This window comes from Cervus elaphus, chromosome 7 (genome assembly GCF_910594005.1).
Source record: "Cervus elaphus chromosome 7, mCerEla1.1, whole genome shotgun sequence".
Classification (NCBI taxonomy): domain Eukaryota; kingdom Metazoa; phylum Chordata; class Mammalia; order Artiodactyla; family Cervidae; genus Cervus; species Cervus elaphus.
In genome coordinates, this window is record NC_057821.1 from 23,690,694 (window position 1) to 23,834,872 (window position 144,179).

At 39.5% G+C, this 144,179-nt stretch overlaps 1 protein-coding gene and 1 long non-coding RNA gene across 2 annotated transcripts in view; one reads left to right on the forward strand and one right to left on the reverse strand.

Annotated features, from left to right (window-relative positions):
• The first annotated feature begins 58,817 nt into the window (after window positions 1-58,817).
• On the forward strand, window positions 58,818-118,381 carry TFAP2D (transcription factor AP-2 delta). The gene is made up of 8 exons (XM_043908744.1): window positions 58,818-59,386; window positions 60,405-60,902; window positions 64,347-64,407; window positions 75,409-75,574; window positions 75,895-76,013; window positions 91,894-92,035; window positions 96,386-96,499; window positions 117,992-118,381. Exons 1-8 carry the CDS (start codon window positions 59,348-59,350, stop codon window positions 118,209-118,211), a joined length of 1,359 nt encoding a protein of 452 aa, XP_043764679.1. The 5' UTR covers window positions 58,818-59,347; the 3' UTR covers window positions 118,212-118,381.
• Window positions 118,382-127,696: 9,315 nt separating this feature from the next.
• LOC122696773 overlaps window positions 127,697-144,179 on the reverse strand; it is a 17,099-nt gene continuing 616 nt past the window's right edge. Inside the window, exons 2-3 of the long non-coding RNA XR_006341855.1 lie at window positions 140,528-140,532; window positions 127,697-127,737 (exon numbers count right to left, since the gene is read on the reverse strand). This is a non-coding gene — a long non-coding RNA (uncharacterized LOC122696773). The remainder of the gene's footprint in view (window positions 127,738-140,527; window positions 140,533-144,179) is intronic.

The window sequence follows — 144,179 nt, forward strand, 5'->3', positions numbered from 1 at the left end:
TTGAATGGATGGATGGTGGATGGATGAATGAATGGTTAAGTGGATAAAAAAAAAGGTACCATTTGCATGGAATGAGTGATAGTAAATCTATATTATTTTAATTGGCTGATTTGTTCTGATTTTTGCTAATGTTAATATTTCACTCAATGTATAAGCTTAGTTCAAAGAGAAAAAAAGAAATTTATACATAATAAATGAGAACAAAATGCATTAATTTGGATATGTTTTTAATTAAGAAAAAATGGATATTATGTTCATACCTAATGTCCTTTAATTTCCAAGATATACTTTTTCTTTGATAGAATTTGGTGGTTCAGCTGGTAAAGAATCCACCTGCAATGTGGGATACCTGGGTTCAATCCCTGAGTTGGGAAGATCCCCTGGAGAAGGGAACATCTACCCACTCTGGTACTCTGGCCTGGAGAATTCCATGGACTGTATAGTCCATGGGGTCATGAAGAGTTGGACATGATTCAGTAAATTTCACTATCATAATAAGTTAAAATGTTTATTTGGTACTAAATCTTTTTATACTTTATTTCTGCCACTGAAGTTTGTCCAAGTTGAGCTAAATATTTATAATTAACTTTTTATTTTTAAATAATAGTGTATACATAGGAAGTTACCAAAAAATATCACACAGAAAATACTGTGGATCCTTTGCCTCGTTTCTCCCAATATCTTAACCACACCACAACATCAAAACCAGGAATCTACACTGGTACAATCCACAGATCCTATTCAGATATTTGAGATAGATTTCCCCAGTTTTACCTATATGTTTGTGTGTGTGTGTGTGTGTGTAGATCTATGCAGTTTTATCACAAGAGTAACCACCACCAAATCAAGATACAGCTAAAGAATATAGACAATTAAGATTAAAATACCTTCAAAATAAAATTGTTAAATCTTTTTTCCTAATTTTGTCATTAGACGTGCATACTTGCCAAGTTTCTTTAGTTGTGTCCGATTCTCTGCTACCCTATGGACTGTAGCCTGCCAGGCTCCTCTGTCCATGGGATTCTCCAGGCAACAATACTGAATTAGGTTGCCATGCCGTCCTCCAGGGTATCTTCCCAATCCAAGTATAGAACCTGCCTCTCTTACATCTCCTGCACTGGCAGAGTAGGAGATTCTTTACCACTAGTGGCACTCTGGGACATTTGGTAGAATTATAATTGTCAATTAATTGTCAAAATAATTTGGACAAATAGGAGTTACTCTCACCATTTTTTCCTATTAAAAAATATTTTGAGATTTTTCAGGAAAAATAATTTTAGGTGCTGCCAGGAATTTCTTTCTTTAGAAAGGAATCTGGTTGAGAAGACTTCTATACAATGAATAATCATCTCATTTTTTTGGTCATTCTTTATCATTTTATAAATAAAGATTTACCATTTTCAATGTTGAGAGTGTTTATTCATCCCTTAATAACAGATGGCAACCCCACTCCAGTATTCTTGCCTGGAGAATTCCATGGACAGAGGACCCTGGCGAGCTAGAGTCCATGGAGTCAAAAAGAGTTGGACAGGACTGAGCATGCATACATGCATGATGCAGTGCAAGTACTCTGCCACCAGATGGTGGTCCCTCCAATATGTGCTTCTGAGATTCAAATTAAAACTAGAAATGATTTTCCCCTTAGCTTGCTGGAATACAGCTTCTTCTGTTCTTTATATTTAGCTATTCCAATAATCAGATTTAGTCTGGCATTCAAGAATCCCTATCATCAGTCTTAAATTTCCTTCTCAGATTTCTCTCCCACTTTCCCTGTGTGAGAAACACTTGCTATGTCAAATCTGTTCGCATACTGTTTTTTCTCATTACTCTTCTGTATCATATTCATTTTTCAACAATTCCAGAGTATAGAGCCTGGTACATAGTAAGGGAAAAATAAATGCTTATTGTAAGCCTTTGTTCATGCAATCCTCTTTTCTAAATGGCTTTAACACCTCCTCTATCTATATAACTACAAAAATCCTTCAATGAGAGCTCAGTTTTGATGTCATCTCTTCCATCATTGTCCCAGCAGGAAGTGATCCTCCCTGCCATACCCAGGTAGTGCTGTTTATAGCACAATTGTAGCTCTTATACATTGCCTTAAATTGAATACTAATCTCTTGTTTTTATCTCCCATAGCCCTTAGCACAGTTTGGGGATATTCAGTGACTATTAGTGGAATTAATGCATTTCAACATCATATTTAAGAGAAAAAAATAAAAGGAAATCTTATAACTACTACCTTTTTTTATCGATTCTTTTCTTTATGATTTATCCTGATTTCTAACTTCAAGTCAAATTTCCTACATTATAGTTTAAAAGTCATTTAAGTGCCACGTTGTTAAGCTTTGGGTGGCTGGAATCATTATTTCTTGAGGTATTGACACTTCCTTGAGATGCTCAGTCCTACTGTTCAGGTAAATAGACAGCCTCTTTCAATAGAAAGTTGAATTCTCTTCTGTTTCCCCTACTACTGGAATCAATTAAAGAGACTCTTCCAATCCTAGACCCCTCTTTGCCCATGAGTTTCCCTGCTTACTATATAAGCTTTCTCTTAACATCCAACACCAGAGCCTTTACAAAAAGCGCTACTCTTTTTTCTTTATTAAAAGGAAACATTACAAATCCTAGCTATGTTTTCTTTTATTAGAATTAGTAACTAGATGACCTTGAATTGTATGTTCAATAGAAATTCTTTCAGAAACACTCTGGTAATAATTTGAGTTCCCAACCTGTCCTAGTACAGAGTTCCCAGAGCTGTTTCCTGAAAGAGTTTATGTTCTTCCTAAAGAAGAGAACATTTTAAAATAAACCTATTTTAAAATGAGGTTTGGGGATGGAAATTTAAGGCAGTTTCATGACAGTAACAGTGATCTCTTTTGGCAGTTCTGATAGTTATGTATTGGGTTTTCTCAAAGCTAGGTCACCTTTCTCTGCAACCATTTGCTCTGTTTTAAAAAGTGATTTCCTAAAGACCAAAGACTACCTTTTTCTATTTAGAGTCCAACTTCACTGTCAGAACTTAAAATTCTCCAGACTCCCAAGGCAGAGCTGCTTCAGGTCAAAGTACAGCTGGATATAAATGTCCAGATTTACCCTCAAAAGGGTCTCAGTCTCCAGAAGGGTTAATGGTACCGCTTACGACACTTTATAGCTGTTCCATTCAACCGTTGTGACTACAGACCACCATTTTTAGAGCTCAGACTTGGTTTTCATTTGTTCTGCAAAAATTTGATTCAACATTTATTCAACAGCTGTTATGTGCCACATATAGCACTAGGCTGAGGATGTAAGATGTGATTTCTACCCTTGAAAAGTTTATTGTATTTTGGTAATTTTTTTACTCTGTCAGATATTTTACTTTCACATCTGTGTTTTTCCACGTCACTGATCCTGAGCTTAATATCATCCAAATAATTGACTTCCCAGACATCTTGAATCTTAGATGTTTCAGACCTCACCATTGCTATGAACTGCGATCACACGGTTTTTCTCTTAGTCTTAATCCATTGAGCTCTGGCACCCACCCAATAGAAGAAGAAAAAATGCTCAGCAAACATTAGATAATAATACTGGCAATCACCCTAAGGCTACAGATTTTTAAAAATAAAAATGGTCAAGAGAAATCATCTAAGTCAGTTCTCCTCTGGTACTTTAATGTGTCTAAGGATCACCTTGGGGTCTGGTTAAAATGCAGATTCTGATTAATTAGCTCTGGGGTGGGGCCTGAGACTCTGCACTTCTAGAACACTCTCAGTTAATATTCATGCTTCTGGTCCATAAACCACACTTTAAGCAGCAAAGTTCAAGCTTTTTTCCCAGTTCTAAATGGAGGAAAAACATGAGGTGAGGGATGTAAAGGAACCAGTCAATATGGTTCTATACTCAGTAAATACTATCAAGAGAGTTCAATCAGTCAGTACAAGAATTAATTTTTTTAAAAAGTTAGCAGATGGAGTTCCCTGGTGGTCCAGTGGTTAGGACTCGGCATTTTCACTATCATGGCTTGGGTTCAATCTCTGGTCATAGAACTAAAATCCTACAAGCTACATGGCAAGCTCCAAAAAAGGGGAAAAAAAGTTTAAAAAGTTAGCAGAAATTTTGGTGGGGTGCAAGAGATGAGCAGCTTTCTCTCTCCCTAAGCAGGACATAAAATTAAAGGAGGTTAAAACAGGGAAGCCACTTGTTAAACAATTAAAAATTGAATTATTATATGGTTCAATGCAACTTCTGGATATATACCCCCCAAATATTGAAAGTAGAGACTCAAAGAGATATTTATACATTCATGTTCATAACAGCATTATTCAGAAGAGCTGAAGGATGAAAGCAACCCAAGTATCTACTGACAGATAAATGGGTAAGCAAAATGACACCTGCTCCAACATGAACAAACCTTGAAGATATTATGCTAAGTGAAATAAGGTAGTCATAAAAGAACAAATATTGTATGATTCCACTTGGATGAGATATATAGGTAGTCCAACCTGTGGAGACAGAAAATAGAATGATAATTGCCAGCGACTGGAGAAAGGGGAGAATGGGGAATTATTATTTAATAGGTATGGAGTTTCAGTTTTGCAAGATGAATTATTCTGGAGATGAATGGTAGTGATGGTAGCACAACAGTGTGAATGTAATTAATACCACTGATCTGTGCACTTAAAAATGGCAAAATGGTAAATTTTATGTTATGTGTATTTTGCCAAATTTTTTAAACCAAAACATATTTTTTTTAATGTGTACAAGGATGTGAACTATCCATGGAAGAACAGTTGGGTATCTTTGGAGCCAGGTTTATCTTCTAAGGGTTCAAACTCAAACCAGCAGTGGAAGAAATTATGAAAGTGAAAGTCACTAAGCCATGTCCAACTCTTTGCCACCCAACGGACTATACGGTCCATGGAATTCTCCAGACCAGAATACTGGAGTGGGGAGCCTTTTCCTTTTCCAGGGGATCTTCCCAACCCAGGGATCGAACCCAGGTCTCCCACATTGCAGGCAGATTCTTCACTAGCTGAGCTACCAGGGAAGCCCAGAAGAAATAATAATAGACTTCTTTTATTAAATTCAGACAGAGAAACTAATTAATAAGATGACTTTTGCCCAGGACTACAGACTATAGGACTAACTTTTTTTCAGCACATGCAGCTGCTATTGTCATACTACAAGCAAGGACCCAACACATCTGTCAGTATTCTAATAAGAATTACTCTGTAGCTCTGTAGTCCTAAGTTTTGTGTCCTGGCCAAAATTCTCTGGTTCTGTTTCTTGGGTTGATAGCCACAACTTTCTTGAAAAAATAAAATTGTTCACTAGTGGATAAGTATATTAACTCTAAAGTCTTGTTTTAATTAAGTATATTTATTAAGTAAATCAAAACTTTGTTAATAATTTTGTGTGAAACTTTATCTGCAGATTTGGTATTTAAACTATTTGTAAAGCTAGATAAATATCTTTAAGATTCAGCATTATGATTGAATATATAATTGTAGACATATAATTAAATATGCAAAATATGTAATTAAATAATTGATTTCAGCTTTCCGATTTCAAGTTGAAAGGCATAAGATCATCTAATTATGTTTGTAAACCTTGAAATGATTAAGAGAATGTGATTCAATATGTTTAAAAGTTTTAATTGTTAGATAGATCAGATTTCAGTACTTGGAAAGTTTTACTTGTTAGATTAAATATTTGAATATATTGAATTTATAAACACAATTTTATTCTCTATTTTTAAAATTGAAGTATAGTTGATTTACAATGTTGTGCAACATGACTCAGTTACACACATGTATACACTTTTTGATATTCTTTTCCATTATGGTTTATCCCAGGAGATTGAATATTCTTTGTACTACACAGTAGGACCTTGCTGTTTAACCATTGTAAATGTAATAGTTTGCATGTACTAACCCCAAACTCGCAGTCCATCCCTCTCCCACCACCCCACCTTGGCAACCTCAAGTCTGTTCTCTATGTCTATGCATCCGTTTCTGTTTGTAGATAGGTTCATTTGTGCCATATTTTAGATTTCACATGTAAGTGATATCATATATTTGTCTTTCTGTCTTACTTCATTTACTATGATAATCTCTGGTTGCATAAATATAGCTTTAAAGGTTTAAAGAAATCCAACTAATGATTGATTAGTTCAACAAATTTAGTTAAACTAATTAGTTCCATTTTCAACAAGTTCATAATGAACTTGTTGAAAATGGACTGATATTAAAGGTGTTTATTCTTTTCTAGGTTGATTGAAAATTGATCAAAAATTCCCTAAAATGATTGCTAAAATTCATATGAAAGTGCATATAAAATATATATGTCAAAAACAAGAAAAATAAGATTTTGAGTTTAAAATTTTAATAAATGTAGTAGCAATTTAAAAGACTAAGGAAACATAGAATCCTGTGCACAAAAACTGCTTTAAAACCACTAAAAAATCTCATATTAGTACTCTTAGATCATCTTAGAAAGATATTCTGCCTATTTGACAAGATCAAGGAAATAGATGCCAAAACCTTGTTTGATGAAGTTATACAGCCTTCACCCACTTCATCATTTCCCTTGTGACTGAGTAGCCAGAACAAATGCAAAGACTTGAGACAAAAGTGGGATCCCAGCAGGCCTGCTTGAGAAGATGCTGTGTCTACAGGGCTGAGAAATTAGCTGTCCACGCCACGTTGGGTAAGCAAGTGTGTACCATTAATGGGCTGAAAGCCAAAAATCAATTGTGTAAATGCTACTCATGCTCATGTTCAGTCACTCAGTCATGTCCAGCTCCTTGTGACCCTTTGGACTATAGCCCACCAGGCTCTTGTGTCCATGGGAATTTTCAGGCAAGAATACTGGAGTTGGTTGACATTTCCACCCCCAGGGGGCCTTCCAGACCCAGGGACTGAACCCACTGTGTCCTCTTCATTGCAGGTGGATTCTTTACCCTCTGGGCCATTAAAGTTAGTTGCACAGTCATGTCCAACTCTTCGAGATCCCATGGACTATGTAGCCCACTGGGCTCCTCTGTCCATGGAATTCTCCAAGTAAGAGTACTGGAGTGGGTCACCATGCCCGTCTCCAGGGAATCTTCCCAACACAGGGATCAAACCTGGGTCTCCTGCATTGCAGGCAGATTCTTTACCAACTGAGCCATTGGGGAAGCCAAAAATGATAGAGGAATGAATAAATATCAGTGTTAGAACTTACAGTGGGATAAAAGCCAGACAGATGAACCAAAATGCTAAAAGCAAACAAAAAGCTTCTTGAGAGCAATAGGGTTTCAAGCATAAAGCAGGTACTCAAACATCTTTAAAGAAGTAAAAGACAAGATAACAACATTTAAAAAGAATTTGGTAGGCAAAAACTAATGGGAAAGGTAAACAGTCACTTGTATGAAGACTTTAATAACCAAAGGAATTAACGTTCTGTCCGTTGATGTGGCTTTCAACGTGGTCAGTGTCGATTTTCGAAATGGACGGGGATGACCATTACCAGAGACCAGTATTTCTTGGAGTGCTCTACTTCTTAAATCCTGTGGGATGGCAATTGGCATAACTTGAAAAAAAGAAATCCATACAGGATTGCCTGTTAAGTAATTCCCTAGCTTAAATGATCCCACTTTTGTTAATTAACTTTTCAAAACTCCTTGGATGAGCTTACATTTAAGGGAAAAAAAATAAAAAACAGGCAGACAAACAAAAACAGATATGATAGATACTACCCTTTGCTCAGAAAAAAAAAAAAAAAAAAAGAAAGGTGGAAAGTTCTCTCATCAAATAAATTTAAGAAGTGTTAAACAAATTAACACAATGATTTTTCTCTTTTCAGGACTTAGAATCAATAATACTTTTATGATCATTGTGAATTTTGAAGAGAAGTATAGGCCATTTGGGGTCTCCCCAGGTGGCATTAGTGGTAAAGAACCTGCCTGCCAGAGCAGGAGACATAAGAGACATGGGTTCTATCACTGGATTGGGAAGATCCCCTAGAGGAGGGCATGGCAACCCATTCCTGTACTTTTGCCTGGAGAATCCCATGGGCAGAGGAGACTAGCAGACTACAGTCCAAGGGTTGCAGAGTCAGACACAGCTGAAGCGACCGAGCACGAGAATATGCCATTTTGACCATTTAACCCAGAGTAAGTTGGGGAAATAATGTTTTGTGGAACCTGTTTAGACTTTTGAAACCAAGCCCACTTCAAGTCTGAAAATCAGCAAACAATTCCACATGGCATCTCACTGAAATTTGGCTTTGCAGACTTCAGTTGTTTTTTAAAGTTTTAGCTCATTTGATTCCATTGTTGGCGATATTCTCCCTTAAAACACAGCCATGATAGGTTACTATGCAACTTCATGCCAACTTTTAAGAGCTTTACAAATATAGGCAAAGTTCGCGTGCTACTTTTACAGCCTTCAAAGAGCTCTCCTTCATTTATTTAAGCCCCTCCAGTATCCCTGTGAAACAGGGCACATGTGTCCATTAGCAGCAGAAGGACTAGCGATGTGACATCTTATACTCAAGTCACATCTCGGTTTTATTTCTTGATTTAGAGTCTAGGTTGTATGATTTATTTTTGAGCTGGGGCTGTGTGTTATCAACTGTGCAACTATTTATTCACTTGCCTTATCAAATATAGGATAAAAGTAACCACAATGATAGAACTGAAATGCAAATTTGAAGAATTAAATGTATACCTAAAAAATGTTCCCATAGAGAAAACCAGTTAGGATAGTAATCAACCCAGCAGTCTTCACTGGATTTTCTTCAAATGAGGTGATACCTCATTCAGAATATGCAAAGTAATATTTTTTATATGTACTTTGTTTTCTAAACCAATTTTCTCAACTATCATCAATAACATTTAATCAATTTAAATAATGTCTCTTTCTTGAGCATTGTAGTAGCCAGTTGGTTCAGCAAAAATGCATCTTTAAATTTATGATTTAAATGTTTTGGATGTAATTTTTTTTCCTAAAGTTTGGGTGAAGTATCAGAAAGGCTGATCCTTGCTGACACAGGTTGTGAGAGTCAGAGCCAAAAAGTATCCTCAATTCTTAATCTCCAGGTGACCAAATCTAAACCACTCATCAAACATCTCTTTGCATAATGGATATTATAATAATTATTTCATCCCTAAAGATCTCCCAAACTAAGTTGATAGTTCCATGTATAAAGCATCTAAAAGATTTGAAAGTAGTAAGAGATGCTGATATAGATTCCCCAGGATCTCAGTTTCCTTTCTATAAACTATAAATATGAAACTGCCAGTGCTTAGAGAGTAAGAACCTTATTTTATTCATCTCATGCTTTCTAAGTGCTTGGTACAGTGACTGCACAAACTATGGGTTCTGAAAAGGTTTATTATTCTTATTGACTTTTCAGCCTGGCAGAAATAAAAAAGTTTCTATTCATGTTTGGCCCAATCCCAGCATTAAGCTTAAGTACTGGGAAGATCTGGTTCCATGATACATAAAATTCCTTTCTCCAAAATATTCAGAGCATCACATTAGCTGATGACATAAGGACCAGAGATAAGAGAGCATCCATCAGGGTTTTGGTATTTTGGTTTTATAAAAACCTTGAGAAATTTTGTTTTGAAGCTGATATTTTCAAAAAAGTTCTTTGAATTTTTTTAGAACATTTCAATCACTGCTTTTCAAGGGAAAATTTAGTAATTTTTCTAACTGAATGGAAAGCTGTGCTATGCAAACAACAAAGATTTTTTTCTTTTGAAAGTTATTCATGCCCTGCTTCTAGGATTGCCAGGGGAATTGAATTAAAAAAAAATTTTAACCAAGCAAGCGATCAGAGTTATATTGTGCTAGAGACAACCTAAACTTCGAAGTTCAGTTTTATGTTTCCTTCTAAACTTGGAGCCTACTGTTTTCAAATGGCTTCTTAAGTTACCCAAAGAAGTTTGCATGACCTAGTGAAAAGTGAAATTCGCTCAGTCGTGTCCAACTCTTTGCGACCCCATGGACTGCAATGGAATTCTCCAGGCCAGAATACTGGAGTGGGTAGCCTTTTCCTTCTCCAGGGGATCTTCCCAATCCAGGGATTGAACCCAGGTCTCCTGCATGGCAGGAGTCCAAGCTTATTTTCTTTTGCAAAGTTTCTTTACTGATTTTTTTTCCATTTATTTTCATTAGTTGGAGGCTAATTACTTTACAATATTGTAGTGGTTTCTGTCATACATTGACATGAATCAGCCATGGATTTACATGCATTCCCCATCCCGATCCCCCCTCCCACCTCCCTCTCCACCCGATACCTCTGGGTCTTCCCAGTGCCCCAGGCCCGAGCACTTGCCTCATGCATCCAACCTGGGCTGGAGATCTGTTTCACCCTAGATAATATACATGTTTTGATGCTGTTCTCTCGAAACATCCCACCCTCGCCTTCTCCCACAGAGTTCAAAAGTCTGTTCTGTACATCTGTGTCTTTTTCTGTTTTGCATATAGGGTTATCGTTACCATCTTTCTAAATTCCATATATATGCGTTAGTATATTGTAATGGTCTTTATCTTTCTGGCTTACTTCACTCTGTATAATGGGCTCCAGTTTCATCCATCTCATTAGAACTGATTCAAATGAATTCTTTTTAATGGCTGAGTAATATTCCATGGTGTATATGTACCACAGCTTCCTCAACCATTTGTCTGCTGATGGGCATCTAGGTTGCTTCCATGTCCTGGCTATTATAAACAGTGCTGCGATGAACATTGGGGTGCACGTGTCTCTTTCAGATCTGGTTTCCTCGGTGTGTATGCCCAGCAGTGGGATTGCTGGGTCATATGGCAGTTCTATTTACACTTTTTTTAAGAAATCTCCACACTGTTCTCCATAGCGGCTGTACTAGTTTGCATTCCCACCAACAATGTAAAAGGGTTCGCTTTTCTCCACACCCTCTCCAGCATTTATTGCTTGTAGACTTTTGGATAGCAGCCATCCTGACTGGCGTGTAATGGTACCTCATTGTGGTTTTGATTTGCATTTCTCTGATAATGAGTGATGTTGAGCATCTTTTCATGTGTTTGTTAGCCATCTGTATGTCTTCTTTGGAGAAATGTCTGTTTAGTCCTTTGGCCCATTTTTTGATTGGGTCATTTATTTTTCTGGCATTGAGCTGCAGGAGTTGCTTGTATATTTTTGAGATTAATCCTTTGTCTGTTGTTTCATTTGCTATTATTTCCTCCCAATCTGAGGGCTGTCTTTTCACCTTGCTTATAGTTTCCTTTGTGGTGCAAAAGCTTTTAAGTTTCATTAGGTCCCATTTGTTTATTTTTGCTTTTATTTACAATATTCTGGGAGGTGGGTCATAGAGGATCCTGCTGTGATTTATGTCGGAGAGTGTTTTGCCTATGTTCTCCTCTAGGAGTTTTATAGTTTCTGGTCTTACATTTAGATCTTTAATCCATTTTGAGTTTATTTTTGTGAATGGTGTTAGAAAGTGTTCTAGTTTCATTCTTTTACAAGTGGTTGACCAGTTTTCCCAGCACCACTTGTTAAAGAGGTTGTCTTTTTTCCATTGTATATTCTTGCCTCCCTTGTCGCAGATAAGGTGTCCGTAGGTACATGGATTTATCTCTGGGCTTTCTATTCTGTTCCATTGATCTATATTTCTGTCTTTGTGCCAGTACCATACTGTCTTGATGACTGTGGCTTTGTAGTAGAGCCTGGAGTCAGGCAGGTTGATTCCTCCAGTTCCATTCTTCTTTCTCAAGATTACTTTGGCTATTCGAGGTTTTTTGTGTTTCCATACAAATTGTGAAATTATTTGTTCTAGTTCTGTGAAAAATACTATTGGTAGCTTGATAGGGATTGCATTGAAACTATAGATTGCTTCGGGTAGTATAGTCATTTTGACAATATTGATTCTTCCAATCCATGAACACGGTATGTTTCTCCATCTGTTTGTGTCCTCTTTGATTTCTTTCATCAGTGTTTTATAGTTTTCTATGTATAGGTATTTTGTTTTTATTGATTTTTTTAAACTAATTTTTGTTTTCATTTTTAGTCATATGTGGGTAACAACAAAAAAAAAAGGTTTGAATTTGTGTCCATCAGCAATAGGACAAACTCATGTTTGGCATAAAGCTATACTCATCATTTTTTCAGAAGTCATTTTTCCACTGCAATTCCTCTTGTACATTAAGCAAAGTTTTCTGTGGTTTTATCACTTCTATTTGAAATACAAGAAAACTGAGGCTCTGTGTCAAAAAACTCAGTAGAAGAGCTGTGATCCATATCTAGAACTACTAAATTCCAAGGCTGACTTGCACTCCTCTTTCCAGTGGTTCTCAAACTTAGGCATGCATAAAATCAGCCCTCATGTTTACCACACACACAGGTGCTCAGATACTACTTCTGAGGATTGTGCCTCAGTAGATCTTTGAGCTAAGAAATCTGAATTTTCAACAAACATTCCAGATGACTCTGAAGCCAGTCTTCCACATTCTAATTAAGACAGGACTATACCTGCTTTCTCTTGTCCGCCTTTAAAAATGAAGCAAGAACATCCATCCCCACAGTCTCAGCTCTACCACCAATTATGTGACTTAAACCAAAGTAAATCACTTTTCCTGTTTGGGTCCTCATTTCTTTACCTTTTAAATGGGAACAATTATATTTTCTTTACCTCAAAGGATGGATGCAAAGATCAAATGACACAGTAGATGTCACAGTGTTTATAACAGTAGAAACCGTTATTTAAAAACAATATTAAAGCATATATGGACTTCCCTGGTGGCTCAGATGGTAAAGAATCTGCCTGCAATACTGGAGACCCAGGTTCGATCCCTGTGTCTCGAAGATCTCCTGGAGAAAGTCATGGCAACCCACTCCAGTATTCTTTCCTGGGAAATCCCATGAACAGAGGAGCCTGGGGGCTACAGTCCATGGTGTTGCAAAGAGTCAGACATGACTGAGTGGCTAACAAAGCATACATTTAATGACAAAAATAATAATAATAAGACACAAAGTTTATCTGGATGCTTTGATGTAGGATTATCTGATCACAATATTGAAAAGAATGGTTATATGTTCAACCCACATCCATAAGCACTTCAACCTACTTAGCCTCTATCCAAAATGACTATGGAGTGTAGAATATGCTTTATTAAAGTGCACACACATTCATGTGGACATGTGCACACACACATACATACATACACACACATTGTTGCCACTGCTAAGTTGGTGGGCAGATTTTCCACTCTCTACTCTAGACATCACCAAATGATAAAAGATAACAAACCTAAATCTTTTTTATTGGGGTATAGTTGTCTTACAGTGTTGTGTTACTTGATGCTATACAAGGAAGCGAATCAGCCGTATGTATACATGTATCACCTCCCTCTTGGACCTCCCTCCCACCTCCACCCCATCCCACCTATCTAAGTCACCACAGAGGACCAAGCTGAGCTCCCTGTGCTAAGCTATCTGTTTCACAGGTGGTAGTGTACAGATAGGTTAGCACTCAAGTACCCATAGCTGTTACTGACATTCCTACCAACACACCTGGGCATCCCTAGACCCCACAGTGGCTCCTTTCTCAAAGATAGGGACTTCCACCATCTTCTTCCGCAGGAGAAAGTTTCTGAGACAACTGGGATGACAAAAGAGACTGACACCAAACAGGCACAGCTTGACTTCATGGCACACCACATGGAGTTTTTCCAAGACTGAAGAAACTTTAGTATTTCCTTGTTATTTGAGGGTATAAAGCCATAAGCCTCCTATCTATCCTGTGTCGGCTTTGAAATGAGCAGACCGGCTGGAAAACAAGAGGCAATTTGCATGTGAAGAATAAATAAACAGAACTCTGTGGCAAACCATATTTTAAAAAAAAAAGTCTTTGTTTAGAAAAGAGGAGCAGCAAAGTTTAAGACGGGAAGATAGGAGGTTAGTAACAGCACCCTTCTCTTTCTGACTCCTAATACACAGTTTCAGTAACCTGACTTGACCTCAATACATTATCAATAACCTTCTTTCCCCACACCTCCCTGATTCAAAGTTTTTCCCCACTCCAGTGCATCAGACACACAACTTCAATTATCTTCAATAATGTTCTCATCATCAATTAAATCAATTTATTTTTAATAGCATTGAGTTTATATTCCTCTACATGCTATTCACTGCCCTCCATATAAACCTTTCCTCTGTCAAATTTCCAATTATTCTTCCATTGGTATTTCATCTCCCCTTACTCCATCCCTCAACCTACACCCATTCATATACATCCACCCATTTCAATAAGGCCAATATCTTCACTGTCTCCCAATTCAGGAATTCTCATCTCTGCTTCCTTGTTTCCTCTGATTTTCAGATCAGTCTAAAAATATTTACTGAAACTCAGCTTAATTTACAAAGCCCAGCAGGGAAACTGTCAAAAATGTTAAGATTTAGGGAGCTGGTCTCTAACATGGCTAACAAGACATGCATTCACACACACTTACACACACAAATACATACAGGAAAGACAGCCTATGTGATGGTTAATATCCATTTTCCAGGGAATTCCCTGGTGGTTCAGCGGTTAGGACTGAGTGCTGTCACTGCTGTGGCCCAGGTTCAATCCTGGACAGGGAAATAAGATCCCACCAAAAAAAAAAAAATCCATTTTCTATCTCTCTTGAGCAATAGTGTCTCTTGAGCTGGGACACTTATCTTCATGTCCGAGCCCTCCTTCAGAGAAGTAAGGCCACATGCCTCAGTTCTGGCCATGGGATTGGGATGAAAGTGACATATGTCTCTTGCAGGCCTGGCTCATAAAAGCTTATTATACTCATCAGCACTCTTTTTCTTCCTCTCTCTTTTACCAACTACAGAAGAACCAAGAGAACTCTGGAACAGTGTAATCTAATAGAAATTCAAAATGGTCACATGTGAAATTTTAACACACACACACACACAGAAGTAAAATTAATTTTAATATTGTATTTCATTTAATCTAAAACATACCAAATATTGTCATTTTCACATGTAATTGATAAAAAATTACTAATTCGATTTTTTATCACACTGTTTTCAAAATCCATGTGTATCTCACACTTGCAATACATCTCAGTTTATTAGTACATCACATTTCAAATGCTTGATAGCCACATGCAGGCCCCTGATGACAATTTTGGACAGCATGGCTGTAGGAGACAGTAGAGACCTAACATGGAAGGAGTGGGATCTCTGAGTCACTACATCAAAGGTCACCTCCAAAGTACTCTCTGTGAATTATTACATGAGCAAGACTAAACTACTTTGTAAAACTACTAGGATTTTGAGGTTGCTTATTACAACAATTAGTCTGTCATACTTAATCCATTCCTATTATATAAAAGCACATGCATTATGATACTTTCAGATACTTTTACCGTTATATACAATGGTACAGATAGAGGGCACTCTACAAGTCTAGAGGAGACAAAATCTCTGTAGGCTGGGATAGCCCTGGGTGACTCCACAAAGGAAAATGGTATGGGAAAGAAGAAAAACTAAAATAAATAAGAAAAAACAAGGAAAACATTCTAGAGATGAGTCGGGGGGTGAGGGGGGAGTCTATGCATATAGAATTTAATTTCACAGCAAACTAATCTATCATAGTAAAGCGTTCTTTGAGGAGAATGATGAAATTATGGTAGAAGACATACTTTGAGACCTTATTGGTGCCATCTTCACAGAAAGACTGAGTAGATTTGAACTTTCATTTCCTAAAGTACATCTTATAATGTTACTCGCTAACTCAAAAAAATTTTTTAAATCCTATGCAGAATAGTCTGGTAGAACTGTTTAAATGAATTAAACGAGAATGACTTTAAGCAGAGAAGTCCATTTGGAGAAAATTTCACTAGTTTTGGCAGAAGAAAATAAGGTCTGAAGTAGGGAGTTTGAGAAACAAAAGTAAACAGGAAAACATTTAGGGAGTACCTATTATTCACCAAGTTCATTCACATGTAATCCCCCTTTAAATGTTTTGGGAGTAATATCACCATTTTTACTAAAGTAAAAGTAGGCTTAGTGAAGTGAATTAACATATCCAAGTTTTCACACTAGTAGAGGCTAGACCTGGGATTTAAACCTAATTTCACTTCTCTTCATCTTGGAGTCATTGTGGACTAATAAATTGTCTGTAAAGTGTACTCAATTAGCACTCAGAAGGGTAGTATAAAGTATGACAGGAGAAGGAACAGTTAGAAGTTTAAAAAAATAGAAGAGCAAAGTGTTACTAGAGTGAGGAGGAGAACGGAAGCAAAAAAATAACTTTAGGAACTTTCTTGGTGGTCTAGTGGCTAAGACTCAGTGATCCCAATGCAGGGGGCTTGGGTTTGGTCCCTGGTCCCGGAACTAGAACTCACATGCTGCAACTAAGACCCAGCACAGTCAAATAAATAGAATAAGTAACTAATTTTTAAAAAATAATAAGACTAGTTAGTGGAGGGAAGAGAATAGAGCACAGTTTTCTTTGAATAGAAAACAAGTAGTGCTTATTTGCAGACAAGGAAATCAAGCAGAGGTCTCGACTGGTGATCTGCTAGGGAGAAGAATAATCAAGGGAAACCTCTCTTGCCTTGTTTAGTTTTTCTTGCTCTTGTTCTTCTCTAAATCCACAAAGAACTCCATAGTTTATTCCAGATTCAGTACAATATTCATCTATCTTATAGTGGAAAGAGCAGAGAGGGAACATAGAACAAATTTATATAAAACCAAGATGGCTGCGTGAGCTTGGTCAAGTTTCTTAACAGTGATAGTTTTTAGGGCTTATCATAGATATTCCAACTCTTTCTAGGCATAGGGTAGGATTTAACTTTCTTGCTCCCTTTGACGTGAGGCATGCCCATGTGACATAGGTTGGCCAATGCGATATAAACAAAGATAAAAAAAAAAAAAAGATGCTTTAAGATCCTGCATGTGATTTACCACATTTTCTTCCTCTGTCAAATAAATCCTAAAAGCATGTGTTAAGATAAAGCTTCAATCAACTTTGGTTCTTAAAAAGCACTTTTTTAAAGATCCTTCTTGCTACTCTAGAAGAGCATTAGGGATAAGCAAAAAATAAATCTTCACTGTGTTAGGCCACTGAGATTGGGTTTTGTTTATTGTTACAGCATAATCAAACCTATACTGATTGATATAATAAACATTCTCACATTCAGTCTATATCTCATGTGTAAGTGAGATACCTGGATAAGTTTAGTTTTTGTTTTCCATTTCTAAAGCCAAGTGAGACTGTTAAGATGAAATATTACTCATTATGTGTAATATATAATAGTAGAGGCACATTGTTTAAAGCAGATAAGGGTGCCCAGTCTTGTTTTTTCCCAATTTTTCTCTCTTTCTGCCTTCTTCTGGTTTGTGTGATTTAAAAAAAAAAGAATTCTATTATATCCTCTTTCTTAGTTTATTGGCCACAACTTTTTAATCATTTTATAGTTTTCTTTAACTACTTATATCTTTAACTTACTGCATCTTTACAGATCTTTAACTACCATAATCTACTTTCAGGTGAAAGTATACCATATGCAATGTAAGAACTTTAGATTATTGGATTTCTGTTTGCTCACTCCCAACCCTTATGTTATTGCTGTCATACATTTCAACTTAATTCTGTTATAATCCCACACAGCACTGCGATTATTTGTGTTGAAATAGCCAGTTATCTTGTAAAATGATTTGAGTAACCAGAAAAAAATTGTGTTTATCTATGTTGCTACCATTTTTTCATCCTTTTATGTAGATCCATATTTCCATCTGATATCATTTTCCTTCTGCCTAGAGAACTTGCTACAATATGGTGAAGGTCTATTGCTGATGAATTGTTCAACTTCTGTGTGTCTGACATATTCAGATACTCTGAATTCTCAAATGGATACTTTGTAAAATTCCTTCCTGCTTTTGTTTTGTCTATAATTTTGATTGATGGTTTTTCTACTACAAATATTGCTCTTACATATCAAACCATGATCCCCACCATCATCACAACCATTTACTGAGTACTTGCTGTTCTCGATGAATCACATGAGTGCTGTAACATACAGTGTCATTGAATATTTGTAACTAGAATGAGGTATTGCTATCCTCACATCAAACGACGATATTGTTTAGAAAAATACTGACATCAACAACCCTAAGTGTAAGTCATCCCAAGTAGACTAGACTTAGAGTGTAAAAAAACTTTAGAAACATCTTGAACAATTAATCTTTAATATATTTTTATATGTTGTACCCAAATATGATAAAATATAAAATATAAAATTTGCATCTAAATAGATATCTATGATATTTAGATATCATCTAAATTGATACATAGCAAATAAACATTTTAGTAATAAGAAACCATTGTATCATAAATGGTTAGCATTATATTTTTCTTTCTTTATGGTACATGAAATAAAGGAGCATCTTATATGGCAACCCACTCCAGTACTCTTGCCTGGAAAATTCCATGGATGGAGGAGCCTGGTGGGCTACAGTCCGTGGGGTCGCAAAAAGTCGGACATGACTGAGCGACTTCACTTATAATCAAAAGACATTTTGGATATACTAAAATATGGTATGTCACTGTCTTTTGATGTTTTTTCTTTAACAAGATATTTATAGAATCAGTGGTATCTGTGCACATTACAGCCCCTGAACACTTATAAAAAGGGCATAATTTTTCAGGATAAAGAATCAAGATTAGAATTAGACTGTGTTCTATAGCTATAAAACATAGCAATGAAAATCAGTTATTTAAGATCCATAAACTTGCCCTCATTAGTTTTACATTCAGTTCAGTTCAGTCGCTCAGTTGTGTCCAACTCTTTGCGACCCCCTTGGACTGCATGCAGCATGCCAGGCTTCCCTGTCCATCACTAACTCCTGAAGCCAGTGCTTACATTAATCACTGGTAAAAGTCATTTTTTCCCACATAAAAAAAAAAAAATGCTCTAACAAAATTTTTGTTTTTATTTTATTCCTTCTTGTTGAACTTTAAAACAGAAATAAAAGTGTAGATCAGACTACCTAAATTATTAGTAAATGGACTCCTTTTCTTTACCAACACACCCCCTAAGCATGAAACTTTGGAAGAAAACAAACAAACAAACAAAACAGAATGAGCAAAGGGGGAAAAAATAAATAAATAAACAGTTAAATGCAATTCCCTAAATATTATACCTAACATGGAGTGCTATTAAAAGAGGACTTTTCAAAAAAAAAAAAAAAAGAGGACTTTTCTTATCAAAACAGTCATCTTCTCATTACTGAATTGAACTTCCAATGATATATTTCAATATCTCTTGAGAAATTAACTGTGTCAGGCTATCAATAATGTTCAAGGAAGAGTAGGGAGTGTGAATGATCTGCCCTAGGTGCCAGCAAGAATAGACTGTGTTGTCTACAGAAAATCTTAAAACAGTGATAAAAAAAAAAACAGCTAAAAGTTGATCTGCTTTTCTTTATTACCGTGTACTAGATTCTGAACAATGTCAGTAATACTCTTCCTCCCAGCCAAGATGGGCTGCTCCCACCTATGTTTTCCCTTTGGTTTCCAACTGGATCATCAGATGCAAAAAAGAAAATGAGGTTAATGTGGAGAAGTATGGGACAATAAAGGCTACATGGAGAAGCTTGTCAATCTTTCCAGGTACCCTACAGGGGAGTTGACTGATTACCAGTACATAGAAAATTCAAATATTCACAGAGCTAAGGGCTTCATACAGAAGCTTTCTCTAAAGGTTTTCCTACTCACACCCAATACACAAATAAGAAAACGATAACATTCAGCATTTGTGTAATTAATGAATCAAATTAAAACTGGCAATAACACACTTCCTTCTTGTTCTTTTCTGCCATGCACCACACCCTAAGGCAGGAGCAGATCGCACAGAGCAGCTTTCTTTGCAGCCTGGAGGACGGCTTGGCACCTGGATAATGAGGCAAAAGCACTAAATGCAAGGCTTCTGAAGCTATACAAATTGAAGAATATAGCAGAATCATTGGTCAAGAACCAAAAAAAGGGGAAAAAATTGTGATTTTTGTACAGAACATGTATGTTCCTCTGGCCCCTGGGGTTACATACACAGTAGACAATCCATGCTGACGAACTATCTTTTATAGACTCTGTGGGCTAGTTGCACAGGGCTTTATTGTTGTGGGTGTTTTTTTTTTTTTAATTTACCCCTCTGAAACCATGTGGGTAGACAGGTGTTAGGGTTAAAAATTCATATGGTATGTGATAGGATTTTGGTGAGGAAATGGAGCAGAAGGGATGGACATTTGAACAGCTTGTGAGGTTTTAGAAGTGAAAAGTGAAGGGGGAGAAGGATTTTTGCCTATTGAAAAAAAATAACTGAAATATATAATTGTGCGTATTGAGGAATCCAAAGGTCTAGCTCTAAAGTTAGAGAAGAAATAATAAGTCAAAGATATTTTATAATATATATCAGGACTAGGAGTCTATGTACTGATAAAATGGGAATATTTTTTCCTCCAGAGATTTTCCTAATTAGCCCAAGGACACATTAATTCCATTATTAATCAATAAATCAATGTGAGACACAGAGAAAAAGAAGGAAGCAGGCTCCTGTTACAATTTTAGTTCTTAAGAGCCTGTCTGCATCTATCCATTTATTTGGCAAACATTTGCTGTACTCTTAATAAGTGCAAAAATTCTGCTAGCAACTTTGGAGGGTATACAGAGATTTTTTTTTAAATCAGTGATATTCCTTTTAATTTATAAATAGGAAAAATATATAATAAAAATAGTTATAGTATTTGTAATCCTCCATACGCATCTTTGGGAAGGTGTTTTACATGAATTATTTATAAACTGACAATAATGACACAGTGAGGCAGAGATTTTTTTATTTCCATTTTATAGGAAATTCAGGATCAAAGATGACAGAAATGGTGCATAGGGAGTCAATATTTGAACTCAAATCTTTTTGTACTTTGCTATACGAAGGACAACAAGAGCACATGTAGGAAGCAGCAGCAACACTGTACAAAATAATAAATAAAACAAAGTCCTTGCCCTTATGGAGCTTACCTTCTAATGTGGGAGTTGGGCAGACAATAAGCAAGTAAGCAAGTATATATAAGCAGGTAGTGAGAATTCCCTGGACCCAGCACATTGCCTCCCAAGGGCCTGGGTTCCATCCCTGGCTGGGCAACAAAGATACTGTAAGCTGAGAGACACAACTGAAATATAAAAAATTAAATAAAAACAAATTCAAAATAGTAAGAATGTCAGGTATCAAAACGTGCCATGAAGAAAACTTAAGCAGCGTAAGAATAGAGAAATGGCTCTATTATAGACCATCTACAAGAATCTTTCAGGAGAAATCTCTCTGGGGAAATGACATTGGAGGAACTGCGGTAGAGTGAGCCATGCAAATCCTGGAGATGGACGCTCTCAGTAGAGAGAAACACTATTGAACTAGAACATATTTGAAGAGTTCAAGGGACAGCAAGGGTCCAGTGTGTGTGTGGCTAGAGCAGAATGATGCAAAGATTCTGGTGGAGCATGAGGTCAAAAGTGATAAAGTATAAACCAGATACTATAGATTCTCGGGGGTCATGAGATTCTCTAATTTTATTTAAAGTGTGATAAGAAGCTATTGGAGAATTTTGAGTATGGAACTCATATCATATGATGCACAATTTTTAAAAATCACCTTGATTGCTACCTGGAGAACTGACTCTATGGGGGGAAAATTGGAGGGAAAAAAAAAGAGAGATTGTTTCAATTCTGTAAGGAAAGGATGATCTTTTCAATACATGGCACTGGGACATGGATATCCATATTGATAAAAAAGTGAATCTTGACCTCCTTTTTTTTTTTTTTTTTTTTGTAAGTTTTTGGCCATGCTGCATAGCTTGTGGGATTTTAGTTCCCTGAGTAGGATCAGGGCCATATCCCCCGCAGTGAAAGCATGGAGTCTTAACCACTCGACCACCACAGAAGTCCAAATATTGATCTCTGATTAACATCTTACACAAAACTTAGTCTAAGAAGCCTTATAAATCTAAATGTAACAGATTGTGTACCTTTAATACTAATAACTGTTGAATTTTGTCAAGGGTCTTTTTTCTTGTCAAATGATCATATATTTATTCTCCTTAGCTCTATCAATATTTTGAATTATATAACTGGTTTTCTTCTTGTTGAACTACCCTTGCACTCCTGAAGTAAGCTCCAGTAGGTCATGATGAATTTTTAAGGGTCCTCAGAATCTGTTTGCTAACATCTGATTTACAAGTTTGAAATTGATAAGCTATAGTTTTCTTTTTGGTTCAATTTTTTCGGGTTGTTATATCAGTTTATATTTGTTTCATTATAAGAATTAGGAAGTTTTCCTTCTTTTACTATGCCCAGAAGAAAAGTATAATTAGCTTTGTGATAACCTTATCTTTATATATATTTTGTAGAATTTTGTATTAATATCTTGCAACCCATACTTATACCTAGAATAGAAACTTGAGAGATGTGGTAGAAAAATATCATGAAATTAGAAGTTGCTGGCTACTTGAGTGAGGAATTACAAAAAGGGAGGCTCTTCAAGCTGATACATCCCTCGAAAAGAAAGAAAATAGCAGTAAGAATCTTTTGTTGCAAGAGAACTTTTTTGCCAGGAGCGAGAAACCTAAAACTGCTAAGGGTTATATTAATCATACATTTTCAGCCCATTAGGTGGCTTTGAGTCAAATAAAGTATAAGCAAAAATTAGATGCAGGAGGGTAGAAACTGGGGAAAATTAAGTTGTGATATGGGAAAAGCCAGAGAAAGGGGGATTATGATCTGACAGGCCCCTCCAAACTCTGGCCATGTGTGCCAGCCTGACAAAAGTAATAACTATCGACATTATAAACACTGTCTACATAGACAAAAAAAAAAAAAAATGATTGCATGATATCACTTACATGTGGAATTCTAAAAAGCCAAATTCATAAAATCAGAGAGTAATACGGTAGTTACCAGGGGTGAGGGTGGGGGCCAGAGATTAGGAGTAGGAGAGATGCTTAAAGGTACAAACATGCAACGAATGAAACCGAAGAGGACCCTGAGGGGCTCCTGGGCAAAGAAGCCTTTCTGCGTCCCCCAGTGCTTGTTTGATAATGGGCTTCAGCCTCCAGGAGCTTCCCTGGGATCCAAAGGCGAGGTTCAAACAGTCATTCATCAGGGGAGAGAGGGGGTGCGGTGAGAAGAGAGGTGCAGTTAAAAACGAGTTGCTGTTGTTCAGTCGCTCAGCCATGTCCGACTCTTTCCAACTCCATGGACTGCAGCACACCAGGCTTCCCTGTCCTTCACCATCTGCTGAAGCTTGCTCAAACTCATGTCCATGGAGTCGGTGATGCCATCCAACCATCTTGTCCTCTGTCGTCCTCTTCTCCTCCTGCCTTCTATCTTTCCCAGCATCAGGGTCTTCAATAAGTTGGCTCTTCACATGAGGTGACCAAAGTATTGGAGCTTCAGCATCAGTCCTTCCGATGAATATACAGGGTTGATTTGCTTTAGGATTAGCTGGTTCGATCTCCTTGCAAGTCCAAGGAACTCTCAACAGTCTTCTCCAACACCACAGTTCAAAAGCATCAGTTCTTCGGGTCTCAGCCTTCTGTATAGTCCAACTCTCACATCTGAACATGACTGGAGGAAAAACCATAGCTTTGACTACATGGACCTTTTTCTGCAAAGACCTTTGTCTCTGCTTACATTTTTCCAACCAGTTATTATTTCCTCAAAAAAGAAATGATCATCCTGTGACATGATAGAGGTGCTACTGCTATAATGGCAATCATATTACAATATATAGCTGTATCAAAGTAACATGCTATATACCTTAAATTTATTTAAGCCTTTGACTCTGTGGATCACAACAAACTATGAAAAATTCTTAAAGAGATGGGAATACGAGACAACTTTACTTGCCTCCTGAGAAACTTGAATGCAGGTCAAGAAGCAACAGTTTGAACCAGACATGGAACAACAGACTGGCTCAAAATTGGGAAAGGAGTACGTCAAAATTGTGTATGGTCACCCTACTTATTTAACTTATGTGCAGACTGTGTGTGTGTGTGTGTGTGTATGTTATTACTTTATCACTCAGTCATGTCCGATTCTTTGTGACCCCATGGACTGTGGCTCGCCAGGCTTCTCTGTCCATGGAATTCTCCAGGCAAGAATAATAGAGTGGACTGCCATTCCCTTTTGCAAGGGCTCTTCCTGACTCAAGGATTGAACCAAGATGTCCTGCATTGCAGGCAGATTCTTTACCATCTGAGCCACCAGGGAAGCCCCTATATGCAGAGTACATCATGCGAAATGCCAGGCTGGATGAAGCACAAGCTGGAATCAAGATTGCCAGGAAAAATATCAATAACCTCAGATATGCAGATGACACTACCCTTATGGCAGAATGTGAAGAGGAACTAAAGAGTGTCTTGATGAAGGTGAAAGAGAAGAGTGAAAAAACCTGGCTTAAAACTCAACATTCAAAAAATGAAGATCATGGCATCCGGTCACATCACTTCATGGCAAATAGATGGGGAAACAATGTAATTAGTGACAGCTTTATTTTCCTGGGCTCCAGTCACTGTGGACAGTGACTTCAGCCATGAAATTAAAAGATACTTGCTCCTTGGAGGAAAAGCTATGACCAACCTAGACAGCATATTAAAAAGTAGAGACATCACTTTTCTGACAAAGGTCTGTATAGTCAAAGCTATGGTTTTTACAGTAGTCATGTATGGATGTGAGAGTTGGCACATAAAGAAGGCTGAGAGCTGAAGAATTGATGCTTTCAAACTGTAGCATTGGAGAAGACTCTTGAGAGTCCTCTGGACTGCAAGGAGATCCAACCAGTCAATCCTAAAGGAAATCAACCCTGTATATTCATTGAAAGGACTGAGGCTTAAGCTGAAGCTCCAATACTTTGGCCACCTGATGTGAAGAACTGACTCATTGGAGAAGACCCTGATGCTGGGAAATAAAAGAAGGAAGGAGGAGAAGGGGATGACAGAGGGTGAGATGGTTGGATGGCATCACCAACTCAATGGATATGAGTTTGAGCAAGCTCCAGAAGATGGTGAAGGACAGGGAAGACTGGTGTGCTACAGTTCATGGGGTCACAAAGAGTTGGACACAACTGAGCAACTGAACAACAATAATACCTTAAATTTATACAATGTTATATGCTAAATATATTTCATTTTGATAGGTAGATAGTTTGATTGATTAAACAACAATTTCTATATTCCTTCCATATAGAAAAAACCTGGGGAAGCCTGTCCTTTCCTGCTGATTGAAGGAACAAGTCAAGACTAAAGCCAGTGTTAGGAAGATGAGAGAAATGGGCAGAATTCTGAAGCTGATTGCTAAGAAGCAGGAACTACAAAAGGAGATAAGCATGAGGATTTTGACGGCAGTCTATATTCATGGACCACAACTAGATAAGAACACCCTGAACAACTGACAGAAAAGAATTTCAATAAAGTAGCAGTTGATCAGACTGGCAATACAGCATTTGCATTGCCAAAAAAATAAAAAATAAAAAGTCCAAGTCTGACAAACAGAAGCTTGTCATCCATTTCCCATGTCTGGGCTTAAGGTAATTCATTCTCTACCTGTTGCCACACTGCCAACAAACTACACATTATAGAGATGAGAGGCTAAAGAGGTTCAGCTCCTACAAGAGAAATTCCTGTCTGTCTAGTTCTGCTGCGGTCCTGGAAAACAAGGAGCCAGGTAGAATCTTCTGTGGGACTCACCAAGAAGTCATCTCCCTTGCCAAGGCAGAGATGCCTTGTTCTTCCTGCCCAGGAGAGTGTTAGAAAGAAAGAAAGACAGCGCTAAGTCATGTCCGACTCTTGGGATCCCATGAACTGTAGCCCACCAGGTTCCTCGGTCCATGGGATTCTCCAGGCAAGAAAACTGGAGTGGGTTGCCATTTCCTTCTCCAGGGTATCTTCCCAACCCAGGAATTGAACCACGGTCTCCCACATTGCAGGCGGATGCTTTGTTGACTGAGCTACACAGGAAGCCCAGGAGAGTGTTAAGGACAGTTAAATTTATAATTTATTCTTTGTCAAAACTTGAGGAGCCATATCTGGATCCACATCAAAGAAAACATATCCCCTGGAATGAGGACTAGACATAGTAGCCAGAAGTGACAATATGTCTCCCATTGGGGAGGATTGAGTGCTTTTCTGTTTGCAACTGATATGATTCTTAAAATCATAGCTGGTAAAAAAAAAAAAAAGCACACACACATGTGCTACTGTATGTATGTCCCAATATGACGCCATATTTGGAATGGAATATAGGAATTCACAATAGGAAACCACAGGTCCAATGCTGTGGGTGCATGTCCGACTCTTTGCAGCCCCATGGACTGTAGCCCACCAGGCTCTTCTGTCCACGCATTCTCAAGGCAAGAATATTGGAAAGGGTTGCCATGCCCTCCTCCTGAGGATCTTCCCTACCCAGAGATCAAACCCGTGTCTCTTACATCTCTTGCATTGTCAAGTAGGTTCTTTACCACTAGCACCACCTGGGAAGCCCCTCAAATACAGTAGACTGCTATTTTATCTGTCTAGCAACTCAACTCCTGGAAAAATTCCTCTTGTCCAATGGAGAATCTATTATGTGTTGTTCAGATAGGGCCAACCTCACTCCCCCCTAGTTTCTGTTCTGTGTACCATTCAGATATAGTGGTCAACAAAATTACTAGACCATACCCCTCTGCCTCTCGGAGTTCTCATTCTAGTCATTAGAGAAAGTCAGTCAACAGAAAATGTAATATATATAAAATATGTCCAAAAATCACAAATGTTAAAAAAAATTAAGAAGTATAAGGGGGATGGAAGCATATTATCTAATGAGTCCATACATGATTTCAAAATCACATTTATTGGATTTTTATGCATAATATGTTCCATAATTTTAGAATAAAGAGAAATTCAAGTCGAAAATGATAATCACCTATGAGTAACGTTTGAAAATTTGTTTCCTTCTTCTTTTTCAAAAAAGTTCTTAAAGTTTTCTCCTACATCTGAAGCTTATCTAGTCAATATTGAAAATATTTTCAGGCTGATGTAATATAAGCACCAAAATATGCCTTTTATTTCATTTATGAGATGGTGAAGAAATCTGCAAATATTCCTAAATTCACTTTTCTTTGTGTGGAACTGTCAAAGCAGAATCAGTGACTTTAAAGTATTTTAAATCCACCTCTGAGACTATTTCTATTTTTTGAAAATATTTCATTCATATGTAATCATTTGACTTTTTAAATCATGTGCAAAGGAAACAATAGAAGGAAAGGTTTGTCGTGTAATCATTTTTAAAGAATATATTTTAAACCATATTCCCTGAAATTCATGAAGCTTTAAGAAGAAAAGAAAGATTGTATGTCATCAGCTTAGCCATACCAAATAAGAAAACTCATGCATTAAACATCGCAAAAGGAAGTAATACAGCTTTAGTTCAATCTGTAATTTGTGAGCTATCACAGAGATTCTGTCTTGGCACCACTCAGAATTGTTCACTGAATGTCATTGTAAAGGTTTGAGAGGACTCTCCAAGGACCAATTAAAGGATGGAGAACTAGGAAGATTGTTCACCAGGAGGAAGAGCAAGAATAATGGTGCAAGATGGATGTGGTTTTCCAATTTTCTTGTTCTGTTTATAACTAGAGAAACACAAACTAAAAATTAATAATAATAATAAACATCTCATTCAGTATTTGTTTATGATCATTAAGATGGGATTTTGGGAGACTTCCCTTAGCAGGCCAGGGAAGACTCTGTTTCCACTGCAGGGGGAACGGGTTCTATCCACAGTCAGAGAACTACGATCTCACATGCTGTGTGGTGTAGTGAAAAAAAAAAAAAAACACTCTTCAAGAAGGGGTTTTCATGCACTTCATGCTGAAGCTGTCTCTTTAATTCCCAGCAGCCTCCACTGTGTGTGTGTATATATGCATGTATGTGTGTGTAGAAACACACATGGGCTTCCCCAGAGGCTCAGCAGTAAAAGAATCCACCTGCAATGTAGGACACTGGGTTTCAATCCCCGGGTCGGGAAGATTCCTTGGAGAAGGAAATGGCAACCCATTCCAGGATTCTTGCCTGGGACATCCATGGACAGAGGAGCCTGGTGGACTACAATCCACAGTGTTGCAAAAAGTCAGACACGACTTAGTAACTAAACAACAGCATACATACACAAACATACATATATATTTCCAACTCTGTTCATTTTGTGTTCATTTTGACTCAAAAATAGAAATCAAAGATTCTCACCTAAGTGTAGAAACCAAAAATTTTAAGAAATATTTTTATCAACTTAGACTCATTATCAATCTTCAGTGTTCACGTTTTATGTATTCTATATTATGCATGGATAATTGATACATACACTCTAGCTTTTAAAACAGTTGAGCACCTATAATGGACACTCAAATGTTGATTTACTTGTTAAATAAATGTTGATTTAATTCTTTAATAATTAACTAATTGAGTAATTGGGCTGATTGGACTGTCTTGTGTATTTATTTTGACCTTTAGGCTGGAAAAAAAAAAGTCTTCTTTTCTCTGGTGTATTTTTTTACCTAAACCTAACTGATGTTTTCAGAGAGTTAAGAGAAAGTTACTGAGTTCATAACAGATAATGCTTCCTTTCACTTAGGAATGTCTGTAAGGGTGGAGTATGGATGGAGAAATCTACAAAAGGAAGGAGGATAGAATGGAGGGATATGCAGGTTTGCTTGCTAAGCCCATGGATTTTAATTTTCTCAAAGGTGTCAATCTTATGTATTTTTATTATGCTCACAATACCTGATGAGATATTCTGAAATAATATGTGTTCTGTTAAGGAAAAGCAGAAATTTAGAAAAAATTTAAATCCCCTGTAATGACTCTGTCCTGGAGAGCTTCATGCATTTTCTTTTGTCTCTTTTTCACTTCTGAATTGCTTTTGTACTTTTCAAGTTTAATCTCTGAAGTAAACCACAGCAATTTCTGTTCTGAAACTACGAAAGAGTGGAAAGTCTTGCAAAGGAGAAAAGTTCAGTACCAAGTCCAGCTAGAATAAAACTGGATAGGATGAAAACTATTATAGTGCCTTGGGTTGAGTGAAGTCCTGGTCTGGAGGTAGTAGGCGGTAAAACAGAAAGAGTCCTGGTTGAGAGTCGCCAGGCTTGTCCTTTTAGGCACTTTGCTTTCCCTCTCTGAGATCCAGCTTCTTCATTTGTAAGAGACTGAATCATATGTTTCAGTCCAGCTCTGATTTCCTGTAACCCTAACAATTTACCTAAAGCATGTGTTTTGCAACCATTTACAAATACCACAGATATATTTTACACAGACATGCCAAATATCAAAGTGAATAAGCACTCTGAAGATCTTTTTTTTTTTTTCATTTTGCTATGACCAATTGGTATGTAAACAACTGAGTTCCATTCAGTGTAAAGTAAGTCATGAGCACACTTTATATTAATATAATTACTATAGGAATTGTCCCAATATTTTTACTTTTTGTCACTTTAGTCACTGAGCAACGTCAGACTCTTTATGACCCTTTGGACTATAGTCTGCCAGGCTCCTCTATCCATGGAATTCTCCAGGGAAGAATACTGGAGTGGGTGGCCATTCCCTTCTCCAGAGGAACTTCCCAACCCAGGGACTGAACCAACATCTCCTGCATTACCGGCAGATTTTTGTTGTCTGAGCCACCTGGGAAATATTAGTTTAAAGGTCCTTCAAACTCAGCAGACTATGAGCTCCTCAGGGGGTAGGTATGCCTGCCTAGTCATTTTTATATCCCCAGTACATGACGTTTAGCATGGAAAAATAACATTTTAAATAACTGACCTGAACAGTGTATTCAGGCTGAAAAAAAAAGCCTGCTGACTTGATCTCACTTCCCGTGTACGACCACAAACCTCAAGTCGATCCTCAGTACTGCTTGGAGATCATACTGTCTTTTCCTGGTTCATTCAAGCAACACTTGTAGATGTCTATTTCAGACTTCATGTTCTATCCTCAATCCTCCAACACCCCCTGCTTCATACTTGCTTCAAAAGAAAACATCCACAAGTTCCCATACGCTTCCTATCAGCACCTGTCCCCTTATGATATGTCTTCCTGCTACTATTAAGGATGAGCCATCTATGCTCCTGGGCAAGTCAACCCATCCACGTGCACAATATAACCCACCCTCTCACACCAACGCAAAAATAACTGCTCCTCTGGTAACTTTCTTTGCTTTCTGTTGAATCATCATGTCCTCCCTCTCTACTGGATCTTTTCCTTCAGTATATGAACATGTTATTACATCTCTCATCCTAAAAAGAAAGTTCATACTTAACCCTACTTCTGCCTGTTCCTGCTGCTCTATTTCATTTTGTAATCCAATCAGATCTCTCTCTTTCTCTTTAAAGAAAATCTGCAGTTATCAAAGTCACCAATGACCTCCATCTGCTGTTACAGTTGGCACTTCTTAATACTCCTCCTGGATCTGTCAGCAGCAACGGGTGTTTCCTTAAAACACTTTTCATATTTATCTTCTGAGACACACACTCCACTGGCTCTCCTCTGGGCTCATGCATTCCTTCTCAACCCTTTTTGCTGATCTCCCCTTCTTTTCCAAACTCCAGACAATGGCGGACACCAAGACTCAGGCTTTGACTTTCTTTTTTCTGATCTTTATACTTACCTGAGCCAGGTCCATGGGTTTTAAAATGACCAAAATGTTGATCATTCCAAAATTTATACCAAATATACACTTTGAGGGCCAACCTGCCTCCTAATATTCAAGTTATTCCTGAAATCAAAGTCATAAACTTCTCCCTCAATCTGTTCCTCTCTTAAGCTTTCTATCATAATTCTCATTCAGTAATTCCAGTTATCATGCCCAAAACTTTGGTGTCATGCTTGATTTCTCTCTCCACCCAGTCTGTCATCAAGTCCTACCAGCTTTAAAATATATCCTGAACTGGACCTTTTTTTTTTTTTACCACTTTCACCATTCTTGGCCCAAGACACCATCATCACTCACCTGAATCATTGTAATAACTAACTTTTTTCGCCTGAGCTTTCCTAGAGAAAATACTCAGCACAGCAGCCAGAGTGAATCTATTAATACTATGTCACACGAGGTCAAAATGCTTCAATCTTTTCATATCTCATTCACAGTAAAACACAAGGGGTGGGGGGCAGGGGCAGCCTCATCAAAATGATCAAGCCCCGTATAACTTCTCTCATCTCCTCCAACCCTCCTTGCTATCTTCCCAGCTGACACAGTGGCCTCCTTGTTGTCCCTTGGAGATCCCAGGTACACTTTACTCAAATTTTTTCTTGTTGTTTCCTCTGCCCACAACATTCCTCTCCTAGGTGACTTGCTTCCTCACTTCCTTCAGGTCTCACTCAAATGCCAGCTCAATAAAAATCTCAGTCCTCCCTACCTAACATCTCAGCCCCTCCCCATCAACCTCCAACAGTCTCTGACCCCCTTTTCTGCCCTATTCGCGCTCAGACGTGTCTGACTCTTTGTGACCCCATGGACTGCAGCCTACCAGGCTCCTCAGTCCAAGGAATTTTCCAGGCAAGAGTACTGCAGTGGGTTGCCACTTCCTTCTCCAGGGGATCTTCCCAACCCAAGGATTGAACCTGGGTCTTCCGCTTTGCAGGCAGACGCTTTACCGTCTGAGCCACCAGGGAAGCCAGCACTATTCTAGAACACAGTAAGATCCTGTTAAATATAGATTTAATGAGTGAACCAAAAGAAAGGGAGCAACATTAACACAGAGTGTGTACTGGACACTTTTCCATTTTATCAAATGTCTCAGAGTCTTCCCTAGTGGTCCAGTGGTTAAAACACAAAACTTCTACTGCAGGGGGCCCAGGTTTGATCCCTGGGGGATGGAACCAAGATCCCGTATGTCTCATGGTGTGGCAAATACACACACACACACACACACATCTCAGATTCATAAAGCATTGCCTAAATTCTCTAAAGTCTTGCTATAATTAATAGATAAGAGCTATTTGTAATTAGCACATAAACCTTTTGAAAACCACTGGATGCTATTAACACCTTACTTAAGACAGTTTGAAAAATCGTTTGGAAAAAATGCTTCTTGAGAACAGATCCTGCCCATAGAGCTGAGACAGAATGCCCAAGGAAGGGTTCCCTTTCTCCCCAACCTGTGGGGCTGAGTCACACTTGCTGGAGAGGTATGTTTGAGGGCCCTCAAAATCACACCGAAGTTCAGTGATCTGTGAGGACTCAAAGAACTCAGAAGAGCTGTTGTACTCAGGGTTACAGTTTATGAAAGTGAAAGAATATAGATTAAAAAGAGCAAGGAAAAAGGCACTAGGGCAGAGTTCAGGGAAGATAATTTAAAAAAAAAAAAAATGCTTACTGAGAATGAGAAATATTAACCAGTGAAAATTACCCAGAAAAAATAATTGTTCATCTTTGCTACACAATTAAGCTGGAATTCATTTTCTTTTTCTCTAAGACCTAGTAATAGAAAGAAGAGGACAAAAATTAATTGTAATATGAATTGGATCTTTATCCACTAAAGAAAAAAAAATAGATAACACACCAAAACATACAGTACCTACCTAGTACTCTCATAGTAGGGAAAAAGCACATCAAAATTCCTTCCTCTAGTACATTATATGCATTATTATTTTGTAAAGTATTTTTATAATTTACCATTCAAATCATTTTTCATATCATAACCACAGTATTTTCCAAAACAATTTTAAATATCTATCCCAATTATATAATTTTCTGCAAGAAACAGATTTGATCACTAAATAGAATAAAATTTAAGGCTTTCTTTATTACTTATTTTACTGTTTTTTTTTTAGGAAGGATGTTATTACTTCAGCACTGCCTTCATGAATTACCTTATTTAATTACTACTGCAGATATTTTAAATATTTAGGGTTCTGAAAACTAAAAGTCATGAATACAAGTTGAATTTAAATTTTAAACCACACTCTGGATATTAAGGGGTGAAAGTGTGGCAACTTAGTAACTTCTCATTGTATAATGTAAGTGGATGTTAAATGAAAAGAAATGCAATTATTATTTTTTTGAGGGAAGATGATGTTTGGCCACCTTCAGATGATTTCTTAGCCTGGAGGGAAGCTTCTGAATGTAAGCTGCTAGAATGCAGTGGAGAACTGAAGTTCAGCAAAATCTGGAGAGATTTAGGAAAACAAAGAAAAAGGGTTTAAAATAGAAACAGAAGTATGAAATTAGTTCTTAATCCAGAGGGCCAGACTCTCCTGGTTTCAAATGAGCTCTTGAACTGCCGTCAAACTGCTCAAAATGGGGGTTGCTGATTGAAATTTGGGGGGAAGCGACTTGCTACTTCTGTTTGTTAGTGATTTACCCTTCCTCCGGACATTCTGTTATTTTCTTTCAAAGCTGCTGGTGCATCTATTGTTTAGTAGATGGTTTTTCATTTACCCATCAAAGCACCCTCTGTCCTTCTTTTCAGAGTATTGTCCAGGGGTGCGTACATGAAGATGAAAGGAAGGATATAAGGTCGATGGTCACAGGCAGAAATTAGCTACAGTTACAAAACTAAGTAGTGGATATCTAGCGGTTTAGACTTTCTTCTCTTTGAATGTCTCCCAGGAGAGATGGGGCAGGGAGAAGAACGCCCCTTCAGTTCCTACAGTTTTCCTCTCTAGTTAGTCATAAACCTGAGTGACAGACAAAAGGTACTGCAAGGCCCCTGCTGCTCCCAGGAAAAGAAATTCATCCAAGAACGCTTTTACATAACCTCACACAGAAACCATCATTATGTGTGCGATGGAGCTCCACCCAAAACCGGTCCCAATTAAAGTGACAACAGTACCAAAAATCATGCTGAGAATCATTTCTCCAACCTCTGCAGCCCTCCTTTTTTAGGATAGAAGGAATATAAGGTCTCCTTTCTTTCTTTTGGTTCTATCCCTGTGTATTTCCACTGGTGGATGAGGTGAAAACCTTGAACTTCTGTACTTTTTATAGCCTCCATTCCAGGGCAAATTGCCGTATAATGATGGTCACATCCCCTATATTTTCATGAGACCATACGCTTTTGTTAATTATAAGGAATATAAAATGTAAACATTATATTAGCCATTAAGATGGGTGAAGAGACTTCCCTGGTGGTCCAGTGGCTAAGACTCTGCGCCTCCAGTGCAGGGGACTCTGGTTCGATGCCTGGTCGGGAACTAGATCCTGCATGCCAATAACTAAGAGCTTGCATGCTGCAACTGAACAATCCCATATGCTGCAACTAAGACCTGGTGCAGCCAAATAAATAAATATATATTTTTTAAAGATGGGTGAAAATTTATTTTTCAAACTTATTAGTCTGTTCGACTTGTGCTGTGATATGCCAAGAAAGGAGGTGAAAAAAAAAAAAAAACCTATCCAGAGTGGTAATATTGTAACATGACTAGCTTTGCACTCTCAGACCCCAAATCACAAGCTTGTGACAAGCTGACCAAAGGGAATAATCATCTATGCGTGCTCATTTGCTTCAGTCAGATCCTACTGTTTGTGACCCCATGGACTGTAGCCGACCAGGCTCCTCTGTCCATGGGATTTTCCCAGCAAGAATACTGCAGTGGGTTGCCACGTCCACCTCCAGGGTATCTTCCTGACCCAGGGAGTAAACTCGCGTCTCCTGTCTCCTTTGCAAGGAGATTCTTTAACAGTCACTGGAGAAGCCCATAATCATCTATATTAGTAGTCTAATTGACAGGGAACACAGGCCAGGTATGGATGTGTGCATGCGTGAGTATGTCTGTGTGTATCTTGCTACTTTCTGCTGATATACTTTGGAACGTCTCGGTTCTGTTCAGTCACTCAGTCATGTCTGACTCTTTGAGACCCCATGGACTACAGCACACCAGGCTTCCCTGTCCTTCACCAACTCCCAGAGCTTGCTCAGACTCATGTCCATTGAGTCAGTGATGCCATCCAACCATCTCATCCTCTGTCGTCCCCTTCTCCTCCTGCCTTCAATCTCTTCCAGTATCAGGGTCTTTTCCAATGAGTCAGTTCATCGCATTAGGTGATCAAGGTATTGGAGCTTCAGCTTCAGCATCAGTCCTTCCAATGAATATTTGGAAGGACCAATTTCCTTTAGGATTGACTGGTTTGATCTTGCTGTCCAAGGGACTCTCAAGAGTCTTCTCTAGCACCACAGTTCAAAAGCATCAATTCTTCAGCGTCTACTTCATCCCTGTGTAGCTTACACAACACATTCCCAAGTGAAGCAATGGGAAACTAAATAAGTCATAATTAACACATTCCATCTTGAACCAGATCCCATCCCCAACCCAATCTATATACTGGATTTTGCTCTGCTGTCAAATGGACATAACTGCTTTCATGGGCCAGAGTAAACAGGAATCCCACCTGACTACTGACATGGTATTTGTGTGCCCTCCGATGTTTCTGTCATGGCCAAGCAGAAACACAACACACGTCTCATTTTCACTCTACAACTTGCCATCCCCACCAAACATGGTACCATGGCAGGTTTAGTTGCTAAGTCCTGTCTGTCCAACTCTTATGACCCCATGGACTGTAGCCTGCCAGACTCCTCTTTCCATGGGATTTCCCAGGCAAGAATACTGGAGTGAGTTGTCATTTCCTTCTCCAGGGGATCTTCCCAACACAGTGATTGAACAAGAATCTCCCACACTGTGGTTGTATTCTCTACAACTGAGGCACCAGAGAAGCCCCCTAACAAACATACACTTTGGCAAAGACATGCTTACAGTCCTCTTACTACAAGGCATTTGTCAAGAGTGTTTCAAAAGTACCTATAATATATATGAATACTGCCTCAATATTTGCATTATCAAGGCAACAAAACCATGCAATCCGGGCATCCTTACTACTAGAGAAAGTGACTAAAAATTGACTCACTATAATGATAGAAAACTTATTTTAGGAAAAGTATAGTATCATTGGTGAAATGTGGCCTAAGTACTGCTGAGTATTTTGGAGGACCTAAAATGTATATACATTCCTAAAGATGACAAGGCCAAAAGCTGAAGGTTCAGAATAATTCTGGAGATCTTCCAGAGAACAGTAGGAAACAAAAGTGAAAGTAGTAATTAACTCTAGTGCAAAATAAGGACTGAAGAAAGGGTTTGGAGGAAATATAACCCAAGTAATTGAAGTAAGTAGGACATGGGAGAATCTCAGGAAAACAAAATTTGAGAAGATGTGAAGGTTTGTAATTTATAGAAAGTTATGAATAAGATTAATCAGACTTTGTCACCAAATTCAAAAATTTCAAAACCAGGACCTAAGTCATGAAATTTGAAGGAGTTGTTTTTAGCATAAACAACTCACCACTGTGAGCAGTGTATCTATGATACAGATTTCATCAAGTACTGGCATAAACTAGAAGATTTATATGTTGGAAAGAGATAAAAATGATAAACCTACAGCTAGAGAAAAGAAATCTGGTTATATATCATTGAGGTTTCTTTTTTTTTCTACTGAAAATAAATGAAGACCATGATGCTTTCACACAAAACACTATTTTATGTTCCTATCAGCGTGGTAGCACTGGACATGCATAAAGAGATGTTTTACTAATCTAAAGAGATGTTCCTTTATTAGATCAATGTCAAGAGTATAGTCTTAATCCCACTTGCCTGTTTGAATCCTAGATCCACCATTTAGGGCTTCCGTTGTGGCTCAGCTGGTAAAGAATCCACCTGCAAGGCGGGAGACCTAGGGTTTGATCCCTGGGTTGGAAAGATCCCCTGGAGAAGGGAAATGCTACCCGCTCTAGTATTCCAGCCTGGATAATTCCATGGACTGCATAGTCCATGGGGTTGCAAAGAGTTGGACACGACTGAGCAACTTTCACTTCACTTCACTCCCACCATTTAACCAGCTAATGATTGTGGTAAAGTTACTAAACTTTTCTGTGCCTTCATTTTTTTAGCTCTAAAACAGTAATGACTTGGCCTACCTCTCAGGGTTATTGTGAAAATTAAATAAGATACTCCAGGAGACTTCCCTGACAGTCTAGTGGCTAAAACTCCACATTCCTAACACATGGGGCTCAGGTCTGATCCCTGGTCAGAGAGCTAGAGCCCACATATTGCAACTAAGAGTTCTAATGTTGCAACTAAAAGATAGAAGGGTTTCCCAGATGGCCCTAGTGGTAAAGAACCTGTCTGCCAATGAAGGAGACTTAAGAGATATGAGTTCGATCCCTGGGTCGTGAAGATTCCCTACAGGAGGGCATGGTAACCCACTCCAGTATTGAAGATCCCGTGTACCCAACTAAGACCTGGCATGGCCAAATAAATAAACTCAATGTTTTAAACAACAATTTTTTGATAAATAAGATACTCCACATAAAGTATCTAGTACAGTGCAGGATATATATTATAGCAAGTGCTCAATTAGTTTTGAGCATCATCCATAATAATCAAAATAAGCAATTTACTCTCAAAGTAATAAAGTGATAGTCCTGGTGTCACAATTCATGTATGCTCTGAGAATCCTTTTTCCTTGCCTTGATGTATCTGTCACAAAATGTTAGACAATGACTTTACCCATCAGTATAATCAGCTATTGCCCACAATAATGCTGGATAACAACTAATTGCATCCTCTTAGTGTCTTATATCAATAAATACTTACCTTTCTCATTCCCAGGAGCTGAAATTTTGCTGATCTCAGCCAGACTCAGCTGGGCTTGGCTCTAGGGCAAGGGCTAGGACAGACCTGTTCCATGGGTCAGATTTTTGAGTCAGGCTGAGGGTCAGCAGCCACCAGGACATCATGGTCATGGCAGAAGTACAGGAACAAAGCAAAATTGTGAAAGCATATATTACACTTCCAGAACACTACGCCAGCCAAAGCAAGTCACATGGTCAAAGTCAGTATTAAACAGGGCAGTAAAGCATCCTCTACCCTCAGTGAGAGGAGGCAGTGAATGCATGTTGAACAATAATCCTGACTATCATGACAACTGATAGCAAAGGTGAGAATTTTAAAACAAAGAACAGTGTGGGGAGGAAAGCCTGCCATTTTGACAACATGCATGGACCTTGAGGGCATTATGCAAAGGAAGGCAGTATGCCATGTCAGACAAAGACAAATACTTAAATATGGAATCTAAAAAGGCAAAGCTGTGAAACAGAGGTGGGTGGGGGTGGTCACTAGAAGCTGGGGGTTGGAGAAGTAGGGTCCAAACTGACAACTAGCTGATACCTAAGTTCTGAAGATCGAATGCACGGCACTGTCACTATAATCGACAATACTGCATTATAAACTTCAGAGTTGCTGAGAGACTAGACTTTGTGTCCTCATGCAAAAAGAGGATAATTATGTGATGTGACAGCCATGTTAGCTAATGCTAGGATGGCAACTGTATTACAATGTATCAAAGTATCACACCAACAGATTGTGAAGCCAAATCCAGCCTCTGCATCCTGACATCAATTTAAATCTCAGAGAGAGTGTTTTGAGTGAAGTAGAAAAGAATCGTTTTATTGCTTTGCAGGTAATGGCCACAGTGAGCTAATGGCCTCAAACCTATGTGTACCAACCTGGAGGGGGTAGTAAGTGAGTTTTATTGTTATGGTTCAAAGAAGGCATGATCAGCGCATGGACATTCTTCTGATTAGTTGGTGGGGAGATGAACGGGAGTCAGCATTATCAACCTTCTGGTTCTAACAAGGTCTGAGGTCTACTTGTTTAAGAATCGGACACGACTGAGTGACTGAACTGAACTGAACCATTAATTTCTCCCACTTAGTGGAGGTTTCGGTATCTGCCAAACAGCTTAAAGATAATGTTATGTATATTCCTTGAGGGGGAACCAGGACCTTCCTCTAAGGCTGTTCTATTGTTTCTTCTGACTGCTTCCTGTCTCAGCTTCCCCTCCCTTCTCTAATAAGCAACTGTTTGAACCTGCCACGTTGGAACTTAGGGAAGACCATGGAAGCTCAATGAAGCCCATCCTGTAATCAAGAAATGGGAGACACAGAAAGGCTTTTGTGCCCAGGAGCCCCACAGGGTTCTGCTTGGTATCAATCATACGGCTTAAACCTAAACAATGTTATAATTCAATTATATCTCAATCAAAACTAGGGGGAAAAAAATAAAAGGAATCTGGAGAAAGATTCTCATTGTAAAGCAAATAGCCAGAAATCACACTCAAGATGCATTTTTCACTTTAAAATGAACAGAGTCAAATTTGACAAATATAGACAAAAAATATAATGGGAGCATTACGCTATTCCCAAGGAAATCCAATAGACCCCAGCATCCAGAGCTTTCCAGAGGGAAAGTGGCATGATCTCAAAAGTACACAGTCCATTGACAAGTTGAAAATGGTAACATCATTATTCACTCAAGGAATATGCTCCATTCAATAGTGTGCTTATGTCTGTCAGCTAATATTTATTAATGGAAGGATCTATGCTGTTCAAGAAATAACATGGAGCCTGTGGAACCATAGCATGGCTTCATTAATCTTGACTACAAAATACCTAGCTAGAGTTTGCACATCAATAACAGCCACAACACAAAACAACAATACATCTTTATTTAGCCCCACTGTGAAAAAATGGGCTTCCCAGGTGGCTCAGTGGCAAAGAATCTGCCTACCAAGCAGAAGACGCAGGAGATGCAAGTTCGATCCCTGTGTCGGAAAGATGCCCTGGAAAAGGAAATAGCAACCCACTCCAGTATTCTTGCCTGGGAAATCCCATGGACAGAGGAGCCCGGTGGACTAGAGTCCCTGAGGTCGAAAGAGTCAGACATGACTTAGCAACTAAACCACCATCATCAAAATATATTGGAAAGAAGCAAAGTCCTGAAGGAGATAAAAAGATGCAGGGATCATTTGTCCAGAAGCAAATGTACTGCGAGGGTTCTGGTCAAGGACATCAGTTACTTTGTAAATGAATTGGAAGTCCTAATTCTGCCATAGCTTAGAAATCTGATTATCCCAGAGCTTGTAAGAAATCAGCTTTAATCCTCTTTTAAATGTCATTCAACAGGTTCTCTGCTGTACATGGGATGCAAATGAATTTTCCTTATCAGATCCTTTCTAATTCATTTTCCTTCCACAGGACATTCTCAGAAATAATTTAAGACTGGACTCTGAAAATTGTTCCAATCTTGAATAACATATGTTTGAAGCATATTGTCTCTCCAACCAGCAAATCACTCCTGAATCGTTATTCAAAAGCAGAGATTCTTGTTACTCCACATAAAAATTAAACATGAAATTTTTCTGACACATCGTGACCACATCTAAGCTGCTCTCTCTACATTTCAGTGTTGGCTCAAAATTAAATTTAAAAATCTCATCATTATCTATGCTATTCAAAAGAAACCAGGTATATTTTCTTATTATTGTGCGATGATAGCCAAGTTTGCAAGGAGGTGGGGGACATAAACCAAGTTTCACTTTCTTTAGACATACACACACAAAAAATAGTGCTAGCAATTTCCATTCAAAAACCAAAATGAAAATGAGCATTGAAATGGAGTCCAAATTCTGGTTTTGATCTCCATTGGCCTCAGCCTGCAGTAGCTTAAAGTAGGGCTTTGGTTCCCTGCCACAGATTGAGGTCGAGTCATGGTGGTAAGAGCACCAATACTAGCCACTAAACCAATGGTCAGTGACAAGGCCCTGGCTCTTCAACTTTGTAGACAAAGAATTCTCACAAAGACAGAAAGTAGAGAAACAAGTAAAGTGTTTATTGGGAGGGAAGAGTACAGTATAGTTTGTGGGCAAACTCAGAGAGAGACAGTCACTAAGTCTCACCCTTGTGGCAGGTTAAATCACTTACATGGGGCTTTTCTTCTGGGTTTTTTTTTTTTTGTCTGGTCTTTTGATTTGCCTGATTCAGAGTCCCTATTTGGTATATCTCAGGATTCTCCCATATGTGTACAAGCATCTCTTAGAAAAGATGGATTCCACCAAAGAGGCCTATGAATAATTAGCATCACTTAGCATCACTCCCCTTTTGACCTGTAAGGAGCTTTTCTGCACATGTGTAATTGGAGAAGTTTCCTTCTTCAAGAATGAGGGATACCTGTTCTCATATCTTCTATCTGGGCAGGGCTCAGCCTTCTCCCTCAACTGTCCTGCTATTTTCATCTTATGGTATCTACCCTGAAGAGGGGCCCATCTACCTCCTGCCTCAAGACTATAGCTCAAACATGATTTAAATGAAACTATTATATAGCAAGTAGTGTGTGTGTGTGTATATATATATATATATATTTTTTTTAATTAAGGCATCTTTTACCCTAAATTCTCTATTTCAGAGTTTGTAAATATGTACCAAATGTAATAGACAGAATATATTAGCAAAAAAGCATTTGTCATAGTAAGAACTTTCTCAAAATAATTGTTAAAAATACAAATTAGATGTAAATGCTATGTATTTTTGTAGACAACAGATGATATTAAATAGTCTTGTAGATTGCAAGTTTCCCCAAACTTCTCTCCCTAGAATTACCAGTGCATTGGGAATGATGGACTTGTTAAAAAGCAATATGCTTAGTTTAAAATCTCATCTAAGCAATTCTATGGTTCACATATTTTAGTTGCCATTATTTTAATTAGGGATTGTTCATTTCAATTTGTTTCAGATCAAGTCTAATTTCTGACTCTGTGGTACTCTGTGTGCTAGTTTATTACTTTAAAAGAAACTCAACTGAATGTTCAGTGACAGGAATATTATCCTTATTTAGGAAGACTTAAATTGCAGAACTGACCTGAAAGTGATCAGATACAAACAAAATTCACTAAACTTGACTCTCGCCTTATGCTTTTGGTTTGATATGATGTGACCTGCACTTCTGCCCTAATGTAATTCTCTTATCCAGTTATCATCCAAGCTGTCCCATGGGAAGTTCAGGTTTATGCTTTGAATGTGAGTATCATTTCCTTCCTTAGAGCAAAGAGAACATGAGAGTTTCTTGGGAGAAAAAAAGGCTTTATATAAAGGACAAAATAATAGCCATGTTCTAATATAAAAGTGGAGAAAAATTTATCTGTCAAAGAAGAATTAGAGGTTGAAAATGTGAATAAATTATTATGATTTTGTAACTTGATTTTAATGCCATTAATCAATGCCTAGGCTATGACCATGTTGTTTTAGAATGTCCCTCTTCATCAAATCCCAGAAAACTAACCTATGTCATTCTCTGACTCACTTCATGAGTCATACTTTATTATCACAGTTTGCTTTTCATTAAAATTGGTTTTGTATTCTTAATTTACATTTTTATGTGAATACTGTTTCCCCAACTAGATTGTAAATTCCCCACTGAAAATTATTTTTATATACTTCCTAGTGCCTTCCTCACTACTTAATAACATATTAGATATAAATATAATAGGTTGCTACTAATTATGTAATTGTTTTTATTGGAATTTAATTAAATTATTGAGAAGCAACATGTTAAACGTACATTTAAATAGGGTCAAAAATAGCATTGAGCATCAGAATCAGTTTAATTTTGTATAACTAATTTTTTCAAAGTAAAACAAAACTTTGATGATAAAAACATCAAGTCATAACCTTGATTGACTATTAAGAAATCAATAATAATCATTTTATGTTTTGACAAACAATTAATTATTCAGCGACAATACCACCTAAAGGAGATAAGAGTAAAAAAAGTAAGAAAGCAAATGTGCAGAAACAATAAGTAAAAACTGAAATAATTCCGGTGATTTCAGCTTTGTTAACTAAAATCTCCATTTAATTACCTCTTTATTAAAGACAAACTAAAAAGAGCAGTTCAAGAAAACTTTTAACTTAGATAAGAATATCATGATGGGCTATGGAATGAAAATTTCAGGAGCTGAATTCACAGAAGATCAGAGCATGAAGAAATCTGAAAAATGCCCAATATACTGGCCTGACATCAGAGGTGAATCATCAGAGACCAAGAGATTTGTTATAGATGGAAAAATTAGAGACTAAACCAAGAGTGTAAAAAAACTCTCTATATGCTTATAGGCTATTTTAGCACAATATACAGATATTCACTCATCTGTCATGAATAGTAATGCACACGGGCTCAATTGTAATGCTGCTGTTTTGAATCAACTAAAAACATCTACTTTTCCAAGGAATGTCTGATTGTCCATTTATCATCTTTTTCCTCCACCTGCACAATATGTCAATAAAGTATTTACTGCTAACCTTCCAAGTTATTAGAGGAAACATGTGCTATGTCATCTAGCACATCATGCACAAAGGAAAAAATGGGATTGAAATGGACTCCTTACCAGTCTAAGGCGATATGCATGCATACTAAGTTGCTTCAGTCATGTTCATTTCTTTGCAACCCTGTGAACTGTAGTCTACTATGCCTTCTCTGTCCATGGAATTCTCCAGGCAAGAATACTGGAATGGGAATGGGGTGCCATGAGCTCCTCTACAAGATCTTCCTTACTCAGGGATCGACCCTGGATCTCTTAAGTCTCCTGCATTGGCAGGGGGGTTCTTTACCACTGGTGCCACCTGGGAAGCCCCAGTCTGATGCTATTTATTACCAATAGATAAAGTTTGGGCAATCAAGTGCTGACTTCACATTCAAATCTCTCATACCCTTAAAAACTAGTTTTATTAAAATTAATACAAACTTTTAATTTTAAATATATATTTTAAAAATATATTAGCTTGTATTCTGTGTGCATTCTGACAAAATAAAGCAAGAATTAACCCAACTTAAGAGCTTCTTTCATTATTTTAGGATGTGTCCAAAATATGTAATCAAAAAATAAGTTCAGAAAATACATCATGTGTAAAAATCAGCAGTGAGTGCTCACACAGAGCATGTGATCAATAAATATGTATTTAATAAATGAGATTTTTTAAAAGATAGTGTTAGAGCTTTGATCTCTTTTTGCCTGGGGATTTACTGTCTGGTAAAGGGTCTTCCCTCGTAGCTCAGTCAGTAAAGCATCTGCCCACAATGCAGGAGACCTGGGTTCAATTCCCGGGTCAGAAAGAGCTGCTGGAGAAGGAAATGGCAACCCACTCCAGTATTCTTGCCTGGAGAATCCCACGGACAGAGGAGCCTGGTGGGCCACAGTCCATGGGGTCCCAAGAGTTGGAATTGACTTAGCAACTAAATGATGATGACGAAAAGGGCTTCCCAGTTGGCACTAGTGGTGAAGAGCCTACCTGCCCAGTGCAGGAGATGTAAGAGACACAGGTTCGATCCCTGGGCCAGGAAGATCTCCTTGAGTAGCAAATGGCAACCCACTCCAGTATTCTTGCCTAGAAATGGAAAACTCCATGAACAGAGGAGCCTGGCAGACTATAGCCCATGGGGTCACAAAGAGTCAGACACAACTGAGCAAACGCACACAAAATTATAAAAAACTTGCACAAAATTAAGTAGGAGTGCCAAAAAGTACATTATCAGGGCCAGATGTAGACGCATGATGCAGACAGTATGTGCTCCAGTGGTTTAGTGGAAGGAGAAGTGCTTGGCAGGGGGTGGGAGGAACTCACATATGCAGGACTAACATAACTGGACTGGATGTTGTTGCTACAGGAACTCTTCAGAAAAAAAATGAGAACGACTCGACAATTAAATACTTTGAAGAGTTGTCTCACTGTTTCCATATAGAAAGCTTTTGAATGCTCTGTATCGGATAGCATACCCAACTGAAGTGCAAAACCCCTTTTCAAAAAAAAAATGCCTTTTCCTTATTACCTTAAGATCAAATAATAAATAATAATAATAAATGCAGCTTGAGGAGGAAAAGCCACACTCCCATTTATTCTTTTTTGTGTTTTACCTTAAAAGAAGCTTTGATATTTTTATACATCAGTCAGCATCCAGCTCATTTCCGTGCTGGTGTGTTAACCTTCTCCCTCTGGACACGTGTGATATTAATATTATCCCCTGCAACAGTGAGCAGAAGAAATAAAGCACTTACGCAAATACTGCAAATTAGATTAAACTGCAGTTCTGATGTAACCCTGTGACATACAGTTTCTTGCGAATTAAGCCAAATGTACAAGCATTTAATGACTAATCCTTTTAGGTATTTTAATGCCCAGATGAAGATTTATTGAAGAGAAAGGGAAAGCATATGCGGTTTTCCGTTAGAGCCTGCCTGCGGGCGGAGGATTGAGCAGATTGGCTTTTTTTAATTAATATTTCAGTTCTTTGTGTTTTGGCGGGCAGGTTGCACGTGGCCCTGGTACTGAACGGACAGCTCCTTTCTCTTAGGCTGCGTGCTGGGGGCTAGCAGTGTAGGAGGGCAGTGGCAGACCCAGGAGAGAGAAGGGAAAGAGGGGGTGGGAGAACAAGAACAAGAGCTAACTCTCCACTCACCCCCTTCCTATGCCCCACACAGCCATAGGCTTGCCTCCTCCAGAAATTAACCTACTGATCTATATTGGTAAAATTAGTCATACTAGAAGCCTGCTCAGTTCAGCCACAAAAGGGGAGGAGAAAGCTTGTCAGACCCTCCTCTCTCCCCTGGGCTTACTACAAACAACTTTTCTGATGCTAGGAGGAGACCTTTGAAGATAAGAAAAGGCAAGTTCGCCTGCATTTTAGGAATCCCTCCTGCAGATGGGAGGATTCTTACTAATGAAATCTCCAGGATCACATTTGTTTTTAATGTTATGAATCCTTGTTGAATAAAGTAATACATGCAGGTGAAATGTGTCTCTCTGTGTCTGTATATATATATCTGTATGTATATGTATAATGAGACATGGAAATAGAGTTGATATGAATATAGATACAGACATAGAGCCTCATCCCCAATTGAAGAATATTAATGATCTTGAAAAGTTTCTTCTTCTCTATTTAATTCAATTATATGCTGCTTTCAAGCAAAGTTTCAACTTTGTTTTAAGGTTCACCTAGATATAAGAAAAAAGATGTAAGGAATTGTGAGCTATTGGTAATCACATGTTGTGTTCATTTAAAGGGACCTTGAAACTTTAAAATGTTATCAAAGAAATGTGAGTTGGAAAATTTAAGCATTTTTTGGACCATGTATTCAACATTGCAGATGTTCTCTGAGTCTAGGTCTCCCAAATAAAATACCTTAGGCATGTATTGAACATGTCACAAGTTTGTGTTAAACTGAGACCTAGAACTTGTATCTCTATTTACATTTCTCCCATTATGGAGGGTATTAATTACAATTGTTCCTCATTTTCAATTCTCCTCTCTTTCTGGGCATATGGGAAGATTACACTCTCTCTCAGCCTTATGCTTAACCAATGCCACATGACTAGACCTGGCCAATGTATTTCTGGAAAAAAGGATCAATTTCAGTTCAGTTCAGTCGCTCAGTGGTGTCAAACTCTTGCAACCCCATGGACTGCAGCATTCCAGGCTTCCCTGTCCATCACCAACTCCCAGAACTTGCTCAAACTCATGTCCATCAAGTCAGGGATGCCATCTGACCATCTCATCCTCTGTCGCCCCCTTCTCCTCCTGCCTTCAACCTTTCCCAGCATCAGGGTCTTTTCCAACAAAGGAACAAAGGATAATTTACTTAATTTACTAGTGCTAGAGCCTGCAGAGCACTCCCAAACCTCCACCTTGAGATACTGTAGAGATAAGGATCTCAGTAGGTCCCTGAGGCTATGGAGATAGAGGCTAGCAGCATGAGGACTCCAAACCCAGGATCAATTGTGTGTTTGAGAGAAATAAACTTTTGTTGTGTTCAACCACAGAGATTTTGGAGTTGTTACTACATTGAAGCATTTTGTAATTTAACTAATAAACTCTTTTAGAAGAAAAAAAAAGAAACCTGCAGTAAGCTGCCCATGGTTGGAATTGTTAATAATTGACCTTTTGGGGAACATCATAAACCAACACTGTTCAAAAGAAATAAAATGTAAGCCACATAAGTAATTTTAAATATTTAGTAGCCACATTTTAAAGCAAAAAAAAAGAAAACAAATAAATTAACATTTGATAAGGTATTTATAAGTGTAACCAAAATAAAATTATTACAAAAATTGAGATATTTCACATTATCTTTTTTATACTAAGTATTTGAAAATCAGGTGCATGTTTTATACTTCACAACATATTTCAGTTTGGACTAGCTTCATTTCAAATTGCCAATGCCTTCTAGTCAAAAACCACAGAACACACCTCTGCAGCTGAAGAAGCTGGGTTTATAACTTGTAGCATGAGAGGACACACATCACAAGGATCTGGAACATCCAATAAAAGGTATTAGGAAGAACTTATAGGATTTGTGTCTTGGTTGGGTGACTTCAGGGGTGGGCCAAGGAAGCAGAGGTTCACACTAGATTAAGTGCTCTCAGAAAGAGAGAGACTTTTATGATTGGGTTTATCAATAAACCTCTTTTTTTTTTGGCCATGTTGCAGTTTGTGGGATCTTCATTTCCCGAACAGAGATTGAACTTTGGGCCACAGCAGTGAAAGCGCCAAGTCCTAACCATTAGACCACCAGGAAGTCCCCCAATAAACTTTTTATAGAGAGGAAAAACTAAAGCTAAAGTTGTATTGGTGAGGAAGCAACAGTAATCCACATTAACCAAGAGATGTATATGCTGGGTGCTTCTGTGTTATGTGTTCAGAGAGGCTTCCAGAATAGTTTTATTTCCATCTTAATCCCTCATGGTCACAGTGTGGTACTGTCTGATGTTGACATTCTGTGAAGGCTCGTGTTCAACGGGACACCAAGGTCTGACTCTGAGTGTCAGTCAGGCCAGCCCATAGCAACACCAGGGCCTAACGGATAATACCAGTCCAACGCTTGAACAGTAGAGGACCATTTTGCTTTTTGGATTTTTTGTCTTCTTCAAAGTGCCTGTGTTAGTCTGGTAAGTTCACCACAATAAAATATCAGTGACTGAGTAGATTAAAGGACAGAAACTTATTTTTTTACAGTTCTGGAGGCTGGAAGTCCAAGGTTAAGGTGTTGGTAGGTTTAGTTTCTCCAGGAGGCTCTCCTTAGCATGCAGATGGCTGAGTTCTTATTCTGTCCTTACATGACCTTTTATTTGCAGGTACGCATTTCTGGTGCCTCTCCCTCTTCTTATAAGAACATGAGTTATTCTTATGGCCCATTTAACCTTAATTATCTTTTTAAAGGCCCCATCTTCAATTATAGTTACATGGGGGTTAGGGCATCAATATATGAATTTGGGGGGTGGGGACACAATTCAGTCCATAACAGTGTTCAATAACCACATGTGGCTAGTTATTACTGCATAAGACAGCAGTTATTTCAGACAATCTGAAATCGATTGTGTCTATTTGTTAGAGAGTCAAATTGACTGGAGATATTTTCCAGTAGAATCAAAAAGATTTTTCAGATTTCACTGCTAGTAAAGCAGCTCTGGATTTTCTTTTGTCTCTCTTTCTCATCAGCTTTTTTCCCCTATCATGTAATGTACTGACTACATGATGAAGAGTTCTGTAATTAGGTGTGTGAAGATGGCCCAATTTTCTGTGTTGGTGTGGAGTTGCATAAGCAGTTCAATAAATGGGTGAAACATATTTCTACTTTTTAGCATTTCTGAGTGTCCAGTCAATGAATCACTTCTTAAAAATAGCTTCTATGATGTCATAAAACCCTAACTCTGTCATTTCAAGTCACCCTACTGACATTCTTCTCAACCAAGTAAGAGTCCTAATGTAACCTCTGTCTCATGTTAGACATACCATCTTGGGAAGAGGTAGGATGACCTTCCTACAGTTATTTTCTACAATGATGGTAAAGACATTGTCAAGGTATACAATTTCTACATCTCAAGGATTTTGAATTTTTCTGCCAACTGTATCTGAAATGCACTTGATCTCATTAATGAAAAGAACATTAAAATGATGTCACTCTAACATTCTGCATTACTACAGCTCCTCCGCCACCAGAGTCCAGATAATTAATGGAAGAATTTCTCCTCTAAGTCAAAACCGAATGTGCCAAAGCAGAGCAGCTACATGTGCTTAGTTTTGTCACCATCTAAATCTTAGCATTCAGATTGGAACACACTCCTTTCAACGTATTTAACTAGGGAAAGAAACCTGTTCTCTTTAACTGCTGCCAGATAAATATATGAGAAGTAGATAGTGTTCAGTCATACAAAGAACCTTACACTGTATTATTTATCAGAATGTCTGCATTCATTACAGATATTTCTAATATATGGCACATATTTAATACATCACAGTCTATACGTGTTTCCAGTGTCTTGTACCAGAGAGAAATCTCAATGCTAGATTTAATCTCTAATTCCTCCAAAAGGGAAGGCTTGAGAGGTGTCATTTTCACATCTGAAGATCACAAAACATTAACCCATACTGTCCCACTTTACTAAACTTCTTAAAATGGACATTCCATGACATGATCTATTCCCGGGTGGACTACCGGGGTACCCCTCAGGGGGCAAAGCCCCAAGTGGGTTGCTTCTTTCCTGGGATAATTTCTTCCTTCTGTTAAGACTCTCTATCTGAAGACAGGGAGAGAGAAAGGGAGTGAGTAGTTGAGAGAGGAAAAGGAAATTGATAGGGAGGGGATTACCAGAGGGCAGGAGTGCTGATGAGTTGTTTCTGGGACTGCAAGCTCCATCTTTCAAAAAGAACACTAATATCTGGGGATTGGGACTTCCCTGGTGGTCCAGGGGTTAAGAATCTGCCTTGCAATGCAGGGGACACAGGTTCCATCCCTGGTTGGGGAACTAAGATCCCACATGCTGTGGAGCATGTGTTGCAACTAAGCCCATGAGTGACAATGACTGAGCCCTCGAATTATGGAGCCCATATGCCACAACTAGAGGCATGTGCTACAACGAAAGATCCCACATGACTCAACAAAGATCCTGTGAACTGCAACTAAGACCCATTGCAGCCAAATAAATAATAATAATATAAAGAGACAGGGGATTTAGAGGGTGCATGTAGGTTCCCTTGAGGCTTTCTGTGATTTCAGAATGGAGAATAGGCTTGAGCAAAAAGTGTCTCCTTCTGATTCTAGACTTCTGGAACACAGGATTCTGACATGGAAATTAGTAGAAATGTAAACATTTCTACGAAGACAGACAAAGCAGAATTTACTGTTGGAAAGGATGAGTCATGGAAGAAAAACAACACTCTTCATCACAATTAGTGAACTGAAAGTCGCTCAGTCATGTCCAACTCTTTGCAACCCCATGAACTATACAGTCCATGGAATTCTCCAAGCCAGAATACTGGAGTGGGTAGCCTTTCCCTTCTCCAGGGGATCTTCCCAACCCAGGGATCGAACCCAGGTCTCCCGCATTGCAGGTGGATTCTTTACCAGCTGAGCCACAAAGGAAGCCCTCACCACAATTAGGGTTGATACAGACCTAATGAAGCAACTTGGCTTATCAGCAAGAAGGTGATTTGCAGAAATAAATCATACCCAATCATTATCAGTTACAATGCTGATTCATACATATTTACCCCCCATTTAATATAACCTGGTTGTGAGAGAGAGCAGAATGGTGAAATAATTTGTCTAAAGTCACAGAGCTAATCAGTGGCAGGATCTATGCATTCTTTATCATCCTCCACTTGCTCAAAGGGAAATCAAAAGAGAGAAACTTAGCAATTGTCTAAGGACCACATGAACCCTATAACCAGAAATAACTTGGAAAGAAGGGACATTTTCACAGGCTGCCAAAAATGGCAGGACTAAAGTAGGAAAAAAAAATTGTAACAGAGCATCTTGTTAGGTAAGATGTGCAATAAAGCAGAATTGGTGCAAATTTCTGGATAATATCTGTAGGCATTCCAGGCAGCAGACAGATAGTAGGAAACAAAGGAATAAGGTAAATATGGATGGACCAGGAGTTTCAAAACAAAACTATTCAAGGGTAAGTAAAAGACAGACGTGAGGTCTAAACAGCATGCACAGAGCGTGGAGATTCGGCAAGATTACATAATGAAGTCAAGAAAGTGTAAAGGCAAACACTAGCACAGCCAAGTTGAAGAATAAAAGGGCGATTGCACCAGAGATTAAGATAAATAAAATAATAAGGCATTGTTCCAGTACATAAGGAAGAAAAGGTCAATGGAAAAATAAACGGGACCTCTGAGAGGCTGCTGGGGTAATTGACAGAAGAAGCAGACAAAGCTCTTTTAGTTAAAAAAAAAAAGAAGAAGAAGAAGGCCTTGGTTGCCTGGATGCCTCAAAGCTCCCCAAGGCTGCTAGGAGGGAGAAGAAGCAGAGGCAGGGGCTTGGGGTCAGCAACTAGGCAGACCCACAGGGGGTGGTTAGAAGGTAGGAGGTGAGATAGGTGCTAGGGTGACCGGAACTTGAAGTACTGAAGATGGAGAAGCACACAGCCCTCCCCTCCCCAACCACATCGCTGAGAAGATGCCCAGGATATTGAGCCCAAGGTGAGACAGAAGCCTTTGGAAATTACAAGTTATTTGTTGTTGTTCTTTAGTTGCTCAGTCATGTCCGACTCTTTTGCAACCCCTGTAGCCTGCCAGGTTCCTCTGTCCATGAGGTTTTCCCAGGCAAGAACATATTCAGGAATACTGGATCCTTCTCCAGGGGATCTTCCCCGACCAGGGATTGAACTCGTGTCTCCCGCACTGGCAGGCAGATTCTTTACCACTGTGCCACCAGGGAAGCCAGAGATTAGAATGGAGGGGGATAAATGAGCAGGATCCCAGGAAGCATATGGGGACCCTGGGGCAAAAGTAGGGGGAGAGGGGGAAGAAGGGGAGGAAATAAAGAGGGGAGAGAGAGTGAATGAGAAGAAATGAAATTCAAAAATTTTTTGCAGACCAACATGCTAATTAAATCAGGAGAAAATATTTATTAGCCATAAAAGAAAGTGGGTTGGAGGAAGTGAGCTGTCCATTCCTTGGATCCTGAATGAGAGGCCCTGGACTATGTGGATGCAAGCACAGGTGTCTGAGTTCCAGCTCTGGCCCTGGCCCTGTGGCTTATTTAGTTGTGTGACTTTACTCTTTAGCAAACGATAGGATCTTGTGGCCTCTGGAGTCCCTCTCAGCTGCATTTTCTTTGGTGCCATCTGTCCAAGGGCTGCAAAAATGGACCCTGGGGAAGGGAGGATGTCCTACTAATAAAACCTCTCTTTGGGGGCCTTCTTAACAATTGCCGTCCTTCCAAATAATAATACCCAACATTTATTAAAAGCTCCCCTCGGTCCAGGCTGATCAAAAGGGACAGATAGATAATAGATTGTTTTTCCACTTCAGCCTTACAACAGACAGAGAAGTTAAGTGTTAGTAACTTATCTTCCGTTGTACAAGTGAGAAAATGAAGTAACCTGCTCAAGTAGAATCGGGGATTGAAGCTCAGATTTTGTGGTTCCAAATCCAGCGGTTCTACAGCTGCACTATTAGCCATCTGTTCCAAGGGGGCCTGGGAGGCCCGCGGTGGAGTCACAAAACCACAGCCGCCGCAGAACTGGGAAGGATGTAGAAGAGGAGCTTGGCGGGTACCCCTGGCCGCCCCTGTGGCCTGGCTCCGGGTTCGCGCCGCAGCCTCAGAGCGTCTGTGCTGGGGCCGGCCGGCCAGAACCACTGTCTCCCGGGGATAGCGCCAGAGACACATCGGCCTGGGGGCGCGGAGATGGAGGGCAGGCTCAGGAAGCCCCCCACACCAGTAAAGGGAGGGGCCAGATCTGGGAACCTGGATTTGCAACCAAGAGTGTCAAGATGACCCTCCCTTACTACTACAGAAAAAAACCTGGATCGGGGGCCTCGATGTGGGTACTTCGTGTGGGTGCGTTCTGTTAGGCATCTAGAAAGGAATGCAGACTTGGCATAAAAGGAGGAAATTAAAACCTGGTAAAAGTTGAGATGCAGTAGAAGCCAGAAGATGTAGTGGGGAGGAGGACGAGGGAGGGAGATCTGGATTTGAACCCGAAAGTCACTGAGTTCAAAGCTCCTGTGACCCGGCGATCACTCAAATCTCTTTGAACCTCACTTTCAGCGCTTGCCCAGCTGCTGGGCGAGGGAGAGTCTTGAGCCGCCGAGCGCTCAGGGTCCTCGCTGGCGCTCACACCTGTTTCACACAGAGAGTAACACACCGTACCTACCTCATGATGCTTGACTCATACGGATGCTGGAAGGATGTGTACGGTGACAAGGCTCCTGAGGAGCTCGGAACCGAGCTCACACGTAGAAGTGCTCGGTGGTAGTGTTGCTGTGACTTAATTGCTATTCTTGGCTCTATCAAAAGAAAGTAACGGGGAGAGAGTGTGCTCTCGGGAATCAGAGCAGTCAACACTTGTAAAAGTGCTTTAGTAAACGAGGGCTCAGGATACGGGAACGCCGGCCGGCGGACTTTCCCAAACCCCTAACGCGCTCCAAGGTTAGACCAACGGAGGGAGGAGCGAGCGACGCAGCGCGGTCGTTGGCAAACTCACGCGTTTCTTAGCTAAAAGAGGCACGTTTCCCTTGGGAGAGTAAGGCCTCAGCTTCCTGCCCAAGGAGAGCGCAGCCAGCCGGGAGACCTCCGGGCGCCGCGCCCTCCGGGGCTCGCCCGGCTGCCTGGGGTGAGCGCCCCCAGACCGCGCGGGGCTGGCGAGGCGGGCGCTGCGGCTGCGCCGCGGGGAGAGGGTGGGCGCCCCGCCCCGGCCCAACTCAGCAGCTGCTGCCGCGGGGCGACGAGTCCGCCCTCTCGGATGAGGGCCTCCGCTCCAAGTTGCACGGTTATCAAAGGGAAGACTTCAGACGAGAGCGTGCTGCCGCTTAATTTTCGACTAATACGTTCGCGGGGCTTTTTAATTGCTTGCAAATACATTTTCTCTGCGCGATTACGGAATCCACGTTGCCTGTGGGCTGCAAGGCTAAGGCGGAATACAGATCCGCGTTAGGCTTTTGACAAACAGCCCAGAGGGCGGGGCGGTAGGGTCCTGCCTGAAGGTTTTATCGGGAGAAAAAAAAAAAAATGTTTACAAAAAGGAAAGAAAGAAAAAGAAAACGGAGTTTGTTTGTTTGTTTGTTTGTTTTTTAAATCAATGACATCCCTTAAACTGGAATGACTGGCGAGTCTATCAGAAATGTTACTTTCTTCTAAATACCCCACAGTTTTTTTTTAAAATAATCTGCCATTTCTCAAAAAATAAAAATAATCTGCCATTTCTCATTTGCAATTAAGGTAACGTTTTTTCTAAAAGTGGCCCTTCTCTTGAGAATGGATGAATGGGGGTGGGGGTAGGGAATACCAAGAGGAAAAGAGTTCGCCAATCTTCACTGGAAAGGCAAAGGGAGGGACCCTTAGAAAGACGCCCAGACTCGGCACCAGCTTAGGCAAACAGAAGTAAGAAAGGCAAGTTATTCATTTTTCTCCAGGGGTGGGCGGAGGGGAATCTGACCCCGAGCGCCTTACCTACTCACGTTGCCATGACTTTTCTCCTCTAATATCCCAGTCCTTGTAACTGGGTCAAGTTTTAGATTCCTGGCTCCCGCCCGGAATTTTCCTGATATTTGGAGCACTCTTCTCTCCCTAGCTTGTCTAATCAGGAAAACTGAATGAACCAAGGATTATGATACTGTCTGGTGGACCCAGCTTGTCTCCCTTTCCACAACCTTACTCCCCCACCCACCCACTACGGAGATGCCAGGAGAATCCCACCAGAGTAGGTCCTTGGATAAGAAGATGCTTCCAGGTCATTACAATCCTGAGGGACTGTGAAACCGGGACCCCTGTGTGGTTGGCTCTCGGAGACCCTAGGCTGATGTCTTAGAGGACTATCCAGCTCAGAGTGCTCAGAAGATGAGAGATTCACAGAGTGAGGGCAGATAGAACCAAAACACCACCCACATAAGACACCACTAAGATAGGACACTGTTTTTTGTTGGTTTTAAAAATCTCTAAAGGCACCTCTTCTCCTTCTGTGCATCTGAAATAAGAAGTGAAAGGAAAGGGGCTTGAAGGCTTGAAAGGGTCAGGAGAGGTACTGATGAACACATTTACACCTCCTGGCCATTCTGTGGAGAGAACATATTGGATTGTCAGTGTTCTGCTGTCTTCCTGTACAAGTATCATTCTGAAGCCAGGGTCTTTGTGATTGTAAAAATTGTCTCCTATTCTGCCAACTCATGTCTGGGTTATGGAACCACATTCCCCCACTGGGAACAGATCACACTAAATTTCATTATTAGAGAATGTACACAATGCTGTCTTAAAGCTTGATGAATTCAATCTCTACCTTCCTCTAAGGAGGAAGGAAGAAAGAAAAGAAATGAGGAAAAACGGAGAGAGGAAAGAAGAAATCTTGGCTGGTGTATGTGAATATCCAAGGAAGGGTTTTTTTGGTTGAAAAATGCCCATGTAATTACAGTCCTTAACTACTCTACTTCACTTAGCATTATGCAAACAATTTTGTAGGGTAAGTCCATTCAAGCAACAGGGGGAAAAAGTCCATTTGGAGGAGCAAAAGGAATCCCCCTAGGAAGAAGCAGGAGGAGGATGAGGAGAAATATATTTTAATAAAACTGGGGATAGGCCCTTGCTTGTTGCTAATTGTCTACAAAACTCAAATGCACAGTAAGTGGCAGAACTTTTCCATGGAGATGCTTGGGATTGGATGAAAACTGAGGTGACCCATATGCTACCAGTCTAGAAGATACCCCGGAGAAGAGCATGGCAACCATTCCAGTACTCTTGCCTGGAGAATTCCATGGACAGAGGAGCCTGGTGGGCTACAGTCCATGGGGTCGCAAAGAATCAAACTCGACTGAAGCGACTTAGCATGCATGCTCTCAGAAGCCCACGACAGGTCCTGAGCTTCCTGCATCAGACTCTGAACTATGGGAAACCGTACAGAAACTCTCTTCTCCAGCTCTGGAGCCCAACCAAAACAGTTAGGATAGATAGAAAGATTTCCCTGCAGATCTGTAAAGCGACTGCGGTGGAACAATCCCTCCTGGAGTGTGGAGCATGGAATCAGAAGGCAGAACAGAAGCGCTGGGTGCTAAGAGAAACCCTCTCCAGCTTCTAGGGTTCCAGGCTGGTGCTCTGTGCTTTTATGAGCCATCTCGAGTGGGCGGGAGCCAGCCGAGCCTCGGGGCTCAGGCTGGGATGCTCACTATCGGTTTCCTGAGGGAGGGAGCCCCAGGCGATTGTCACTGTGTCTCCAACTCGCTGTGGCCAGTTAATTCAATTACGCCGCCCGCTGGAGAATGTGTGGCCAATCGCTCTCCCGGAAAGGACCCAAGCAGAGAAAAAGGAATGAGCTTTGCTGAAAAGCCCAGCCTTTGGGTCAAGCAGGATGGCATTTATTAATTGCTTAAGACTATTAATTGGATGGGAAGGGATGATGGGGGAGGGCCTGTCTGACAGAAACAAATCCTGTGTGCACATATCACACACAGACACACACACACACACACACAGACACACACACACACACACACAGACACCCAGCGCAGCACACACCTGCCTCGATGAGTTTCTTTAGAAAAGGGGCGCGTCGAGCAACCCCGGAGCAGATGGAAGGGAGTTGCTGACCAGTATGTGCATATGGCACACACGATTCCCCCAACTTCTCTTTCAGGGACAAACAGCTTTTTTTTTTTTTTAAGTTGGGATGAAGCGAGAGGAAGCAGTTGGCCAAATGGGGTTTCCCTACAGTTTTCAGACGCTGGTGTGGGAAGCTGGGGCAGTAGGGTGAGAGGAGCACTTTCCAAAGAACACGTGGGCCCTGGCAAAGTAGACTCCTAAGCAAAAAGGAAGCACTTTACCCTCCACACTTCATCTCCTTTAAATACCAGTTATTATTATTATTTTTTTTATCCTCACCCTTCATGATCTTTAGTTTCCTCTAATATCATGGTGAGGGCGGCGTTGGGGTTTGTCGTGGGGAGGTCAAGAAGCACAGTAAATGAAGCCCTGGGCATCTTTTGTCTGGGTACCTAGAAGTCACTCAGGAGAACAGAGAGGGGTTAGGGAGTGGAAGGGAGAGGTACATTCACCAGGGCTTCGGTGATGTCCAGAAGGATTCAGATGGCCGAGACAATTAGAGGTCATTCTGTGGATGTACTCATCTCGAGGCCAAAGCTCATCACCAGGAGGATTAGAAGTGCAAGGGCTGCCTGTGAATCTTTGCCTCGACCGGGACAAACGCAGGGCCAAACAGGCTGGGCCAGCAGGCGGCCAAGATGTCTTGAGCCTCCTGGTCATTCCTGAGGGACAGGGTTTTGCATCTGCTGCCTGGACCTAAGCCGGGGGAAAGAAGGTCCCTTCACCTTCAATGAAGATGTATCTGACAGTAGGGGACCTGGGGGAGGGATTTGCAGCTTGTCTGAGAAGGGGCCGTCCTTCTCAGCTGGGACTTACTGGGAAACCAACAACAGCCACCCAGGGAAAGAAGGGGTGTCTGGCCATTCCCCTGATAAGCTGCAGGCCCTACACATTCTTCTTCTGCTGGGGATGTATTATAGGGGTGGAGGTCCCTGCGGTAAGGTTGTGGGAGCAGGCTCCCACGGACACTTGTTTTGTCTGTGGGCTGAATATAGAGGCCTTTCTAGGTGCTGCCAAACAAAAGGTTTCACTGCAAGCATTTTTGGAAGTCATCTTCTCAGTGGCAATGGCCCTTATCTTACCCCTCCTACTTAAAGATCAAGTTGATCATTCTTGCTTTTCATCTTCATTGGGCTGGTTTCATTAAACCAAAATATGGAACTTCAAGAAGTTGGGAGGGGGGCATGTGCACACCTTGAAAAGGGGAGCAAGTGTTGGCAGCTGACCCTTGCTCAGGACTGAAGCATCACGGATCTCCATTTCAGACAGTGCATTTCAATTCTTGTCATGTGCCTTTGTCCATTTATATAAAGTGAAGAGCGCTGAGTGACAGCCCCAGTTAGCCTGCATGAGCAGATCCTAATAAACCCTCCCAAACCCCGATCTAAAAAAAAAAAAAAAAAAAAAAAGCCACATGCCTGTTTGCCTGCGGCTTATTATTAAGACACCTTCTTAGCTTAAACACTTAAAAGCTAACCAAATGAAATGGCAATTAAGACCAAATTACCCCTTCTATCTCTGCGATGAGTCTGTGGGGCCAGCCAGTTCTTAGGAGATAGGCAGAGTTGGCTAGCGGATCAGCAGAGCCTCAGTATCGCGGGCCTGTAGCCACGGCTACCCGCTCCAGGCACTAGAGCACTTAGTGTTGGAAGCTGAATTTTGAATGAAGTAAACCTCAAATACTGTTTGGAAGTTGAGAAAGACACCAAACAGGCAAAGCTAGGTGTGCACTGCCTCCTTCCTGTCCTCTCTTTGTAAAATATTGCTTTCAAACATATAAGGGTTATTTAGGGGGTAATGATGTTCAAATAGCTTGTGTCAGTGCTAAATGATCCACACCCCACCCCCTATTCAACAGTCTTTCTGAAAAAGAAGGAAAATACAAGGAGGGGGAAACGGGTTGGGTTGAGGAGTGGAAGACCACGTTTCACCTAAATGTAGAATCTTGTCACCAGTCTTTATTCTCTTATATTTTTCTTAAATATATTGCCAGTTACACTGTTTCCTTATGATGGAAACTGGGGACTGCCCATCATGGTTATTTGTTTTAAAGCTGCTGAAAGTGTAAGCCACTGCCAGGTGTTGCCTTTCAAAAAAGGGAAAAGAACCCAAATTCATGTAAATATGGACAGAGGAGTATTGTTCCCACTTGGGCAAAGGCAGATCCCCCAATCTGGGTGAAATTGATTTGGGTGCTCGTTGGAAAAAGGCAGCTTTCAGCATCCAGGGAGTGGAACCAATAGGAGTGAACACTTACTTGGAAAAGGAAGCTTTAATTAATATATATTTCTATCTCTAATATACACACAGCGGGGCTAGATCTTTATCTTCACAATAAAATGTGTGCAAATGCTCTCTGCAGAGATGAGTCCCCACCTCAGTTGGTATAGAAAAGCATGATAAAGGTTGGAAAAAATGGATAAAAATGTTGAAAGAACCTCCAGTTCCTTATTAGGCGAAGATACAATATTTATTCCTTGTCTCCTGGGATAAATCTCTTCTGCCTATTGTCCTCCCAGTTCTCAGTGCTGATGCTTAATTTTCAAAACTTCTATATTACCAAGGGACCTACGACATCAGCCAAAGAAATACTCAGCAAGTACAAAATCTGTTCCAGGGAGCTGCTTTTGTGCAGAGGGAAAATTTTGTTCCTACAGGTTTTTAAGTGGGTACGAGGCAAGGAGCTATCTGATCCGGGCAAAGCCATTACAATTTAGATCTCTATCTATAGAACATTTTTTTTTTCCTTAAAAAAAATTTGGAAAATACAAGAAGTTTGGATTTTTTTCCCGATTCTTTTTTTGGAGGGGGAAATTGCATCGTAAGCTTTCGGAGAAACCCAACATGTCAACTACCTTTCCGGGACTAGTCCACGATGCCGAGGTATTATTACTTTTTTTTTTTTTTTTTGAGCGCGCGTGTGTGTGGCGGCGGGTGGCGGCGGCGGCGGCGGTGGCAGCTTTCCCTGTCTCTAATCTATATTGGACCGTTACGTTTAATTATAATCTGGCTTTCGGGGGGAAGTTAAGGAAGGAAAGGGAGGAAAGTTCGTTATGACATCTGTCGCCAGGAAGGGCAACTCTCTGCCACGTTAAGAAACATTTGCCATAATGAGGGGGAAAAACATAATCCTAATAATAAAGAAAGGGAGGAGGGCTGAGGAGAAAGAGATAGAGATGGAGAAAAGATACTCAGAAAGGCAAAGTAAAGAGATTGATGTGGGGGGGGGGGTAGGTGGACAAGGGGGGGGGGGAACACGCACCCCGTTTGGAATGGGCTTATTCTAGGAAAGTAAAGCAGAACAGGGGGTGGGGGGCGTCGGATTCCCTGCCCCAAATGGTTAAGAAATGAGCAAGTTGGACGATTTGCACAGACTGGATTTCAAAAAAAAAAAATACATAGATAATGATTTTGAGAAGCTCTGGCAGACCATCCCGGCGGGGACCGCCCAGGCATCTCGCTGTTGGGAGCGGGTTGGAGTGGCTCCCGGGCGCCTGTGGACTCTTGGTTCTGCTCCGGGCAGCCCCGGAGTCAATGGCAAACCCTGGCTCCCGGAGCCCAGCTCCCCGCGCAAGTTGGGCAGGGGCTGCGTGTGTGTGCGCGCGTGTGTGTGCGCGCGTGTGTATGTGTGTGTGTCACCCGCACCTATATAGGGTGGGGGATTTTTTTTTTTTTCCGCGCTCTCGACTGTGAGGACGAGGCCGCCCACCCCCAGTCCGCCTGCTCGCAGCCGCTCCCTGGCAAAGGCGCCGAGCCCGGCTGCGGCTCGGCCCGAGCCCTGCGCGCTCGCGCCGCTTGGAGAGCCAGAGAAAGCTCCCGGGCTCCGGGAGAGCTGCGCCTCGGTTGCAAAATGACAAACCTCAAGTTTTTCTGCTCTCCCCTTTCCCCCTCTTCCTTCCAGATACGTCACGACGGATCAAACAGCTACCGTTTGATGCAGCTTGGCTGTCTGGAGTCCGTAGCCAATTCCACTGTCGCCTATTCCTCCTCCTCCCCTCTAACTTACTCCACCACCGGCACCGAGTTTGCGTCCCCCTACTTCTCCACTAACCACCAGTACACCCCGCTCCACCACCAGTCTTTCCATTACGAGTTTCAGCACAGCCACCCGGCCGTCACCCCCGACGCCTACTCTCTGAACTCGCTTCACCACTCGCAGCAGTACTACCAGCAGATCCACCACGGGGAGCCCACCGACTTTATTAACCTGCACAATGCGCGGGCGCTCAAGTCGTCCTGCCTGGACGAGCAGAGGCGGGAGCTGGGCTGCCTCGATGCCTACCGCCGTCACGACCTGTCCCTCATGAGCCATGGCTCTCAGTACGGAATGCACCCAGATCAAAGACTCCTGCCCGGGCCCAGCCTGGGGCTGGCCGCCGCGGGAGCCGACGACTTGCAGGTAAATAAGCATGCGGCGAATTTGTCTGCGCCCTCCCCTCCTCGCCCTCCCCCTCCCGCACCGTTAATACTCCGGCAGTAAGCCGTCTCCTCTCTCTCCCTCTCTCTCTCTCTCTCCCTCTCTCTCTCTCTCCCTCTCTCTCTCTCACACACACACCACTTATGGAAAGTTATCAAAACAATTAGAGGAGGCGTGTGCCATTCTGTCCCTCTCATTGGAGCAGGCATTTCACCTGGACGCTCGGGAGTCCGGCTAGCTGCGGGGCCCCTACTTCCAGTCGGTCTGCACCGAGGTCTCTGTGAATCCGCATTTCTGTCCCCGAGGGGATGGGGTGGGGGAGATCCAGGAGGCTGGGGTTGAGCCAACTGGACTCAGAGTAAGACCCGATAAGTTGATGACCAATCGCACCCTCAGTCTCGGCGCTTTGCTCGGTCTACCGGCGTATTTCAGGCATTTGTCCCAGACTGAGCTTGTGGGGCGCTTACTATGAACTAGGGGGGCTGGTTTGCTCCAAAACTTTGCGGGGCGGGGAAGCCCTTAGCTCCAGCGAAAGTTTCACCAGTATTCTAGATTGTTGTGAAAAGTGAAGGATCCCAAATGAAATCCTCAGAAACGAACCCCAGTAAAAGCCTCTGCACGTGCGTCTGACCCGGGTGCGGGCTTGAACCTAATTCTCGCTGCCTGAGGAGTGCCCGCTCTCGTCACCCGCCGGACGATTCACAAGTTTATTATTATTATTTTTTTCCTCCTGTCTCTCCAAGCCATTAACTTTTAAATAAGATGCAACTCCTTAAAGAGAAGGAAATGAAATAAGGAAAGGGGGGGGGGGGGGGAAATGAATAAGAAGGTAGAAAGAAAGGAGAAAAGGTAGGGAGGGAAAGAGGGAAAAAAGAAAGAGGAAGGAAGGAAGGAATTCAGATACAGTGAAGGCCATGACTCAATCAGATGATGTACTTTCTCTATGTATTTTTGCACATTGTTTGCCAACAATAGAATTTATAATTATGTAGATACACTGTCACAGCCATATTTCCAAGTCTACACATGTCCCAAACAGACCCAGAAGACACATATTTGTAACTTCTTTTGGCCGAAATTACAGCTTTGCCTGTGAGTCTGCACAAAGCTGGCTACTTTCTCTAAGGTCCCCGAAGTGAAAAGGGAGATCCTGGGAGAGCCCGATTTGGAGACAGAAGCGATCCCTCGTTGCGCACAGAAAATCTTTTCCCCTCACTTACCTCTGAGCAAGGGATTATTTTAAAATTAAAGTGAAAGCCCTTACAGTCCCAACAAAGAGCCCAAGCCACGAGATCGGTGCACAAGAAAAAAGATTTAGCTCCATAAACCTTGACTTTCTACATTTACATTCACGAAATAATTTTATACGCTCAGGGCATTTTTACATTTTTCACAAGGATCTCCTTATGTCTCAAGAGGAAAAAAATCTGCCATTCAATGCTTAGCTCAACTAAAACCTATTTATTTCTTTTAATAGCCGCGTCTGCTGCTGATTTTTTTGTATCTGTACAAATTTTTTTTCTGTGCTAGGCACAAAGCCGGGCATTTTTCAAAAGAGGGGATTAGAACATTTGCAAGCACCAGACAAAGAGCGAATCCCGTGCAAAAGAACACCGTAGTTTATCCAATTTTCGACTTAGTGCCATTCAACTGGTCATTTATGCAATGTCATCCGACCAAACAACATGTTTTACTTATGAGGGGGGAAAGTTTGTTAAGTGAAGAAACCAAGATTCGTTTCTTCTAAGAAAATAAACATCTTAACGGTGCGCCAGAGCCTAGGAGGAAAAGCGGTTTCGTCCCTTGGAGAGCCTCTACCGTCTCCATTTCAGATATTTTGAAACCTTTATTTTCATCCTGTTTTGTTTTGTTTTGTTTTTTCATTCTTAACCTCCTTTTTCCCATTTATTGCTCACACTGAGGGAAAATTCATACTGAGAGAAACACACCAAGATACTAGCAGAAATGGAGAACAGAGGTATATGATATATTTATGTATCTATGTCTATAGAATTGTGTATATACATTTTTTACATAGATAGGGATATATGGAGAAAGTTGTAATTCTGGCAAGTTATTTTCTTCCACTCCTCCTGGACTTAGTTGTCAAAATGAAAAAGCAAAACAGTCATAGCTACTTTTAAAAAGAGAAATGGGGAGGGGATGTGTGGGAGAAACCTGTCTCTCTCCTTTTATTTCTTCCTTTTTAAAACATTCATCAGCATATGCCTCATTTCAAATGCAACAAATGTAAATATACTTTTCCCTGCACAGAATTTTAAGTGAAAGTCCAATGGTTTGGAGGGCGGTCTAAGTCTGCCTAACAGATGCAAACAGTCTTGTGGCTTCAGTTCCATCTTTGAGTCCCCTAAAAAGATTTGCTATGGCCAACAAAGGAAACTGTCACACCTTTTCCCATCACCGCTTTAATTTATGCTCAGTCTCTAAGTTTTTTTTTTCATATTGATTTGATAATCACTTTAAGGCAGAACAGTTAAAATAAGAAAGAGCTCGTGAGTAAGTTGAAAAGGGGGGTCTTACAGGCCTGCCTCAATATGGTGAAAATGGGGAAGCAAAAGGGAGCCAGGGCTGTAAAGGTTGTTTTGTAAAGTGGGTTTTTATTATGCACCGACTCTCTCCGCATTTACTTAACTCTTCACGGGCTGTTGGGTAGGTTAACACCCTTCAAGGCCTCTTTCAAGTCCAATACCTCGTTTGTTTGTAAAGGAAAATGAGCCTTTAACACATTTCGACTCAGAAAAAAAAAAAAAGACAGAGAGACAGAAATTTTTATTTTTCTTAATCAAAAATCAGCAGGCCTTTTCCTTCTTCCCAGTTCAAATGATTCCTCAATCCACTAGGAGCCTGAAGATATACAGTGAGTGATGCTGAAGGTGTTCCCTCTATAAGACACATTTTGGGTAGCATGATAGGATGTTCCTACATTTGGGGTAAAACAGTACCTTCATAAAATACCTTGAATCCTGCACTTGAAATAGCTCCTCTGAGCTCCCAAGAAACCTGCAGTGCCAGGCTTGACACTTCCAGTGTAATTTGCTCCACGCGGAAAGTGCTGTGGAAACTGTCTATATATATGCTATGTGCCTTGATGGAGACTTAAAGGGCTTCTCATTCTCTTATGCCAAGATAAAAGGCACTCAGGTGCTTTGAAGTGTAATATTGTATGGGGCTGTAAAATGCATACCTTAAGATTTATACAACTTTTAGATTGTGGTTTTTCTGGCAATTTTTTTCCCCTTACAATAGTGTGTGCTGCCAAAGTTGCTTCAGCTCAATGGTTGCTTTTAAGTGTCTACTATGGGGTAATGAGGATATGGGGTTCAGAGTTGGGGCAGATTGAAAGACTTAACTCATGTATCTGTTAGTATCCATATGAGTGATTGTATTTCTTTTTCTTTCATTAAGGGCTCTGTGGAAGCCCAATGTGGGCTTGTTCTCAATGGCCAAGGTGGAGTGATAAGAAGAGGTAAGTAACAACATAATGAAACTAAACATTCTTCTCTCATTTATTATTTTGTTTTGAAAGTCCAGCAGTGCTTTTAAACATCAGATCCCCACCTGATGATAAAGAAAACAATGACTCTTGGTCAGTTACGCCTGTCCCACACAGGCATACCCAGATTAAAAAGCTACCCTTACTCCACTGAGGAGTGGAGTGTCTGTGCCCAAAAGAGAGTGATAGATTTGCTCTTCCTCAGTCCACAGTGACAGAATCAAAGTTAGAGGCAAAAGAGAAAAGAAAAAAGAAGAAAAAAAATCTTTCTCACATACCCTTCCCCCATCACCACATCCTCGAGCAGAATTTCTGGTCTCTTTTAGCCCTAAATGTGCCAGCCACAGCCTGGGTGTTTGAGGTGTTGGTGTTAGCTTGAGGCTTTGAAGGATTCTGTGAAAGGCTAAATTCATTGGGCTTCAGGGAAAGCTAATGAAACACCAATATTGTAGCTGCCCTTATTTTTCTAAATGTCCAGAACATTTCTTTCTTTAAGGGAGGGTGAGAAGAGGAGGTGGTGTTAACGGTACCAGATAAAGCTTTCTTGTTCCCATCTGTTGAGGAAAACATCTGAACCCAGAGTTACCCATGGAACTGGAAGGTGGGGGGAAGGCAAGAATGGAGAGCTGTTGATTTCAGCCCAGACACTGAAGAGGGCTGCATCTCAAATGTTCCATTTTGACAAAAGGTTTTGAACTATGACATTTTATGAGCCTCAAGGCAATGCCAATTTCACTGGCTTCCTCACTTCACTGTACTCAGAGCTTCTGAAGCTTATTTTCCTAGCAAGCTGAGTAACCCGAGGAGCACACAACGCAAGGGGGACCAGCTGTTATCCCAACTTCATACGAATTAATAAGACATGGCCTATTCACCAGGACTAATTCCAGCTCCAGGGCCACAGTTGTCTCTAGTAACTGAACCACTAAAAACGGAGTCACTCCTGGTGGCACCAAATAAATGTTCTTCAGTCCCTCTCCATCCCTTTCAAAGCTTGTTGAAAGACTCCAGAGCTTTTCCAAAGAAAGGATTGCATGGATAGGAAGCAGTGGCTTCTTTCATGTTTAAACTGCAGGTTTTACAACCCAGCGTCCAACGTGAAAATCCATTTAAATTAAGGTGGGAAGAAAACAGAATGTTTTCCTTTGAGAAACTATTGTCAGAGTGGATATTTGGGATTTCCATTACATGGAAAATGGCTATTTAAACCTGTTGTTTCACCCTATGGAGATTTGAATGTTTTTTTTTTTTTTTTCTCCCCCCACTGCTAGTGTTGTTCCAGGAAGACTTTAAAAATGAGCCAGATTTAAGCTTTCAGCCAGGCCAATACTCAGCCATATTGAAAAGACATGAAATAGGCCTAGACTAGTGAAAATTGAAATAAAATATACATATTGTTGGAGCGAGGGGGTTAAAACACACGTGAAAGGGGGACCAGGTGACAAGTGTGTTGAGGCGACCACGCTAAAGGTGACGCCAAGCAGTCAGGACTCACGGAGATGTCGGTGGTGCTGAAGGACAGCGCCACTAATTAGCGCCCGGAGCCGGCTCCTCGCAGAGCCCGACTCGCGCGGCTGCGTTTCTGCGTTCAGTTCCGCGCTTGCTCCAAGATCACCTTTTCAAATGCTTGGAAATTGCATCAGATCATACAATAGCTGACAGGGGGTTAGAATTATTTGAGACCCAGGCGGGGAGTTGGAAACGCTGCACAGGCTGCTGCGCAATGAGTTGAATTTTTGAAGAGATTTACGGAATAGACTTAACCAGCTATCCAAGAAAGGCCAACGCTCTCCAGTCACCGCAAGATGGGAACTGCGTTCCTATCCTCTCAGAGCCACGGAAATGGTTTTCCTTAGGTGATGTTTGATTGCTCTTGTAGAATTCGGTGTCATTCACCTAAAAATCACAGCTGAATGTATTTTAAATCTAATATTTATCTTTTAGAAGAACAGCAGGGCTCCAAGCAAAAATGGGAGGTAACTTGGGGGTTTACATCTCTATTGTCTGACTAAGCCTGATCCATCCCCCTCCATGCGAAGGAATTCAGAATTTAGCTGTTGAGTTTATTCCATTTCCACGTGTCTTAGAAAAAGACCAATTAACTTAGTTGTGCCTCAGAGACCAGGGAGTGTCTGTGTGTGTCTGTTTACTCTGAAACGATCAATGTTCATGACAATTTACAAATGGAAAGCAAGGAAGTCTTGCATTAAAAGGCGGTGTTTATCCTGCCTCCGTCCCAGGTCCTTCATCTTAGGACTCGTTTTTCAACAACAGCTAAGGAAGTTTCTTGTTTCTATTGTCATGGCAGCAGACAGCATTCTAATATCCGTAGCTCAGGTCACCTTTGTTCATCAAGAATTGGGAGGACTTTAACTCAAGCGCTCTGCTATAAGAGCACACAGTGCAATATAGCTCAGATGGAAAAGTCTGTTTCTCTTCTAATTCATGCTTTGCAGGTGACTCACCATATGAAACATGATTTGAAAACACAACTTTTTGCCATTGTTTCTCTCCTGCTGAGCTCTTGGATACACTTAAATTTCTAATGATTTCTAGAATTTGCAATGGGAGAAAAAAAAAAATAGAGATTCTCTTTTACTTCTCAAGATCCCCGGATGCTCTTCTAGAAAAAAAGATCCCTTAATGCCCTACACAGATTCACCAGGGAGAGGCTGTCCTGTTTACAGTGCTGAGTGTGTGCGTTTGTTGGGGGTAGGGGGGCAGTGATGTCTCGGTTCTTTAAATTTAGCCACTTCTGTTTGCAAAGAACAAAATACCATTTCCCTGACTCACTTTGGTAAGTAGCAGTTACATTGTTTTTGCCTATAATGAAGCCCTATAGCCAAAGAAAGCAGAAGAGGGGCAGCGGCGAGGTAATTACCACCTAGATAAAATATTTGCCACCGCCTCGGAGGTGCAGCTCCCCGCGCGCTCACTCTCGGTTAATGGTGTGCACGATTTTGCCCGCAGCTCCACCACTCCAACCATCAGAACCAATAATCTTTACTTTACCCCGTGCTCGCGTATCGATAGCTTCTCTCGCCTCCGGCATCGGCTTTGATATGTTAATATTTCTGAGTAGCAAATTCTGCAGAGATCATATTAATGTTGTACGAACAGAGTGGAGCTTTGCCTTCGTTGAATATTCAGATAGTGGGTTTCAAAAGGCATCTCTTGAAGAAATGAGGCTTCTATTTACAGGAGTCGTCTGTGTTTTTAATCATTAAAAAAAAGAAAGAAAGAAAGGAAAACCCACTCTTCTTTTCCCCATGAATCTTCTGAGGCTCCCTCATGGCCCCCTCCCCTTTGTCAGATGCTGGTCCCTTTCATTTCTTGCTCTGAGAATTTAACAGAAGGAGAACAATGTTGATGACGACGATGATGATGATGAAGCTAATAATGAGTGGGTCTAGATTGAAATCGCAGGGGTAGGGGTTCAATTGGGTAGGAGCTCCTGGCTTTCAGAAGAGAAAGGAGATTAGAAGAGAAGACATAGCTTTTCCATATTTGGGTGGAAAAGTGACATTTTGGCCCTGGTCTTTTTTCTGTGTGAAATCGGGATGGCAAACTCAAAAAAAAAAAAAAAAAAAGGAAGAAAGAAAAAAATGAAAAAAGTGAAGAGGGGAAGCGCCCTTGTTTCGCTTTGTGATCACTCTGCCTTGCAGCCCCAGGCTAATTTCAGAAGCTTAAATACCGCCATAGCCTCTGGGCCACGCGGAGAGGGAGCGGACCCGGCCACGGGCAGGCAGGAGCGCTTACCGGATTGCCCGTGGCTACACAAAATACAAACTACTTTGAATCAAAACATTTTTGGGGAATTAATATGATCTGAACTCTGCACGTTTTAAGAGAGTTGGAGTTTGTCAGATCGCTTGGAGGTGACTGGCACGCCAGCGGAGGCATTTACGCTGCGGTACAAACATTGTCAGATCTGATTTAATTTTTAAAAAAAAGCTTCCGTGAAATGGAGCTTAGCATCAGTCGCCCAGTCAGCCAATAACAGTGGATGGGCCTGACCGCTCTTCCTGTCTGCAGCCTTCATGGCTGCCCACAGGCGGCTTGGGCAGGAAGATGAACTTTCCTTTGCTTTTTCGGTTTTCGCAAGGGTCCTGAGTTTTGGAACTGGAGTTAGAGAGAGCCTTCTGGCTCTTTCAGCAGCTCTTGAAAGGAGTAAGATTGAAGTGGGGTGAGAAGCCTTGTTCCTCTTCTTTCGTCAGAGCCCAGGGAATCGCTCTTAAATCGCCAAAACTCATTTCTGTGGCTCATCCATTGTGAAAATATTGTCAGAAATACACCAGGAGCCTCACCTGTCTTGCATTACCCAAATACAGATGCTGCAGATCCAGAATTCAGTCTCCTTTAAGAAGTCTAAAATTCACGTAGGAAAGGATTTAGAGGCCTGGTTTGTGGGAAATCTATTTTACGGGGAGGGGGAGCTATTTTTCCATAGCCTATCGCCGCCTCTCTTAATTTCGTTATTGCTTTGAACATCACCAAAAGCCAAAGCACTCTCTGCGCTGGGAAATGGGAATTAATTTCACCCCCTGCTCCCCGCCCCTCCCCACCCCGCCAACACACACCGTTACACATCCATCGCCACCTTAAAACAGTAGGTCTCTCTATGCAGACTTCCCTTTCTTTTGTTCTGCGTGGAATCCGCACCCGGAGAAGCGCACTCAGACCTGGTAATCCAGTAATACCTGTTACTACATAACCTTCTCCTAAACACTGCAACTCACTGCAGATACAGCATCCCGAGGCCTATTTAATTGCAGTTAAGCCCCTATCCCTTTGGTGTTTGATTACAATTAACATCCGCTTTGCGTGGAGGAAGGGGATTCCTGGGGGGTTTGGGATGGAGAAGGGCGAGAGGCTAGAAAGGAAGCAGCCGAGAACGATCCCACCCCACCCCGTTTACACGCGCACCTCGCAGAAATGCAGCCGAAGAACAAACAGGGACAGGAAACTCCTGTAATCGCTTACATATTTTTTAATGTGTCAGAAAAAACGAGCGATCACTGGAGATAAAGAAGGAGAGAGAGAGAGAGAAAAAAAATCCCTGCCGTTTGTATTTCTTTCATTTGAATTGTAAACATCTGTTTGGCTGTAAGGCGAACAGAACATTTATTTTGCTCTCAAGATTTGGTCTAATTATGTCAACACCGAGGCGGCGGCGATTGGGGCGGCGCTGCGGCTTTGGAGAGGCTGCGCGCAGCGGCCCGCGCCCGGAAGCCCGCCGGGAAGTATTGATCGCACCTGCAGAGCGCGTGGGGCCTCTCGCCTTCACCCGCTCTGTTCCGAGACGGGAAGGCACCCAGTGGGGGTGAGTAGCCTAGAGGCAGCTTTAGGGGCTCCAGGGGAGCCGCAGTTCCTGGGAGAGGGCCCGGGCTGTTGCCTCGGCCCTAATTGCCTGGGAGGAGAAGAAAAAGCGCGCTCAGGCAGCGGCGCCTGGCTTTCCGATTCCGTAGCCGCGCACAAAGTGGGCGGAGTCTTGTCGCGCTCCATCGCTTGCACCCAGCGCCGCGGCGGCTGCTCAGCGCAATGGTGGGGTTGAGTGGCCTGAAAACTCGCGATGCTGAGGGCGTGTGCCTCCGTTTTGCCTATTTACCTCCTCCAGTTACATAGAGCAGGTGTGAGCATCCCCACTTTTCAGATGGGCAGACTGAGGCCCAGAACAACCCCCCCTAAGGTGACATGGGTCACTAGTTGGCCAACGTTTTACTTCTTTCCCGCCCCGACACCGTCCACGGCCACACCAGGAGAGGCGCAGCTCCCTCCCCGCGCTGTTTTCGGCTTCATAGCATCTGACAAAGTCTGGCAGCTGGAGGATCGATCTGCCTCTCTGTATTTTGTGCTGGTTTTGCCCCACATACCGTCTTTGGCTGACTTTTCAATATCGCTGTGGCAAAGTTATCCCTTTTATGATAGCCATGTCCTGGACAAGTGACCTTGAGTAGATGATTTCTTATGCTGTTACTATAGCTACCCATCTGAGTTTGAAGCGTCACTGGAAATAGGAGTCTCTGTCTCCAAATTTCTATTTTTAAAATAGTAAGCCCCGTGGAAGTATTATTGCCTCTGCACATTATGAATGGAAAAGAGATGTACTCTTTGGAAAAGACAGCTCGGTGTGAGGACTTTGGCCATGGCAGCAGAGATGCCCCTAACTGGAGTGCTGGATCTAGAATGAATATTGTGTGATTTCAATCAGAGCTGACATGCATCACAGGTACCATGAGGAACTTCAGCTAGCGACACTGGGGAGGAACACTGTCAATGGCTTGGCATCCTTGACCCTGTCATGCACTCCTTCTTTGAAATCTCATCATTGCCATCTGTAGTCTGGATCCCCTTAGAGATGGCCCACCTTCATTCCAAATGCAAAACTCTGGTTATGTTGACCTATGACTCTTCCTCCTTAAAAAATAAAGCACTGGGAAGAAAGACATCAGTTCCTCACGCTGCTGTAAACTCTACAAGTTGCCAAATCTTCAGCCAGGACAAGAGAGTTCCCCAAGGCTGCAGCAATGCCAAGTATCAAAGTAACAGAAATTCCCTTTAAAGATGCTGTGACATAAAAAATAAAAGACTCTGGAGTTGATGGCTAATCCTGAATACAAAATAAATCCTCCAGGCAATTTGTGTGTGCATAAAACATATTCTTAATATGCAGCCTGTGTGACTTACCTAATAAATGCTTATTTGAGCATAAGCCAGAAGACTCACCTGGATGCAGGAGAGAAGGCCTAGGGTTCAGGGATTTCACCTTTGGTGAGGTAGCAGACTCAGTGACTTCCTTGAAAGTAGCTGGCTTTTAGCACGCGGGTTCACTTTGTCCAAAGGAAGCAATTTTCCAGTTGGAGAAAGCCCAATTTAACTTCTTTTTTAAAATTTTTACAAAAATTACAATATTCTGCATCTCCCTAAATTTCATGTCTAACCTACCATAGATTAGCCAAGATAAGAAAGTTCTAAAACTTTCCTTTCCTGGAAAACAACACATACACTTATAATAAACTTGAGACCAGTTGAGTGAGAGATTCCTGTGTCTTCCACTGTGTACTGGCTAGTGTGCAAGAGAAGAAGATTTATGCAAGAATATAAATTTGCTAATGATTCATAGTGACCACAGGGAAAGGCTCATTATCAGGTCAAAACATGTGACTTTTTAGTAAAAACATTATCATTTCTTTTTTTGTTTGTTTCTGGCCGTGTCATGGGGCCCCCAGCAGTGCAAATACAGAGTCCTAACCCACTGAACCTCCAGGGTATTATTTTCTTAATATTTCTGCTTCAGATGAACTCAATATGACCTAAGTTCTGAAGCTCACAGGGTCATGCAGGAAACCTCTGTTCGATTCCTGGATCCGGAAGTTTCCAGAAGAAGCTATAGGCTACCCACTGTAGTATTCTTGGGCTTCCCTGGTGGTTCAGAGGGTAAAGACTCTGCCTGCAGTGTGGGAGACCTGGGTTCAATCCCTGGGTTGGAAAGATACCCTGGAGGAGGGCATGGGTCTTTGTTGCAGGATGTAGGCTTTTTTTACTTGCGTTGAGTGAAACTACTCTTTTCGAAAGGAGCTACTCTTCGTTGTGGGGACATGGCTTTTCATTGTGATTGCTTCTTTTGTTGCAGAGCGCAGGCTCTAGGCGCGCAGATTTCAGTAGTTGTGGCACATGGGCTTAGATGCTTCACAGCATCTTCCTGGACCAGGGACCAGGGATTGAACCTGTGTCCCCTCCACTGGCAGGTGGATTCTTACCCACTGTGCCATTGGGAAAGTCCTTAAAATACATTTTGCATCTACAAGTACAAAGTGAGAGCATCAGTGAAAGTATAATGGTAGTTTCTAGACCACTGTGTGCCAAGTCACTCATTCCTGTCTGACTCTCTGCGACCCCATACACTGGAACCCTCCAGGCTTCTCTATCCGTGAAATTCTCCAGGCAAGAATACTGGAGTGGGTAGCCATTTCCTTCTCCAGGGAGTCTTCCTGACCCAGGGGTCGAACTAGGGTCTCCTGCATTGCAGACAGATTCTTTATCATCTGAGCCACCAGGGATCTACTTCTAGACATCTGGGGAAATCATTATTATTATTATTATTGTTGGTTTTAAAATCCTCTCTGAGAATATGAGGTGAAGAAGCACAGTTGGATTTTTGTTCCCTGCTCCTGAGGCAGGCATTTGTATGTTTTTTTCCACTATATTGGCTACAAGTTTAATTACCAAGAAAAAGATTTCAAATCTGATCATTGAAACTATTACCTTTTAGATTTCAAACTGGGGGCAGGTTTCCAAACTCTACCATTGGGAATTTAGCCAAGTGTACATGGCACATCTTCCAACCTTTGGCGAGCTGGCTGCTTGGATGTTCTTATTATCTTCTCTTGTGTTTTGGGGTAGGAGGCATTCAGGGTGATTTCCAGCTTGGAATGCTTTAGGAGAAAGACCTTGGTGGGTGCCAGCACTTTCAGGGGAATCTTGGATAACCCTAGGAAAGCAGGAAGAATTCCAGACAGCACAGGGGTAGGAATCCCCTAAGAGTGGGGCAAGGTAGTCTGTTCTCTGCACCCAGGTCCAGGGCCTCTTACCCTTTTAAACATCCTCCCAGGTTCCTTAACCCCTGTGCCTAGAAAGCACACCTCAATCTTAATGCCACAGACCCGATGGACATAACATTCCATCTGAGCTGCTTTGTCAAAGAAGGGAAGGCAGGTGGTGAGTCCTAGACCAGTGCTCAAAACTTAAAGTTCAGATGAGCCCCCTGAGGGGCTCGTTCAGATGCAGGCTCTACTCAAGATCTGGGGTTGGGCTTGAGAGTCAGCATTTCTAACAAGCTCTCAGGAGATGCCAGTTCTGCCAGTTGAGAACCACCCTTTGAGTAAAACTATTGGGCAACACTCTCCTGCCTATTTTTCTTTAATCATCATCTCTCTCTCTCTTTTTTTCCTCATTAACCTCATTGAACTTGACCCTTTTCTGGAGATGGATCTTAAAATGCCCATAAGAAATCCAGTGTATGCTCAGAAAAGTAACCTTTGAATTTGAACTTGCCACTGAACCTCCAAAGCTCTGCCCTTGGTGCCCGGGGAGGCAGCCCTGCATCCTGGGGCTATGCAGTGGTGTGGACACTGGCTCAGGATTTTTGCAATAAAGGAAGGGCTGACAGTAGGAAACTTTCCCCGCTCATGATTGATGGATTGCTCTGGGTCCTCAGTCTACTTCAGCTGCCTGAGAGTAGGGGATGTTCTCTTTTATTCCTGGAGAACAGAAAAGCTCCAGGGGGCTTTCTGGATCCAGGAGACAGAAGGCTTCTGCTCCAGGAGCACCAGCAGGGAGATATTGCTTTGGTGATTTTTGCCAACAGCAGTTATCTTTGCTTTGTTCCCTAGTAATAGTAATAATAACAAGCACAACAATATTAATGGCCACTAGCATTTTATATGTTACTGTTACTATGTTCTAATGTTAAGCTCAAGTTCGTGTGCCCCATGCACAGTGCAGGGCTTCCCCGGTGGCTCAGCGGTAAAGAATCCGCCTGTACAGGAGCCACAGGAGATGCAGGTTCGATCCCTGGGTCAGGAGGATCTCCTGGAGGAGAAATGGCAACCCACTCAGTATTCTTGCCTGGAAACTCCCATGGACATAGGAGCTTGGAGAACTACAGGCCATAGTGTCGCAAAGAGACGGGACCGAAGTGACTTAGCACGCACATGTGCACATGTGGGTTGGAGGTGTCTGGCAACGGGCATGTGATTTTTAATGGTACCAGGAGACTAAGTGACTTTGGTGCCTGTACTTGGCAGATAGACGAGGGACGGGAGATGGCAGTTCTCAATCATTTTAGAACAGAGCTTTAGAAACTTTTGTGTATATGGTAAGTCATGGATAAAAATATATCTATTCATTGTGTACATGTGTGTGCACACATACACACAGAGCCATAGCTATACAATACCTACCCTTTGTGGGCTAGCTGGTATAGTTTGAGGTTTTTAACTAATTGAAGTGTTTCTTGGTGTTCAGTTCAGTTCAGTTCTGTCGCTCACTCATTTCCGACTCTTTGCGACCCCATGAACCGCAGCACGCCAGGCCTCCCTGTCCATCACCAACTCCTGGAGTCCACGCAAACCCATGTCCATTGAGTCAGTGATGCCATCAACCATCTCATCCTCTGTCGTCCCCTTCTCCTCCTGCCTTCAATCTTTCCCAGCATTGGTGTCTTTTCAGATGAGTCAGCTCTTCACATCAGGTGGCCAAAGTATTGGAGCTTCAGCTTCAACATCAGTCCTCCCAGTGAACACCCAGGACTGATCTCCTTTAGGATGGACTGGTGGTGGATGATGGCAAAATGAACATTTGTGGGCCAGCCAGCACTTCATAGGAGGCTAATTTTGGCTAAAATGAAAATCATACCCTCACAAACATTTTATGTATGATATTTGAAAGACAAAGCTTGAGTGTTACTGGAAGAGACATCTTCAGAGCAGCTTTCTGAGATGTCCCAGGTGGTGAATGTATAAGAAAAATTGTACTGTGGAACTTCCCTGGTGGCACAGTGGATAAGAATCCGCCTGCCAGTGTAAGGGACACAGGTTCAATCCCTGGTCTGGGAAGTTTCCACATGCTATGGATCTAAGCCTATGAGCCACAACTGCTGAGCCCGTGTGCTGCAACTACTGAAGTCCATGCGCCTAGAGCCTGTGCTCCACAACAAGAGAAGCCACCACAGTGAGAAGGCCACTCCCTACAGTAGAGAGTATCCCCTGATCTCCACAACTAAAGAAAGCCAGTACAAAGCAACGAAGACCCACTGTAGCCAAAATAAATAAAATTAAAAAAAAAAAAGAAAGAAAGAAAAATCATACTGTGTATTTCCAAATCCTAAGTAGCATCGTGATAGTAACTGTTTTATATAGTTACTAATATCTGTGCTCACGGTCACTAATATAAAATATACTTTTCCCTCCAAAGGCGGCACCTGTGTGGTCAACCCCACAGACTTGTTTTGCTCTGTCCCTGGTCGTCTGTCCCTTCTCAGTTCTACTTCCAAATACAAGGTGACCATTGCCGAGGTGAAGAGACGCCTCTCACCCCCTGAATGCCTCAACGCTTCACTCTTGGGAGGCATTTTGAGAAGGTAAGACTCAGGAGTTTTCTGGTACTGTAGTTTGGGGGGGTGGTGTTTTATCCTTTGGCCGCACTGTGTGGCATGTGAGATCTTAGTTCCCTGACCAGGGATTGAACCTGCACTGTCTGCATTGGCGGCTGGAAGTCTTAACCACTGGGCGGCCAGGGAAGTCACTGGCATTGTGATCTTCCAGCTGTACTGATACCACGCGCCTCAGCCCTCAGCCCTTACGTCTTCTGTCCCATGTTGAACACCTCAGAGGGTCAAGTCTTATTGTTTTCCTCTAAATGACAACTTGCAAAACCTAGCTTTTATTTGTTTTTGGACAGAGCAAAATCCAAGAATGGGGGTCGCTGCCTGAGGGAGAAGCTGGATAGGCTGGGTCTGAACTTGCCAGCAGGAAGACGGAAAGCAGCCAACGTGACCCTCCTCACTTCCTTAGTTGAAGGTAGGACTTTTCAGCCCAGCAAAGTAATGATGGAAGGTTAGCAGTTCTTTGAAGTTCAGGTTTGTTAATGATGCCATTTCATTTTTGTCTATATGTTAAAGACGACTGATTTACAGGTGAATTTCCCAACTAATTGTGATAGTGATGATTCAGTTAGACTTAATAGAAGGTTTAGATGTAGATTCATAAACTATCATTTGATTTACTAATCTTAGCAGTAATAGGAAAAATAATAGCAATGGAAGATTTTGATATTTAGACAACTATTCCCTTCATAACAGCAACAAAAAACTGAGCTATTTTTATTATTGTTTATTTTAAAGTTCAGATCAATCTGGCTTAACTAATTGTTATTCAGTGCAGCATGATCTATAAGATAACCAATAATCCTTTATAAGGCGTTCACAGGACTCAATGCATGGTCCTGAGTCTGAGAGCATGTTGTATTAATCCTGTAGACATCTCTTAAGGTACAGTGAAGTTCCATGGCTTTATGAGCAAGTGAGCTGACCCACAAAGGCTAACCAATGGGGTAGACACAGAGGTAGAAACATATCCCCAGAAGTTATTTTTTTCCACTTTATTTTTTCTTTTGTGTTTCTTCTGTAAGAACTAAACTTTACACATTCTCATTCAGTCTTCTAAGAAAAGATATCATTGGACATCTTTTACACTTTGTAGAGGAGCCATTGAATGTCAGGGAGAGTTGTTGTATAACCTAGAATTCTATTGTTTTAAAAATGATTGAAGGAACCTTTTTGCCAAGACTCACTGCACACACCTGTGACACTTTTCTTGCATTGATTTCTCACTTGTCTATAAGGCACTGTAGGTGGTGAAAAGTAAGTGAAACACAAAAGCAAACATCTTGTCCTTTTCCAGATTATCAACACACACTATTTATTGAACAACTCTGTGAAGTAGTGTGTTCTTGACATTGGTCTTGACAAAATCACTTTGGTGATTTTGCTTTTAACAGGTATCTTTGCTTTACTTCCTAGTTGTAGTAATGATAACAACCACAATATTATTATTGGCCGTGAACACTTAATGAACATCACCGACTCAATGGGCATGAGTTTGAACAAACTCCAGGAGACAGTGAAGGACAGGGAAGCCTGGCGTGTGCAGTCCATGGGGTCACAGAGAGTCAGATGTGACTTAACAACTGAATGAAAACAACTGTTATTATTGTGTATGTCTTGTACTATTTGCCTGTGTGTGCTGATACTGAGAGCTGGCATATGGTAACTGAAGTTCACTCATAATCCACCCATAGGGTTTGGAGGTACTAAAGGAAAAACACAGTAGAAAAAATGACTCATGGGTTGATTCAAAAGAGAAGCAGATTCCTGCTTAATTTAAGTAAAAACATCATTAAAATTATAGGTACCTAACAAAAGAACAAAAGTATGTTCAAAATATAATGGTGAATTCAAGAATCACATGAATAGAAGAACTTGATTGGTTCTCAAACCCAATTCCACAGTAAAATCAGTTGAGGATGTTTATTAAAATCTCTGGACCCCATTCCCAAACCACTTGAAATGTAGCCTCTGGGGGTATGGTGCACATATCTTTATTTTTAAAAACACCCCCTGATATATAATGAGGTTTAAGGATCCTTGATTTAAATGTTCCTTAAGATACTTTTCATGTAGCTAGTATGAAAAGCAAAGACCTAAGAAAGACCTTTATCCACAGTGTCTGTGAATGTACTGCCCAGTAAAACCTTAAAAACCCTAAAAGCACATATTCACATTTCTTCTTGTTGATTTTTATGGTATCCCAAAACACTGAGTACCCTGTGAGGGAATCCTTGAGCAATGCTACCAGATACAGGTTAAATGTGTGAAATCCTAGGACCATCTCATGGTTTTGGCATCTACTCTTCCAGCAAACCTCTCATCACAAAAATGCCTAACTTGTGTTCTATTCATTTGGCCTCTGTTCACAGTGGAGTTACGTCAGCCTTAGCTGATGAAACTTAAAAAATTTTATTCTTCCCAGATACATCTTACTTTATGTTTTTCTCTTTTAAACTTTTTTATTTTATATCGGGGTATAGTCGATTAACAATGTTGTGATAGTCTCAGGTGAACTGCGAAGGGACTCAGCCATCCATATACATGCATCCATTCTTCCCCAAACTCCCCTCCCATCCAGGCTGCCACATAACATTGAGCAGGGTTCCACAGATATGTCCTACTTTTCACTGGATGCTTTTGAAATCCCCCAGATATTCACGATGTAGAGAAAGAAATATTTTATTGTTGAATTCCAGGCTAGGCATTTTGATGGAACTGAAAAAATGAGATTTAAGGGCAAAGGACTGTTTATATCCCTCAACTCCCCATATATTATGTTATGACCTTCAAATGTGTATTCTCTCTCTCACACATATGCACACACACACACATCTTAAGTTTCATTTGTGTACTATATTATATACATTAATATGTACTATAGTATTTTTATTCTATTCCATATTTTTATATTATTTTAGAATGCTAATTGTAGATCCACTACTTTTAAATGTTGAACATAAGCCCACTAAATTTATTTCAAGACTTACTATTGAGTCACGTGTCATGACTGACAGTTTTAAAAACTACAAGTTGTCTTAAAATAAGAGGAGAACCTAATATTTTGTGACCTTGGTCCTATTGGTGCTAATGTGAATTTGATTTAGTTATTTCAAGCATGTTTTGCTTGCATAATTTTAGTTAGTAAATATTAAAACTTTACCATATTTACTAGTTGGTATTCATGGATCTTGTTTTGACCATGTCTTTGGGTAATATTTTTGCCCCTCAAGCAGATGTTTTTACAGGAGCCGGCAACATTTTAGATGCATTTCTCCAGAAATTCTAAAATGAGATTTCTAATTGTCAAAAATAGTTCATCAGCTTTCTTGTAAATCTCTGGTTTTGTAGGAAAGAATACTAGTTTTTTTCAATCATTTGGACATTTTTTAAAAACTTTCAATCAAGTTTATTTGCATTTTACAAATACACTGTGATTGTAAATGCTTTTTTTTAAAATATAGATTTATTTATTTTAGTTGGAGGCTAATTACTTTACAATATTGTAGTGGTTTTGCCATACATTGACATGGATCCGCCATGGGTGTACATGCGTTCCCCATCCCGATCCCCCCTCCCACCTCCCTCCCCATCCCATCCCTCTGGGTCATCCCAGTGCACCAGCCCTGAGCACCCTGCCTCATGCATCCAACCTGGGCTGGCGCTACTAATAGTGCCAACCTAGCATCGTTGTCAAATCAACGTGTTAGAGTCATTATTTTAGGGACTGTTTTAAGAACATATGAGAAGGCTATTTCATGAAAATTTATATTTAAATTATTCACAATGTTTGTTACAAATATCACTGCACCTAGTAACCAATGGAATGAACTCAAAAGTGGCTGACTTTTTTCACCTTTTAAAGCTGTTTGAAAGGGGACATTTTAGTAAGGTACGTCTTTAGAATGGGGATTTATTTTTTGGTCCACATATACAGATATATCTGATCTACAATAAAATATAAGTATTTGAATTCAGAATCCCCTGAATGTAATACTAATCTCCTGAATGTAACTGTTTCCTTGTTACCCATATGCCTTCATTTAATGGAGTTTAAATATATAACCAATGGCTGGTACAGCTTCTTTTATCCACTTTATTGCAAGCCTGAAGTTCTTCTTATTTCCCCTTGTTAATCACATTGCTATGACTTCTCCTTGGTCCACTTTGGTATCTATAATACCAGAGAGTTTTCATTCTTTGGAAAATTCAGATTAGAATTGCTTAACCCAATTTACTGATCTTCCTGAGATCTTGGGATAATCCTAGACTCTCTTAGAGTGGGAAAAATTCTATCTCTGGAAAGCATTCAAAGAATTTGGCCAATATTATTGTCCTAGTTCTAATATCCTTGCTATATATTTATTATTTATGAATCACCAATTAACTGCCTCCTCTACATTTTACTCCAGAACAATCTTTGCAGTGTTGGTGGTGTTAAAACAAATATGAGGAGTCAGTTATATAGTCATTCTTGCCCATCACTCCCACCTCACTTGAGGTTTTCCAAGACGGTCAAAGTTGCAGAGTGTTGCTGAAGGGAAGTTTTGTTTACCTGAGTGGAGTGCTTTCCTGGAACAGTTTTGCTGAACTTGCGAAAGCTCACATAGCATCCTCAGGCAACACCAGGAGTTTGAAGCACAGTTTAAGTCCTTGAACATAAATGCCTGGGCTTTCTGGTTGTCATGTATGCATGCATGCTAAGTTGCTTCAGTCCAACTCTTTGCGACCCGATGGACTGTAGCCCACCAGGCTCCTCTGTCCAAGGGATTCCCGAGGCAAGAATACTGGAGTGGGTTGCCATGCCCTCCTCCGGGGGTCTTCCTGACCCAGGGATCGAACCCTGTGTCTCTTGTATCTCCTGCATTGGCAGGCAGGTTCTTTACCATTCGCGCCACTTGGGAAGCCCTTTCCAGTTTGTCGTGGCTAGAGGTCAAATTCTACTCATTAGAAAAGACCCTGATGCTGGGAAAGATTAAAGGCAGGAGGAGAGGGGGACAACTGAAGATGAGATGGTTGGATGGCGTCACCGGCTCAATGGACATGAGTTTGAGCAAGCTCCAGGAGATAGTGAAGGACAGGGAAGCCTGGCGTGCTGCAGTCCATGGGGTCACAAAGAATTGGACACAGCTAAGAGACTGAACAACAACATATATATTTAAAAAAAAATATGTGGGGAGGGAAGGGTATAAATATCCATCAGCAAAAGAAAGGGGACCATTTGCAAATATGTGTATGATTTCTATTCACCCTTTCAAATCTAAAACCTTTGCTGCTATTGCTTCCTTCTTTAGTTAAAAAGAAATCAGTAGGCTTCCAGACCCTATCCTGTACACTCCCATCGTCACCCCCCATAATATCACTTTTGACATTTTGTCTGACTTTGGGTCAGTTGCTTAACCTGACTAAGCTTCATTTTCCTAATATACAGATAAAGGTCATACTATCTGTAATGGTTAGGGTAATGCTATCTGTTATAATAGTTAATTTCCAAATTTTCAGGGGCTTAACACAAGAGAAGCTTATTTCTCACTCTTCACAGATGACATGAGTGTTCCTCCTCGGGACCCTTCCTTCCTCTCATGGTCTCATTCAGGGGCCAGAATCCTTTTGCCTCTAGCTATGCCCTCCTCTTGCTTCTCAGAGCCCTGTGCATTCAGCTCACAATAAAGAAAGATCGGATGGTAAAAGGACACAGCTTCCTACCCACTTGGTCAGGAAGTAGCCTACATTGCTGCTATCTATGTTGCATGACAACTAGTCCCATGAGCACACCTAATTCCAGAGGTGGGTGTGAGATATGCTAGAAAATGTCATGTCCCGAACCTTCTTAGCAGCAACTCTATAGTGTAAAAGAAAGGACAGACCTTGGATGGCCCAGCACCCCTTTCTTCCATAACATTGCCTTATGTGTCTTTTGTAGCATTAAATCCATTTGCTAGATTAAACACCTGACACCGTGGGGCACAGAGGCAGTTGTTAAAAATAAGTACCTGTCCTCTGGTTTTCCTCTCCCTAAACAACAGTATTACTTCATAGCAGAATTTACTCAGAATCATAAAACTTCAGCCCTGGAGGGAAATGGAAAACTGAATAGTCCAAAGCACTAAGTCATAATATCACTGGTTACCAATGTGCTTCTGGAGGCAAATCACCTTGTCTGAACCCACTTCTACCACTTACACTTGCTAGTCGTGTCCTATAAGCAAAGACACACAGCCTCTATGAGCATCAGTGTTAAGGAGTGTTCAGTTCAGTTCAGTCACTCAGTTGTGTCCAACTCTGCAGCCCCATGGACTGCAGCATGCCAGGCTTCCCTGTCCATCACCAAAAACAGTACTCCCCGCATAAGATGGTCATGGGAGTGAAATCTGAATGTTTGAAGAGTGGTTCCTAGGGTTCCCAGCACAAAGTAAGTGTCAATTAAATTTAGTGATCGTTATTCTCAAATGTACCTAAGGAAGGTACAGTGAGATTCACCATGTTGCACAGGATCATGGGAACAGTGAGGAGGAGAATCCAGGTCTGGTTTGCAACATTACCATGTGTTTTCCACTCAGATTTATGTTAGTGATATAGATTGTGAACAGTTGCATTGCTGAACTACTTCTGAATTCAGCTATATATTTATAGTTATAACGGTGTAACAGTATAACCAAGGAACAGAAAGAAGTTGGCCTGTTTTTCACCATGGATTGGACATCCCATGCTGGTAGGAATCCTGAGCATGTTTGTTGAGCTTTCTTGTACAAGTTTTATTTATTTATTTTTTAACATCCTGATATACCATCTGCTGCCACTTAATCCCTCAAAATTAGGATGACATTAAATCTTGGTTCTTTTCCACTTTTCTGGAATAATTATCAAAAGTACCTCTTGTCCTTTCAAGGGGGATGCCAATCTAGTTAGTTAGACTATCTTACAAAATATTTTCTTTCCACTTCAGCCAAACCAACCAAAGATAGGAGAAAGGAGTGTTATCACTTGGTGCTGTGTCCCTTTTGTCTCTAATCCTGAGTCTGTACGATTGCATTTCCTAGAAAACAGGGGAAAAAACCATCAAGTTGACAATAAACTCTTTTCCTTTAAAAGAGATATTAGGGAGCAGAGTTTTTTTTTTTTTTTGCTATAATTAGTCTATGGCTATTTAATTTAGGAAGAGGTATTGTTCACTATTTGAGGCTTCAAAACACCAAAATCCTTTAGTATCAGTAAAAATAAATGCACAGAGTATATTCAGCATGGTTTGCTCTTCTCAGGGATTTTAGGACAAAGCTGATATTACCCTGATATTCACACAGGTACCACAGTGGATTTCTCTGGGCATGTGGAGCTTAAGGGTGACCTCCAGGGACCTCCACGGCATGTTTGTAGGTCTGAAAGGACCATCATCCTGATATAACGTCTCCACCGCCCACTCCAGACACATTTCCACTTTAGTCCCTCCTCTGGGATAACAAGGTCTAGCTTTCTTCTAAAGCTGTATATGATATTAAAGAAAGACCATAAATTGCCTCCTTGTTATATTGTAACTGTTCTCATTGGTCCTCGTTTTGGTCGTATGATCAGCTAGAAAAGCCCAGTCACTAGGGCACCCTGCTCTCCCCTTTTGCACACACTCTGGCATTGACAGTGTCTTCTCGGGCATAGTTTTGCATTTCAGGGATGCCAGTGGAATTGGACTCAATAAGTAAATGCTAATGCAGTCTATGTTAGTTATTTTAAGGTCTTTCTTGGAAAATAGCTCTTTTTCAGAGTAATAGGTATTGTCTTATCTGTAAATTTTGTATTCTAAGTCATGGAATAGTTGCTATCTGAGAGACTCTGCTTTGACTATTGATACATAACAGTCTGATATCCTTATCTAATAGTTGAGAACTAATATTTATCAGAATTGTCAATGATTGGCCTCAGCATCTTATAATATTATGCATAAATAGATGCAATCTCAGAGGAATCTTCTTAAATTGTTTGCTTACTTCCTAACAGTACTCCTCTGACCTGCATCTTATATTTCTTTCATTTTCAGGGAGAAAGGTGTTTACATGTAGGGGTAGAGGAAATAGGCTATTATTACACGCATGCCTTTGTGTCTGACTGTGTGCTTGTGGGGTCCTTAGAGTCCTACTCCTATTCTGGCACAAAAAGTCAAGTTTATCTAAGCTTGTTTGGCTCAGTCCTGCCCTACCCCTTAGGTCTAACTTAGTACTCACTCTCATAAATCAGGATGCTCCCTTGAAAGTGTGTCCCTGCATTACTTGCCTAAGTTGTTTTTTTTTTCTATTTTCTATTATCCTCTCTTTCAAAGTTTATGCCAACTTATGTGCTTTTCAAACACTCCTGTTTCTGCTTATTTCCATTGTTTACATTTATCAAAATTTGTAGGTATGCTAATAACATTGCAAACTGTATAATTCCTAGTAATGTCTAATGCCCATTGAATAGTCATGGAAATTTTGAAATTGCTTAGGCTTTAGTTTACAACAAATATTTGAGTTTTGAATAAAAACTTTCTAAGATCTAGGTCAGAGAGTAGTTTTGTTTTTAATTAGTATAATTTTAAATAGATAATTTATGTAGATGGTAAAAACCCAAAAGTTACAAAAGAGTGAAGTAGCTTCTTTTCACTTTATCCTTCATTTAGTTCCCCTCCTGGAAGAAAGAAATGGTATTGGTTTCTCTGTTTTCTTCCAAGAAGATATGTGTGTGTGTGTGTGTGTGTGTGTGTGTGTGTGTGTGTGTGTATTGTGTGTGTGCAGTTTTGGTTTTCATTTTAAAAATTATAGCAATCTAAGCCAATGAGATTCTGCTGTATGTCTCAGGGAACTCAAACAGGGGCGCTGTATCAACCTAGAGCGGTGGGACGGGGAAGGAGATGGGAGGGAGGTTCAAGAAGGAGGGGACATATGTACACCTATGGCTGATTCATGTTGATATTTGACAGAAAACAACAAAATTCTGTAGAGCAATTATCCTTCAATTAAAAATAAATTATTTTTTAATAAGTAAAAAAATTTATAGCAATCTGTGCATACTGTCCTACACATTTTTTCACACCTTATCTTAGTGTTCTTTTTATTTTAGTTTTTGCAAGTTGTTCATTCTTTTAAACATTCACAGTATTCCATTGTTTAAATGCATCATTAAGTATTTAACCAGTACTCCACTAGATATCATATAGGAGTTTTTAATCTTTGGCTCTTACAAATAGTGCTACAGTGAGCAAGCTCACATTTATATAAATAATTCTACAGATATGCAAGTACACCTATTCAGTGAATTCCTAAGAATGAGTTACAGGATCAAAAGATATTTGCATTTGTAATTTTGGGAGATTATTGGAAGATTGTTCTTTACAGTTTTATCAGTGATGGAGGTAAGAAGTATCTATATGCTAGTACTTCCCTCCGTACACTAGTCCATACCAGGTACTATCAAGTTTTTCATTTTTGCTAATTTGATTGAAAAAAGATAAACTCCATCTTTTATGAAAGAGATTGAGTATATTCTTAGGAGAATTTTATGAGCTTTTTTTGTCTATTTACTTTGTACTGGTGGGGTATTTTTTGACATTTCTCTCATTCCTTTGTACGTGCTCATTATATATAAGGAAAACAGGTTGTATGTCTTTGATATGAGTTGCAAAGCCTCTCCACCCCATCTCTGGTTTGTCTGTTTGCTATTATGACTTTTTTTTTGCTTGCTTATTGTTCAGGTCTATATCATGCAGAACTTTTTTATATTGATATAATCATATTTCTCATATATTTTATTCCATAGCTTTTAGTTTTTATTATAATACTTTGAAAGTCCTTTTTTTTATTCCAAGATTATAAAATATTTCTCCTGCATTATCTTCTAATTACTTTGTGGATCTATACTTTAAATCTGTGATCCATCTGGATGTTTTTTGTTGTTGGATGTATGATATAGATATAATTTTATTTGCTTTTTTGGCCCAGATGGCCAGCCAGTTGTCCCAACACCTTTTATTGATAATTCATTTTCCCCTACTGTTATGATAAGCAAGTTTTGTCTTACATTAAATCTCCTTATACAAATGTACTTTTTAATAGACCGATGACTTTTTTCCCCCAAGAATGCTATCTCTCCGTTACCACCACATAGCCATTTTTGTTTCTAGAGTGTGTACTGTGTTAGAGCCAATAAGGCAGAATGCAGAGAACCCAGACAGACAGAGGTCTTTACAGTTTAATATTAACTCTGTAGCGACTGCTTTCTTTTGCAGAATCCTGGTTTGGGGGGAGGTGTAGAGTTCCTTCCCACATAACGCTTTCCTTTCATCTTAGGACAGTAGTTCTCAAACTTGGCTTGAGAGGAGGTCAGGAGCTTTCAAAAAATGCAGATGCCCTGGCTCCAGAGATTAAATGATGTAGGATGAAACCCTGATGTGTGTATGTGTGAGTGTGTGTGTGTGCATTTGTATATACATGTATTAAACAGACTCCCCGGTTGTGGGAATAGCAAGGGTTGAAAAACACTACCTTTAAACTTACCTATTTTATTAAATGGCTTCACTGATATAATGATATACTCAAGTGTTTTTTTATTTCATTCTTTCTAGCAATTCTCTTTTGCTCTAGTTTTTCATTTATATATTTTGTAAGGGGTACCTCTCAAGACTGTTGTTACAATTAGCCAATAAAATATTTGAAAGCTTTTCCATTTAATACATGTTTACTAAGTACCTATTATGAATCAGATACTGTACTAAGTACAGGGCATGGAATGGGGAATAAAACTATCACTTTAAAAACAAAGTATTGGTATTGAAACAAAGTCATCATTAAATAGAGAAACTACCACCTTATAAGACCCTTATCTATAACCCAGGTTGTATGATATATAGTGTTACAGAATGCACTCCTTTTAGAATAGTTCTGGATGCCTGTAACAGATACATTAAACCTGTCCTTCAGCTTTAGGATTTACTGCAGCTTGATGGTATAAGATAACTTATTTAATATAATATCTTACCCAGATTTGAAAATATTTTCAAATTTGCTTTCCAATAGGTACTTCTTGGAATAATCCCAGAGATAGATTTGAATGTATTATTTTCCATACATGTAATTAAAATTGAAATCACAGATATGTGACTAGAATTTAACACATATGAATTATTGCTTTCATTGAATACTACTGAGTATTATAGTAAGAAGTTAAACCTAAATAGTTTCTAAGGCAGTGCAGTTAGTGACGTTTGGTGAGAATTATCCAGTGAATAATAATGTAGAAGTATCTTTAGTACAAGCTAGTTTTAGATATTTATTGATAGTTGTCTAAAATATATTTACCTCTAAAATACAGTAATTTTAAAGGAAGAAAAAAAATCCTTAATGACTGGATAAAAGGTTGAAATCAGGTGTGTTCATTTCTATTTTAAAACTACATTTAGATGCGAAGGAAAAGAATACATGTATACATATGGCTGATTTCATGTTTGTTGTATGGGAGAAACTGACATGACGCTGTAAAGCTATTATACTCCAATTTTTAAAAATCTTTGAAAAAGACGCATTTAGATCTACTTCAGGTAAAATAATGGGGAAACCCAGAATGTCAGGAAAATGAGCAATTCACTTTCTTCAGAAAACATTTTTCCATTAACTGTGCATTTCTGGGCTGCATCAATAATTGCCATTTACATTTTTCCTAATATTTACCCTTCAGTTTGTTTTTGGCTTTTTTTTTTTTTCCTTTTTGCTTTTCATTATGAAAAACAAATGCCCTGAAACCAAAGAGCAAATTCTCTCTTTATGTTCTTCCCATATTCTGTAACTTTGCTTGTACCAACTTTTGGAGAGCGATCCTCAATATGGGTCATCATCTGCTGCTGTTCCTGCTGAAAAATCGAAAACCCTTAGTGGTTTCCCCCCCTTTTTTTTCATTTATTTTTATTAGTTGGAGGCTAATTAAGTGGTTTTTGCCATACATTGACATGAATCAGCCATGTATTTACATGTGTTCCCCATCCCGATCCCCAATCCCGCCTCCCTCCCCATCCCCTTTTTTGGAAGGGGAGGATGGCACTCCTTGGCCTAGAGAGCCTAAAGCCTTGCACTGAAAATACTCTAAGCTCTCTTACTATCCCCATGTAACCTACCTCTAAAATGGTCACTCTTGCAATGGCATGAAATAACAATGGACGTATTTGCCAAAGTTACTGTGTTGCTTCAGTGGTGTCAAAAAGGGGGTGGGCTGGTACTGGTTTGTCAGGTGGCACAATTCATTGAAATAAAGGAAGAGATTAAATCCACTTTGGAAAACAGCCACCATGGGGCAGCCTGCCTCCTCGTGCCCAGAAATGAGGCAACGGCAGCCGTGTTTGCTGTATGGAACATGGCCCTTCAGGGATCACTCTGTCCCCCCAGGTTCCTGCACCTACTTGTTCACATGGATACTTCATCCCCCCACAGAGACAGGGAGGCTTGTAGATCTTTATTGTTACCAATCAGTTGAATCCCCTAACGTCTTATTCACGTGCTTTTCTGCTCCCCATATTTCATTTTTCTTAAGCCTGTTGACTCTATGATGTCTGTGGTATAGGACTGAACTCTAGGTTTGTCATTGTTCCTGAATGGTGTGTGTCATTTAACTCACAGACCCATTTAGTCATTCATTCTTGGGTTTTCACACCCAAAGCTTTGTGGCACAGTCGACACGTTTTAACTACATCTCAGAATGTCTTCACTTGCCACTTCTTTTGATATAGCATTGCTGTACATCCAGTAACAATGTTACCTCGCAAGCAGGAGAAAGCAGTAAACAGAACTAAGGGAAGAAAGGATCTGGCTGTCAGTGCAAATGTAAATAGCAGCTGTTCCATCCAAACTGTTTTTAAAACTTCCGCTCGGTAAGAGCTTTGCATAAAATGCTCCAGATCCCCAAGAATCAGGTGTTAGCACAAAATTTAAGAGGCATGCTGCCGTTCCCCTGTATGCACTGTTTTACTCCTTCTCCTATTGCACAAACAGTAGAGGAAAAGAATGTATTGTGCATATATCCATATATATGTGTGTGTGTGTATCTATAATAGTCTCTTAAATTTTTATTTAAATATCAATTTCTATATGAATATTGCAATATGAAGACATATCAATGTATATAACTCGACTTGCTCTATAAGGATGAAGTTATGAAAGGTGTTTGTGTTAGTTGCAAAATACTTCTGAGTCCTGAGGTCACATGAGTTTGTTCTCCGGTCAGGTGCTATAGCCATTCTTTGCTGGGTCAAGCTTTAAGATGTTTTACCTCACATTTGAAATTTCTTGAATTATCTCCCTGTGGTCATTTTCTTAGCAAAAGTCATCATCCTACATTGGGCATTACAAAGGGCATTACAATGTCTTTTTTTTTTTAATGTGGGCCATTTTTTAAGTCTTTATTGAATTTGTTACAATATTCCTCCTTTTATATTTGGTTTTTTGGTCATGAGGCATGTGGGATCCTGGTTCCCCCACCAGGAATCAAACTTGTACCCCTTGCATTAGAAGACAAGGTCTTAACCACTGGACCTCCAAGGACATCCCTACAATGTCCCTTTTAAAAAAATCTTTGTGCCTTTTCTTCTGTCAAATAAGCACACATTGTCTTTCCTAATTGGTTAGGGTGATCAACTCCTGTGATAAGCTCTTTTAAAATATTGCTTATACCTTGAAGCTTTATCCAAAAGTGTGACCCTCCAATAATTAGCACTACCCAGACTAGTCAATATAGAGACCTTTTTTATCCAGTTTTGTCATCTTTCTATTTCAAATGGAGGAAAAATGATGTTTTCTACCACATGAAGAAGTCTTGACTTAAGACCTGCCACTGCTTTGAAACAGACTGAGGGGAAAATCATGACTGGATCATTCACAAAGCATTATCTGACCTAGCATTTTACCACATTATTATATTTTTATATTAAATTAGACTCTTCCAAGGCCTAGAACAGGGCTTTTCAGGTTTGAGGAAAGAAAAAAATTGTTTAAGACTCAGGGAATGAATGAAAAGGATGAATTGCAACACTGATGTCTCATAGTAGCATAAATAAAATTTAAACACACTTGTATAAATGCAAGTCTAATTTTGATGTTAATATTTGTACACATTGAAGCTTCAAATAGGGGTATTAACTAATATCTGCATAGTGATAGTGGAGCTTTCCATAGGCTAAGTGTGCCTTTGGTGAAATTAACATGGGCAGGAACCCTACCAATTTCCATTAGCTCTGTGGGCATAAATCACGTAACTGCTGCTAAGTCACTTCAGTCCGACTCTGTGCGTAACTAAACCATCATTAAAGAACCCTTCGTCTTGTTCCTTCTTCTCCTTAAGATAGATAAGGAAAAACCTTTGAGATAGAAGCTTTTAGGGAAAAAAAATCCCACAAACAAATATTGAACATTATTATTTACATTTTTTACAACTAAAGATCCTAAGGGAAAAAAATGTATCGAAGAAAAATTTAAGGGAAAAGTACTCTCGGGATTATATTTTTTCAGCTCTATACTATCCTAAAATGTTTTCCTGTTTTCTGTTGTTGATAATTTTGGGGTCGTTTTTATAAATATGAGCTTCCCAATCTGAAAGATTAATATTTCTCTTTTTTTCTAGAGAAAAAAATAGTATCTTAACTAAGGAAAGTTTCTTTGATATTAGCCTATTATGTGTATTTATCTATAAACTTTTCCTACTTCTCTGTAGTGATATTAATCATTTTTATTTCTTCCTGGTATTGATTTATTGACTACTCTTTATTCTATGAATATAAAGCAGAATCAAATACATTGCTTTGGCCAATCACCAAACAAGTGTCATGAGGTTTGGTCATCAAACCTATTTTTTAATTTCTTCATGGCAAAATTTGATTGACTGCTTGGTCACCTTTCCATGAGTACCACCTTCTCCTCCTCTGAAAATTTTTTATCTCTAATATTCGCTTGATACTTGTAATACAATATGATAACATTCATTATATACAATATTAGTATAATGTTAATGAACATGTACAGATCATAGATAATGCTTATATAGATTCAATATAACTTATGAAGTGCTTCTAAGGTGTTTTCTGGGTTTATTGTTGCTGTGACTACCATTATTGATATGATTGTCATCTTCCTAGAAACAGGGACAATCTTTGGTGTCCTTTTATACCCCCTTTATGCCTACCTAGCACTGCACCTTGAGAAAAATAGGTGCTTAGTACATATGTAGCAAGAACTTGCTTTTTTAAAGTTTTAATGGTCAAGTCAGAATTGGCTTGATTGAGTTTTTAAAATACTGTTGCTTTCCAAACTGACGTCCGTGGCCAAATCCCTCTTTGCCAATAAGTCATTTTACCATTTGTCTTAAAAGTTTGCTCAGGGTTCAGATTATATGAAAGAACAAACATTATTAATCATTATACTGTATTTTAAAATATTATTATTTTTAATAATGTACTAAGAAGCACTTACATAGTGCTGAAAGCTACGGAGGCTCTCCATAAAGCCTGACATTGCTAGTACTCTAATTATGCAGTATGCTTGCTTTAGCAAGGTAATGTTATGAAATTGACACAATTTGATTATTTGCCTTTCCAAAGTGTTCCAAGTTCATTGAAAAATTATGTGGACTGTTTGTCAATGTTTTGATAGATCTCATGGAAAAGGCAGTGAAGTGAAAGTGAAAGTTGCTCAATCGTGTCTAACTCTTTGCGACCCCATGGACCCCATGGAATTCCATGGAATTCTCCAGGCCAGATTACTGGAGTGGGTAGCCTTTCCCTTCTCCAGGGGATCTTCCCAACCCAGGGATCAAATCCAGGTCCCCCGCATTGCAGGTGGATTCTTTACCAGCTGAGCCACGAGGAAGCTATTATGGAAGCCACAAGGGAAGATATCATGGAAAAGATATCTGAATATTTCAGTTACATTGAGAATAAGTTATAGGTTGAGCAGCAACAAAATGACATGCCCATAGAGCTTTTGCCCAGGGCATTAAGATGTAGGATCTCTGATGTCCGTCTGGTCTAATGGTCAGAGCCTCGTAGGGAGTCAGAACTGCTTGACTGTGGTTCCAGTTTTCCTCCTACAATTTCCCACATACCCCTGCCTGGTAAGTAGCTTCTGTTTCTGTTTCTTCACCACCCCTGCAAAGCTCCTTTCCTCTTGGACTGTTTACAATGAATAGGAAAAATGATCCATTTGACCCACAGCCAGGAATGAGGCTTGAGGAAAGAGAAGGTATTCCTCTTGTTGAGTGTGGACATCAGTGAGAAACTGACTTTTTCTGTCTGCCAATAGGCGAGGCGTTACACTTGGCTCGAGATTTTGGCTACACTTGTGAAACAGAGTTTCCAGCCAAAGCAGTAGGAGAACATCTTGCCAGACAACATATGGAACAGAAAGAACAGACAGCAAGAAAAAAGATGATCCTAGCCACCAAGTAAGCAGAGTGGGGGAGTCTCTATGTGCCTTCATCCTGTTTTTTCATTTTCTTTGAATGGGGGAAAACAGTCTGGAAAACACCCATTCTCTAAAACAAGAGGGTCTCACACACCAGCAGCTAGATGTATTAAACTAGGACCTCCTCAGCGTGGTACCCGTAGCAAGATTTGCCGATTGTGTTAGTGATGGAGCTACCATTGACCCTGATGAAAGTTCTTAGAAAACCTCTTCAGAATAACGGGAACTCTTAGGAGACAAATGTGTTTAGAAGATGTAAGTTCCAGGCAGATAGGCCAGTTAGTTGATATTAAATATGCAATTTGGTCTAAGCCACTCACTGTGCCATAGTAAATGAGGATAAAGATCTGAAACACTAGAAGTGTTCACGGAGTGTGACAAAAATTCAGGACCCAGATGCATGAGAGGTAACAGGGAGATTTCTGGGATCCAGGTTTGGCGTCAGTGCCCCCATTTTTTTCCTGAATATGATTAAGCAAATGATCCCTGTACTGCCCCAGCTTTCATGTGATATTGTCAAAAAGAAAAAGACAGGATGTATGAGAACTTCTGCAAGTTGTAAAAAGCTCAATTAAAATATGAATTAAGATAATGAGACAAATGATGCCAAAAGGAGGAAGCTTGCGTAAGATGATTCCATGTTCCCTCAAACTTGAAAACTTTTTGATAATTAAAGGAAGAACTACCATTTACTGTGTGAAAACCCAGTAGTACTGCTTCAGTACTGTTTAAGTACTTAAGTACTGCTCAAGTCACATTCAGATTTTTAGTCCAAAATCTTCCAAGTGATGGCTGATTCTTGCTCTGTTCCCTTTACTAAAACAAGTTATTGCTACATATAGACAATTAATAGTCTTGTTTAATTTCCTACCTCTGTGTTCAGGTTTTAGAGCTAATAGTTCCAGCTGATTAACTTATCATTTATAAATTAGTTTCTTATTTGGGGGAAACTTCTAAAGAGAAAGTATATGGTAGATAGTGTTAGAAACATTGCTTCAAAAAATGACCTTATGATATGTTGGCTAAAATGTGAATCATCTCAAAATGCATAAAACAAAAACTAAATATTCCTCCTTCTACCCCCATCCAATGTAAGATGGGTCTTTTTTAAAATTTAAGGTTGTATATGGGATACCCAACAGGCTTGCCCAAGAAATGCACACCCCTCATTTGGTGTTTGTGCTGCTCATGGCTGCCACTGCTTGGATTTCAGATATATTTATTCATTGCTTTTCTGAGAGTACTAGATAGTTCTCTCATCTTGCCCCCAGAGAGAAGCGAAACATAAGGTAGGGCAAAAGAAAAGACAAAACAAGGAGATAAAGGGGAAAAGATTAGCAGAAAGATAATGAAGACCAAGAAATTTGAGAAAGAACGTTGTGGGGGATATAGCATTTGGACTTAAAGTTTTGAGATGAGCTTTGTGGTGGGGAAGTTCCCAAATACTTGCGAGTGAAAAGACCTAAACCTGGATTTTTGGGGGCCGTTTATCTCCCTGGGTATCTTCACTTCTGTTTTGTTTCTACTCTTTCCCTCTTCCAGCAGTTTTTGACTCAGAGGGGTCTTCATCCACCGTATTTCGGTTTTTCCAGAAGGAACTGAAAGATGTTACAAAAAAACCTGAATGAACTTTGTGGCCAGCCCAACACATGTCATTTGTTCATTTCTGTCCTTAATATAATCTCAGGAGACTATAACAATTTGTTACAGATTAAGAGAAATATATAGTGCTAGAAGTTAGGTAGTATCTTCTAGGTGTTCCCAAAGCATTGTAACTAGCAGGATTTTATTGATTTCCCAATATGCATAGCCATGTGATACCTCTGAATGATACTATTATCTGCCAATACTAATTACCCAAAATAAAACACCTTCTTGTTTTATACCTCGAAATCACTTGATTATGGTTTTATCATGCGTATTCCAAGAATTTCACCCCCCTGATCCAGAGAAATCCTTCTTGTCCTCCTTCCTCCAGTAATGTCTGTATAACTGTCCACCCCTACTGTCCACAGCAGTGCTGCCATTGCCATTCCAAACACAAGTTCCCATTTTCTTAAGAATTCCCATCACTCTGAGTGTTTGGAAGCCAGTGCATTCAAATGGATGCTGAGATTTTGTTTTCATAGAAGTAAACATTAGAAGAACTTAGGAGAAGTAAGAGAAGCATCAGTACTTTCATATTTGTCAAAGTTATACAGAGACATCTGTTTTATAGTAGTGGATTCAATAAGGAGTAGTATTTCCCTGTTACCTCGGATCTAAGTAATATATATTATTTTAGGTGATTTTTGAACTTTGATTTCAAAAAATATTTCAAGAACATGTAATTCTCTTTGATCCCTCTGCCCATAGCTGGACCTTAGCAGATCATTAAATGTTAAGCAAGAATTGAATTCACTAATTCAAATTACCTTATTTTATATAAGAGTAGATAGGCTATAAACATCTAGAAATTAAGAGACAGACAAAATAATTTGTCTTTGTGGTTATATATATCCATTCCATCTTTTTTTAGACCATATGAAGAATTGAAGAACCAGAGACTATGCAGTCATAGCAAATGTATTAAATACAAGCAGTAGTTAATATAAGTAGATGAAGTAAGGAAAGTTTTGGAATTAATGCCTTTCTGCAAATATTAGTGCACCCAACATGTGTTCTGAATAGTTTCTAATTTTTCCAGCAGTAAGGCATTGGCCATTTTCAAATAAAATGTTCAAAGTTGAAATGAAGTAGTCTATATGGATATTCATTACATTCTAATCAGTTCACCTTTGTTCACAAGACTGTGACAACTGTATCCAAAATATATACAAAATTTAAAACTCTTTAGATGAGAGACCGAATTACTCATCTGCCTTGGCACATTGGGTTGCATATTTTTTTTTACCTCTATGAATAACAGATTCTGTTCTATTTAATTATATTGCCAAATATACGATTGTACGAAGGGCTGGTTAAATGCCATTAGCCTCCTAACTCCTCATTGTTCCCAGGGCTTTGTTGATTAACTAAATATTTTGATTAATTAGACAATTATTTAAAAAGAAGAATAGGAATGAGTTAGACAGTTTTGGGAATCAAAAAATGTACCTGACAAAACATTTATTTGATTTATGAAAAACATGAATTAAACCTCTTCATTGAATTTAGAACTCACTATGATTAACACTCATCTGTATTAGGGTAAAGCAGAATATTTAGGGAGTTTTAATTGATAGTGTAACATTGATAGTCAAAAGGAAAAACAGAACTTTAAATTCAGACATCAGCTAAAAAATTATGTCCTTAAGGACAATGACGTAAGTGATAAAGTTAGAATTTATGATTCATCAAAGATCATCTTGTGTGTTACATAATTCATAATGTGACATTTTGCTTAAAAAATAAGAATTTTTTTACTGTAGCTTCATAAATAACAATTTAAATAAGAATGAAATTAAGCATACAAATAATAACTCAGTAACTGTCATAATAAGATATGATAATTGCCTAAAGGAAATCTACAAAGTTCTCATCTGTTTTCAAGTCTGGAGGCTCTCCTAAGTCAGTGAGTTAAGAAGAAGAATCAAACATCAACGCTGAAATTCTGAAACTACTCCGGATACAGCTTCATGTGTGATGTACTTGAATTGCTTAGCATAAGCTAAATTTTTCCATACTTGCATTTTCCTCATTTCTTCCTCAGCTTTAACTTTATTGTAACTCGTTCTATTGTTTAAACAGTAAGGCAGTTGATTTGCCAACTTATAAATTAGTTTATTCAATTATCAAAAATATTCAAATATCCTAATACAAGAACTGAAGCAATGTTTTAACCTCCATTTAAATTTTTTAATATATTTAAATGATCATCTTGTAGTATTTGAGACATAGTTGCCATTGTGAACCTCATCTGTATTTTTTTATAAATTTATTTTTAATAAGAGAGTAATTACTTTACAATATTATGTTATTTTCTGCCAAACATTAAGATGAATCAGCCACATGCATGCATATGTCCCCTCCCTCTTGAACGTCCTTCCCACCTCCCACCCCATCCCACCCCCTCTAGGTTGTCACAGAGTGCCGGGTTTGAACGCCCTGCATCATTGTAGCAAATTCCAACTGGCTGTCTATTTAACATATGCTAATGTATATGTTTCAGTGTTATTCTGTCAATTTGTTCCTCCTCACCTGTATGTTGTAGATGGAACTTCAGAGGTTGTCTTATGAAATTTTATCAAGCCTTCTTTTAAAAGAAAACAAACTTTTGGAAAGATATCATGGAATGAAATTAAAACCCTGTTTAAAGAGTTCAACCTTAATTTTGAGTCTTTCATTTTAGACAAATTTGTAAAGAATTTCAAGACCTTTTGAGTCAAGATAGATCACCGCTGGGATCCTCCAGACCCACTCCAATTCTAGACCTTGACATTCAGAGACACTTAACACATTTCAGGTAAGACTGGTTTTCCAATTTGGTTGGATTCCCCTTTTTAAAAAAAACTTTTTCTTTTGTATTGGGGGATAGCTGATCAATAATGTTGTGATAGTTTCGGTGCTCAGTGAAGGGACTCAGCCATGTATATACATGCATCTATTCTCCCCTAAACTCCCCTCTCATCCAAGCTGCCGCATAACATTGAGCAGAGTTCCATGTGCTATACAGTAGGTCCTTGTTGGTTATCCATTTAAAATATAGCAATGAGTACATATCCATCCCAAACTCCCTAACTATCCCTTCCCCCCGTTCTCCCCTCTATTGACTCTCTTTTCAATTGTTAAAACAGTCTTTACTAACCTAGGCATGTTTGTATCCTGCCACAGTTCCATTTAGAGATAACATATATATTTATATGATGTTGCCTGAATTTTTTGAAATTCCAAGCATCTAAGGTCAAATTGTAAAGATAAATAAAGCATAAAGTACTTTGGATCAGAAAATTTATATTTTTGTGTGATTTCCAAGAGTTTGTGACTTTGAGAGTGAGCACTGTTATTTCAAACCATAACACTTTCAGATTAGGATACTGAAATCCTTTAAGCAGTTCTTTATCTTGATTGTTTATCAAATTGTTGAATGGACAGATGAAATTAGTAGGCTATCATAGACTGATTTTTCCAGGACTATGTTAATGATTTCTCTGTAGTTAGAAATTGCACACCTCAGTTAATGGTTCTTAAGTTAGACCACAAAAACATATTTTAAAGAACCCAGGATACTTTTAAAGAACCCAGGATTATTGAAAGCATATCTTTAATTTTCTGAGACACTTTGGAAGAGGATAGACTATTTTTCCTGATTAATTTATACCCTGAATGTAATGTGAAAAAGAATGTGATAATTTTTCAGGTGACTTCCAATTGTAAAACTCTAGAATTCTAATGCCAACGTGGTATTTCTCACCAATTAAAATATGTATCCTCTTTTTTTATTACTATCATTTAGTTTTTTAAAAAAACAATGCTAAGGAAAGACTAACATACATTAAACTTTTAAAAGTTTTTGATACCTCTCAATGACTATAATGCCTTTGAAGAGGATATTCCATTATGTAAAGTAGTGGGTATTTAAGTAAATTGGAATTTTATATGCAATTTAGAGATTGTCAAAAAAGAATATTTAAGTTTTCATGCATCACAATGCTCCTCAAGATGTAATAGACACATCTCTGAAAACTAAACTTAGAATTTATCTTCTAAAAATGCATCAAATGTAGTATATGTTCCCAGGACTTTTCTCCTACCATTCAATTAGATTAGTGAAGGTGAATGTGCTAAAACTAGAGAAAGTATAGTGCCCAGAGGTAAGAGCAAAAGGTTTTGGGAAGTCAAGAGAACTTGTCTTCAAATCCAGACCCTTAATACATTTTAACTGGGTTATTTGGAGTAATGTATGTATTCTTCTTAAGCTTATCTTTTTCTAGCTTTAGCTGCAATAAGAACCCCTCCATTATATGGTGGCAGTGGGCTAAAATGAGAAAATGAACATAGAGTAAGCATTTGATTAATAATACACTGTTTACTGCACCACTGATCCAAGTTTAAAGATTTCTACTATCATATCTGTACAAATATTTTCCATATTTTTATTTGTGTACATACTAAAAAGATAATTTCAACAGAAGTTCAATTCAAAGCTTAATAATTTTTATACAAGTTTAATTCTGGATTTAAGGAAGTTTGCTGAGTTACGAATTTACTCTAAGAAGAAATTCACTGTTCAAATACAGAGAACTGGGCTCTCTGTCATGTCTGCTAGGTCACTTCCAATCACAGATGTTGCAGCTTTCATTGGACAGTGGTCTGTCCTTTATCAGGCTCAAAACAGACTACACATCAATGTGTAAATTGAATATCAGCAACCATTTGTTTGCTTAGCATAGGCACAATCTGCTGATTTGTTAATAATTTTAGTCACTGCCAGCTTAATGTCTCAGGACTCTTCAGAGAAAATGTTCATTGCTACACTTCGGCTGAATGTTTTCTAGTGTGCTTTATGTGCTATTTGGTTCCTACCCATGCAGAATATGGTAACAGTCTAGTGTAGAATTACCCAGAGAAGCTAGTCTGATGTTTTCCAGAGAAGAGCTAAATGTATGGTAAATTACCCCCTCCTTATTCTCAGTTTAAAGAAAAAAGGGAGAAATTACATTTTGGGTATAAAACTCTTGAGAAGATGTATGGGCTGCAGATTCTCAATCACAGCAATTTGAAATGTATAACCATATCTTAAAACATTCAACATTACCTGGTGTATCTACTTATAAAAGGATCACCTATAAAATTTTGGTGTTGTTATTTATATGCTGAGTAATTTGCCATCAGAAAGTTTTAACTCTCATTTACTATACTTTTTTAATGTTTGTCAGATTTTTTCATTTATTTTGCTTTAACTACATCCCAGATTATTTAGATGAAATCTTCTGGATTTCATAATGGCAGATAGTATGATGCTAGAAATCATTTAACCAAAATTTACCCTATAGCAAATTTCCTAAATTATATCATTTTAAAAACTGTGGTTAAAAAAACAACAACACAAAATTTACCATCTTAATGATTTCTAATTCAGTAGTATTCAGTATATTCACATTTTTAGGCAACCAGTCTCCAGGACTTTTTCATTTTGCAAATCTGAAACTCTATAATCATTAAACAACAAGTTTCCCCTTCCCCCCAACCCTTGACAACCATAATTCTACTTTCTGTCTCTATGAATTTGACTAAATACTTCGTATAAGTAAATTGATAAGTATTTGTCTTTTTGTGACTGGCTTATTTCACTTTGCATAATGTCCTCAAGGTTCATGTATGTTGAGCACATGTTACATTTCCTTCCCTTTAAGACTAAGTGGTATTCTTCTGTATGCATAAACCACATTTTGCTTATCCATTCATCCATTAGTGGATACTTGGGTTGCTTCCACTTCTTGGCTATTGTGAATAGTGCTACTCTGAACATGTGTGTGCAAATATGTCTTGGAGATCCTGCTTTCAATTTTTTTATATATATGTCCAGTAGTAGAATCACTATGTCATTTGGTAGTTCTATTTTTAATTTTTGAGAAAATGTCATATTGTTTTCTAATGTGGGTATACCATTATACCATTTTACATTCCCACCAACAGTGCACAAGGCCCCCACTTGTTATTTACCATTGTGGTTTGATTTGGGGGGGTGGGTAGTAGTTACCCTAATGAGTGTGAAGTGATATTTCATTGAAGTTTTGATTTGTATTTCTGTAATGATTATGATGTTAAGTATCTTTTAATATGCTTGTTGGCTATTTCTGTGATATCTTTGGAAAGATATTTATTCACACCCTTTGCCATTTGTAAATATGATTGCGTTTTGTTGTTCAGTTGTGGTTCTTTATAAATCTGTATATAAACCCTGTATTAGACATATGATTTGTAAGTATTTTCTCCCACTCTACAGGTTGCCTCTTTATTCTGTGGTATTCTTTGATGTACGGAAGTTTTTGATGTAGTTCAATTTGCCTATTTTTACTTTCGTTGCCTGTGATTTTTGTGTCATATCCAGGGAATCCTTGCCATTTCCAGTGTCATGAAGCTTTCCCCCTAGTAGGTTTTCTTCTAAGAGTTTTATAGTTTTAGGCCTTATGTTTAGGTCTTTGATCCATTTTGAGTTAATTTTTGTATACAGTATAAGATGTGTCCAACTTCACTTTTTTGCATGTCTTAAAGAATTTTCTTTTAAACACAGGGTTTAAACATGGTTGACATTTCCAATTAAAATCCAAATTTAAGTTCCCTGCTGTAAACTGAATTTAAATGTGTGTTTTTTGGTTTTCACTATGCATTTATTAAAAGTAGCCTCAATAAAATATCTTGATAGGACTGTAAAGTCCAGCTTGTTGCCTGACCTTGGAAAAAGACTCTACACTTTAAAAATGTAGCTCTTAAATGTGGCTTCATAGTGGAATTTCTCTTGGAGCTTTTTAAAAATCTTGAAACCTGATGTACATTCTTAAAGATCTGATTTAATAGGTCAGGTCTCAGATTGGAGTTAGGCATCTTTATAATTTGCAAAATCTGAAGTTGATTTTCATAGTTAGACAGCTTGAAAGAACCACAGTCCTAGGATATTCCTAGACTATTAGCTTTTCTTCCCTTAGAAGAAAAAATAATTCTAATTCATTTTTAAAGTGACTGAGAATTATGTAAAGTTCTGTCTCATACACTAGTGAATTAAAGAAATTCTACATCTATTATCTTACTATTAAGTAGCAATGTGTTAGCATGGAGGGTATCTATTTTATAATTTCCTAACTGATAGTGGTAACTTGAATTTTGACAGAAGCATCAGCTCAAGAGAAAAATGACTTAGAAAGGAAGTATATTACATCTGACATTGAAAGCAGTCCATTGGGAGAGACTGATTTCCATTGTTTTTGCTGAGTGCTGGCTGGGAAAGAAGTAAGGAGACAGTGTAATTAGGCATTGAGACAACTCTAACTAGTAGCGTCAAGTTGTGCTACCCTGTTTTATTTGATCAAAATCTCCTTCCCAATGCGAACTTCTTGAATTACACCTTCCAGGGTGGCTGCTTTGATATCTGGAGAACTCTGGCTTACTTTCAATAGATTGAATATGTCCAGGTAGAGCTAGGAAATGAACTGGCCTTGGGAAGCCCAAATAACTACTTCCAGTTTCTGTGGTAGCTGACATATCAGAGTGCTCTGGGAAACTGTGGGCAAAGCAGTGACCCCTCTGCTGATTGACTCACAGCCTGGAATGCTGCTTGTTTCTATCAAAATGACAGGAGGCAGGTTCATTCGTTATTTATAATTTACTGAGGGCCATCCAAAGTGTATATTGCTTTAGAGAACATAGCAGACACCACAATACCTACGGGAAAGGGGAAGATGATTGATAAAAATCTGCAGACGCCCCTACAGACCCCATTCAGATAGAAACCAAAATCCTGATTTTCTGAAACATTAGGGATTCCCTTCTTGGAGAGCTCAAGAAATTAATAACTTTGCCCTTCTTTGTTCTTATGTTCTCATAATATCCTTGAATCTGAAGTCAAGTGAAAGCACATCAACCAATATAAATAAAGGGAAGAAGTTAGACTGTTTCTAGTGGGATATTCCAGGGAGGAATACTGGAGTGGGTTGCCATTTCCTTCTCCAGGGGATCTTCCCGACCCAGGAATCGAACCCAAGTCTCCCACATTGCTGGCAGACTCTTACCGACTGAGCCACCAGGGAAGCCCTTTCTAATACTTAGAGAAAACAGCCTATCAGAAAAACAAGGACGTTTTCTTTCTCAACACCCACCTTGGGAGCCTATTTTATTTTTTCTTGTATTTCCCCACGCTAGTGGCAGGTGCTGCAAAGATGACTACAGAATTGTCCCATCTTTAAGAACTTCTAATGTGGAAGGCAATTACATGTGAAGATTTAAAATATAAGAGAGAGGGAGCTTATAATAGAGGGTTAAGCAGAGTGCAGGTACTTACCTGGGGTAATTAGGAAAGGATTTCTTCTTCCTTTTTACTGTACATACTTCTATAGTTGAAGTGCAGTTGACTACAGTCATGTTAGTTTCAGGTGTATAGCACCGTGACTCAGTTATACATACATATATGTATTTTTTCAGATTCTTTTCCCTTATAAGTTATTACAAAATATTGAGTATAGTTCCCTGTGCTATACAGCAGGTATTTGAAGGATTTCCTCTTTAGATCCACAGTACTTAGCACTAGCAAATGAATGAAAGTGTGTGCATGCTCTGTTGTGTCCAAATCTTTGCGACCCTACCGACTGTAGCCCGCCAGACTCCTCTGTCCATGGGATTCTCCAGGCAAGAATGCTGGAGTAGGTTGCCATTTCCTTCTCTAGGGGATCTTCCCGACCCAGGGATTGAACCCATGTCTCCTGCATTGCAGGCAAATTCTTTACTGCTTGAGCCGTTGGGGAAGCTCCTAGCACTAATATGTGCCCAATAAATATTTTACTAAATGTAGATTATGATGCTAACTCTGTTAGGTCTTGTATGTATTCTCCCCTGGTTCCTTCCCAGGGCCATGGTATTTCAATTGAACCATAGGCTGGGGAAGTGAAATGATCCATGCACTTAAATTGTTCTGTTTGAGTCACAAAGTGTACTGATATCACATCTTCTTAGACCCTCCTACAACTGCTGTAACACTTTGGAAATAAGAAATGCCTAGGCTTTCTAGGTATCTGTATTTGCTGGTGATTAAATTTTCATCATTGATTCTCAGTGTTGGAAGGCCCCTCAAGTTGCCCACTCTCCTTCAACATTTGGATCATCCCGCCAACATCCCTGTCAAGTTGTCACCCATACCAGGCTCAAAACCTCCCCATGATAGGCGGCTCTTTTCTTGCCTCGGCATCCCTTCTAGCTCTGACAGCTCTATTAGAAATGCCTTCCTTCCACTGAGGCAACATCTGTCTTCCTAACATTCCACTCCTTGGGGGCCCTACAGAGTCAGTTTAATCCTGTTTCCCCTCCAGTTTCTAAAGGCAGCTCTCATGTCTCTCTGAGTTTGCTCTTTCTGGGCTATTCATCCTCCTTTTCTTTGTGTTCCACACATAACATGCACTCCACTCAACTTGACTAGTATTTTCTGAGTGCTCTGGCTTGGTGATACATGGAAGATAGGATATGTGTCTCTACTAAATGTGAGCACGTTTGGTCTTCCTCTCCAAGGAGCCTAAGATGTATACTGTTTTTGTTGTTTGCTTTTATTTTTTAAATTTTCTTGGGATGGAAAACTGGTGGGGAATGTAATCAGGAGGGGCTATTTTATTAATCTTGTGAAAGCATTTTTAATATCAGAAGAGAAGTCATTTCAATTTAAATTTCAATTAAATCTCCAATCTCCAGTCCCCAAAGAAAAACATCATAAATTACATGACTGGGCTTGGATTTAAGGAATAGAATCATTAGGCCTCCTTCAGGATGTTTTGCCAGTTCAAGGCAACTTCGAAGATGATTTTATTTAAGAATATCGGAAATAATAGGCCTGATTTGTGAAGGAAAAAAAATCTTATGCTTTGCAAACAAACTCCTTTTTGTAAGGTTGAAATTAAACTTTAAAACTTAAACTCCAAAAATGTACTTACATTCACAACTACAAAGAAAAACATACCTGTAAGTGGTCAGGTCTTATTTACTGCTACTGCTACTGCTAAGTCACTTCAGTCGTGTCCGACTCTGTGTGACCGCATCCCTGGGATTCTCCAGGCAAGAACACTGGAGTGGGTTGCCATTTCCTTCTCCATTGCATAAAAGTGAAAAGTGAAAGTGAAGTCGCTCAGTCATGTCCGACTCTTCGCAACCCCATGGACTGCAGCCTACCAGGCTCCTCCATCCATGGGATTTTCCAGGCAAGAGTACTGGAGTGGGGTGCCATTGCCTTCTCGTCTTATTTACTACTTAAGTTAAAAAGGATAGTCTGTATTTACATAGGAGAAAAAACCCATTTCCCTTGAAGTAAAACTTTCAATAGAAAGAAATATAGACTAAAAAATAAAACAGACAACTGGTTTCCTTAGCAGACAAGTGAAACCACGATGCCTTTCTTGTGTGAATCTATATTAAATTACTTACCTTCATTTAATGTTAAGCAGGAAATTAAAGTGTAAATCAGTTGCCAACATTTATTATACTTTATAAGGTGGTGGTGGTTTAGTCGCTCAGTCGTGTCCAACTCTTGCGACCCCGTGGACTGTAGCCTGCCAGGCTCCTCTGTCCCTGGGAATTCCTAAGCAATCATACTGGAGTGGGTTGCCATTTCCTCCTCCAGGGGACCTTCCTGACCCAAGGATCAAACCAGGTCTCCTTCATTGCAGGCAGATTCTTTACTGACTGAGACACCGAGGAAGCCCACTTCTCAAGGTGCATGGCCCCAAACCAAATACTGCAAGAGATACGAACATACAAACATCTATTGCAGGTCGTTTGATAACATTTTAGTGGAGTTTTAGGTTCACCATATAGGAGACTAGTAATTCAAACAAGAGAAATCAGAGGCAACAGTTATAAAAAATTATAACACTGTTTCCTAGCTATTATATGTGAATAATTTGGTAAATTTTTCTTTAAATAATTTCTGTCTTTGGATTGGAGAAGAGACAGCAGGAGATCGAAGGAGACACTCAGGATGGATGTCAAAGGGTCTGGCTCAGTCTTCTCTTGGTTACCAGCTGGAAGTGTGAGTTTAGAGCAGACATTTACCAGTCTGGCCTCTGCAGGTTGATCTGTAAACTGACACAGTTAAACTGGGTGATCTCTAAGGCTCTTTCTAGGCTTCTTTATTCTATTCTCCATTTACTGCTAAATCAGTCATTTATGCTGTGTTTCCATGTGATCTCATTTCTTCTCTTTATGTTTTAGCAAATTGTTCATTTAAAAAGGTCAACAGCTGATAGGAACTAAATATTTGGTGATAAGGACACTGTTGTATATACAGAAGTAGAAATATAATGTGCATATGAAACTTACATAATGTTATAAAACAGTGTTACCCCAATTAAAAAAACTCCCCCAAAAGTCAACAGTCAAGTACAGTTCATCTAAGAAAGCACAAGAGACCTCAGCTTAGCATTTTCCTTCCCCTATTCTACATAGAAAATTTGAGTTGTCTGATAGGGAGATATATAAAGACATGGTTAATTTACCCTGAAAAGCTCTTTCTCCATATGTTAAAAATAGGGCACAGATCAAAAAAAAAAAATGTCTTTACCTTCAAAAAGTTGACTTGGATGTGATCGACTTCGGTCTCTCCTAATGTATGTGAAATTATTACAACCTTAGCTTCCTTTGCTAATGAGCTGGAGTGCAGTAAAATGGAATCATAAGGACCTAATCTCTTTGGGACCTCAGAGTTAAGTGGTTGAAAAATACAGGAGAAATGTGACTTTAGGGTGGTGGACAGGCAACACATCTGCCAACCTGGCAGAGTTTCAGAACAGTCATAAATGCGTTTCTCCAAGGTGAGTTTCATAGTTCCATGAGCTACTCCTTGATAATGTGTCATGGTCTAGTGTTTTCTGGCTCAAGAAACTGACTACATTCTCCTCTCTAGAAGAAGCTAGTGCAATTAGCATATTATAAGCTCCCAGAACTGTTTTTGAATAGAAGGAATGCTTAGCCTCCAGTCTCCAAAACTTGACCACAGAGACTGTTTTATCTCAGAATACCTGTTAACATTCCATGAAACTGAGGTTGGGCAGAAATTCTTCCGGGAAATGCAAGAAAAGTTCACCATCCTCCTTTATCCAGGGAGAATATTTGGTATTTGGGTGTCATTTCTTGGGAATGAGGGAACACGACCCTTAGCTACATTTAAACTATTTAGTACTGTTTTTAAAATGCTAATGTTTTGAACCCATCCCAAACCAATTAAATCAGGATCTCTGGGATAGAACCCACATGTTGGCATTTTTTATTAATCTATTTTTAAAATACTTTTTATTTTGTTTTGGGTCATAGCCCAGTGTTGTGATAGTTTTAGCTGAACAGCAGTGGGACTTAGCCATACATATACATGTATCCATTTTCCCCCTAAACTTCCCTCCCATCTAGACTACTGGCATTTTTAAAATAAGGTCCCCGGGTGATTTTTGCATGTATCCAGGGTTGAGAACCAGCACCCAAAGGAACCACAGAACATTTGTGAGTGCTGACAGGCCTTGCTAATGAGTGGGCTATAAGGATTCCTCACTACCAGAGAACCATACACCTTAATTATACACCTCAATCAACCTCCATTTCAAAAGCCCTTGGGCCTGTGGGCTAATATAATCTATGTAGACAATAAGCACAATCAGCCAGTTCCCTTTTTCTCTGCTTCCTCGTCCAGTTAGGCTACAAAGGATAGATGTCATCAGGCAGCTCTGGGTGCAAAGGCCCCAGCTTCTTTTCTCAGGCTGAGGTCTCTCTCCATGACCTATATTCAGGAGACATGAAGCATCTTCCCCTCACAGTTCTGAAAAGAACTAAGGTTTTGCAGAGAAGCCCCAATCCTTTGCGGGCGTTCTCCAGCGGCTATTTCCCAGCCTCCTGCCCTCACGGCTTTTCTCACGAGTGGCAGGAGGCATTTTTCCAGCTGCCACCTAAAACTGTAGTGAGGAGTACAGACTGTGCCTCAGGCTACAGTTGGACCCAAACCTGCAGTCACTGAATAATCCAGGAGAGAAGGAAAAGAAGACTTATCTTCCCTTTAAATCTTGCTACCTGCATGCCTCCCGGAGGCCAGAAAACAGAACTGAGGTTGGTGACGGTGGCATCCGTATGCTATTCAGGAAATCAAAGATACCTGAGAGCAAGCACACATTGGAATGATGCAACATAACAAAATAATAGGAGTAGCCCAAACTATTTCAACCTTTACAGACACCAAAACTTTTCCAGATAGAAAGTTAAAATTTTATAAAATAAAATCAAGTTTTGCTGTAATTATCTAAATGATAGTTTTCTTTATTTCTTTTTGTTTTTTGTGTTTTTGTTTTTTGTTTGGTTGTGTGGTTTATGGGATCTTAGTTCCCTGACCAGGGATCAAACCTGTGTCCCCTGAGTAGAAGCACAGAGTCCTAACCACTGGACCACCAGGAAAGTCCCAGGATATTTCCTCTTGAATTTCAGTCTTCTAGTTTGTAGCATGATAGTATCTACTACGCCCAGCTTTTTGTATCCCAAAAGAAAGCCAAAAAAATCTGTGTTTGGCTGTTGGACACAACTAAGTGAGGCGGTCTTCAGTGGCACATGGTAATGAGACTTTCATTTTCCTTTTAATCCTGTTAAATTAGCGTTTGCTTATTGTTGTTGTTATTGTTCAGTCGTTGAGTCTTGTCTGACTCTTTGTGACCCCATGGACTACAGCAGCCCAGGCTCCTCTGTCCTTCACTATCTCTCGCAGAGTTTGCTTAAATTCACGTGCATCGAGTCGATGATGCTATTTAACCATCTCATCCTCTGCCACTCCCTTCTCCTTCTGCCTTCAATCTTTCCCAGTATCAGGGTCTTTTCCAGCGAGTCGGCTGTCCACATCATGTGGCCACAGTGTTAGAACTTCAGCTACAGCATCAGTCCTTCCAGTGAATATTCAGGGTTGAGCTCCTTTAGGATTGACAGCTTTGATCTCCTTGCCTTCCAAGGGACTCTCGAGAATTTTCTCCAGCACCACAGTTTGAAAGCATCAATTCTTCAGCACTCAGCCTGCTTTATGGTCCAACTATCACATCGTACATGACTACTGGAAGAGCTATAGCTTTGACTATATGGACCTTTGTCAGCAAAGTGATGTCTCTTCTTTTTAATATGCTGTCTAGGTTTGTCAGAGCTTTCTTTCCAAGGAGCAAGCGTCTTTTAATTTCATGGCTGCAGTCACTGTCCACAGTGATCTTGGAGCCCAAGAAAATAAAATCTCTCACTGCTTCCACTTTTTCCCCTTCTATTTGCCATGAAGTGATGGGACCAAATGCCATGATCTTAGTTTTTTAATGTTGAGTTTTAAGCCAGCTTTTTCACTCTCCTCTTTTACTTTCATCAAGAAGCTATTTAGTTCCTCTTCACTTTCTGCCATTAGAGAGTGTTTACTTAGTAGGCAGAAAGGATATGTTGGACCCCAGGCCCAACTTTTTTTAAAATGCAAGTACAGTTGACTTACAGTACTATATTAGTTTCAGGTATATAGCACAGTGATTCAGTATTTTTAGACTTTAAAAAAAATGTTATTATAAGATAATGACTATAATTCCCTATGCTATACAGTGTATCCTTATTGCTTATCTATTATACATAATAATTGGATCTCTTAATCCTATAACCCTAACTTGCCCCTCTCCCCTTCCCTCTGCTCTCTGGTAATCACTAGTTTGTTTTCTATATTTGTGAGCCTGTTTTTGTATTGTTATAGTCATTTATATGTATTATTTTTTAGACTCCACATATAAGTGATTTCATACAGTATTTGTCTTTCTCTGACTTATTTCACTAAGCATGATATTCTCTAGGTTCATCCACATTGCTTAAAAAGGCATACTTTAATTTTTCCTAAAGTGGCTATACGTATCTTCTTTGTAAATTCATCTGCTGATGGACAGTTGGGTTGCTTCCATGTGTTGGCAATTGTAAATAAATGCTGTGAACGTTGGTGTACATGTATCATTTTGTATTAGTGCTTTCATTTTTTTTCCTGGATGTATACTCAAGAGTGGAATTGCTGGATCATATCATAGCTCTATTTTTAGTTTTTTGAGAAACCTCTATACTGTTTTCTACCAGTTATGTTCTATGTAACTGTAGAACATAACTGTTCTACAGGTTATGTTCCTGTCAAAAGTGTATAAGGCTTTCCTTTTCTCCACATCATCACCAACATTTGTTACTTGCAGACTTTTTGTTGATAGCAATTCTGACAAGTGTGAGGTAATGTCTCATTGTTCTTTTGATTTGAATTTCTCTAATATTAGTGGTGTTGATCATCTTTTCATGTGCCAGGCCCAACTCTTGCCAAGATAGGAAGAATTCAGGGGAAGATTCCATAGAAATTTGCTTTAGGCCATGCCTTAGAAAATTACCTTAGTAGCTTAATTTAAATTAGTTTAGACAAATCAATTAAAGTTGTGATAAAGCATTTCTGAAGGACAATTAGGGCAATATGGAAAAAGCTTTGTAATATGTCTCTAGCGGACAGCAAGGCTATTGAAATGTAAACTATATTTACTTGTTCCTCTGGTAGATGTTTATTCAGAATCCTATATTAACCTATATTCCAAGTAAGCACTGAAGCTTTGGAGATTTTAAAGATAAATACGTAAGGATTTAGCCACAAGCAAAAAATATTCATTTAGCCAGAGATCACAGGGAGTTTGTGAAATTTCTATTATATAGAAGTCTCCTGATAATTCCTCATGATTAATGTCAAGTAGTTTATAAACATAAACACTGCTGGAGTTAAAGATGTGTTGTTAATAACGTCTTATTAGAAAATTGCACAGCGAAAAAGAAAAAAGAATAACAATTTATTCCTTTTCAAGCAGCAATCTCGTCTCTACCATCCTCTATGACCGCTTTCATTTTTCCTCAATTTCTTCTTTTTTTAAAAAATATTTATTTCTTTATTTGGCTGTGCCGGGTCTTAGTTGCAGCATGCAAACTCTTAGTTGAGACGTGTGGGATCTAGTTCCTTGACCAGGGATCAAATCCAGACCCCCTGCATTGGGAACTCAGAGTCTTAGCCACTGGACCACTAGGGAGTCACTCAATTTTTTCATTTTTAATCTCACTAATAGAGAGGACAATTTGAACTGTTGCAATATATTTTCCTTTAAAAAGTTAAAATCTATCTCTGTAGTATGTGTTCAGGTCAATAAAAACAGTATAAGTCAATTGGGTATACATGTGTGCATACACAGAGAGTCTCCCTAGAAAAGGTGGTTCTACCGTTTGGTACCTCTCCCACTGCTAAGATGTGAACATACTTTTAACACTAGGGGCAATGTCAAAAGTAGGGTTTCACCTCTGGATCCAACAAACTATTACCTACCTTCCTAAACTGAGCCAATTTGAAAATGGTTTATGTGGCAGAAAGATGCTCTAGAGAATGTCAATTAAAAGGTCTAGCAAAGTAGGGGTTTTTTAAACCATGAGTAAAATTAAGAAGATGACTGTTAAATATAAGCTACATTTTCTAGAACATCAGGTGCTGTAAACTACAACAGTCTGGGTTTTCTCAGCACGTGGTTGTCAAAACCTGTCTGCTCCTCGGTGTGAAATTAGTTCTGGGAAAATTAAATCAATGAGCTGGAATCTACTTAGAGAGAAAATAGTTCAAGGTGAACGTAGTTCTAAGCCTGACTAGCTAGCATCCAGACTTCACATTTTGACCCTCGCTTTTTGGTTTGACTTACTGTTTGGTGAGCCTTTTCCCTGAAAATTGCTCGAGTCAGCTATCTCCTTTTCTCGATATACTGCAAGTGGTTGTGTTTCCTTAATCTCTCCTAAATTTCACATCATTGATTTAGCCCACCAACTAAGCTTTTTACCACATAAAGGTATTTCAGAACTTTGGTTCTGTTATCCAATGCAGGAATTTTCCTCTCTATTCTAATGCCAGCCATTAAGTTACAAATCCATGAGGCTGTCAATCCCGTTGTCAATTAAGATGTGGAGCAGAGTAGGATTAATGAGAAAGTCTTGCAGCATTCCATTGGAAACTGAGGAACGTTTAGCTTTTGTGAACTCAGTTATCATTACTGAACCCATGCAGCACTGTCGTGACCACTTCTATTTTTAAAAAATATTAGCCCCTTAGATGTGTTCATTACATAAACAAATTGCAATAATTCCATTTAATGGAAAACCTACCAGCAGTAAAAAAGAAATCATCTATTGATAAACACCGAAATCTGGATGAATCCCAAAATTATTAGGCAAAGTGAAAAAAGCCAATGATAAAAGTCTGTAGACTTCATGATTCAATTTATATGACATTCAGGGGAAAAGTAAAAACTATATAGATAGAAATTAGGACACTGAGACCCAGGATCTTGGGGTGAGGCAAGTGTCATTGACCAAAACAAATCACAAGATAATGTTTTAGGTAATGGTGGTCATGACACAACTTTGTGAGTTTGTCAAAATTCAACAAACTACATCCCTAAAAAGGGTTACTATTACTGTATGTAAATTCAAACTAGGTATACATGATTTTTTAAAATATCTCATTATAAGAAATTTACTATGGGACTAATTAAATGTAATTTAATAACCTAGAATTTCTAAAATCTGTCTCTTTTCCCCCCTGCTTTGATTATTAAGGTATTTGTTGTTCAGTCGCTCAGTGGTGTCTGATCCTTTGCAACTCACGGACTGTAGCACGCCAGGCCTCCCTGTCCTTGAAGTTTGCTCACACTCATGTGCATTGAATCAGTGATGCCATCCAATCATCTCATCCTCCGTCATGCCCTCAATCTTTCCCAGCATCAGGGTCTTTTCTAATGTGTTGTCTCTTCGTATCAGGTGGCCAGAGTATTGGAGTATTCTATTTTACTACTTCTGTTCCATCTTCTGTGATTTTTCAAAGATTACTCAGCCACTCGAGTGTGTCAGAAACAAACACCTATGTTTTCTTTATCTTTAAATAGGAGTTTCCTATGTTAAAAAAAAAAAAGTTGCAGTTCCACTAATACCCTTGCCTGTTTTAAAGATTAACCTCTTTGAAAAGAAAGCAAAATATTTTAATTACCATTTAATCTATCACTTGCTAACATAGTACTCCCTCCCCTAAGCCCGTCTCTGTATTGTTCCTCTTTCTCATTCTTGGAGCAGAAATTCAAACTATAGGTCTTGGACTTCCTTGGTGGACCAGTGGTTATGAATTCACCTTCCAATGCAGGGGACACAGGTCCCCTGGTCGGGGAACTTAAATACCACATACTTCAGGGCAACTAAGCCTGTGTGCCTGCAATGAAGACCCAGCACAACCAAAAAAAATTAAATTCTATAGGCTGGGGCAACAGAGACTCCTGAATGAAACCAAGGAAACTTTAGTCCTCGTTAACTCAATTATTCCATACATGGGAGTCCTGCCTCTTCTCCCTCAAGACTGCTGCCTCCTGGAAGTCACAAATACACAAATAATGGCAATCAGACAATGTCAAGTAGAGTGTAGGTTGACAATACAAGTGCCCTGTCTCAGTCCTCTTTGTTTTAGTTGTTGCTGTTAGCTGGTGGTTTGGTTCTATTTTGTTTTAACAGCCCTTGGTATTTTTTTGAAGGCTAGAGTCTAACATTTGATTACCAGTTTATGGTAAGAGTTCAAGCCACAGATTGTTGGAGATACATTTAACATCTTATTTGCCACTTACATTAAAATCTCTGTTAATATAGATTTTATATGAATATACTAAATCTTATATTAAATTTTTTTCTCACTACAAGCTCTTTATTAACAAATTGAATAAAAAAGGAAGCGAGAGAGAGGTGTAAAAGTACTTTTCTTGGAGGCCCCAGGAAGGGGAGGCACTGTCAGAACTCACTTGGCCAGGGCAGGCAACCCAGCCAGAGGCAGAAGGGAGATCAGGGCCCTGCCCGGGAGCAGCCCACGGCCCAGGGTGCTGAGAGCAGGACGGCTCAGGCCTCAGGCAGGGGATGTGCAAACGCCGAGGCCCTGCAGGGAGTGATGGGGTGAGGGCTGCCTGGAGGAAGCCACGAGCACCATCTTCCCCTGCGTTGGGCAGACACGTGTGTCCACATGAGAGCTGGTATCTGCTCGCAGCTTACGTACACAGAGTAGAAGGAGGGGTCCCAGAGTTGAGGAACAGCTTTGAGAAGCCTCTAGAAGCCTGAGGGCAAGGGCAGAACCTGGAGGCTGCTGTTCCCGTTGGAGTCTCAGGAGCCCAGACCCTCCTGCCGGCACTGGAGGACCTCCTGACTGCCCTTTCAGGCATGGTTGAAGTTGAAACTTTGATGATCACTTATGCTGTAATTGATATGGCTCCATTTAGCTTCCTCTTTGATGATGAGATCTTGCCCTCACTTATTTTCTTTTCATTGTGTTCTCTGGGCTCTAGTTTTATAATTTTGGGGTGGGGTGGGGAATGTTACTCTATTCTTTTCAGAATTCAAGTTAAGTTTTCTCATCACTTGGGCAAGTTTCTGTCCTTTGGCAAGTTTCCATGCTTTTAGAAGCACATCCTTTTCAGTGTCTTAATCAGGGGACCAGGAAACTGACTCCTTTTTTCAATATTATCCAAGGAGCTTTGAAGGGTGAGTGGTTTTTAGATTGGCTGGAAAGTGAGGATAAACAAACACAAGTGGGAATGACCATTGTAGGTTTAAGGATAGAGAAGAGTAAGCCTTTCAAAAATACAATAATAGAACATACGATAATAAAGAGTGAAGAAAGGAGAGCAGTAAAATGCAAATACGTTAAGAATCCAATACAACCTTTGTATTGTCTGCCACTGTTGAGCAAAATGTGTTCAACGTGGCACGAAGATGATACATCTAGCACGATGTTGGTTGTCTTTCTCACTTGTCTACTTGAGGACAAACTTTTAGATGAATATGAATTTATAAAGACTTTTGTATTGTGATAACCTCCTTCAATCCATCATGGTTACTGCTTAGCCCAGGTAATATTTACTTGTGAAATGCTCTCTGATATTAATTTGATAAAAGTAGATGCAAATACCAAATATAACTTAAGCGTTAAATCTATGGCTAAAAATATTTTCTAAGGGCAAAAAAGGGCCTTATCAAAGATTTTGAAGATTTGACTATGGGGTGTTACCTTACACATGACTTTATTTTCTGTCTAGGACTGAAAGTCAGCCTCAGCTTTCTGTTTTTCTCTTGTTTTTCTGTAGACTCTACATTATTCCCTTTCTCCTTTTTGTATGTCACTGTGAATGAGAGATATACCTATTTTTCTGAAATGGTTGGGGCCAAAAGATAAACATGACATCCCCAGAAATTCTTTTAATCATCCTGTGATTTTACACTTTGTTCTGTGATTCTCATACAATAACAGTTTACTTTAATTATTTGGATTCATAAACCTCACCGAACACTGCTAGAGCAGAACTATACTTTGCATTTAACATTATCCTATGTGGTGTTCCATGCATATTTTTTGATGTGCAGGTAATGTGAAATCCAGGAAATTAACATTTACATTATATTTTTTGTGTTGAAGATGGCGCTTCGGGCCCTTCCTTTCCTTACATTGAATATTTCAGAGTTTTAGATTTCTTTGTTGAGCTAAGTGGTTTTTCAGTGTCCATAACCTTCTGTCATGTCCTTGGTTTGAAGAAGTGCACCATAAGCATTATACCAGTGAACCGCAGCTTAGAGCTGGAAAGATACTTGCAGATGTTTTCATCAGACCATCTTACAAGGCTACATAACTTCCCACAAATTACACAGTGCCTGAGGTCAAAGGCAGTGTGAAGACTTTATGCAAGGAGTTCTCAACCCAGGGCATATGGGACAATGCAGCTTACTAAAGACCAGGTACATATTTTAGAAGCAAAAAAGACCATCAGCCAAGGAGGGATGCCAGCCTGAGAATCTTTCATTATGACAACCACTCTTCTCAACATGGAGAAGTAGACCATTTATACAGACCTATCTATTTTGTACTTGGCCTTTAAAAAGATTTTTTTTAATATTTATTTTTATTTATGTATTTGGCTGCACCAGGTCTTAATTGTGGTGTGCAGGATCTTCAAGGTTCATTGCTGTATGTGGCATCTTTAGTTGAGGCATGTGAACTCCTAGTTGTAGCATGTGGGATCTAGTTCCCTGACTAGATCAAACCCAGGCCCCCTGCATTGGGAGCACAGAGTTTTAGCCAATGGACTACCAGGGAAGTCCCTGTAGTTGGCCTTTTAGAACCCTTGTCTTAAACAGGAAGATGAGTAAGAATGATCTTTCAGGCTATAAGCTGGCCTATAGAACAAAGTTCAGTTAGAGAAGCTGAGCAAAAACTGCCAACAGACTTCACTTCTCAAAGTGAAGTCATAAACACACCCACAGCCTGAGAGGAACGTAAATAAGCACAGAGGCAATACAGAATTTCTCAGGCAAATTATATAATATGTCTGAGTATCTGTTTCTTCATATGTAAAATGGACATAATAATACTTCTTCGAGCTGTTGCCAGGATTGTATCAGAGATGCAGAAGAAAGCAGTTAGAACAGGGCCTGTCATATGATCAGGACTCAAATATCGGCTACTAACCTTAATATTTACCCAAGTGGAACTAAATTCTGTAATTTTTCTGAAAAGAGGAGTCAAAACCAAGAGGACATGGCAATAGAGAAAAAAATAAATTCATCTAATGGGGTTCCCTGGTAGCTCAAATGGTGAAGAATCTGCCTGCAGTGCTGGAGACCCCAGTTTGATCCCTGGTAAGGAAGATCCCCTGGAGTAGGAAATGGCAACCCACTCCAGTATTCTTGCCTGGAGAATTCTGTGGACAGAGGAGCCTAGTGGGCTACAGTTCATGGGGTCACAATGGGTCAGACACCGGACATGACTAAGTCACTTTCACTTTCAATGGTACCAGGAGCCCTGAACAGGAATAAAGCATGAGAAAAGAGGTATCACGTTAGCATGCATAACATCCTGTGGAAAAAACTGAATGAACTTTTTGGTCAACCCAACAGTTTGAGCTCAGGGTCAAGCATCTAGACATTAATAGATGGCCTCATTTGTTCTTTATGTGGTTGCCACCATGATTAATTCTTCTACCACTTCAATCAACTCCATTTATGTTCTGTCTTCCTGATAAGTTCTAAAATATTTGGATTCCCCTCTAGCTGTTACCATTGTAGAAATGGAGCTGAAGTCAGTTTTCCTGTTCAGCAGTGCAAGATATGTGTATGTATATGCTTCAACAACAGTGATGTCTTACTCATAAAAGGCAAACTTTGGTGTATATAGTTGTCCAAGCATTAACCAGTCTTGTTTTCTAAATAATTGGTGACTGAGGTCTGTTTTTTTTCTTTTTAATGTATGTTAGTTATGACTTAGGAATAGGGTAGGCTTTGTAAAATGCCAGCATGAAAGATAGTAGCAACCTGTAAAATATAATGGACATGCAGAAAAATTCACCCTCACCATGAACATCCCATAGCCAACAATTTCTACCATTTGCTGAAACACTTCCTAAGAATAGTCTGGCATCATCCAGACTCCTTTGCATGTATTAATTTAAGCAACAACTCCATGTGCTCGATCTTAACTATTATCACCATTGAGGCATATCAGTAGCTGCCTTGATCCTAAATTCATCATTTGCAATATTTTAAGAACTTGTCATTTTTGTCCCTTAAGATTACATACCCTAAGAAGGATAACTAGCAAGTTAACATATTGTGAAGGATAGTACTATCTGATTTTAAAACTGCTAATATCACAGCGGGCTTCCCTGGTAGCTCAGCTGGTAAAGAATCCGCCTGCAATGCAGGAGACCTGGGTTCAATCCCTGGGTTGGGAAGATCCCTTGGAGGAGGCATGGCAACCCACTCCAGTATTTTTGCCTGGAGAATCCCCATGGACGGAGGAGCCTGGAGGGCTACAGTCCAGGGGGTCACAAAGAGCTGGATACGACTGAGCGACTAAGCACAATGTCACAATAACTGTAACAACTAGGGCTTGTAAGCAGTTAATGACTTCATTTATCGAATGTACCATTTATCTGCCATGTTATATATAGATAAATGGATATAATCACATGTGTATGATGTACGTAAAGCATGTTTTTCTATATTTTACAAGATATGAGTAATGGGGAGCAACCTGACAATGTCATTTCAGGAACAACAGACACAAGTGGATAATCTGCATGGGTTTTGTTCACAGAAAGAGTGAATCTACGCTTAGGTATTTGTTCAACTAGAGAGGATGTTTGTTACGGTTGGATGGGCTACCAGTGCTGAGGTTGCCACAGCCCTCCCTACATGGCTCATTAGTCATGGCTATTAGTGAATTAGTTACTTACTGAAACCCCAAAAAAGAGATAGGAGACAGGAGGTGAGTAGATTCCTGACATCTTGTTCTGTTCTCATCTGCTCAGCTGCATTGCTATTTTGAGAGAAAATAGAGGGCAGTACTTTTCATTTTAAGCAGATGGGAATTGCAAACATCACTTCTTCTTTTGGTCTGTTGTGGAAAGGTTAGTCCTGGGTCCAAACTAACCTGCAAGGGAAGCTTGGGAATCTGGTCTCCATCAGGATGCCTCATGCTCAGATAAAACTTCATAACTTTGAAGAAAAGAAGAATGAAGTTAGAGCAACAGCTAGCCATCAGACACACTCAGCCACTTTTGGTCTCTTATTATGTGATCTCTGCTTATGGAAGTGTATGTGCCATTCTTAAAAGCAGTGATTCTCACAATAGAAAGTTGTATTTACTGGCTTTCTTAATGATATAGAGACTCAGAGTCAAGGCATGTGTCAAACACTTGGAATTGCTAATAATTAGTGCCCACCAAGTCTGTCAGGGTTTCCTGGTGGCTCAGTGGTAAAGAACCCACCAGTGCAGGAGATACAGGTTCAGTTCCTGGGTCAGGAAGACACCCTGGAGCAGGAAATGGCAACCCACTCCAGTGTTCTTGCCTGGGAAATCCCATGGACAAAGGAAGCTGGCAGGCTGCAGTCCATGGGGGTTGAAAAAGTGTGGGACACAACTCAGCAACGAAACAACAACAAATCAAGTCTATTAATGACATATTATAACAAATAGACCCTGAATTTCTTATCATTCAGAGCAATACATTGACCTGCGTCTACCTTCCACAATGCTTGGCACTGTTTAGGAATACAATAAATGCTTTTTAATGGAATGTTCCAGATTAAATGGGGAGGGAGGGATGATTTGTTGTATCATACTGCAAATTGCTCATCTCTTTTTCCTCCTGTTTCTCATTTCCAGTTTGATCACTCATGGCTTTGGGACCCCAGCAATATGTGCAGCCCTAAGCACTTTCCAAACAGTCCTCAGTGAAATGCTGAACTACTTGGAAAAACACACTACTCACAAAAATGGTGGAGCGGCAGATTCTGGCCAAGGACATGGCACCTCGGAGAAAGCCCCCCTGCGGAAAACTTCAGAGGCCGCCGTGAAAGAGGGCAAAACAGAAAAGACAGACTAGCTACATCAAACAGAATCTATTTCCAGAGAGTCTTGCTGCTGATATTTTTTCTAATTTATATATCATTGAGGGTGATTAATCTTCAGTGGACAAAATCTCTGCCCTCCCCCAGCCCTCCATAAAAAAAACAAAAATGGAAATGAAAAATGAAACAAAAAAGGACAAAATCAAAAAAAAAAAAGACAAAAAAAAGGAAAACAGCAGTGTAACTGTGTGATGAAGTTGTCACTTTTTAATTTTATGTTATGATAAACTCTTTTTGTGCACGTAATTTATTGTTCCGAATTATATACATCACAATTTTTAAGCACTTCTGGACTTTGGAGAGGCAGCACATGCTTTTTCACATCTAACTGATGCACTTTCTTATCCAACTCTGTAGTTAGGGATCAGAAAGCATGACCAAACTGGAACCCACCACCAGCGCCTACAGCGCCCGTCTTTCTCAACTTAATCCCCTATAACAATAGAGTGCCTCTTTCTACTAAATAGACCAATTTGGCAATCAACCCATCATTAAATGCTTTGGGAACTGAAAAGGGCATTCATGAATCTTTGTCCTGTGAATTGACAGCAATTTTAAAATCTTGGTCACCGCTAGCCCACTTAACTACCAGTGCCTTGGTGGTATTTAAAAACTCCAGAAAACTCTATCCCCTCTTTGTGTGATTATTCCCATCCCATCCTAGGACCAATTTTTTTAAAGAAAAGACTCAGCAGAATGTTTAAGAGATAAGAGATGACCTCTTCTATCCAATCTTCTCACATCCCCAACCTAAGTTTAAGGAAACAGACTGCGCATAGCGGGTCAGGGCAAGATGGATATAGGAAGGGGAGCTTGGCTACTCAGGCTTCCAAAGAAAAGCTGTGGTATTGTCTCAGCTGGAAAAGCATGAGGATAGGAACAGCACTTTCCAGGAAGCCCTGTCCCTCAGAGATAGGAGAGGGCCCAGGGAACTAGTGGAGGCCCCTCGACGTGTTGGCGGCCAATGATTGTATGGTTATAATGACAGCCACTCTTTTTCTACCTTTGTGGTTCTTCTCCCTGCCCAGTAGCTGTGTTCTAAACCTTTAGAGGCTCAAAGCATTCAGGCCTGTGTTCAATAAAGAAAACGAAAACACAATGATCAGAGAAGACTTTTGCTTTTAAGATGCTTCCTTTTTTCATAGCTTGTTCTTAAGCCTTATTGTCCTTTAGTTAAAACATTGAAAACAAGAGGTTCCTGGCTGCAAAGTCCAGGGGCTAATTGAATGAAAGTTCAGTCCATTAAAACCTGAATGTGTAGAGAAACCTAATTGGCACCACATAGTACTAACCTTTCTACTGCTAACAGTTTTCAAAGTTGTAAGCAAATAAAACTGTAGGTCATCGTCAATGAAAAATATCATTTAAAAAATACGTGAACCCCTGATATTGTTTAGCATAAAAATATTCTCCTCTCATTAACATACATCAGTTACTTTCAGAAAGTCTCGGCCACGTTATAACCCCATAAGGAATATTATTATTTTTAATGGAAAGGAAATTGCTTGAGAGTTTTCATCAAGAGATCACAAGAAAATGTTTTTTACCTGATGATTCTTAAAATCATTAAGCTTTTATCTTCAATCTTGTACAGAAAAGAGGAACATAACCAATGAATATCTAAATTTTCTAGATTAAATTCAGTTAACAAAAGACCCTAATAAGGAATTCTATAATAAAGCGGTTTTATAGTTACACAGTAGAAGAGTTTAAAGAAAATGTAAAAGTAATGCATTGTGACTTCGTGTGTTTCTCTAGTTCCATTTTTTTAAAATCTTACCATTATTCATGGCTTTAAATTTTTTTAATAAAATAGAATAAAAGCTGAGATTCTGCTGCAGTTCCAGATTTCATCACAAAATAAATTGACTCCATTTTACCTGAAAATTCCCATATTGTAAAATATATACATGAAACAAAAAATGATGACTATTTCAGTTTAATAACTAGTAGGAAAGCTATATACAGATAATGTGGGCTACTAATTTCCTTAATGAAATTTCCACATTGAATTTTATTCCTTTTATTATTAACATACATATGTACTTAATATGGCATTTTGATATGCATATCTGCTAGATGCTTAATGTAGTTATATACCATGTCAAATGTTCACCCATAATCAGACAAAAAAATTAGATCCGGCTTATAGTACCAGCTTACTTCACCCATAGATGTAATTAGTTGGGGTTCTTAACACCTCAGTGGGGTGTTATATTTATTAACTTTGAAACAGAAGTAAAACTATAACTACAGTGCATATTATTTACCAGGATTTTGGGTGTCTTCAGAGCCTTAAATGGACAGCACCCATCATTTAACTTAACCAGCCATTAGGACATAAATGAATTAATGGACTGGTCATTCAGAGTAATTATTTATCATATTTAATAGACATTGTTAACATGCCAACTTTTACCTTGTATATAATAGGTACTCAACACTTTTTAAATAAATGAGTAAATGAATGTGTGTGTGTTCTTTGTCCAAAATGGGCCAAAGGACCTTTTACTTTTACTTTTGATTTTTTTTTTTGGATACCCATTGCTTCAATCTGGCTGGATTCTTCCATGGTAATTTATGGATAACACTTTTTATTTGAGTAAGAAAATATTTCCACTCTATCACATTAGTTGCAATTAGGTGCATTTAATATAAAACAATAAAAGCAACAAGGTAAGTATCAGAATGTCCACAGAAGTAAAATCATAATCATTATCAGTATCATAATTTATAGCAAAAGAAGATAAGTCACCAAAATCTGATTTTCAGTGTTTCAGTGAGTAAGAAAGGAATGAAAAAGCTTTCCAGATTAACTATTACTGGCCCAGGCATTTTATCCAAATCTGTCATTAATTACTTAGAATTAATAAACCTGTGAAAGATTGAGTCAAACTCCCACAAAAAGAAATGTTTGTTTTAAAGCCGTTTCAGTAACCAATTTAAATGCCATTGCCATGGTTATTTCACTGGAGTTACCTTTTAACTTAAGTTTGGTGGTTCTCGCAAAGTAAAGAAAACTCTGAATTATTCTATATTTTCTTCTCTGGAAAGATCAGAGCACAGGAAAGGTATCTAGTCTATTCTCCTGCATCCTTCTTTCCAGATGCTTTGAAAAAGGCTAATTCTTTCTAGCTTTGCAGTTCCTTTTTCCTTTCCCATCTGTGAGGGTGTGTTCTCTTCAGTATCTAAGACCGAACTTGACCTTTAGCACAGATGAGCATCCAGACGCTAGACTGAGAGTGATAGGAATTTGACCTTTTGTCATCTGGTGCTTTTAAAGTAAATGTGTCAATGAATTATCCTTGTTAAGATGAGTAAAGCAATGTAATTCCATTGCCCTATATTTTCTTTCTTTTCAGTTTCTTTGGAGGTGTTTTTGACCAGTAATTTTTAAAATGTATCAGTATCTTTTACACAGTGAATATGCCATCTCCCTATGAAAGTCAAGTCAGTATACAAGAGGTGGCCTGAGATAGTGACTAAGAGCATAGACTCTAAAGCCAAATTACCTGGGTTCAAATCAGGGACCTTTCATTTGCTTCTGTGTGATCTTGGGCAAGTTGCTGAACCTTTCTGTGTCTCCACTTCCCCATCTGTAAAATAAGGGTAATAATAGATACCTATTCACAGAATTACTGTCTGAATCAAAGAGTTGACAGATCCAAACTGCCAAGAGCAGGGGCGTAGCTATTGCTACTTGAGTATTAGTTGTTGTCATTAATACTTAGAGTTGGGACAAACCATACTTTTTATCTTCTCAGTTTATTGAATCCTTTCTATTATATATGTCAGGCTCTGTCTGAGAGACTGAAGATAGTGGAATTAAGTGTTTTTCTTGAGAGTTTCTTGCGGTCTCCTGTGACGATCCCAGCCACTAGAATATGGTTAGTGTCCTGATGTAAACATATCAAGTTAGCCCGACACAAACCAGACCCAGGTCCAGGGGGTTGCGGGGAGGGAGGGAAATCAAGGAAGGAGTTGTGAAGGTGGAAGGGAAAGGAAAGGTGGAAACTGGAAACAGGAGACTTTACGGTTCTGGGTAAGTTAAAAACATTTAGGGCAGGATGTGACTGAAGTGACTTGACAATAGCAGCAGTAGTGACTTTTGAAAACTGACTGATGTTGCTTGGACTTCCGGTTATTTTTTCCTCCATTTGCAGAGGCACCTAACAAGTTGCCCATATTGCCTCAGGGAAGGACCAAGGGGATGCAGGCAGCAAAGGCGTTGCCCCTCTATACAAGTTTTCAGTTGCAAAATCCTAAGCCTTAAGGAGGACTTGCGGGTTTCTGTTTTGTTTTTTTCAGGTGTGGCATGCAGGATCTTTAGTTGCAGCATGCAAGGTCTAGTTCCCTGACCAGGTGTGGAACCTGGGCTCCCTGTGTTGGGAGCATGGAGTCCTAACCTAAGGAAGTCCTAGGACTTGAGGTTTAAAAGTCAGTCAGGACCTTTATCTTTCTCCTCATACACTCACACACACTCACACACACACACACACACACACACACACAAATACAGCAGCCCAAAAAAACAGTCCTCAGGTTGACAAAAGAACGAGAGGATAAAAGAAGCATTGAAGAAAGATTAGTGATCATTGCATCCCTCTAAGACGAGACCACATCCTGGGGGTGCAGGAGGGAGAAAGAAGACCCAGCCCTGAGCAGAAGCTGGGGTGCTGTCTATGTGGAGTGTGTCTAGGCAGACAGTTCTCAGACAAGAAGAGTCTCTCAGCATGGCTGGGAGAGACCAGGAGGGTGTGCATGTGCGCAGAAAACGAAAGCAGCAGCTATTCTGGCAACTCATAGAGATGAAGCAAAAAATGGATATTTCAGGCACACCCAGAGGCAACCCAGGCAGCTGGCAAGCAGGGCAGGTTGGACTCTAAGAAAATGGACAATCATAAATTATTGGGTGCCCTAGAAGTGTTTTCAGATTCACAGTGCCAGAACAAAAAGTGATAGTAGCAAAATATCTCCTGTATTAACACAGAAAAAGTCACTGTCACATTCACCCTCCAGTGTATAAATCCTGTAAGCACATTGCTAAAACCAAGATTTTAAATGAAAGAGCGATGCAAAACAAAACTGACAACTTGTTATCTCATGCACGGCAGAGCATTCTTGGTACATAGTGTCATATCCTCAAAAAGCACTGAAATGGGTATAAATGCTTATTGTCCCTAGTTATCTTAATTATCTATTTAAAGCCTATTTACTAGCAGTTGAGATGCTTTCTTTTTTTCTGGAGTAGTGGAGAGGGTATGGAAAAGCTGCATTTTCTTTCTGACTTCCTAAATGCTTTCTCTAATTGGTTAACGTCCATTTTATAGTGGATAAATTTTGTTTTCTTAATGAATGACAGAATTTCACTGAAAATTGTAGTCTTTTATCCTAGAAGTTATAAAGCTATTATAATGGCTTTGAAACAGAAGATTTATGATGGTTTTATTGAAAGGGTTTTGGTGAAGATTGCCTGTGACATTCTTAGAACATGTAAGAAAAAGCAGTATTACGCTCAGAGCACACTGTATATAAGTTTTTCCTCTATTTCCTGGCTACCCTGAATGAAAGCATGTATTTAATTGTTATGTGGACATGTAACTCCTAGAACAAATAATAGTAACTTTGGGAATTCCAGATTTCTTTATAAGTTGGTCAAGCTAAAATTCTAATTTTCAGCAACAGATCATATTGAATAACAGACTTTCTTGAACCCAGAAATTTTTCTTATAAAATCATTTCACTGTCATGATGAGAATGGAGACTAATCAAATTCATTCATCTATTTATTTAGTCAACAAATTATTGTTGAGAACTTAGTACATGCTAGTCACTATGTTAAATATTTAATAGAGGATTCTGAATAAGCTGAGCACTAGAGCTTTAAACCTTTTTTTTTCACTTGTTTTCATTGGCCTCATTTCTTAAAGATTCATATTAACTTCAAGTCCTAGACCTGAGATACTCACGCTCATTTCCAGTGGCTATGTAGAATTTCTTATTATGTACTTATTTTTTAGTAAGTCCTTGATCACAGACTGAAAATACCTTATTTTGTTTTATGCATTTATTCATTTATACCCCTAAATTCTTTAAAAATAAGATTTAATACAGTTTTCAAGAACTTATACAGATAATAACATACTACAATTTAGAAACAGCTCGGAAATACAAATTGATCATCAAAAGTAGAGCCAGAAATGAAGCTAAAATAAAAAATAGAGTTATGAGTATTTACTATAGGTGTGCTTTGTCACATTCAACTCTTTGTGACCCCATGGACTGTAGCTTGCCAGGCTCCTCTGTCCATGGGATTTCTTGGGCAAGAATACTTGAGTGGGTTGCCAATTGCCTTCTTCAGGGGATCTTCCTGACCCAGGGATCGAACCCACATCTCCTGCATCTCCTACATTGGCAGGAGATCTTTACCACTGAGCCACCTGGGAAGTCCCATTTACTACAGGTAGGTAACAAATTTAATTCTAATAGCAAAATGGAAATTGATCATTTATTCACTTCACTGTGTTTGCACCTAAGACTAAGCCAAAACAATTGCTAGGCAGAAATACAACTATTTCTGACACTTAGATTAAGAGAAGGAAAGTCTTTCAAAAAAATCCTTGGGAAAGGAACAATGAACAACACTCTTTCAGCAAATTAGAGTTTCTCAACCTCAGCACTTCAGCAGTAATTCGAAATGAGTTAACGAATCAACAAGTAATATAAAGTACTATTATGGAGACAAGATGACAAAGATTTAATTTAGGCAAGGAGAGAGAAGGTAAACCTTACTAATGAAAAGGAGGATAACCTGAAGGATGGTGGTGTTTAACTAATTCAAGGGGACAGTGGGGGAGCAGCATGTGCCGAGCCCTCGAGGAAGAAGAGAGCTTGGCATCTGCAGGAACTGTCAGAGGCCAATGTGGCTTCCATGGGGTGAGTTAGGACCAGATGAGCCACAGGTAGGGGTGGAGATGAGATGGCAGGAATGTTCCAGACCTGTGGTCCAACTCTAGATCTTGTGTTTCATAGTATGTGCAGTAGAGAGCCAATGAGGGTTTTTAATCCAGAAAATGACGAAACCAATTGGGGTTTTCAGTCCTCAAAGCCTCTTCCTATCTGTCCTTTAGAACTCTTATGTTTTTCTTTCTTTTTAGGGCTCCCTTCTAGTTGGAAACAGGTAAATAATTTTGGGAGCTTGGAAATAAATGTTTTAAAATCTCATTAGAAAAGCAGGTGCATGTCTGTAGAATGAGGTGGACAAAGAGCATCGGTGAGATTCCAGAGGGAGGCTGCCCAGTCCCCTAACCCTTAGGCCTCGGGGTAAGCGTGATAATCTGCATCTTCAAAATCCAGGATTGCTGAAGTCCTCAGTGAAGATACCCAACCAAAGATCATGGCAGAGCCACTTTCTTTGATGCCTGAAGTTTCAAATTCCCCAGGAGCACTTGCTGAAAGTGGATCTGGCAACCAATTGATATTCAAGTATTTGCCACATCATGTTTTATCTTTAGTATATGGCTTCCTTAGAAACTGTACTTGACTTTTCACTAGCAAGTACTCAGCAACAAAAGTTCATCTCAAATTTTTATTTATTTTTTTTATTTTTTGGCTGCCCTGTGTGGCTTGCAGGATCTTCATTCCCTAAACAGGGATTGAACCTGGGCCCTCCACAGTGAAAGCATGGAGTTCTAACCACTGGACCCCCAAGAAATTCATGTGAACTTGACGTTTTAGATGTATTCCAAGCATTTGTGGAAACCACAGTCAAGTGTATTTTTGTTTGTTTTGCTTTTAACTGAGATATAATTGACAACATTTTATTAGTTTTGTGTGTACATCCTGATGACTGGATTTTGTACATATTGTGAAACGAGCACCATGGTAGTCCTAGTTAACATCCAACCATCCACAGTCAAGTGTTTTGAATGTTTTGAACATGTCTGTGAATTGAACTTAATTTTCTATGTAAACAAGGTTGACAATGTCCTCAAAGAGAGGTGAAAAGAACAGTATTGGAGACTAAACCTGTGTTAAATAAAAACTGATTTGGACTTAGTTAAGGAGAAACTTCATTCAAAGAGATCATCACAGGTTGGGAAGGGAGGCCTCTTACAGTAGGGAGACACCCCAGTTGGAAGATCTGCAGGATTTCAATGGGCCAGCAGAAAAGGACTTTAATAAGAGATGGTGAGTAAAGAAGGCTAGAAGGAATCTGGGGTGGGGGAGGACGTGGAGTGATCAGACAGTTCATCCAGGAATGCCCCTTCTTTGGGTCAGCTGACTCTTGGAAGGGTGGTTAAGACGGGCTTGTACACTGGCTCAGATTGAGCGTAACCCAAAGTTCAAGAGTTTGGGGGAAGGAACCAACTTCACTTTGGTCAAGTTCAGGTATTTTGTTCAGATTAGTCAGTGGGTACAAACTGTTCAACCCATCATTTATGAGAAAAGCAATGAGAATGTGGAGGGTGTGTGTCTGGCATGGCCAAAGGTCAGTGAGGGGACACCTGTGTCTTATCAAAGTCACATGGGGAAGAGTGTTTCTTGGCAGTAAGGCATTTCCTGAAAGCAGAAGAGAGGGAGGATTTCTCAAACACTGCTGTTTCCTAAGAATACAGGTTTCCCATGAAGTTTAACACTGTTGGATGAACGTTAGTCGCTCAGTTGTGTCTGACTCTTTGTGACTCCATGGACTGAAGACCATCAGGCTCCCCTGTCCATGGGATTCTCCAGGCAAGAATACTGTAGTGGGTTGACAGTTACTTCTCCAGGGCATCTTCCCAATCTAGAGATCGAACCCAGGTCTCCTGCATTGCAGGCAGATTTTTTACCACCAGGGAAACCCAATGAGATGAATGAGATGGCTCTCTAAATACAGAGCCTGACCTAAGAAACTCCAGCTCACATCTTCTTAGTTTTTAAAACTATAAATATTCCTGTTGTAACCAGGCAGGACCCTATGGGGCGGGATAGGCCTTCCCCCATATCCTCTGCTTTAGCTCATCACTGAAGTACCTCAGTTCAGTTCATTCACTGAGTTGTGTCTGACTCTTTGTGACCCCATGGACTGCAGCACACCAGGCTTCCCTGTCCATCACCATCTTCCAGAGCTTGCTCAAGCTCATGTCCATTGAGTTGGTGATGCCATCCAACCATCTCATCCTCTGTCATCCCCTTCTCCTCCCGCCTTCAATCTTTCCCATCATCAGGGTCTTTTCCAATGAGTCAGCTCTTCGTATCAGGTGGCCAAAATATTGGAGTTTCAGCTTCAGGATCAGTCCTTCCAATGAATATTCAGGACTGATTTCCTTTAGGATGGACTGGTTGGATCTCCTTGCAGTCCAAGGGACTCTCAAGAGTCTTCTCCAACACCACAGTTCAAAAGCATCTATTCTTCAGCACTCAACTTTCTTTATAGTTCAGTTCTCACATCCATACATGACTACTGGAAAAACCATAGCTTTGACTAGACTGACTTTTGTTGGCAAAGTAATGTCTCTGCTTTTTAATATGCTGTCTAGGTTTGTCATAGCTTTTCTTCCAAGGAGCAAGCATCTTTTAATTTCATGGCTGCAGTTACTATCTGCAGTGATTTGCCCCCCCACCCCAAATAAAGTATCTCACTGTTTCCATTATTTCCCCATCTATTTGCCATGAAGTGATGGGGCCAGATGCCATGATCTTAGTTTTCTGAATGTTGAGTTTTAAGCCAATTTTTTCACTCTCCTTTTTCGCTTTCATTAAGAGGCTCTTTAGTTCTTCTTCACTTTCTGCCATAAGGGTGGTGTCATCTGCATATTTGAGGTTATTGATATTTCTCCTGGTAATCTTTATTCCAGCTTGTGCCTCATCCAGCCTGGCATTTTGCATGATGTACTCTGCATATAAGTTAAATAAGCGGGGTGACAATATACAGCCCTGATGTACTCCTTGACTAATCCTTGAAGTACCTAGATTATAGTATTTGATGCAAATTTCCTGAGTTGTTTTGCAGATGTGAACACCCACCAACTGGAAGATGTTAACTACTTGATCACCATGAGTACATAGCCCCAGGTCTGCTGGAGCCAGGGACTGACAATGATAACCTCTGTGATGCACCATTAGCCAATCAGAGAGTTTTGCACAATCTAGTAAAGTACCCTATGAAACCTGCTCCCTCACCTGACTTTTAAAAATGCTTTGCCAAAACCCTTGGGGAGTTCCAGGCTTTTTAGGGCAGGAGTCACGTGTCTCCTTGCATGGCTCTGCAACAAACCTTTCTCTGCTTTCAGTTTCTTTGTCCTCACTGTGTGTTGGGCACACGAATTTACATTAACTCTGTGATATCAAGAAATAGAAATATTGATGACATTCATCTAAAAATGCCCACCCTACCTTCTTTAGAGGAAAAATAGGAAAAAGCTACTCCTATTTAAATAGGTAAGTGTCATCTAGATTTAGCATACAATAGTTCATCCAAAAAAAGAGGAGAGGGACTTGGGGTAAAATCAGTTTGTGAAGTTGAATGTTCCATTGGATTGATCAATGGTTTTACAAAGTGAATCTTTCAAGTGTGAGGCTTTTGCCAAAAAAAATTCTGTGCTTAACCAAGTAAGACACTGGTCCTGTCTCCTTTAGTATTTTAAAATACTTTTATCCCTGCAGCTCCCCAAAATGGATGTTTTGTATGTTTGACAAGAATAGCATTTCTCATTTTTAAAATTTACAATAATTACTGCATAAGAAACTAAATATATGTTGTATGAAAATACTATAACATTAAACTTTAAAGTAACTAGAGTTCTAGAATTAAAGGTAACAATTAAAATATTATTTATATGATTGAAAATCACTTAGAAGCACTGACAGAGTAAGGTAGCCATCAAAAAGGATGCCCACTCTTAAATATCTATTAAAAATTTGGCCAAAAAATTCTCCATGACAACTTTTTAAGAGCTACCACATTGACAATTTTTAAATTTTTATTTTATTTATTGTTTTGAAAATTTTATAGGAGTATAGTTGATTTACAATGTGTTGATTTTTTTAAATTGAAGTACAGTTGGTTTACAATGTTGCATTAAGTGCTGTCATACAGAAAAGTAACTCAGTTTTATATATATATATATCTTTTCATATTATTTTCCATTCTGCTTTATCACAGGATACTGAATATAGTTCCTTATGCTATGCAGTAGGACCTTGTGGTTTACCCATTAAATATATATACATACACACACACACACACACACAGAGCAGTTTGTGTGTGTTTGTATCCTCAGTCACATCCAACTCTTTTGTGAACCCATAGACTATGGCCCGCCAGGCTCCTGTGTCATGGAATTTTCCAAGCAAGAATACTTGAGTGGGTTGCCATTTCCCACTCCAGAAGATCTTCCCCATCCCGGGATGGAACCCACGTCTCCTGAATCTCCTGCATTGGCAGGCAGATTCTTTACCACTAGTGCCACCTGGGAAGCCAAGACACACCACTTTGCATCTTCTAATCCCAAACTCCCAGTCCATCCCTCTCCCACTCCTCTTCCCCTGGCAACCACCAATGTATTCTCTATGACAATTTTACTAATTAATTTATTTTTCAGTATATTTTATTTTACCTTGTTCTTATCTTTATACATAAGCATGTAAATGCCATGTAAACAGGAAAAGCAGCTTTGAAGTTTGCTAAAAGGTGTAACAAATTTCCAACAGTCACAAAAGGGAGGATCTAAAACCCCAAACCTCCCAGCCTCTCAGAACATGTCTGTAGGCAGGACTAAAGTCTGTAGATCTAATGTATGGAGGTCAGCAAGTCACAAAACTCACCTGTGCAGACCCACTAAGGATAGATCCAGATATACTGTTACTAAAAAAAGCAACAGATGCACTTCGGTCTTATTTTGGCCATGGAATAATACCGTGGCCCATGCTTTAAGTTGACTAGAACAGAGACACAGCTGTTGGAGGACTGTTCTCCATGGATCGCCTGTGCTTCTATCTTTTGCACTGAGTATTCTGGTCTGAACTAGCTCTTCAAGGTTGTTTGTATTGTATAAATAATAATATAGTGTAGTGTCTCTCTCTGGAGCAAGAGATAGTCATTCTGTTTACTGTCTTTTATAAAAGATCTGTGTTCAGGAAGCTCAGGTTTCCTCTCTTATAACACAACTCACTGCATGTATAGGTATTACCCGACCCGCTCCACATTATCTTGTGGGAATGGGCACAAATGCTTATGTTCTGGCTCCTAATAAAGTCCTTTGTCTCTGACCCAGGATTCTTATATTTTCTGCCAGCTTGTATGAAATCAAGCCAGGGTCTTGCGAGTATAGTAAAATCTCAGACCCTACATAGTTCTTGACAACAGTTCCCTGAGTAAATTTTTTCTAATTTATTCCTTTAAATGAGCTTCCATGTGTGGGAAAATTTAATGTTTTGTCCCTGATAGCTCAGTTGGTAAAGAATCCGCCTGCAATGCAGGAGACTCCGGTTTGATTCCTGGGTCAGGAAGATCCGCTGGAGAAGGGATAAGCAACCCACTCCAGTATTCTTGGGCTTCCCTTGTGGCTCAGCTGGTAAAGAATCCACCTGCAATGCGGGAGATCTGGGTTCGACCCCTGGGTTGGGAAGATACCCTGGAGAAGGGAAAGGCTACCCACTCCAGTATTCTGGCCTAAAGAATTCCATGGACTGTATAGTCCATGGGGTCACAAAGAGTCAAACACAACTGAGTGACTTTCACTTTCACTGATGGAAGTGTTCACTTCACTTAAATATTAATGAATAAATGAATGAAATTAAAAGTATTCTTTGGAAAACACACATTTAATACAGGACCCTTACAAAAGGACCATATGCAAAGAATTCACAAACTTGAAAACGGCATCCAATATCAAAGCATATCTAGAAAATATTTCTTAAAACATTAAGCAATTCTATTGAAATGAATTGTTTCCAAGTACTCTTGTGACAAAGCCCAAACACCTTAACAAAGCAGAGGGACCTTCAATTCTTTTGCTCTGTCAGCCTTTCCAATTTTGCCAGCCACCAAATTTAATCAGAGATCCTGGGAAGTATCCAAACGTTTTCAACAATCTGAAAGGGCAAGTCATCCCATCTAGATCCTGCACATGCTGGAATGCTCTTCACTCGGCACCTTCCCTTTTACCTCTCACACCTGTGAATCCTTTGGTTCTTTGTTTACATACCACATCCTTTGGGAAGCATTCTGTGATGTCCCTTAGCACCACCAAAACTACTACCTACTAGCATATGATACTAGATATGATCAGAGCAGAAGCTTCTCCGAACTCACTCCATATTTGTAGTATAGTAATCTCTGATTGAGTTTCCCTGGTGGCTCAGATGGTAAGGATCTGTCCGCAGTGCAGGAAACACCAGTTTGATCTCTGGGTCGCAAAAAATCCCCTGGAGAAGAGAATAGCTACTTACTCAGTATTCTTGCCAGAAGAATTCCATGAACAGAAGAGCCTGGTGGGCTACAGTCCACATAGTCACAAAGAGTCTGAGAGTCCATGGGGTCTCAAAGAGTAATGACTGAGTGACTAACTCACACACAGAATCTCTAATTACATTTTTCATAGCACTTGCCACTCTCTGGGAGTATCTTATTTATTTGTCAAGTGATTTATTTCATGTGTCCATGGGAGTGGGATACCTTACACAGAATAGGTCATCAGTACAAGTCAGTCAATTACATAAAGAAAGGCTAAATAAAAGGGGCAATCCTATAATTCTTGATTGGGTTTATCTATTCACTGTGAGCTCTACTGAACTATTAAGTCCATGAGTGGGCAGGGATTTTATCTATATTATTCCTACAGCACCTGGGGCAGCAGGAAAAGTTATCAAAGATGTTGCACCAAACCAACCAGACAAACAGGTAAGAGGAGCTATTTAGAGAATTTGGAATTGGAATAAACCATACATGTAATATAATTCAGCCTCTTAGTCCTAAAAATAAGAATAGAGTATTTGAGGTGACACAGACTTTAAATCTTTGAAAGAACAGCTACAAAAACTTTGTGACTTTGCTCAGCAAACTTTCCCATCTCTCCTCTGATGGCCCATCCTTCTTTCCTTCATGCTGTTTCCCCAAATTCTAGTTTCACCTTCATCATGACTAGCAAACAGCTAAATTTCTCCAGCATCAGCAGACCTCAAGGAATTGTGACCTCAGGGAATATTTCCATTTTCTTACTTCCTGTACTTTGTCTTCTTAATGGAAAACTGGCACTGACAGTGATCACTGCAAGTGGAAGGAGGGATATTTGCAAATGGTGGAGATGCGTACCTGTGGGTAACAGGGAATAAAAATATGATCAAACAGGCAGTGAGATCAAAGGACTGAGGAAACTTCCTATATATCCTCACACACTGGAGTGGCCTGAATAAACAAGGTTTGGGATAAAATCATCTATAGACGTGGGGTTCTGGAAGAGGATCTCTGTCTGTAAAATATTTTTGAAGTTATTTTACATGTTTCTTGAATAAAATGGGCTTCCCTGGTGGCTCAGATGGTAAAGAATCTGCCTGCAATACGGGAGACTTGAATTCCGTCCTTGGGCTGGGAAGATCCCCTGGAGAAAGGAAAGGCTACCCACTCCAGTATTCTTGCCTGGAGAATTCCATAGACAGAGGAGCCTGGTGGGCTACAGTCCATGGAGTCGCAGAGTTGGACATGACTGAGTGATTTTTACTACTACTTACTACTAATAATTAAGGGCACAGGTTTCTCTGACTACTAATGATTTTAATAACTATAAAGCACAGATTTACCTTACTAAATAAACTAGTAACCAGGTGTTACGGGGGTTTCCCAGGTGCCGCTAGTGGTAAGGAATCTGCCTGCAAATGCAGGGGACGCTTTTTGCTTGGAAAATTCCTTGCAGAGGAGACTGGCAGGTTACAGTCCATGGGGCCACAGAGTTGGACATGACTGAGCGACTGAAGACACACACACACACATAGGCGTTATAGTTATATGCCCTGCAACCCGTTTCACAAGGGAACAAAATGGATGAAATATTATTCAAATATAGGAGATAATTCACAAAGATACAGGAAAAGTACAGGGTTTTGTGGTAACGAAGGTTTTTGAGTCATGCATCATTTACCAATTCCCTGAAGAAGGAAGAAGTTACAATAAAAATAATTTTTCATTCTTATGACAAGAATTAATGTAACCCCTACTTTTCCTCTAGGTTTTTTCACCTAAAACTTTCACATTACTCTCTCTCCAAATGAATACTGCCTTTCCCAAATATTAGCAGTAGCTCCGAAGGCGTTGATAAGCAAGAGACCGTATTCTACTGCCCTCTGCTGGAAGATGGAGTTATCACCCATCAACTAAAAAGGAAATGGCTGCTCTCTCGGTCAACTAATCCAGGTTAGTTATCATCTGTCAGCCAATATATCATCTAAAACAGATGACGGATATAGACATAGACAGATGAGAGATGAATAGATGGGTGGATACATAGATAAATAGATGGATAGATGATAGAGATGATAGATAATTGATAAGTGTATAGGTAATTATTCAGAGATAAGATTGATTATATTCTGCAACTGTGTTAGATCTATTTTCAGTTTCAAATCAAACTTCTACAAACTTGAAAGATAAAACTAGGATAACACTTTTTAGACGGCAGGCATTTGACAAGGAGGGAATGTGAGAGGAGATGTCCTAACCCATGTACAGATAATCGATAAACTGAAGATGCTCCGCATAGGGAAAAGATTTAGGCTAGAAACTGGAAAATTGTTGTCAAGTAAGAAAAGAATAACTGGATAGATAAAGAAGGTTTTATCACAACATTATAATTTATTTCATTTCTGTATTCTATATGTATTCCATGAGAGCCCTTAACACATTTGATAAATAGTTGCATTGCTTTGTGTCTTAGCTTACCCATCTATGTTTTTACTCCAATATTCAAAGTTCCCTGAGGGTGACAAACTGTGTGTGCTTGAATTTTCTTAAAAACAGATGTCATATTTAATGTCATAGTTTTATTAGAACCATAGGTTTAACTCAAAGTTTCCAGAAACATGGAAATAAAATGGCTTTAAAATTTAAGCTGTTATAGTTTAGGAACATACTTGTATCCTCCCTTGCCAGGTACTGCTGACACTCACTTCTGAATGATGCCTCCGTGACTCACTGGGGTCATGTTTGGACAGAAACACTGACTCAAGAATGTTATTCTCATCATCATGCTAGGAACATGCATAGGTTTCAGACTCAGATAAACTTGGAATTTTATCTCAGTTCTAACAAAGCACTGAATATCTGTTAAAGCAAATACTTGCATAGTATATACCATGTTTAAGAGACCCGGGAGAGAGGTGCCAATTTTACCCATGAAGAAACTAAGGCACAGAAAGTATTAAGTAACTTTCACTGACTTCAGTCATGGAGTTAGTAAGTTATGAAATCTCTTCCCTGCATTGCATTTTTCTCATTTATAAAATGAAAGTAAAGAAACTCAACTTGCTGAATTTAGGGGAGAATGGGGGACAGTGCATACAGAGTGCAAAGCACAAGTCCTGGCACCTAGCAGGTGCTGAAAAAACTGTTGCTGGTATTTTGTCCTTTAATGACTTGGTCCTTATGGACTACTTGACATTATTCCAGTTTCTAAAAGCAATGGGTCACTCATTGAGTTCACTGCAGAATCTTCCTGCAGAACGCAGCATTAGAAGAAAACCAATGTAAAGTAATTAGCCTCCAATTAAAATAAAGAGATTAAAAACAAAAAAAAAATCCAAAACCACTGTTGGAACTATAGTTTGAGCTCAGAAAAATAGAACTGCTGCAAATTTGTGTTATAATGGAGATCTTGCTTCTTGTTTTTTAAACTTTTTTTAACTGAAGTGTATAAAGCAGCTTGTTATTAAAAAAAAAGAAAAACCACCTTTCTTAGACCCTCCATTTTGAGGGTGGAGACCCATAAACAGGTGACCAGCTGAGAGAAACTGCAGCCCCTGTAGAGCCTTGAGGGGAGAGAGAAATACCCTTCTCTTTACATGTATCATTGCTTCTCCAGCTCCTTTCCCCTCTTTTATCCATAACCAGGTTGGTTAGAGTCTTAGGATAGTTTCCCCTTCTCTGACCTAACTGAATTGATGTTCACAACCAGAACAGCTATGAAGGTGAGTTTTTTTTTTGTTTGTTTGTTTGTTTTTTAACCTCCAGTGCTCACCTCTAAACTATTTACCTCTAAACTAGTAGGGCAATCCCATGACTTCCACAGATCCAGACCAACCTTCTTGCTATCTATTAGAAGAATCCATGTGTCCAAAATGGAAAGGACAAGTGAAAATCCATTCATTCTCAGCAGTCATTATTTAGAAGCAACATAATATCCAGGGACCACAGTAGAGAGGTGTTAGGCTGTCATTCTTGACTCTCAGAGCCTCTTCGGCAGTGAGGTGACCTCCCTGCTGGTCCGCTGGTTTCAGGATAGATACCTTTCGTTTCCTTTCAGCAGGCATGTCTTCAGCCCAGATCATTCTGTTAACCATTTTATAATGTCCTCCCCTGTAAGAATGTTTGCATGTCTTGATTGCCTTAACCAGGTGAAGCATTTCCTCCTCGGGATCAAAATGTTGTCCTTCAAGTCTTTCCTTGAAAGACTTGTCTGCAACTCCAACCTGCATAAGTAAGTAACAGATGGGAGGGTATCATGAATACACCTTACTTGTGAACCACAAAATTATATGGTTCATTCATAAACCCCCTGGTGAAACAGGCTTTTATGACTCTAAGCTGGAAAATTTGAGGGAATTTCCACTTAACTTCAGGTTAGTTTCCATGGTACTAATCAGTACATTCCAGCTGCATGTGGTTATCTCTATTTTTAAAACAATACTCTAAATCACTACCCTTGTAAATATAATACAAATTTATATGGCAATAAAGTCACATTTAAGAATTCTTCTCTTCTCAAAATAAATTACCTCTCCTTTTTTTATTTTAAACAAATGATCTTTTTTAATGTCTTAAAAATATTCTTTGTTTTACAAATACAAAAATATAGCAATTTTACTAACCTGGATTTTGAAGACTCATTTTATCAGCTAATGAAGAACATAAGAAAAATAGGTGTTTCATATATTTATGTTTATTTGATGGAAATATACCTTGTATTTTTATTTGCTTCCTGCCTTAAAATACACTTAACTTCTGACACTTTCTTAAAGATATGGGAAAATAGCTTATATGTCTATGGTCTTTTTTTAAATTCAAGTACAAATGTTGTATTAGTTTCAGGTGTACAACATAGTGATTTGATATTTATATATGTTATGAGAGATGTTTACCACCGTAAGTTACCATCTGTCACCATTTAAAGCTCTTACACTATTATTGACTGTATTCCCTATCATGTACATTGTATCCCCATGACTTATGTACCTGAAAGTTTGTGCCTCTTAATCCCCTTCACCTTGTGTTCTCTGCCCCACATCCCCTGCTCTCTGGCAGCTACCCATTTTTCTTCTCTGTATCTATAGGTCTGTTTCTGTTTTGTTTATTTGTTTTGTTTTTTAGATTCCACATTAAAGTGAAATCACACAGTATTTGTCTTTCTCCATCTGCCTTGTTTCGTAACACCCTCAGGTCCATCCATGTTGTCACAAATGGCAAGATTTCATTCTTTTTTATGGCTGAATAAGATTCTATTGTACATATATATATGCATATATATATTACATCTTCTTTGTCCATTCATCTATTGATAAGCACCTATTGATTGCTTTCATATCTTGCCAATTATAAATAATGCCGTAATAAACACAAGGGTGCATATATATTTTAAAAGTAGTGTTTTTAGTTTCTTCAGGTAATACCCAGAAGTGGCATTGCCAAATCATATGGTAGTTCTATTTTTAATTTTTGAAGGAAACTCCATACTGTTTTCCATAGTGGCTGCCCCAATTTTTATTCCTACCATTAGTGCAGGAGATCACTTCTCGGCCTTTTGGCTAAGATCAAGTGTAATATCCATTAGTGCAGGAGAGTTCCCTTTCCTCCACATTCTGACCAACACTTCTTTGTCTGTGGTCTTTAAATAAAAAGCAAATGATTATCTAGGCTCAAAAGCTCCCATCAGTTAATCAGTAAATGTTTACTGATGACCTACTGTGTTCTAGACACTCTTCTAGGCACTGGGGATATATCAGCAAATAAAACAAACATGTTCCTGCCTTCATGGAGCGTATATTCTAACTTGTGCTACCTAATGGATGAGGAAGATCTAGGAAACGAGATTTGGGTTCTAATGTTTATTGTCCAATTTACTTTCCATTAACCATTTCACTTTTCTTAGCCTTACAGCTTTTCTTCCTATTAAATAATTATTTTTTTAAAATACCTTTTATCCACCTCATTTGAGTGTTTTGAAATTGAAAACAGCAAGGAGGGAATTCCTTTTTGGTCCAGTGGCTAAGACTCTGCACTTCTACCTCAGGGCACATGGGTTGAGTCTTTGGTTGGGGAGCTAAGATCTCACAAACTGTGTGGTGCAGCCAAATTAAAAACAAAAACAAACAAACAAAAAAAATGACTTAAAAATTAAAAAAAAAAACACAAAAACAGCAAGGATACAGAAAGTCATGTACACTAAAGAAGAGAAGAGGCAATTATGGGACTCACTAAGGGATAAGCTGTATTGTCTACCCTCAAGCAGATGTTAATCTTGTGCAAGGAGATAGCCACGCCATGAGACATATAATAATCCATTACTAACCTGTGTGCTGCTGTGTGCAGCTGGAGATATCAAAGAGCGCTAACTATTGGGGGATGATTCAAGGAGAAGGTGAAACTTGGATTGATTCTTAAATAATGTTGAAATTCGGCAGAGAGTAACAAAAGTCAGATATGGGAATTGGAATGATGTAATTGATGTATGATTATGGAAGCTGGTTGATAAGGACTGAGAGAAACAACCCGATAAAGGGCATGGAGAAACATTTTGGAAGTCTTACAGTCCAGACAGAGGGTTTGATATAATACAGTGGAAATCTCAAGCATGAAGGGGAGATGGCGATAGTGCTGTCTTAGGAGGGTCTGATCTACATACTGAGTCTACTGTAAGTTTCCCTCAAGAATAGGCATGTTCTGACATTGTCAGCCTTTCCCAGGAATCAGAAGCCTTCTCTTTCCAGACCTAGTGAACTTCTGAAGTCTGGGAGGAGAGGAGAAATATATGCATCTCCTGTGCACAAGAAGAAAAGCGAAATCACTATACTTCTGGGTCCTCCGCCTGCAGCTCTTTGGGAAGAACCAAAGGTGAAGCATAAGTCTTGACTCATCCTCCCTCGATAAATAAACCTAAAGAATAGCTTGGTCTTCAGCCATGTACTCATTCCATAAGGCCTGCCAAACTTGAAAGACTAGGAAAATACATGATTAACTTAGGTTTGATATCTTTAAAAAGTAAGTGCCTAGAGAAACTATCTTATTGAGAATCTCACAGTAACATGGTCAATTAGGAAAAGATTTAACAGAAAATCTGAAATACCAAAGCCTTAAGTAAGATAAAAATTACTTCTCTCTTAGATAAAAGGAATCCAGAGGTAAGAGGCCCAGGGTTCGTGTGGTGACACCAGTCATCAATGGCCCAAGCTCCTTCTATCCTTCAAATCCACCATCCAAGCCCTGGTTTCCATTTTTAAGATTCAATTCATGGTCTAATATGACTGCCACCATACCCACATAGCAGGCAAGAGAAATAAGGAAGACAGAAAAGACTAAATGTACTCTTCCAGCCTAATCTTTCTTTGAGCATCCATCCTGAAATTTCACTGCATGTTTAGTTCACTGGTCATATACATATATGACCTTCAGAGGCTGGAAAAGACAGCCTCTCAGCAAAGTTTACTCCTAGCAAAACTGAACTCACTTGAGGTTGTAAAGTAAGAAAGTGAATATAAAGTCTTTACAAATGAGAACAGACCAAGGTGAAAAATAGTAAGATTGATGGTTACAGTAGTTAAAAAAATAAGATGCCCAAGTATTTTTCCCAGGGTTAGATAAGAAATCAAAACAAGGACCAGCTGCCAAAACTGGGCTTTTCTTCTGCCTTATTGATTGCTGTGTATGTTAATATACACTTCACCAGATTCTCCAAATACTAACCATCTAGTTCATTTGTTTTTCATATAGCCATTTGAGAACAAACAGCAGACGTAATGTTGCTTTATCCTGGAAAACTTCAGCGTGTTTCCTAAGTGTGATGGTATTCTCTTTTTTCATTAAGTTTTCTTTTTTTTCTTTTCAAAAAAAAATTTAATTTTCTTAATTTTTAAGATCATTTAAATTTTTAATGGAGTATAGTAAATTTACAACATTGTATTTGTTTTTGCCATATAGCAAAATGAATCAGTTATACACAGACACAATCCACTTTTTTCTTAAAATTCTTTTCCGTTATAGGCCATTACAGAGTATTAAGTAGTGTTACCTGTACTATACAGTAAGATTTTATTAGCTATCCATTTTATGTATTAGTAGGTAAAGGTATTTGCTTACAAAGCCACAACACAACTTTCAAAATCAGGAACTTAATATTGCTAAGATACTATTTATAATCTACAATCTTATTTAGATTTCACCAATAATACCAATAACGTCTTTTAAAGTGAAAGAAAATATCATATCATGCACTACATTCAGTTGTCTTATCCCTTTAATCTCCTTTAACATGGAACAGTTTCTCCCTCTTTCATTACATGAGCAGTTATTTTGTCATTTATCTCTCAAGTTGCATGAATGCAGTGTTCCTTCCTGATAAAAGAAAAAATAACTTTACAGTGGAGGCATGGCAGACACCATTTAAGCCAGTCATTCAACGTTGATAGCACCGATCATGGCACAGGCTGATGTCAGTGACCTTCTAAGGATGCAGTGATAACATGTAATTTCTGTTCTATGCTTGCTTAGTCATTCAGTCGTGTCTGACTCTTTGCGACCCCATGGACTGTAGCCCTCCAGGCTCCTCTGTCCATGGGATTTTCCAGACAAAAATCCTGGAGCAGGTCGCCATTTCCTACTCCTGGATCTTCCCGACCCAGGGACCAAACCTGGGTCTCCTGCATTGCAGGCAGATTCTTTACTGTCTGAGCCAAAACATTCAAGCAAAATGTCTCCACTTGCATTCTACCCTTCCCTATCTGTCACAATTGCAGGATGAATCAGGTGACATTAAATCACAAGGACTGAGTTTTACCATCTTATTTACTTCACAATCTAGAGAGTTTGCAAGAAAAGGGTGAGTGCTACAAAGACTTTTTTTTTCCACTTGTAATCACATATAGGTTTCAAGGCTCCCACCATCTCCTCCATCCCTTGTACCTAACCAGTTATGTTCTCACTATTTCTTTGTATGTAAATATGTAGACCCATAACCTGGAAAATTGAAGGGAATATTTAGTTTCTGTCCTATGTTTCAGAATTTGAAAAAAAGAATGTTGCTTATTGTGTTATGTTTTTGTCCAGTTCCTCGAAGTTGGTATAGACATTTTCATTTGTATCTTGTACTTAATCACTCAGTCATGTCTGACTTTTTGCAACCTTTTGGACTGTAGCCTGCCAAGCTCCTCTGTCCATGGGATCTTCCAAGCAAGAATACTAAGAGTGGATTGCCATTTCCTCCTCCCTGGATCTTCCTGATCCAGGGAACCAACCTGCAGCTCCTATGTCTCCTGCATTGCAGGTGCATTCTTTACCCTCTGAGCCATTGGGGAAGCCCTTCACTTGTATTAAAAGATGCAAAAAAAAAAAAAAGAGAGATTTTAAAATATTTGTTTGAATGAATCTATCTTTTCCCATGAATGCTTAAAGTATAACATTGCTATTATTTGCATAGGAAATGAAAGCTATATTTTCCCCATTGTCTAACAACAAATTATGTCAAAATTCAAATTTGCAGAGCCATATGAAGTTTCATTCCTCATGAACCCTAAGCCACAGTTAACAAAAAGAAACATTTCCTTTATCAGTTTTTGCTACTTATCTTCCTTCACCATATTTCATTCATTTTATTTGTTCCATTTTGTATCAGGGATTAATCTGAAATGTCTGATTTTAATTACAAGTCCTCTTTATACAAAAACTTTTAAAATATGACTTTAATATAATTTATTCCTAGCTTCAAATCTTGTAGATAGGAAATGTCAAAGACATAACAACTTGCTTTTGAAGATTACAAAAGTAATGATCCAGGGAAGAGGCAAATGAGAACCACTGGAAAAAAATCAAAGAGGTGAAAACAAACATAAACCAGTAAGTAAAAATAGAGCCAGATTTGCTTTGCAAACAGAACAATCTACTCCGTAATGACACAAGTCCCTGCATAGTCCCAGGAGCATCCTTGAACCTGGCCAATCCTGATTTCCTTAAGTAACAAAGATGAAAACTGGGCCTTTCTTGTGATAGTTCAACTACAGGTAGCCCCCCACCAGAATATTATGGTAAATTAATAGATGATATTTTTTAACCAAAATGATTCTTTTAAAACATATTTTAAATAAACCACATAATGAAATTTCATACTTAGGCTTTAGGATTTTGTTATAGTGTCTCTAAAATATTCAGTATTATTTTAATGTAATGAAGTAGCATTATTAAAACAAAGGTGGTATTATTACTGCTTTTTAAAAATCAGCCCAAATATAGAATGTTTGAGTGAGATACACCTTTGAACAAAAATATTTGACTACATAAGTGAGCCTATTAGCCAGCATCCTATGCACATTTCTGGTCACCTGGGAAAATAGATAATTTTTTCCCCTTTTTTCATCTCAGTGAATGAGATTGCTAGCTAGATGGAAAAATAAACTATTGAATGCACTGTAGAGGTGTGGACGTCTATTTCTGCATCTGAGAAAGGCACAGTCCGTCTGCTGGAACCCCTCGCAGCTCAGACTGCCTTCTGTCTAGCTTACACACAAAGACCTCAGGTCCCAAGGTCACGAGGATCAAGTTGAATTAGACTCATCTTGAATCACTTCATTAGCTTTAGAGATCCACCTTCAGATATAACCATGGAAAACGATCCATCAACCAAGGGCATATTCCAGTATCTTTCACAGGATTTCTCAGTTGCTGTTGAAAGGGGCTATCTTTATATTTTCAAAATTCCTGGGCACCCATTCCTCCTCTTCGTGTTTTTCCTTCTCCTCTGCTTCCCCTAAGTTTTAGCTGCATATTCACCTTCTCCTAGAAATCCTTTCTGATTAAAATCATGTGTGACTAGTACTAGCTTTCCCTTCTATCCTTTTCTCTTTTCAGACATTTCCATATATAAGTGGGTTTCAGACTCTTATGCACTGCTTCTCAATTAAATACATATTCCCAAAGGGTGAAGGAATCCTGCTTTGATTTCTGCTCATCTCCAGATCGTCCAGTGGCTGCTACAATACATGGGATAACACCTATAACACATACACTTAGAACTTTGCCTGGCACAAAAAAGCACCTAGTAAACGTTAGCCATCCTTATCATAACCCAGGTGCTAATGAGTCTGGACATGACTGAGCAACTGACTGAACTGAAGCACTGATGACCAATAGTAGGTATCTCACGGACATTTAGGTTTTTTTGATTTTTGTTTTTAATGGCCACACCATGTGGCACGTGGGATCTCAGTTCCCTGAACAAGAATTAAATTCTGCATTGGAGTTGCAGAATCTTAAGTTTAAGTGAGCTCAACTAATTACTGTACTTAGCTTAGGGCATGGGACATGAGAAGGTCTCAACAGGTGGCAACTATTACTTACTAATAGGAAGTTACTAGGGAAAAGGAAGCCATACCTCAGTCACCGTGAAGAGATTTTAAGAGTAGAAGAGCTCACAATAGCAGTTAAAACATTATTATTGTTAGTTGTCAAAACAGGTACAATCTAATTAGCCAAAAGAAAATAAATGCAGAATAAAGGGCAAATTTATTGGTGGTCAATCAGTTTTTGAGTCTTTCTGCCAAGTTACACCAAAAAATTGCTAATTCCTTCCAAGTGTCTGTCATGGGACTGTTTCACTGGAACAACTGGGTTCATTCTCAAATGTAAGTGTGTGGTACTAGAAATATATTGATATAATAGTCATTCCAAAAGTAGTGACTCCCTTCTACTATTGAAGAAAAAAATGATGACTGAAAACAATAAATTCACCAAGTAATGTTTGGAGAATATTTCTGAAACACCCTAATTTCAAAAGGCTAGAGCTGATATGTTGGTTCTCTTTATATCAAATATGATTTTGGAGGCCTCTCTTTGCAGTCAAATTCATTTTTGTTATTCTTGGAATCCTTTGGGTAATAGGTCGCTTTGCAGCCACATCATCACATCTAAAATTGTATTCCTCATTTTCTACTACTGTCCTCATGACTGGAGCTGAAATTAAAAGTATTTTCAAAAATAACATCAAGGCCAATGATGAAAAAGAGCTGTTGATTGCAAAGAGCTGTTATCCCAAATAGGACCTGGAAGCAACCTAGATGTCCATTGGCAGATGAATGGTTAAGGAAGTTGTGGTATATATACACAACAGAATATTACTCAGCTCTAAAAAGAATGCATTCGAGTCAGTTCTATTGAGGTGGATGAAACTGGAGTCTATTACACAGAGTGAAGTAAGTCAGAAAGAGAAACACCAATTCAGTATATTAACATACATACAGAATTTAGAAAGAGGTAACAACAAACCTGTATGCCATGCAGCAAAAGAGACACAGGTGTAAAGAACAGACTTTTGTACTATGTGGGAGAAGGAGAGGGTAGGATGATTTGCGAGAATAGCATTAAAACATGTATATTACCACATTTAAAATAGATGACCAGTGCAAGTTTGATGCATGTAGCAGGGCACCCAAAGCTGGTGCTCTGGGACAACCCAGAGGGATGGGGTGGGGAGGGGGGTTCAGGATGGAGGGAC

Excerpts from the sequence above, each read along its gene's own strand:
- TFAP2D (XM_043908744.1), top strand. The coding sequence starts at position 59,348 with ATGTCAACTACCTTTCCGGGACTAGTCCACGATGCCGAG. Across the intron at positions 59,387-60,404 it reads GACTAGTCCACGATGCCGAG|ATACGTCACGACGGATCAAA; the intron begins GTATTATTACTT and ends TCTTCCTTCCAG. Across the intron at positions 60,903-64,346 it reads CGGGAGCCGACGACTTGCAG|GGCTCTGTGGAAGCCCAATG; the intron begins GTAAATAAGCAT and ends TCTTTCATTAAG.